Source organism: Apodemus sylvaticus, chromosome 10 (assembly GCF_947179515.1).
Source record: "Apodemus sylvaticus chromosome 10, mApoSyl1.1, whole genome shotgun sequence".
Lineage (NCBI taxonomy): Eukaryota > Metazoa > Chordata > Mammalia > Rodentia > Muridae > Apodemus > Apodemus sylvaticus.
In genome coordinates, this window is record NC_067481.1 from 54,762,705 (window position 1) to 54,871,205 (window position 108,501).

General features: G+C 48.6%; 11 protein-coding genes, 3 long non-coding RNA genes and 3 other non-coding genes across 27 annotated transcripts; 11 read left to right on the plus strand and 6 right to left on the minus strand.

Annotated features, from left to right (window-relative positions):
- Positions 1-10,136: 10,136 nt before the first annotated feature.
- LOC127694099 (uncharacterized) lies at positions 10,137-23,029 on the minus strand. Of its 3 annotated transcripts, XR_007979786.1 has the most exons (7): positions 22,344-22,699; positions 17,269-17,641; positions 15,743-15,963; positions 14,044-14,153; positions 10,893-10,977; positions 10,653-10,788; positions 10,137-10,564 (listed from the first exon to the last, which is right to left on the minus strand). It is a non-coding gene; the product is annotated as an uncharacterized LOC127694099 (long non-coding RNA). The 3 variants fall into 3 exon arrangements; XR_007979788.1 differs by lacking the exons at positions 15,743-15,963; positions 17,269-17,641 and adding an exon at positions 22,951-23,029 and having other exon boundaries at positions 22,344-22,618; XR_007979787.1 differs by lacking the exon at positions 15,743-15,963 and having other exon boundaries at positions 22,344-22,700.
- Tnfsf12 (TNF superfamily member 12) lies at positions 12,674-20,638 on the plus strand. Of its 2 annotated transcripts, none has more exons than XM_052195506.1 (7): positions 12,674-13,178; positions 13,341-13,391; positions 14,004-14,079; positions 14,813-14,866; positions 14,943-14,978; positions 19,662-19,786; positions 19,929-20,638. In XM_052195506.1, the coding sequence occupies exons 1-7, from the start codon at positions 12,723-12,725 to the stop codon at positions 20,178-20,180; spliced, it is 1,050 nt and encodes a 349-aa protein (XP_052051466.1). In that variant the 5' UTR covers positions 12,674-12,722; the 3' UTR covers positions 20,181-20,638. The 2 variants fall into 2 exon arrangements, with proteins under 2 accessions (XP_052051466.1, XP_052051467.1); XM_052195507.1 differs by having other exon boundaries at positions 13,344-13,391.
- On the plus strand, positions 21,023-24,000 carry Tnfsf13 (TNF superfamily member 13). Of its 4 annotated transcripts, none has more exons than XM_052195509.1 (6): positions 21,026-21,966; positions 22,279-22,357; positions 22,496-22,543; positions 22,694-22,809; positions 23,026-23,164; positions 23,698-24,000. In XM_052195509.1, the coding sequence occupies exons 1-6, from the start codon at positions 21,736-21,738 to the stop codon at positions 23,805-23,807; spliced, it is 723 nt and encodes a 240-aa protein (XP_052051469.1). In that variant the 5' UTR covers positions 21,026-21,735; the 3' UTR covers positions 23,808-24,000. The 4 variants fall into 4 exon arrangements, with proteins under 4 accessions (XP_052051470.1, XP_052051471.1, XP_052051469.1 ...); XM_052195508.1 differs by having other exon boundaries at positions 21,028-21,966; positions 22,691-22,809; XM_052195510.1 differs by lacking the exon at positions 22,496-22,543 and having other exon boundaries at positions 21,023-21,966; positions 22,691-22,809.
- Positions 24,001-24,989: 989 nt separating this feature from the next.
- On the plus strand, positions 24,990-34,712 carry Senp3 (SUMO specific peptidase 3). The gene is made up of 11 exons (XM_052194841.1): positions 24,990-25,204; positions 26,018-26,722; positions 28,263-28,502; positions 28,592-28,703; positions 29,058-29,205; positions 29,319-29,366; positions 30,223-30,300; positions 33,249-33,386; positions 33,571-33,654; positions 33,741-33,791; positions 34,210-34,712. Exons 2-11 carry the CDS (start codon positions 26,029-26,031, stop codon positions 34,318-34,320), a joined length of 1,704 nt encoding a protein of 567 aa, XP_052050801.1. The 5' UTR covers positions 24,990-25,204; positions 26,018-26,028; the 3' UTR covers positions 34,321-34,712.
- Positions 34,713-35,463: 751 nt separating this feature from the next.
- Eif4a1 (eukaryotic translation initiation factor 4A1) lies at positions 35,464-41,011 on the plus strand. Its single transcript, XM_052194842.1, has 11 exons — positions 35,464-35,566; positions 36,819-36,867; positions 37,061-37,193; positions 37,553-37,692; positions 38,655-38,823; positions 39,134-39,243; positions 39,362-39,505; positions 39,584-39,721; positions 39,836-39,925; positions 40,162-40,241; positions 40,325-41,011. Exons 1-11 carry the CDS (start codon positions 35,544-35,546, stop codon positions 40,467-40,469), a joined length of 1,221 nt encoding a protein of 406 aa, XP_052050802.1. The 5' UTR covers positions 35,464-35,543; the 3' UTR covers positions 40,470-41,011.
- On the plus strand, positions 38,043-38,186 carry LOC127695698 (small nucleolar RNA SNORA48). The gene has a single exon (XR_007980068.1). It is a non-coding gene; the product is annotated as a small nucleolar RNA SNORA48 (small nucleolar RNA).
- Positions 38,897-39,037, plus strand: LOC127695738 (small nucleolar RNA SNORD10). Its single transcript, XR_007980096.1, has one exon. It is a non-coding gene; the product is annotated as a small nucleolar RNA SNORD10 (small nucleolar RNA).
- Positions 39,968-40,111, plus strand: LOC127695679 (small nucleolar RNA SNORA67). The gene has a single exon (XR_007980049.1). It is a non-coding gene; the product is annotated as a small nucleolar RNA SNORA67 (small nucleolar RNA).
- An 800-nt stretch (positions 41,012-41,811) lies between the features above and the next one.
- On the plus strand, positions 41,812-43,844 carry Cd68 (CD68 molecule). The gene is made up of 6 exons (XM_052194843.1): positions 41,812-41,938; positions 42,020-42,489; positions 42,612-42,731; positions 42,867-42,945; positions 43,049-43,219; positions 43,468-43,844. Exons 1-6 carry the CDS (start codon positions 41,896-41,898, stop codon positions 43,599-43,601), a joined length of 1,017 nt encoding a protein of 338 aa, XP_052050803.1. The 5' UTR covers positions 41,812-41,895; the 3' UTR covers positions 43,602-43,844.
- A 259-nt stretch (positions 43,845-44,103) lies between these two features.
- Positions 44,104-45,881, minus strand: LOC127693748 (uncharacterized). The gene is made up of 2 exons (XR_007979746.1): positions 45,728-45,881; positions 44,104-44,251 (listed from the first exon to the last, which is right to left on the minus strand). It is a non-coding gene; the product is annotated as an uncharacterized LOC127693748 (long non-coding RNA).
- On the plus strand, positions 45,553-50,136 carry Mpdu1 (mannose-P-dolichol utilization defect 1). Of its 3 annotated transcripts, none has more exons than XM_052194844.1 (7): positions 45,553-45,775; positions 48,118-48,183; positions 48,297-48,424; positions 48,848-48,933; positions 49,030-49,148; positions 49,297-49,407; positions 49,509-50,136. In XM_052194844.1, exons 1-7 carry the CDS (start codon positions 45,632-45,634, stop codon positions 49,632-49,634), a joined length of 780 nt encoding a protein of 259 aa, XP_052050804.1. In that variant the 5' UTR covers positions 45,553-45,631; the 3' UTR covers positions 49,635-50,136. The 3 variants fall into 3 exon arrangements, with proteins under 3 accessions (XP_052050804.1, XP_052050806.1, XP_052050805.1); XM_052194845.1 differs by having other exon boundaries at positions 45,592-45,775; positions 48,292-48,424; XM_052194846.1 differs by lacking the exons at positions 48,848-48,933; positions 49,030-49,148 and having other exon boundaries at positions 45,586-45,775; positions 48,292-48,424.
- A 31-nt stretch (positions 50,137-50,167) lies between these two features.
- Positions 50,168-51,963, minus strand: Sox15 (SRY-box transcription factor 15). The gene is made up of 2 exons (XM_052194848.1): positions 50,983-51,963; positions 50,168-50,424 (listed from the first exon to the last, which is right to left on the minus strand). Exons 1-2 carry the CDS (start codon positions 51,504-51,506, stop codon positions 50,256-50,258), a joined length of 693 nt encoding a protein of 230 aa, XP_052050808.1. The 5' UTR covers positions 51,507-51,963; the 3' UTR covers positions 50,168-50,255.
- Positions 51,964-53,391: 1,428 nt separating this feature from the next.
- On the minus strand, positions 53,392-73,337 carry Fxr2 (FMR1 autosomal homolog 2). Its single transcript, XM_052194840.1, has 17 exons — positions 72,908-73,337; positions 66,669-66,721; positions 66,109-66,202; positions 64,613-64,684; positions 64,358-64,506; positions 63,817-63,910; positions 61,946-62,062; positions 57,160-57,330; positions 56,927-57,005; positions 56,493-56,602; positions 55,969-56,055; positions 55,435-55,663; positions 55,069-55,266; positions 54,781-54,981; positions 54,599-54,694; positions 54,369-54,469; positions 53,392-54,085 (listed from the first exon to the last, which is right to left on the minus strand). Exons 1-17 carry the CDS (start codon positions 72,986-72,988, stop codon positions 53,990-53,992), a joined length of 2,028 nt encoding a protein of 675 aa, XP_052050800.1. The 5' UTR covers positions 72,989-73,337; the 3' UTR covers positions 53,392-53,989.
- A 10,049-nt stretch (positions 73,338-83,386) lies between these two features.
- Sat2 (spermidine/spermine N1-acetyltransferase family member 2) lies at positions 83,387-85,712 on the minus strand. The gene is made up of 7 exons (XM_052194959.1): positions 85,634-85,712; positions 85,427-85,503; positions 85,225-85,276; positions 84,976-85,059; positions 84,760-84,861; positions 84,569-84,609; positions 83,387-84,236 (listed from the first exon to the last, which is right to left on the minus strand). Exons 2-7 carry the CDS (start codon positions 85,490-85,492, stop codon positions 84,069-84,071), a joined length of 513 nt encoding a protein of 170 aa, XP_052050919.1. The 5' UTR covers positions 85,493-85,503; positions 85,634-85,712; the 3' UTR covers positions 83,387-84,068.
- A 2,920-nt stretch (positions 85,713-88,632) lies between these two features.
- On the plus strand, positions 88,633-91,556 carry Shbg (sex hormone binding globulin). 2 transcript variants are annotated; one of them, XM_052195621.1, is made up of 8 exons: positions 88,633-88,746; positions 88,904-88,995; positions 89,141-89,330; positions 89,616-89,777; positions 89,967-90,126; positions 90,254-90,390; positions 90,774-90,963; positions 91,399-91,556. In XM_052195621.1, the coding sequence occupies exons 1-8, from the start codon at positions 88,633-88,635 to the stop codon at positions 91,545-91,547; spliced, it is 1,194 nt and encodes a 397-aa protein (XP_052051581.1). In that variant the 3' UTR covers positions 91,548-91,556. The 2 variants fall into 2 exon arrangements, with proteins under 2 accessions (XP_052051581.1, XP_052051582.1); XM_052195622.1 differs by lacking the exons at positions 88,633-88,746; positions 88,904-88,995 and having other exon boundaries at positions 89,194-89,292; positions 89,670-89,777.
- Positions 91,557-93,986: 2,430 nt separating this feature from the next.
- Positions 93,987-100,387, minus strand: LOC127694733 (uncharacterized). Of its 2 annotated transcripts, none has more exons than XR_007979849.1 (4): positions 99,759-100,387; positions 98,072-98,293; positions 97,768-97,918; positions 93,987-94,093 (listed from the first exon to the last, which is right to left on the minus strand). It is a non-coding gene; the product is annotated as an uncharacterized LOC127694733 (long non-coding RNA). The 2 variants fall into 2 exon arrangements; XR_007979850.1 differs by lacking the exon at positions 99,759-100,387 and adding an exon at positions 99,209-99,446.
- Positions 100,388-100,873: 486 nt separating this feature from the next.
- On the plus strand, positions 100,874-107,084 carry Atp1b2 (ATPase Na+/K+ transporting subunit beta 2). Its single transcript, XM_052196374.1, has 7 exons — positions 100,874-101,608; positions 103,340-103,468; positions 103,760-103,864; positions 103,965-104,170; positions 104,388-104,444; positions 105,230-105,328; positions 105,442-107,084. Exons 1-7 carry the CDS (start codon positions 101,497-101,499, stop codon positions 105,604-105,606), a joined length of 873 nt encoding a protein of 290 aa, XP_052052334.1. The 5' UTR covers positions 100,874-101,496; the 3' UTR covers positions 105,607-107,084.
- The last annotated feature ends 1,417 nt before the right edge of the window (positions 107,085-108,501 follow it).

Consider the following 108,501-nt stretch of genomic DNA (forward strand, 5'->3'; position numbering starts at 1 on the left):
CCTGACCAGCCCCCGGGATGTAGAGACCCGACAGCTCAGTGGTTAAGAGCACTCACTGCTCTTTCAAAGGTCCTGAGTTCAGTTCCAGCAACCACAGGGCAGCCCACACCTGTTTGATGTTGTCCTCTGGTGTGCAGATATACATGCATGCAAAATACCCAAATACATAATAAATTAACAAACCTTTTTTAAAAAAATTAATAGGAACTGACACATGAGAAATGTAATAAGTGACTAAATCCTGTAGCATCTCCAATGGTAACGGAAGAAAGAGGAGCCCAAGAGAAGGGGGCATTCCAAGGTGAGACCAGATATTTGATTTAAGAAGCTGTCACAGGAGCCTCACTGATAGGCTGAAGTCTGTACGGAGACTTGGCAGGCAAGAGGACAAGCCAGGGAGACGCTCTGGAGAGATCCTCTGGGCCATGACGAGTAATCATGTGAGTCTGTGCTCCGACCCAGCACGGCAAGGCAAGGACTCCAAGGGGAAGGGCAGAGGATAAAGTGGAATTCCTCGCGAGTCACACCACAGCCCTCCTCAGCAATGATAAAAAGATCCCTGGGCGAAATAATCAATAATGTGCCCACTAGGCGGTTAAGCCTGGCAGGGGCAACTGTGCAGTTTGGCAAGAGGGCGCCACGGAGGCCTTGGTTCACCGGAAACGAAGGAATGATGGCGGCCTGTCTTGCCGCGCAGAGAACGGGCTGCGGGGAAGCCAAAGGAGGAAGGTGGCCCCGATTGACCAGCGTGGCTTCCTACCGCACTCGTCTTTTCGGGCGTTTATCTCCTCTGTCCTCACATCTGGGTCCACACAGCACACAGACACACACACACACAGCATGCACACGCACCACCACGTTGGCGGCTGCTTCTTCTCAGCCTGCGTCCAGGTTCTAACCCTGTGGTCATATGCCTCTGTCCCTTGCTCCGTGGCACCCCCTGAGGATCCAGGATCGTCATTGGTTCCCCAGCTGCTTCTGCACCCTGTCCCCACCCCAGCACTCAGACACGCTCAGGTAACTCCCAAGTGGAAAACAATGATCAGGCAGATTTACAAGCCTTTCCTCACCCAGGAAACTCAAGGGCTTATCCATTTCTGGTCCCAGGCCTGGGGTTACCACTCTCCTAAGCAGTTAACCTTCGATCTCATATTTTTGTTTGCATGCTTGCTTGGTTTTCAGAGAAGTTCTCACTATGCAGCCCTGGCTGCCCTGAAACTGTGTGGCTTCCCGACAACCCTGACACAGCAGAAAGGTGGAGCCCTGAGCCTAGTTTCAGGCAAGCATTTATGGAGGCAAGAAGGGGGTGTCTAGCCTGGTACACATCTGACTGGGGGGGGGTGTCATTATAGCCTTTAACATATGGTGATGCTGGGAGCCAAACCATAAACTTCTTCTGCTTTCCTCCTGAATGGGGCAGGATTGTAACCTGGGGGTGTAGATTTGTTGGGAAATAACCTGCAAACTGGTGTTAGATGTAGGTTTTGTTGAGGGAGTAACCTGGAAACTGGTAGAGACAGGTCTTGTTGGGGGCTAACCTGGAAACGGGTGCTAGGGACCGGCCTGTTAGTTAACTTGAGTTCAACCTTAGGTCAGGTTCTCTAAGATAGAGTCTGAACCCAAAAGATTTGGTCTCTCAAAAACACTTTAGCATTCAGACGGTGAGGCTGGGAGCACTGGGAATGAGGGAAAACATAGCTTGCTGCTGGTTCCCTGCTAGTTAAGCCAACCAGGCAAGAGTCAGGACTTGGGGAAAGGCTCTAGGAAAAACCAACAAAACCGCTTCAACAGGCTCTGAGTGGCTCCTAGGCCCAGGCCTGCCGCAGGGGACATTCTCAGAGCACCAACCCCCTTCTCAGGTTCTGCTAGTCCAGCTAAAACTGACTCCTGTGCTGGGCGGTGGCGCAAGCCTTTATCTCTTAAAACAAAACAAAATTCCAGCATTCCAGAGGCAGAGGCAGGTGGATCTCTGAATTTGAAGCCTGCCTGGTCTACAGAGGGAGTTCCAGGACTGCCAGAGCTACACAGAGAAACCCTGCCTCGAAACAAAACAAACACCACCAAAAAGACTTGTGGCCAAGAACCGCTTCTAAAGGAGCTCCCACATATTCCAGAAGGAAGACTGCCTTGGACAAGGACTTAGAAGCAGTAACCAAGGAGACCTGCTGTGTCTTGGGAGTGGCCCCCTTTATGATTAGAGGGCCTGAAGATACTACACCGAGTCCCTAAAACCCACATCAGTTCACAGATCACACCGGCGCAGTGGCAGAGGATCTACCTCCTTAGAGACCTGAAGTCACAATAACGTCAGTTACGTCACAAGTTTGACATCAGGAGAAGATACCCTAAAAAGGAGATCTGATTACCATCATTTCGGACAGAAGGGATCACCTAATGCTATGAATATGGCACCTGCTTTATAAATATTCATAAAACTTCGTTAAAATGTTAAAATCCAGCGCACAGAAACCACTAGGCTACCATGCGCCCTGGCTTAAGGCAGCGACGACTACATAAACTTCTGCTTGAACTATTTCTGTGTCTTTAAAAACCATGTTTAGGGGCTGGAGAGATGGCTCAGTGGGTAAGAGTTCTTCCGAAGGTCATGAGTTCAAATCCCATCACTCACATGGTGGCTCACAACCATCCATAAAGACATCTGATGCCATCTTCTGGTGTCTGAAGACAGCTACTTACATATAATAAATAAACCTTAAAAAAAAAAACATGTTTATTCCTTGTGTGTGGGAGACTGCATTTACGGAGGCCAAAAGACAACTCATAGATGTCAGATCTCGGTCTCTTCCATGTGGGTCCTAGAATCAGACTCAGATCACCAAGCCAGCAGCGAGGGCCTTAACCTGCTCTGCCAGCTCGATGGCTCTGAGTCTCTAGACCAAATTCAGTCCGTGGAGCTGGGAGACTCACCCCCACTTCCGCTCCCACATCTACAGTATCCCCAGCACTGAGCATGCCGGGAGAAGGTAGAGTTTCTGCTCTCTGTAGAGGTCTCAGAGCCAGAGTTTCAGTTTCCCAGCATCCTTTGCTACAGATGGGGAATAAGCCCTGTCTGAGGCAGGAGGACCACTGCCTTTGTACCGGCAAGTGAGGGAACAAACTGAGAGCAGAACCCACTCCTAGGAAGCCGCGTCCTGCAGTGTCTGCCTTCCGTTGTGCTGGAGGCCCAGGCCGGGAGACCCAGGAGGCGTGTCCTAACGGGCTAGGGCAGGAATGTCCTCATCCGCACTGCGGTTTCCCCATCCACGTCGCTGTTCTAGTCTGAGTCTGCAATCTTTCCAGCGACTCTAGGAGCTCTGGGTGGCTCTCCTGAGGAGACCTGCCCTGGCTCGTCTCTATCCCTCCCGAGTACAGGCTCTGCTGCCTCCGTCCATCCCGGGCACTGGGTAGAGATGAGGCCTCCGGGCCTGTCCATCTGATGGCCGGCACAAGCCTCAGGCCCAGCTTTTGCCTAATCCCCCTTCTGTAGGACTGGGGCAGAGCACTGAGTGCTGGGGTCAGATTCTGGGGCTGCTGACCGGGTGACACACAGTTGTCACCTGGGACTCATATTCCAGTCCTATAACCAGATCCGAAACTCTAGGCCAGGACCAGTGTTTTCTGGGCAATTTTCCTGCAGCCTACAGCTTTGTACCCATGTTTGCCTTACAGCTCCTATGACCTGCTTGAAAAAAGGCAGCAGACAAATTCCATTCTAGCCTTGGAAGCTTTCACTCTTCTGGTGTGTCTGAAGACAGTGACAGTGTACTCACATATGCAAAATACATACATAAATAAATAATTCAATTAAAAAAAAAACTATGAGGGCTGGAGAGATGGCTCAGCGGATAAGAGCACTAGCTGCTCTTCCAGAGGTCCTGAGTTCAAATTCCAGCAACCACATGGTAGCTCACAACCATCTGTAATGGGATCCGATGCTCTCTTCTGGAGTGTCTGAAAACAGTAACAGCATTCTCATACATAAAATAAATCGTTAAAAAAATTAATTGAATACATTTAAAAAAATAATTACATATGCACATGGGTATTTTGCATACTTGTACATTTGCACACCAGAAGAGGGCATCGGATCCCATTACAGAACGTTGTGCCACCATGCTCACAGGCTGGGAATTGAACTCAGGATCTTCGGAAGAGCAGTCAGTGCTCTTAACCACTGAGCCTTCTCTCCAGCCCCTACTTTTGTTTTTTGTTTTTGTTTTTTTATTTTTGTTTGTTTGTTTTTGTTTTTGAGTCAGAAGTCAGGGTTTCTCTGTGTAGCCCTGGCTGTCCTGGAACTCACTCTGTAGACTTCTCTGGCTTTCAACTAAGAGACCTGCCTGCCTCTGCCGGGCTGCCGAGTGCCGGGATTACAGGCGTGAGCCACCACTGCCTGGCTTTGGTTTGCTTTTGAAATAGTTCCCCCACTGTAGCCCAGGGTGTCTTAGGACTAGGACGTGCTGCTATAGCCTAGGCCTTGAGGGTTTGGTGGCCCTCTGGCCCCAGCTCCCTGAGCACTGTGGCTACAAGCCAGGCCTGTGGTGTTCCAGTGAGTTCCAGGACAGCCAGGGCTACACAGAGAAACCCTGTCTGGAAAAACCAAACAAAACAACAAAATACAGTGCTCGTTTCGGCAGCACATATACTAAAATTGGAATGATACAGAGATTAGCGTTGAAGCCTTACCAAGGTTGAGGACTGCTGCTCTACAGCAACCCATACAGGAAGTCCTCCCAGAGCCAAGTCAGTGGAGGGCAGAATCCAGGTGCTGCAGTCTGGATCTTAAATGCCTTCCAAACTTCTGTCCCAGCATGTGGTGCTATTGGGAGGTGGGTGGTAAGGCCTTTGCCAGATAAGGCCTAGTGGGAGGAAAGAACCCGAAGGGATTGTGGGGCTCCCTCCTCACAGTCAAGACCCGGCAGCAGCTGCCTCCTTCTGTGGCCAGAAGGAGCCCAGGCACCAGGGATGAGAACTTCTGAATTCCAAAATAGAAACAATCTTTGCTTCCTTAAGACTGATTTATCTTAGGCATTTTTTAAAAACAGAATCAGAAAGCTGATCAACAAATCAGGTGCCTCATTTCCTAGCCTAGGGTTAACAGCTGGTTGGTCCACTCAGGATATGCGGTTTTATTGCTGGTATGTGTGTATTTATTTAGAGACATGGTTTCTCTGTGTAGCCCTGGCTATCATGGAACATGGAACTCACTCTGTAGAGCAGGCTGGCCTCGAACTCACCAACATCTGCCTCCCTCTGCTGAGTTAAAGTCATATACCACCACTGAGCCCTTTTGGGTGATTTGTTTGTTTGTTTTGTTTTTTTGTTTATTTTTTCGAGACAGGGTTTCTCTGTGTAGCCCTGACTGTTCTGGAACTCACTCTGTAGACCAGGCTGGCCTCAAACTCAGAAATCCGCCTGCCTCTGCCTCCCAAGTGCTGGGATTACAGGCGTGCGCCACCACCACCACCCGGCTTCTGTTTGTTCTTGAGTTTGCAGGACAGTTGGCTCTCACTGCCTGCTCTCTTGCTTGGGGGGAAGGCAGATGGTATGACGACATCGGAACTTGAAGTGAGTCAAATTGCAGTTCATGGCCAAGCTTAAAGAAGGGGCCAGGGGCCAGGGGCCAGGAGCCAAACCAGACCAATCAGATTTGCCTCTGAGCCAGGACAGCGGGTCAGCAGAGTCAGGTGCGGAGCCTGGCTGGGAAGGGAGCCTGGTTCAGCCTAACCTGAAGGTGGCCACAGGTGGAATGGTGAAGAGAGAGGAAGGCAGAGGGCTGACTGTGGGGGCCATCCCAACCCAGGACTTTCTCAGAGGGAGCCTTAGCTCGGTGTCCTGGTCAGGTGTGTGGACTCCGTAAGGCTTGGCCTGATTCTGTAGCCAGCGCTTGGGTGGGTTGACGTTTCTGTTTCTGGGAACCCTACTCTTCCTGCCGGGCTGTGGTCCTAAGGCAGCTGAATCTGGCGTTGTTCTCTCGGCCAGGGCCAGTGTTATCAGACTTAGCTAGCTGCTGACCTTGGCTACCCCTCCCCCACTGCGCACGCCTTCCCCTGCAAATAGTTCAGACCATGCTGTGCTTCTTAGTAAACTTGCTTGGCAGAAGTCATCAGCTTACGTAAGATGCTTTAGTCTGACTTCCATCTTCCTTTCTCATCCCCAGTCCCTCTCACCTCACCACTCAAGGCCATTATTCCTGCAGGTCTGGGTCACCTGATGCAACCTGGGAAATCTGAAACCATGAAACATGCGAAATACCAGACGACAGGCAGCCCAGAGCCCAGGCACTCGCTGTCCTCTCTACTCCCACACCTGCGCAGGCTTCAGGGCTGGGTCCTTTTCCCCTTCTCCAAGGGGAAAACAGAGCATGCTGGGAGAGGGGAGGTCGCTTTGCAGACCCGGGTTTGAGTTCTGGAGGCTCCACTTCCTGGTCATGGCTTTGGAGCAGGGTCACTAGCTCGTCTGTGCAGCAGTGTTTGAGGCTTCTGCGAGGTCCTGGGGACCACAGAACAGTGGGCACCGCTTTAGCCAGTCGTTGGCTCACTTGGCAACACGGAATGAGCTGAGCCTCGAGCCTCCTGACCAGGACAGACACACAGGCAGATAGATCCCTCTCCAACAGCATTGCCTGACGGTAACCATGAGGAAACCAACTGGGAAGTGTTCTACATGACAACAGGCTCTAGCCCAGAATTATCAGTGTCGTGAAAGACAAAGAAAGGCCAAGAAATTATTCTCTGTTAAAGCCTCGGGCAGGGGCGGTGTTCCGCTGCCACCAGCCCTGCTTGCTGCTCCTTTGCATGCATCTTTGTCAGTGTGCCAAAATAAGTGAAGGAAACAGACAACTTTAAGAGGATGACCGCGAAGCAGGTGACCCTGAGCAGGAAAGGACGCACTGAGAGCATCTAAGGCGTCTGTGGGCAGCTTGTTTGGCCATTTCAGGGCAGATGCAGAAAAGCTCTGCCTTAGGGACTGTGGTGCACACCTGTAGCCCCACTGTAAGAATCCGGGGTTCAAGACTTTGGCTACCCAGTGAGTTCAAGGCTGGGCAGCCCTTGTTCTTGGGGGCTCTGTGCTGAAGCAGGTGGGGTAAAGGTTTACTCTGTCTGCCCTCTACGGGGCTGGCCTTATAGAAGCCTGGCTTTATATGGGTGCCAGGGCTGTGAGATGGCTCAGTGGTTAAGAATACTTGCAGTAGCCAGGCAGTGGTGGCGCACGCCTGTAATCCCAGCACTTGGGAGGCAGAGGCAGGCAGACTTCTGAGTTCAAGGCCAGCCTGGTCTACAGAGTGAGTACCCTGTAGACAGGGCTACACAGAGAAACCCTGTCTCCAAAAACCGAAAACTAAAAACCAAAAACCAAAAAAAAAAAAAAAAAAAGGAAAACTCAAGTGGTGAAATCCATCAGCCATACCACCGCTATTCAATTCTTATTTCTTATCTTCCCTGCGGGTCACTAGGATCTCACAGGCATTGGGGCAAAGGGCAAAGGCCCTTAAGGAATGCCTATTACCATATGAAGTGTCTTTAGCCACTGCTGGGGACTTATGTGCAATTCTTTTTTACACTGGCCTGAGCACTCTGGGGGAAGTGTCACTGGGACAGAGCAGGCAATAACACGGTGCCATCAGGTTAGGGCTGGCTGTCCCTACGTGTACACTGAGCCTCCCTGACTCTTGTGTATACTGTGGCAGGGCAGCAGGACAGCCAGCAGGAAGGATCTCTACAGATGTGACCCTCAGTCTGGCATCTCTCCATAACCATGAGACAGCACAGACTTCCTTAGGTAAGACTTAATCTGCAACACTGTGCTGTTAGCAATGAAAACCGCTGGCACCAGGGGGCCAGGGACCGAGGCTTTTAAAAGGAGAATGCCACGGTCAGTGGGGCAAATGTTTGGAGATCCATCACGGACAGATGGGGGTACCGTCTGTGTGTGGACGGGCCAACAAGTGTGAGGAGAGGAAGGCCCCCGGGGCAGGTCCTTATGTTGTTCCACTGAATGAGTGAGGCTCACATTTGGATCCAAGTGCATGGAGGTGCAGGCCTCCCCAGACTGCGCACTGACTCATCCCAAACTTCCTGGCTTTAGCACTGACAGTCCCTCAACTAGAATACCTTTGCTTCCAGGGGGCAGGGATGGTGACTGTCCTCCCCAGGGCGTGGCCGGCAGCTAACCTTCATTAGTCACTGCCATCACGGGCCTGCCCAAGGCTGACCGCATAGTGTTCATTTCACAAACTCTAGCTGGCCCTGGGAATACAACGGCCAGGGAGATGTCACAGTGACACACCGGATGGTAAGACACATGGAGGCTACATGAAATTCCCTATCTGAGTGTGATGAATATTAGCTTAACAAGGCCTAGAAAATGAAAATAGGAAAGCTTCTCTTTCTTCAGCGTTGGGGGTGGGGGGAACGTAGAAAACAAGGGAAAGGGGAGGGGCTGGCAGGTCCCCTCAGTGTTTTTCCTATGCTTTTCCCAAGTCATTTCTCACCAGCGTCCTAGAAGAATGCAAGTCAATTTTAGCTCTGGCAGCAAACCAAGAACAAAAAGGTTAAGTGTATTAAATTAATTTTTCAAGGCAAAGTTCTGGGATCTGCGGATGCTTTGGTGTCTCCGAGGGAACAATCCTTGTGGTTTTCCTTTAGTAGGTGTGACGGAGGTCTGGTGAGGTAGGGGCAGGCGACTCCTACTCCCCAGCAGACAAGGCTTCCTGCTGGAGGAAGTTTTTCCTTTTCCCAAATTCACCTGACAGAACACAGGAGGTTAGGATGGGAAATGTCACCCTGCCCTTCCCGCCACCTCCAGGAGACCCCTCCAACCTTGCTTTTGCCTCTTCTAGTCATTATTCCAAAAATCCTAATACCCCTCAGACTTCTGCTATAGCATTGGTGCCATTGATGTTTTTTTGTTTTGCTTTGTTTTGCCTTTTCCAAGACAGAGTTTCTGTGTAATCCTGGCTGTCCTGGAACTCACTCTGTAGACCAGGCTGACCTTGAACTCCGAAATCTGCCTGCCGGGATTAAAGGCGTGCACCACCACCACCACCACCACCACCACCACCACCACCACCACCACCACCACCCAGCATTATTGATGTTTTTAAAGTATAAGATATCTTCCTTTCCTCTTCATAGTGAAGATATTTATAATATTTTTCTTCCTTTTATTCTCCCCCAGCAGACCCAGGCACCTTTACATAGACCAGGTGAATTCTCTATCACTGACCTATATTCCCAGCACACGAATGGTGGTGTCCTTTGGTCTGAGACGGGCTTTCACTGTGCAGCCCAGCGAGATCTCAAGTATCTACCCTCTGGTTGGGATCTCGGTGGCCATCTTGCCCCCTGTCAGGGTGACCTGGTGAGAGTGTCTGGTTTATAACCCCACCCCTCCCACAAGCAACCTTTCCTCAGCTTCACTACAGCACTCAAGTGCGAGCATTGGTGAGATCTGTCGCACTGAGAAAAATCTCTGGATTTTTCTAAGGTTGAGTCTGGGTATAAACTGACAACATGGGGTGGCTAAGGGGAAGTTTGCTTGTTTGTTTTATTGTAGATGTGAGGGGCATCTGGAAGAGTCCAGAGGAGAGGGAAACAGACTGGACATGGCCAGGGCTGTCTGGGAGAGAGGGGAGACTAGCAGGGACAGAGAAGAGAGAAGAGGCTGGGAGAAGAGCAGGAGCAGAGAGAGAAAGTGTGTAAACAAGATAGCTGTGGGGAGGGAGCTGGAGGGGGGCCCAGCTTGGACTTTAAAATGTGTAACCTGTGCTTGTGATACCAACATAAGCTTTGATATATGGATGGGTGTCACTATCTCCTCTGGGCATGAGGGAAACGACCTTTTGGTAGAGGGGAATCTGCGTCACAAATTCCTGAGGAATGCTGGCTGTTATCTAACTGCCAGGAATCTTCCCCTAGTGCACCAGGATGAGCTCTTTAAGGGATAAATGGCCTGCCTTCTGGGGTTTGGGGAACTGGGGTTTGCTTTGGACCTGACAGACTGAAAGATACAGCTCTATATACATTATCATGAGCATGTTAACAAGGGCTTAGCTCTGGCAAACAATGGGCTAGCATTAGGTTCTCTTCTTTGTGTTAATTGGACTTTTCATTGCTGCTAAAGATGACCTAGAATGCAAAGGGAGGAGAGATTTATTTGAACTCAAGGTTCCAAAGTTTCAGTCCATGGTCACTTTACATTGTTCCTTTGCCCATGATGAGGCAGGACTTGGCGGTGGGGAGCCTCTGGCAGAGAACAGCTGCTTCCCTCGTTGGGTACAGGGAGCAGGGAAGGGAAAGGCAGGGCTCTCCTTTCACAGTCCTGATGCCTTCTCATAGCCTAACCCACGCTTCAGTTGAGAGCTGCAGAGATTAACTAGACGGCTTAGCAGTTAAGAGAGCCAGCAGGCGCTCGTCCAGAGGAATCCAGACTCAGGGTCCCGCACCCAAACGGCAGCTTATAAATGGCTGTAACTCCAGTTCTGGGGGGACCTGGCATCCTCTTCTTGCATTCACAGGTACTGCATGTGTGTGTTGTACAGACATACATGCAGGCAAACACCCACCTATATAAAATAAAAAAAAAATAAAGTTAAAAAAATATCACTGATATAATCAAGACCCTCAAGATCCAACCACTTCTCAAAAACCTACCTCTGGGGCTGGTGAGATAGCTCAGTGGTTAAGATTAAGAGCACAGGCTGCTCTTCCATAGGACATGAGTTTAATTCCTAGCAACCACATGGTGGTTCTCAACCATCTATAGAGGGATCTGATGCCCTCTTCTGGCCTGCGGATATATAAGCATCAGAGCACTCATTCATAAAATTCATTAAATAAATACAGTTTACAAAAAAAAAAAAGACTATGAAAACAACAACAACAAAAACCTACCTCTGCACATCTCATTAGGTACCAGCCTTTGGGAGATACTCTATGTCCAAGCCATAACTCTCCATGCATCCAAACCCATGTCATTCTAAGAAAAATACAGCAAAAAATTTTTTGGGCATTTTATCAATTAAATACTATTGTCCTATCATAGCTTAATTATTTTCACCTCAGTCATGAATTTATTCTTTAATCTTACCTGTTTCTTTCCTTTTAACACATATTACTTCTATGGCCTTATATGGCTTGTCCTCTGAAACTCATGTTGGAATTTCGTCCTCATTAGGAGATAATGAGAGGTGACTAGGGCTCCGCCCTCAACAGTAGATTAATCAATCCATGCACTCGATGGATGGATTAGTGGGTTATCTTCAGAACCTGTTGGCTACAAAGCCAGCTTGTCCACTCTCATGTTCCCTATCTGTCACCATGTGATGTCCTGTACTACTTAGGACTTTGGCAAGAGGAAGGCCCTTCAACCTTGGACCAGAACCATGAGTCAAAGTAAGGATAAGAAGGATAGATGGGGAGACAGAGAGAGAGAGAAGAGAGAGATCCCTGGATCTAATTTCTTATTGTTTCTTTGCTTGTAGTTGGTCTTTGCTGCTTTGTGGATACTTTTTCCTGCGCTTTATTCCCCAACACCCTGTCTCACCTCCTAGCAGTAGATAGGGGCCTCTCGGGGCTACAGCATTGGTGTACCCTCTGAAAAGTCCCCAGAATTCCAAAAGTCACACAATCACAGAAACTATTTGCAGCTGGCAAAACCTCGCCTCTGCTAGAGACCAGGCAAACCACAGTCAGCTGCTGTGAAGCAGCCCCTGCTCCCATACCGGGGATTAAAACAGAAACATATTCTTTTTTTTTTTTTCTTTTTTTTTTATTATTCGATATAATTTATTTACATTTCAAATGATTTCCCCTTTTCTAGCCCCCCCACTCCCCGAAAGTCCCGCAAGCCCCCTTCTCTTCCCCTGTCCTCCCACCCACCCCTTCCCACTTCCCCGTTCTGGTTTTGCTGAATACTGTTTCACTGAGTCTTTCCAGAACCAGGGGCCAGAAACATATTCTTATAATATTTCTGTTGTTTTTTGTTTTTTGTTGGTTTTTTGGATTTGTTTTTTTTGAGACAGGGTTTCTCTGTATAGCCCTGAAATAACTCAGAAATCTGCCTGCCTCTTCCTCCCAGAGTGCTGGTATTACAGGTGTGTGACACCACCGCCCGGATCTCTGTTTTTTTTTTTAACTCAAAATTTCAGAACTGTCACTACACTATCTCCCCTAAAACAAGGCGGGACTAGTGAGGGAGCCGCCTCTGCCCATATACTCATGCGCTCAAGCAGCTGCATACTGCACACACACATACACAACTTTACAAACTATCTTTAAAAATAGTCTTTATTGCCGAGGGTGACCCGCGCCTCCTGAGTGCATTGATCCCAGCACCCAGGAGGCAGAGGCAGGCGGGTCTCTGTGAGTTCGAGGCCAGCCTGCTTACAGAGTGAGTTCCAGGACAGCCAGGGATACACAGAAACCCTGTCTCACAAAACCAAAACGAAAAAACCAAAACAACAACAAAAAACCCCAGGATGATCTGAAAAAATAGCCTATGCTGAGAAAGAGGTAGTTAGGTTGTCGACTTGAAGCAGGTTAGGAAATTCTGGAAGTGGGACTTTCAACTCAAATTGCTGCCATCAGACTAGCCTGTAGGCAAGCCCTTTGGGGGCATTTCCATGATTAATGATTGCCGTGGGAGGGCTCAGCATACCGGGGCGGTGCTAAGATCCTGCGGCCAGGGCCTGCGTCCCGTCCCTGGCACACTGGCCTGGGTGGATGCCTGTCCACTTCTGCTTTCACTGGCCCTCAGAGGCCTTGGTGTGGAGTGCCACTGCGGTCGCCTGCCTGCACGCGCCCGGGCGCGGGACGCCTCTAACTTTTTGCACTGCACTCCGGGGAGGCTGGAGTTTAATCACACAAACAGTGTCCGGCTTCCTGTCCTCATCCGCCCCCCTCCGGCCGCTTCCCTGGTCCCTCCCTCTCCTCTGGCCCGACCCGCCCACCAGCTCCCCCTCCCCCTCCCTCGGGTCCCGGGATGGGGGGGCGGTGAGGCAGGCACAGCCCCCCGCCCCCATGGCCGCCCGTCGGAGCCAGAGGCGGAGGGGGCGCCGGGGGGAGCCGGGCACCGCCCTGCTGGCCCCGCTGGTGCTGAGCCTGGGCCTGGCGCTGGCCTGCCTTGGCCTCCTGCTGGTCGTGGTCAGCCTGGGGAGCTGGGCGACGCTGTCTGCCCAGGTGAGGCCCTCACATACTCCTTTCTGGGCATATTAGGAGCAGAAAGTGCAGAGATGCAGATGGGGGCCGGGTGGGCAGAGGGCCAGGGGATTGGAAAAGGGGTGGAAGATGAGATGTCAGGAGGAGGACAGGGTGACGCTGCCTCCACTGCCTCCTTCCCAGCAGGAGCCTTCTCAGGAGGAGCTGACAGCGGAGGACCACCGGGAGCTCCCTGTGAGTAGGTGTGGATGCTGCCTACAGGATGCCAGCACGGGAAAAATGTGCCCGAGCTGAGGCGTTGGCTGGCTGTGACAGTTGTGTGTGAGGTGTGTGCATTGAGCTGTGTGTGCAGGGAGACTCCAGCTGGCACTAGTTTACGACTGAGTGTGTGGAGTGAACCAGCCCACGTGGGTATGTCAGTGTGTGAAAGAGGGTGATCTGGGTGTAAGGGGCCACTCTCCCAAGGTGAGAGCTGTGTTGCCGGAGTGAAAAGGCTGATTGGCTGTGAGGTGAGACTACAGGGAGTCTGGGCGGCACCAGAGACAGAAGCTCTATGAATGATAGTGCATACGTGCTGAGCATATACGTGCTGTGCATATACCTATGCATACATTCTGTCTGTCTCTGCTCCACCTCTCTGAGATCATGTGGATGTACGTGTGCATGAGGGGGGTGGGGGGGTGGTGTAGTGTGTCAGTCTGGTGCAGGTTGTTGATTGGGGCTGAGAACCTAGCCTCACTCCCAAATCTGGCCAACCACTAGGATTTGTCTGTTATGGCTGATGGTTCTTCTGATGGCCCTGTGGCCGTCTGTCTCCTGTTTGAGCCCTGCCCTTAATCCCCCTAGGAACTGAGTCCCCGGACAGAGGAAAGCCCGGATGTGGTACCTTTCTTGGAACAACTAGTCCGGCCTCGAAGGAGTGGTGAGCATTCGTCCCTCTGTCTCAGTAACGGGATTCTTCAGCTCATATACTGCTTTGCTCCTCTTCACAACAATCTTAGGAAGCGAACAGAGAAAAAGAACGATTATTTTTGTAGAGAAACTGAGGCAGGGAACATGAAGGAGAGCTGGAGTCACAGCTAAGCTGTTGAGAATGGAATCTAGGAACCTTAGCTCTACCTTCTAAGGCTCATTTTGCCACATGGAGCTGCTACCTATGCACCCTACCACAAAAGACTCCAGGAGTCCTCCCCTAAGGCTAAGGTGGGAAGTCTGAGAACTGGGCTTCCCTAATCAAAGACTCCCATGAATCAGTGGTTCATTACTATTTATTACTGGTTTGGATGGATGAAATTTTCCCTCCTCTGTGTGTGTCTGTGTCTGTGTATCTGTGTATGTCTGTGTGTCTGTGTATCTGTGTGGTGGTGGAGCTAGATTCCAGAGCCTTGTGCATGCTAGGCAAATACTCTACCACTAAGCTGCACCCTAGCCCAGGGTGATTATTAATTAATAGCCACCTCTTGCTCTCAGAAGTATCCCAGTTTGAATGATAAATTATGTTTACTGTTGATGAAGGAAGATGAGGCTGGAGGTGTGATGCCCAGCAGTCTGGATAATTGCCAGGGTCCTGAGCAGGTTGGGAGGCTCGGGGCTAGCTCCTGGCTCCCCAGAGAGGTGTCTGCTAATCTGCTAATAAATCCTTGCTTTATTTTTAGCTCCTAAAGGCCGGAAGGCGCGGCCTCGCCGAGCTATTGCAGCCCATTATGAAGGTAGGTAGGCCACTGTCGGGGGAGGGATGTGGGAGAGGGCGGGGGAGCATCACCAACCCTTTCCTGTGTCTTACAGTTCATCCCCGGCCAGGACAGGATGGAGCTCAGGCAGGTGAGTCCCATAGGACCCCAGCTTTCCCTGGACCCATCATTACATCTCCCGCCCCAGAAAAGGGGCCCCCAGCCTCTTTCTCCCTGCATCTATGCTAGGAACCCCAGAAGCCAGTTTAGGAGAGTCCTCTAAGTTCTCTCCGTGACCCTGGCATGGGATCCTGGAAGACCCCAACCCTCTGCAGAACCAGGCCCCTCCCCAGTGGCCTCCAGTTTCCTCCTCCAACCTTCGGGCTTTTCAGGGAAGCACCTGTGGCCATGCTTTCTCCGTTTTCGACGTTTTCTCCTACTGTGTGATCATTATTTCTCCAAATGTTTCTAGTCTCTGCCCATCTCTGTCCCCCACCTTGACAACATGACCTTAAGGAGCTCAGACTCGACTCTGTCCCTCCCCCATCCTCGAGCACCTTGCCTCCAGCCCTGTGGCTATTTGCAGACCTTTGCTGCCAAGCTAAGCCCTCCTATCCCATCGCTTCTCTGGTAGCTTCAGTCCCTTCGTGCTATGGCCCCAGCCTCACTTCCTGCACTTGTGGGGCTGACACTGTGCCCTAGTGTGCCTCTTCTAGACTTTGTACTTGCTGTTCTGTCACCTGGAGCATCTGTCCACTGTGAAGGCCTGGAGGCAGGTCACAAGGGTGGCTCTGACTGGGGCATTAGTAGTGGAGAACTGGAGATTCAACATGTGGCTTAGAGATGCAGGGCTTGCTTATGGGTTAGATGAAAATAGTATAAAAAAAAAAAGGAGGATTAATAAATAGCATATACCTTGTTTTCAGTTTTTGAAGTGGGGCCTTGCCACTCTCCCCAGGCTGTTCTAGAACTCCTGGGCTTAAGTGATCCTCCTGCCTCAGCCTCCTTAGTGGCTGGAGCTCCAGGCTGGTGCCTTCATATCTGGCTTGAATACCGGAGAAAGATAACGCCATTTCCTAAGACTGGGCTGCCCAGGAGGGGAGTAGGTGTGAGCTGACTGATTAACTTGGAGATGTCTAATAATGAACAAGTGGGGAGGACGGTTAGTAAAGTGAATCTCACCGTGCGTGCGTGCGTGCGTGCGTGCGTGCGTGGGTGGCAAGGCTGGCCCGGGCTAGGTGAGAAATGGTCATGGGGTTGTTATTTAAAGCTGCAGGATGAGATGAGACACCAGGGGTGAGAGACGCCCCAAGATTGAAGCTGGGCAGAAGGGGAAGCAGCTGAAGAGATGGGAAAGGAAGAATCTCAGGCAGGGTGGCAGGGTGGCGCCCTGAGATCTCAGAAGACAGTCTCCTGCCGGAGGATGTGGCTGTCTGTGCAGAGGCAGCTGAGAGGTCACATGGCATGAAGACAGAGATGTGACTACTGGGTTTTGTGACATAACACCAACTGATGACCTTGATGGGCGGCTTCAGGGTTGTGGTTAGAAGTGTAGACGGAGCAGAGAAAGTATGAAAGGGGAATGAGAGACAGGAGCAAGAGTGAGGGAAGTGGATGTAAGCCAAAGAGAATCTCGGTCCTTAGCCAAACTGTATTCGTCCTGGTGCCTTTGGGGTAGGCACTGGGATTAGCCGGTGGGCATTAAAATTGATCAGATCCCCACAACGCTGTAGCAGGAAGACACCGATAACCTGCACCGAATAAGTGAGGATATTCAGCTTGCCCAGGTCATGGCAGGGCTAAGTGGTGGAAGTGGGATTCAGAGCCATCCGGGACATGCTTAGGTGCTGAACACAGTCTTCATGAGAGGCTCATCTGGGGTAGGGACAGGGCTACCCATAGGCTAGTGCCCAAGGTGGAAAGGATGTTTCTAGAAGGAAGAGTTGACACACTTCCATCATGAAAATGCCAAAGGAACACGACAAGGGGTGCTCATAGGTACTGTGGGGGACCCCTGGCCTAAGGATGGCTAGGTTTCCAGGGGAACTGGGGACTTGGCAGCGGGAGATCCGAGGAGAGATGCTACACTATCAAGTCCAGCCCCTATGGGGCGAGGGAGTTGCCAAGCAGCAGTAGACACCCTTTGAAGGTTTGTGGTGCTGAGTGACCTAGGAACTGTTCACATTCCCATGTATACTATGTCCTTTGGCCACAGCTAGCCTAGCCTGAGCTGGTCAGCACCTAGTATGCCTTCTTCTTTCCCTGTTTAGTAAGGCCAGGCTAGCTCTCCTCACCTTGGGAGAGACTGTTTATTTGGGCATCATTGTTTGGGCATTATTGGGCGGTTGGTGATTTCCCAAGCATCAGTTTACTGACTCAACATACATGCAATCAGGAACTATTTACCAGGAACCAGACCATGGTGAGTCACACTCACATACCTTTGCTTAAGGATTCACCACAGAGGAACAGCAGTCTGTAAATGTGTAATTACAATGCTAGATGACAAGAATGATATAGTAAGGCGGCCCAAGGCACAGAGCACCTCACAGGAAGACAGTTTTACAGTGGAGTCAGGGACTCATTCCCCCGGTGTAGCCTCGAAGCTTAATTGTGTGGTGGAGACAAGTCTGCTGAGGCTGAAGATTGTTAAGAGTCTCAGTGAGGCCGAGGTGGAAAAGTGCTCTACAGATGCAGGGTATCTGATCTTCTGATACTGTGACATGTCTTCTGCAGATATATTGGGTCACGTCCACAGCACCCTGGGATGTAGGGGGCCCATGGGGCCTCCTGACAGCTGTGGGTTGGATATGCCTGTAAGCGAAAATAGGGTAGGGTAGAAGAATACGGAAGACATGGCAGGTCACAAAGACAAAAAGGGAATTGTTCTTCAGTGACCCGTCCATCAAAGGTAATGCAGGAAGAATCAGGCTTTGGCAATAGTAACTCTAATACTTTGGGGGAGTAAACTGGAAGACTCAAGATTGGAAATAGTCAGGAGTCCCAAGGAGGCCAAACTGGGTAGGGAGGGGCAGAGGGGGCAGGGCTGTTCAGGAGCAAGAACAGGAGGAAACTGTTAGCACTGAGTAAACCTGGTACTGGTGTAGGAGGGGCTGGTGGTACTGTGAGCCACATGCATGGGGTGTGGATAATGGAGCAACTCTTCATTCACCCTTCTGGGTTAAAGGGTCAAGACAGGAGCTGGGCAGTGGTGGTGCACACCTGTAATCCCAGCACTCTGGGAGGCAGGGGCAGGCAGATTTCTGAGTTTGAGGCCAGCCTTGTCTACAGAGTTCCAGGACAGCCAGGGCTTCACAGAGAAACCCTGTCTCGAAAATACCAAATCCAAAAAAAAAAAAAAAAAGGGTCAAAACAGGTTGGGTAAAGGGAGGCTGTGCTAACTCAGATGGGAATAGAAATGCCCAGAAAGAATCACTCCCCTCCCCCATTACTTGGGGTGGGTAATGTGGAGATAAGGGAGACAAACCCAGGGTCATACATACTCTAGACAAGTGCTGGACCACAGAGCCACACCCTAATCCAAAGAGTTCCTGTTTACTTGAGAAAGGGACAAGAAAGCCAGGTAGGGCGGTGTGTAGTGTGATTCCAGCATCTTGAAGGCTGAGGCAGGAAGGTCAGAACTCCAAGCAGTAACTGTAACTACCAGGCAGCCAGGGCTACATAGTGATACCTTGTCTCAACCAAGCAACAACAAATAAGAGACAAGAACAGAGCTGGGGAAGGCAGAGAGGGAGGCTGAGGAGGGTGAGACCTTCCGCCTGAGACCGAGGAAGTCTACAGACCCAAAGGATGAGAACTGTCAGGTTCGTTTAGGTGAGGCCCAGTTCCAAGTGCTGGGAATACTCGGAGTCAATGAGACTGCTGTCCTTGTCCTTGCAAGGGGGAATAAATACAGAGTTTATGTTTTGCTGACTGCTGGGGTACAAGAAGGGAAGTCAGAGATGGGCATGGCTGGGTCTATTTGTCATGTTTTGCTTTGTTTTAAAACAAGGTCTCAGTTATGTAACCATGGGTGGCTTTGAACTCAGGAACTTTCTCAGAATCCCAAATAGTCAGATTATAGACCTGTTCTCTCTCTCTCTCTCTCTCTCTCTCTCTCTCTCACACACACACACACACACACAGACACACACACACACACACACACACACACACACACCACACCGCTCCTGCAGGAGAAAGGAAAAACTAGAAGTCATTGTCAGGGAGAGAAGAGATCATTAACACATTGTTACTTTATTTTTTTGTTTGTTTTATAACAGGGTTTCTCTATGTAGCCCTGGCTGTTCTGGAACTTGCTCTATAAACCAGGCCACATCAGATTCACAGAGATCTACCTGCCTCTGTCTCCCAAGTGCTGGGATTAAAGGCATGCCCCACCACTGCTGGGCATTCTCCTCATTTGTATAGGAAGTTTTAAATTCATAACCAGTGAGTGAGTCTGTAGCCTGTCACCCATCTTTGACTCAAATGATGCATATATGTGTGTGTGTGTGTGTGTATACATGTATATATACGTACACATACACACATATACACATATAATATATTCAGGACATGAACCATGAAGCAAACTATAAAAACCCCAACTCTTCTGCTGTAGCACTACTCTTTAATCTCCCCAGAGGCGATCACCAGGGACAACTTCCTCATCACACAAATACCTTATCACTCCTTGCGCCATAAGGGCATGGCTCCACCTATACTCTGGGCCAGGTGTACCTCACACACACATATATAAAGTTAATGGGCTCCGGGGAGCGTGGGGAGTCTTGTAAGGACTTCTACTTATCCCTAAACCTCCTCCATTCAGGTGTGGACGGGACGGTGAGTGGCTGGGAAGAGACCAAGATTAACAGTTCCAGCCCTCTGCGCTATGACCACCAGACTGGGGAATTTACAGTCATCAGGGCTGGGCTCTACTACCTGTACTGTCAGGTAAGCCTGCCTGGCTCCATGGCAGAGCGGTGGCTAAGGGGAGGGCGGCTTGGCCAGGAAGGGGTGGAGAGGGAGAGTCTGCGTCTCCTGGCTTTCAGCGAGGGCAGGCAGAGGTCTGGACCGTGCTTGCCGCTCTCCCCAGGTGCACTTTGATGAGGGCAAGGCCGTCTACCTGAAGCTGGACTTGCTGGTGAATGGTGTGCTGGCCCTGCGCTGCCTGGAAGAATTCTCGGCCACAGCAGCAAGTTCTCCTGGGCCCCAGCTTCGTCTGTGCCAGGTGTCTGGGCTGCTGCCGCTCCGGCCGGGGTCTTCCCTTCGGATCCGCACCCTCCCCTGGGCTCATCTGAAGGCCGCCCCCTTCCTTACCTACTTTGGACTCTTTCAAGTTCACTGAGGGGTCTTGCTCTCCCAGATTCCTTAAACTTTACCCGGACAGCTCCCAGAGTACCACCCTGCCCCACCCCCACTCCTCCACCCCTAGCGGCTCCTTGTTCCAGTCCTGTCCTCTCCTCAAAGGCAGCCAGAGCTTGTCCACGTTTCCCTTTCCACAGACATTCCAGTTCTTCTTTATCATCCCATCCCACCACAGCCATCCACCTCACTGGCTCCCAGAGCCCCCACTTATCCCTGACCCCTAGGACCCCTCGTTTACTGACTATGTGCATCAGGCACTGAGATGGGCTGGGCCTGGCAGGAAGCCAAAGAACCTGGGCCTAGGCCAGAAGTCCCCAAGTGTGAGGGAAAGAGCTGGAGACAAGCTCCTCCCTGGATCCCTGTGGATTTTGAAAAGATACTATTTTTATTATTATTGTGACAAAATGTTAAATGGATATTAAAGAGAATAAATCATGATTTCTCTTCTTCGGGATTCAGAGTAACTGAAGGTTGTGGGAAGGCAATTTAGGCTTTGGGGAACAGGGAACCTGCATGCCTCCAAGCTGCAGTTGTGAATAGAAATTACAAAGGTACCAGAAAATTGCAAACAAACAAACGACAACAGAAACCACCTGGTCCTCTGCTCAAGGTGCTGCAGCAGCAGCAGCCTCATTTTCCTAGCACAGGACTTCCTCCTGCAGGGGAATCCCTGGCAGGGAGGAGCGGGGCCCTTCCTCCTGGCAGCCTCAGGACAGCCAGCAGTGGAGCGAGCAGGTGCTGGCCCAGGCCTGGCTAGGAGATGGATGGGAGCTGGCTTGGGAAGGGGCTCAGAGCCATAGGAAGGACTCCAGTGGGCCAGCTACATGGGCGTGGGGAGGAGTGCGGCACCGACTGAGGGGCTTGGGGCTTTTGTCTTTTCTCTTTGTCCAGAGAACCTTATGTAAGAACTCTTCTTGGGAAACAGGAAGTCCAGCTTGCCAAGTTCAGCACAGGGAGTAGTGCAGGCCTGGTTCCAGCACACCCGGCCCAGCCTTAACCCCAGCACCCTGCCAGTTTCTTGTCTCTGGCTCTCCTCCCTGCTGGCCCCTAAGCCCCTTTTCTCATCTCCAGTCACCCCTAACAAACCTCCTCAAAGATCTCATTCTTGGCTGAGTCAGGGCGTCTACCACACTCACCTTCCTAACCTCATGCTGCCCAGTTCCTACCCATTCCCTGCTCCTGGCACCCTGCCCCACAGCCAACGGACCTTCCCTCCTCCAACGTAGGGGCCGCCCCCGGGCTCCTGAATGCTGGCCGCTCCTCTGGGTGTCACGGCTGCCCAGTCCTTCTTAGATAATGGCACCAAATTCTCCAGAGGCCAGGGGGGCAGGGGTGTCAGAGTGACACTAACTCTGCCCTGGGGACCAGGGGTACTAGTAGTACCCTAGCTTGATTTCTTCCTATTCTCAAGTTCCTTTTTATTTCTCCCTTGCGTAACTCACTCTTCCCTTCTGTGCCTTTGCCTGTATTCCCACCCTCCTGCTACCTCCTGGCCACCTCACTTCTGAGACCACAGCTGTTGGGGTCCCTAGCTCATGCCAGCCTCATCTCCAGGCAACATGGGGGGCTCAGTCAGAGAGCCGGCCCTCTCGGTCGCTCTCTGGTTGAGTTGGGGGGCGGTTCTGGGGGCTGTGACCTGTGCCGTCGCACTACTGATCCAACAAACAGAGCTGCAGAGCCTAAGGCGGGAGGTGAGCCGGCTGCAGCAGGGTGGAGGGCCTTCCCCGAAGCGGGGGGAGTCTCCATGGCAGAGCCTCTGGGAACAGGTGAGTTTCGGGAGATGGGAATTTGGGGTGAAGGATGAATGGCAGATGGGTCTCAGAGCCCCTCAATCTGCAAAATTTCAAGGGAGTGCTAGGAGTGGCCCTTGATTTGGAAGTCAAGGGAACAGCCATTTAAGGAAAATAAACTGTTATAAATTAATGCCAGTAACACCCTGAACGGCAGGCAGTGCCCAGACCAGGGGCCTATGACAGGTACAAACATTTCAGCTATTCCTGACGTCGAGGAGGGCTGGGAAGAAGGGTGTCTGAGACCCTGAACATCTTAGTCACACTCTGGCCCTCTCTCATGAGCAGAGCCCTGATGTCCTGGGAGCCTGGAAGGAGGGGGCGAGAGCCCGGAGAAGGAGAGCAGTACTCACCCAGAAGCACAAGAGTGAGTGAGCCTGGGGTTCCGGCAGGGTTGGAGGTGAGCCAGGAGCATGAGGAGAGGAGTGCCGACCAGAGCTGAGGCGAGGGTGGGGGTGGCCCCTGGGGGCAGGCCAACACTGCTCTTTCCTCCTTCTTTCCTTAGAGAAGCACTCAGTCCTGCATCTTGTTCCAATTAACATTACCTCCAAGGGTAAGCACTATTTTAAATAACGGCCCTGTGGGAGGGGCACCAACCAGGAACTGTGGGGCTGGGGCCAAGAGAACCCTAGAAATGAAAAGGGAGAGCTCATGTATCTGAGCGTACAGAAACGCTGACCTGCACGCTCCTCACCTCCAGTAGACTCTGACGTGACAGAGGTGATGTGGCAACCAGCACTTAGGCATGGGAGAGGCCTGGAGGCCCAAGGAGACATTGTCCGAGTCCGGGACACTGGAATTTATCTGCTGTATAGCCAGGTAATCCCAGATAAGCCCTGAGCCCTCCACGTGGAAATGGAGACTGGCTTGTCTGAGTACCCTATCTGTGAGGAGGGTTCCTCGACCCATCCATTCATGCCCAGCTTAGAAGACCCCTTCCTTATTGCCCGGCTCCACTACCAGTGCTCCTGAGGCCTCCAAGGACTGAACAGTGCCATCCTGGTCCTCTTCAGCGTCATCTCCCTCCTCTGACAGGTCCTGTTTCATGATGCGACTTTTACGATGGGTCAGGTGGTATCTCGGGAAGGCCCAGGGAGAAGGGAAACTCTATTCCGATGTATCACAAGTATGCCTCCTGAGCCTGACCGTGCCTACAATAGCTGCTACAGTGCAGGTGAGAACTGTGGGCTCAGGAGTGTTGACCCGAGTGAGCCCAGCAGATCCCATCAACTCAAGCAGAGATGACTTGGTGTGGGAAGTTAGACTAGAGAGTTGGGAACTAGGGTGTAGAGGCAAATCTGAAGACGGAAGAACAAAATGCCTCGGTCCTTGTGGGGAGAAAAGGCACAAGCCTATGAACCACTAGGTGCATGCCTATAATCCCACGGAAGGAGCCGAAATGGGAGGTCTGCCTAGTTCAAGGTCAGCCTAGGCTACACAGTGAGGCTGCCTCCAACATTAAAAAGCAAAGCCAGGCAGACGGCTCGATGAGGAAAGGTCCGTGCTCCGCCCCTCACGTCTCACCGCCTGGGTCTGATTCCAAGAACCTGCAGAGCAGAAGGAAGGAACATGCTCTCCTAAGTTGTCTTCTGATCTCCACGCATGCACATGTCCCCCAACAGAAAACTGAAAACATACAAAGTCAACATGGAGGAGGGGCTGGGGCAGGCAGAACGAAGCATCTGAAATGTTTTTCCCCCCCCTCAGGTGTCTTTCATTTACATCAAGGGGATATTATCACTGTCAAAATTCCACGGGCAAACGCAAAACTTAGCCTTTCTCCGCATGGAACATTCCTGGGGTTTGTGAAACTATGATTGTGTGATAAGGGGTTGGGGGGGTTCCCATTCCAAGAACTGGCTAGACAAAGGACAAGCAAGTGGCCAAAGCAGCTCTCCTGGGCTTTGACATCTCGACTGTTGTTCCTTCCTTTGCCTTTCCCCACTCCCACTATCTGGGCTTTGACTCCACAGATATTAAAAAAGTAGAATATTTTGTGTTTATCTCCCACACAGCCCCAAATTCTTTTGTTGTGTGTGTTATGGGGGTTTTGCGCACTGTGCCAAGCCTTGTCCACTGGAATGCATCCAGAACAGCACCACCACCTAGCGGCAGGTTGACGAAAGAATACGGTCTCTCCTAGGGAAAACCTGTCCAATTCTCTCAAGTACCCTCTGCTTCGATTTACAAGAAGCCCGGCTTTCAATATTTCACTTTTGCGTCCAAATCCTTGTTACTATCTAGAAAAAAATGTATTTTAGGTGGCCCTATATGCATGCCGTTCATGCTCCCCGTTCCCCTAGTGAACTTCCGAGCTGGCATTGTGCTTCACGTCTTTAATTCCAGAACTCGGGAGGCAGATCTCGATGAGTTCGAGGCCAACTTGGTCTAAATAGTGAGTTCCGGGCCATGCAGGAGTTACAATGGTTGAGACCCTGTCTCAAACAAACTAACAAACAAATAAGATTCTCCTAGATCAGACCGGTTTCCGGGAAGTTTGTATGTACTGGACGGCCTGGCACACTGGTCGTGTCTCACTTTTTAATCAAGTCCAGTTTACAGTTTTTTAAAAAAACAACACCCCCCCCCCCCAAATACCCCAATGTCCCGCCTCCGTTTCCCTAAGCGCCTAGCCTCAGTCCAGTCCCTGCAGGGCCACTGACATTTCGGCCATGCGCTGGGAAGCCCACTAGATCACCCAAAGCTCAGGCTACGGAAGAGCAGGGAGTACCGTATGGCTGCGACGTAGAGCGTGAGGCTGGACGCGACACGCAAGCGTAAAAGAGCGAGCAGTGGGGCTGCCACACGCGGCAGGCCAGGCGACTGCGCAGGCTCGGCTCAGCGTGGAGCTCGAGGGCGGGGCCGTCCGGTGGCCTGGACGCTCTGAGGTAGGCGGGACTGAGCACGAGCCGGCGCCGCTCGCCGGGTGTGACGCACTAATTGTGCGCCGCCATCGGCGGTGGGCCTGGGGCTCGCGGGAGGGGAAGGAGGAGGAGGGGTGGTGGCGGTGGTGGAGGTGGAGGTAGAGGTGGAGGCTAGAGCCGCGCTAGAGGCGGCCGCAGTGGGGCGGCACGAGCCTTGGCTTCGCGAATTGAGACGGCTCCGCCTGAGGACAGCAGGAGTGGCGGGGTCGCCGCCGTCCGAAAGATGTGCCGGAAAGCCTGAGGCGGAGACACCCGCCTTGGGGCCCGTGTGCCCGGCTTCCCCGCTCCTGGTGAGGACGCCCCTTCCCCTCCCCCCCGCCCTTGTGGCCTCTTCCATTTCTGGTCTTCGCTCGCACCTAACTGGGCCCAAGAGGCCCTTTAAAGGACTTAAAACCGTTGTGTGCGGAGTCGCCCGAGCTTTCAAACTCTATTGGGGCTGGGAAGCATTCAGGTCTGCCAGGGCGAGACTGGAGAGGGGCCGGTCTGCCTGGCCCCCACGGCTCCGTTCTGTCCCATCTCCTTAATTCGGTCGCTTAGCACCGATTCGGTTCGCTTCCAGTTTTCTTGAACATCTTCCTCTCTTATCACTGTATTTCCTGAGCCATTACCCTCGCACCACCCTCCCCCACACCTGAGATGTGTGTGCCCACCCCCCACCCCCACATCATTCCAGGGTGAAAGGGAACTTCCCACCATGGATCAAAGTTTTCCTGGTGAAAGTTGTCTTCCTGTCTACCTGTACCCGGATTCCTGTGCTGAACCATCTCTTACCAAAGTAGCCCTCAGACTTGTCCTAAGGACACCCGTAATAGCTTTAAAGCTGAGCCTGGAAATGCTGGGTTTCACCCAAAGAGCTTAAAAATAAAATACCTAAGGCCTACCAGTTAGTCGTTTTCTTTCTGCTCTCTACCTGGACAAGGGATGAAATGATGGCCATACCAACACAGTTCATTGTGGACGAGGCTGGCTAGGAAGAGCTGGGGTTGAGTTTTTAGATTTTTCTTTATTTGTATCTGAAATCAAAGGGAAAATGCTGAACAGTTCCGATCTTGGAGGAAGGAGTAGGGTGTTCTCAGTTGGATCATCAAACTTTTGTTTTACAGGGTACTGAAAGATGAAAGAGACTATACGGGGGACCGGGTCTTGGGGGCCTGAGCCCCCGGGACCCGGCACCACTTACTCAAATCCCAGGCGAGAGCGTCTTCGTTGGCCCCTACCCCCTAAGCCCCGGCTCAAGTCCGGTGGTGGCTTTGGGCCAGATCCTGGATCTGGGACCACAGTGCCAACTAGACGCCTCCCTGCCCCTCGGCCATCTTTTGATGCCTCAGCTAGTGAAGAGGAGGAGGAGGAGGAGGAAGATGAGGAGGAAGTAGCAGCTTGGAGGCTACCCCCTAGATGGGGCCACCTGGGGGCCTCCCAGAGTTCTCGTGCTCTCCGACCCTCTCATAGAAAAGCCTGCTCCCAGCGCCGGCGCCGAGCCATGAGAGCCTTCCAGATGCTGCTCTACTCAAAAAGCACCTCGCTGACATTCCACTGGAAGCTTTGGGGGCGCCACCGAGGCCGGCGGCGGAACCTCGCACACCCTAAGAACCATCTCTCACCCCAGGAAGGGGGTGCAACGCCACAGGTGCCATCACCCTGCTGTCGTTTTGACTCCCCCCGGGGGCTACCCCCACCCCGGCTGGGTCTGCTAGGTGCTCTCATGGCAGAGGATGGGATGAGAGGGTCTCCACCAGTGCCCTCTGGGCCCCCCATGGAGGAAGATGGACTAAGGTGGACCCCAAAGTCTCCTCTGGACCCTGACTCGGGTAAGGTGGGAAACGGGAAGGGTGATGAGCCTGGAGCACCAGGAGTTTGTTGCCATGGTGAGCCTAAGAAAAGCAGAGCCAAGCTTCAGAATATTCTAGAAATGATCTTAAGCCTTCATTTTCAAGGCACACACCTGTAATCCTATGATTTTGGAGGCTAGGACAGGAGAACAATGAATCAAGGTCCCACCTGGGCTGCAAAGAAAGATCCTATCCTGTGGGAGTTGGGGACTGTGATTTTGAGCAGGAGTGATGCCGGGGACCCAGTGCTAGGAACAGATCCTTCAGTACATGTCTTATGGTCTTCAGAATAGATGACAAAGGGGACAATGGCTGAGGGAGATCGGTTTTGCCTATTCCAAGGCTTTCTTCCTTTTGGGATACGGCCTGGATATGGATCTCCACAGAGCACTCATAGTTCTTGTAGAATATATCAGTTCTTGTGGAATATGTCATTTGTGAATTTTAACATTTTTATTTGAATATTTCCTCTTTAGAGAACTCAAGCTAAATAGCTTGGTATCCTTACTATACTGAACCTTCCTTACTCACTGTGCACTGTGTTAGATATTAAGCATATATGGGCAGCAGATTTTTTTTTTTTTCAAGACAGGGTTTCTCTGTATAGCCCTGGCTGTCCTGGAACTCACTCTGTAGACCAGGCTGGCCTCGAACTCAGAAATCCGCCTGCCTCTGCCTCCCAGAGTGCTGGGATTAACAGGCGTGCGCCACCACCGCCCTGCAGATTTTTTTTTTTTAAGATTTATTTTATGTAAGTAACTATCTTCAGACACTCCAGAAGAGAGCATTAGATCTCATTACAGATGGTTGTGAGCCACCATGTGGTTGCTGGGATTTGAACTCAGGACCTCTGGAAGAGCAGTCAGTGCTCTTAACCATGGAGCCATCTCTCCAGCCCCATGCAGCAGATATTTCTGAAGTCTCCAAATCCTGGTCTTTTGCATTCCTCTTGCTTATGAAGATGACTAACTGCTTTCTCTCTCTCTCTCTCTCTCTCTCTCTCTTTTTGTATTTTTGTTTTTTTGTTATTCCAAGACATGGTTTCTCTGTGTAGCCCTGGCTGTCTTGGAACTCACTCTGTAGACCAGGCTGGCCTTGAACTCAGAAGTGCTGGGATTACAGGCGTGCACCACCACACCTGGCTCTTTCTCTTTTTTTTTCCCAAAGATTTATTTATTTGTTTATTGTATCTAAGTACACTGTAGTACACTGTAGCTGTCTTCAGACACTCCAGAAGAGGAGGTCAGATCTTGTTACGGATGGTTGCTGGGATTTGAACTCAGGACCTTCGGAAGAGTAGTTGGTGCTCTTAACCTCTGAGCCATGTCTTCAGCCCCTTTCTCTTCTTTAATAAACTCTTTGGACAGCCTTACATTAGGCGTGTGTGTGTGTGGTGGTGGGGGTCTGTATTACATAGGTTTCTGTGCCTTCAGTCTGTGTTCTGTGGTCTTACCATTTGTGTGTATCAGGTCTTTTACCTGGCCAGTTCCTCATTCCTATCCTGTGTCTGTCTTTACAGGCCTCCTCTCCTGTACTCTTCCCAATGGTTTTGGGGGACTTTCTGGTCCTGAAGGGGAGCGCAGCCTGGCACCCCCTGATGCCAGCATACTCATCAGCAATGTGTGCAGCATTGGAGACCACGTGGCTCAGGAACTGTTTCAGAGTGCTGACTTGGGCTCTGCAGAAGAGGCAGATAGGCCTGGGGAGAAAGCCGGCCAGCATAGCCCCCTGCGGGAGGAACATGTGACCTGTGTGCAGAGTAAGCCTTTAGAAGACTTAGGCTCCTTTTGACCAGCTCCTAGATCAGAGTCTAAAGGCCCTGCCTTACTCTCTCCTACCTCCATTTAGGCATCTTAGATGAATTCCTTCAAACTTATGGTAGCCTCATCCCCCTCAGCACTGATGAAGTTGTAGAGAAGTTGGAGGACATTTTCCAGCAGGAGTTCTCTACACCCTCCAGGTGAGGTTTGAAGGCAGGTACCCTCTGGAGGGGGGCTGGGACCTTAGGGATGGGGAGAGAGTGCTTATTCTCTTTTAGTGATGTATTTGAGGAAGTAAGAGCTAGCACCGCAGCAGAGGAAGCTGCAGATGAAGTGCCAAGCCCTGTGGGACAATTGGGAACTTTATGTAGGACACTGAGACACTGAGAAGCTTGTCCTAGAGCACCCCTGGCCTTTCTTTCTGGGGAGTGGGAGACCATCAAAATAACCTGTGAAAAGGAAACATTGTTTTAATTGTATATACAGTAGTGGGTATTTCTGTCTGCTCCAGCCCCATTAGCTCTTGCATGATTCCAAAACTTTGGCCTATGCAGGAAGAGTCTGGTACTGCAGCTGATCCAGTCTTACCAGCGGATGCCAGGCAACGCCATGGTCAGGGGCTTCCGGGTGTCCTATAAGCGGCATGTGCTCACCATGGATGACTTGGGCACCTTATATGGCCAGAACTGGCTCAACGACCAGGTGAGAGCAAGAGAAAAAGGCTTGACAAGGCCTTTGCAGAGTGGCCTTGTCTTGCCGAGGGGAACCCTCTACCTATGCCACATCCTCCACGGCAAATTGCCTTTTCTCCCCAGGTGATGAACATGTATGGAGACCTGGTCATGGACACAGTCCCTGAAAAGGTAGGTCCAGCCTTTTTTTTTTTTGATTTGGTTTTTTTCGAGACAGGGTTTCTCTGTATAGCCCTGGCTGTCCTGAAACTAACTCTGTAGACCAGGCTGGCCTCAAACTCAAAAATTCGCCTGCCTCTGCCTCCCAGAGTGCTGGGATCATCACTGGCGTGAACCACCACCACCCGACTTTTTTTGTTGTTGTTTTTTAAAGACATGGTTTTTCTGTGTAGCCCTGGTTTTCCTGACCCAACACTAATCAGATTCTTTAGTATCCAGTACTTTTGCAATCCTGAGCAGTTTTTTTAAAAAAAAAAAAATGTTTAGCCAGGCAGTGGTGGCGAGAAACCCTGTCTCAAAAAACAAACAAAAAATTATTTAATGTATATGAGTACACTTGTAGCTGTCTTCAAACACGAGAAGGGGGCCTCAGATCCCATTACAGATGGTTGTGAGCCACTGTGTGGTTGCTGGGAACTGAACTCAGGACCTCTAGAAGAGCAGCCAGTGCTCTTAACCGCTGAGCCATCTCTCCAGCCCTCTGAACAGTTTTTCCCCCTTTCCTTTCTCTTTTTTTAAACATCCATTCTTATCTCTTCTATTTTATATAACACAGGGTCTGCAGTTTGGAGAGGGAGATAGCTAATGTATTCATTTTAAAACTGTAAGCTAATCTGTAGTGTTTTCCTGTTTAGTTAAATTGAGACAGGAACTTATCTGTAAAAGGTTAAAGAGTATGGTGGTGGTCATTGGAGCCATTTCACTTGGGCTATGAAAGCGTGTGTGAATTGGGAGGGTGGAAGGGCTACTTTGTGGGCAGCTCTCAAGTCTTTTAATTCTATTCAGCTTTTCTGTGTCTTTGGTACAGGTGCATTTCTTCAACAGTTTCTTCTATGATAAACTCCGAACCAAGGGTTATGATGGGGTAAAGAGGTGGACCAAAAATGTGAGTTACGAATTTATAACTACTTGTATAGCACCTTATCTCTTAAAAAAAATTAAGACTTTTGCTTTCTATGTGTCCTTTCCCCAATACTAGTTATCATTCTATAAAACATTAAAGGTCTTGTGTACCGGGCGTGATTGTAGAAACTGAGGATGCAGTATTAATCAGGAGACTTCTTTCTTTGCTGGGATGAGAGTAAGGTACATTTCGCTGGTCCTAGAGGGCTGTGAATGTCCTACAACACATTGACTGGGATAGCATGGGAATGGGTACTTTGGGTGTAGGTCTTACCTACATCTGTAGTAAGGCCTTCTACATCTGAGGGATAGGAGTCATCCTGTGCGGATTGGGAGCAGGGCTTGCAGCAAAAGAACAGCAAGCACTTCAGACCCAGAGAGAAAAAGAATATTCTTTGACACAGTGACTGAGGTAGTTGAATGACAGGAAATTAGAGATGGATCGATGGTGTGAGGCATGTAAGGTAGACTGACAAGGATAGAGGTTGTTCTGGGTACATTTTGTGTGGATGTGAGTGCATGCCATGGTGTGGGCGTGGAGGGTAGAAGTCAACTGTGAGAGTCAGGTCCCCTGGGATGTGAGTTCCAGGGCCCACACTCAGGACGTCAGGCTTGGTGGAAGCACCTTTATCCTACCAGACTAGCGGTGCTTCATGTTGGATGACCCCACTCAGTGATAAAGAATGAAAGGAAAAATCAGTCCAGGGGAAGTACTTGGCTGGGGTGCTCAAAGGAGAGACAAGAGGAGGTTAAGGTAGAACTTGTAGACATTTCTGGCAGGTTTCATGTGGGATGAAGATATCAGTGGAGGATTATATCTGGGTTTTCTGCTTAAGTGATGGTAAAAATTAAGTCAGGAGCAGATGTGGATGTATTCAAGAATACCATAGGTTTCCCCTCCTGGTATGAAAGGCCATGAAATTTCAACAGTGACAAAGGAACATTGGTTCTAACACACACGTGCCTTCCTCCTGTTACCTAACACTGCCTTTCTACGCACCCCCAGAGAGCAGCTAAAACTACAACCCCAGCCCAAGTGGCAGGATTTAATTTGGTTTTTTAAAATATTACACGGGCATTGGATCCCATTACAGATGGTTGTGAGCCACCATTTGGTTGCTGAGAATTGAACTCAGGACCTCTGGAAGGGCAGTCAGTGCTCTTAACCACTGAGCCATCTCTCCAGCTCCTGGGTTTAGTGTTTGTGCTTAGAATTGCTTAGAGACCTGCTGAGTCTTGCTTCTTCCAGTAGAAGAGTGAAATACTGTTTAAAAATAAAAATACAACCTCCCCCTCAGCCTTGTATATATCTGAGATAACTGTAAAGGTTTGCTGCCAAGCCTGAGGAGTTGACTTGATCCCTGGGCCTCACATGGTGGAAGGACAGACACACAGCCAACCCTGGCCTGTGTACCCACACCCTCCTCCCAATAATGAAAATGTAATAAGTCTTTCCTGTGCTGTTGCTTCCTTCTGTGACCTTGAGCAATTACTTTCCCAGTTTGCAGTTTCCTCCTGGGTAGCATGAATGTAAGCATTTACTGAGCGTTTCTTTCAGGCCATGTGTTTTGTGGGTAGTGAGTGAGTAGCTGACTCCCCATGATGAGGGCAGGTGCTTTTGCTCTCTCCCTCTTACAGAGAAGGAAAGGTGTAGACGGCTAATTAGCTCGCTCATGGTCATGGGCTACTAAGTGTAGAAGTGGAGTTTCGACACTGTCAGTGTGGCACCAACATCCTGAGCCTATTTTTCATTTGTTTTAAATTATATGTGTATAGGTGTTAGCACCACATGGATGCAGTGCCATAGTGGCCACAAGAGAGCGTCAGACAAGTTACCAGTGGTTGTGAACCACCTTGTGGGTGCTGGGAATTGAACTCAGTTTTTCAGGAAGAACAGCCAGTGCCATTGACCATTTCTGCAGGTTCAGAGCGTGGGTACTTATCTAGACTTTTTCCTTTAATGAATATGTACCTGGTAGCAGACAGGGTCTCATGTAGTAGAGGCTGGCCCTGAACTCCTAATTTTACCTCCTAGGTGCTCAATTAGAAGGCATGTGAGTGTTATGATATTACCTTCTTTTTTTTTTCCCAGACAGGGTTTCTCTGTGTAGCCCTGGCTGTCCTGGAACTCACTCTGTAGACCAGGCTGGCCTTGAACTCAGAAATCCACCTGCCTCTGCCTCCCAAGTGCTGGGATTACAGGTGTGTGCCGCCACTACCACCACCACCACCACCACCCTCCTTACCACCCCCACCACCACCCCAGCCTGATATTACCTTACTTCTGTCTTTCTTCTTCAACATCAAGTATCTCAACATCAGCCAGGCGTGAGAAATAGGGGGATATCTTGTGAGTTTGAAGCCAGCCTAGTCTACATAGTGAGTTCTAGTGCTATGTAGAAAGACCCTGCCTCATAAAAACAAAAACAAAATAACATCCGAGTAAGGGAGCTATCTCAACCTATAGAGGGTATACAAGGCCTGGAGTGTGATCCCCACCTATAAAGCCAGGCTTGGGTAGTTGTAGTGTCAGTGATCCAGAAGTGGAGGTAAGTGGATTCCTTGGACTTGCTGGCCAGTCCACCAAGGTTACTTGCTGAGTCCTAGGTCAGGGAAGGACCCAGTCTCAGAAAGTGGACATTGAAGAGTAACAGTTATCTTCTGGCCTCTATTTCTGTGGAACCCACAGCACATACATACAGACTATAAACAACAGGATAGGGATGTGATTCAGAAGTGGGGTGCTTGCTAGCGTGCAAGGGACCCTGACTTGTATCCCAAGCACTGTTCTGCCCCTCCCCCCAAAACTCCCCAAAGTATTAGCATCTGATGCTGAGCCTTGCATCACATTCCATGATGTGCAATTCTTAGGATGCTCATGGCGGTCAGTGGGGTTGTATGTTGTCTCTGACTTCAGCACTCTCTTTTCAGGTGGACATCTTCAATAAGGAATTACTGCTAATCCCCATCCATCTTGAGGTGCACTGGTCGCTTATCTCAGTTGATGTAAGGCGACGTACCATCACCTATTTTGACTCACAGCGAACTCTAAATCGCCGCTGCCCTAAGGTTTGAGGAGGTTGTGGGGAAACAAGTAGTAAAAATGTAGGGAGATCTGGTTGCCAGCCATTTCAGGAAGAAGTGTGCGTGGGCTTGGAGTCTGAGGAGTAGGCATGGTGTTTCTCACCAGCATACTCTCGGTTACACTAGTAAGTGATTAAGGTATCCCTTTCTTTTTTTCTTGCCCATGTAGCATATTGCCAAGTACCTACAAGCAGAGGCAGTAAAGAAAGACCGACTGGATTTCCACCAGGGCTGGAAAGGTTACTTCAAAATGGTAAGTTTCCAGAGAGAAATGAGATAGTTTGATAGGAGGCAGCAATTGAATTCATAACCTCTAGATTGTTGCTTTCTATTCCCTAGAATGTGGCCAGGCAGAATAATGACAGTGACTGTGGTGCCTTTGTGTTACAGGTAAGCAAATGATAAGGTCTTCTTAGCTCTCACATCAGTAGCTTAGGGATTGTTGGTGGCTCTTGCCTCAGTTGGTTCAGCCAAAATGGACAGCAGGGAGTACCTTTATGTGTTAGCACACAAACCCTGGTTTCATTGTCTTCAGGCCTTTCTATCTCCATTCTCAGTTGGGACTGGTTCTCTGGCTTTGGTCCTGATAGAGAGGCTTCCAGTCATCCTTCTCCCAACTAAATATACTCTCCCATTTAAACACCAGATATATTATGTAGACTTGTAGAAGGCCTAGCGTAGACTCTAGTGTCAGTGTGTATGAGAAACAGGTATTTTCTGAAAGATTAAGGTATATTTTGTGTGAAATGTGTAGCACAGGAGGGATGCTCAGTAAATGGTTCTCATGGCCTTCTTTGTCAACACCCAGTACTGCAAGCACCTGGCCCTGTCTCAGCCATTCAGCTTCACCCAGCAGGACATGCCCAAACTCCGTCGTCAGATCTACAAGGAACTATGTCACTGCAAACTCACTGTGTGAGCCTCATACACCAGACCCTTAGCCCATCAGTGGGCAAGGGAACAAGGGAGATCCTTCCCAAGAAACTCCAGTTCCTTTTTGTTTCTCCACCCAATTCCCTTTGGATATTCATATTTAAATGTTTGATTTCTGTATTTTGTTTCCTTTGCGAGTATGTTGACTTCGGATGGGAAGGGAATGGCCACATAAGCCCTCCTCCCTCTCGGGGAGTTTTGCCCATGGCCTAGGTGGGGCATCCATTCCTTCATGTTTAGTGGGCAGGAAAACTGTGGGGGTGGCGGGCGTGCAAAGGGATTACTGCCTGCCAGATCTTCAAACTTTTTTTTATATATATAAATATATATAAAAATGCCACGGTCCTGCTCTGGTCAATAAAGGATCCTTTGAAGATATGCAAGTGGTGGTCTTCCTTGAGGGGCCTTAAAATAGTGGATGTGCTATATCTCAGGCCTTCTTCCAGCTAATGCTGCTAGCTAACCCCTTTTCAGGTCTTGAGACACCAGCTTTCTACATATGCCATCCCAGGGGAGCAGAATATGAAGAGAGACTCGCGTATTCTTGTGAGCCCCAGGAGAAACTGGGAACAGAAACTAAATAAACCAGTGATGGAGTGGGCCAAGATCCCTGACAGCTTATTCCCCTATGCCCTTTAGCCCAAAAATGGGTACCATTCTTTTATTCTCCAATCGGGGAAACCAGTGAGATATCGCTACTGTTTCTGTCATTACTGCTGAACAGAACACACCAATCTTTCCTGGAAGGAAGAATAAATGAAACTTGTGTACTGTAAAGGAAAGCCAGGTAAAGGAAAGTGGCAGTCCTGACTGCCCGGAAGTCCCTGGAGGCTAAGGCCTCACCCCCGTCGCTTGATAGGAGCTGCTGAGCCACGTGACTAAGGCACTATCGCCTCCGCACGTGTAAAGGTGCTGGGTTCCAAGATGGCTGCCCCGCCGCGAGGCCCAACTTAAGTATGTCACTTCCGCACCAGGTAGAAAGGCGGGCCCTTCAGCCAATGAGACTGCAGGGCGGGGCTCGGCCATGATAGGCTTTCAAACTACCCAATAGGGCCTCCGAAGTAAAGCGCCTACAAAGTAACGTCACGTCGAGTTGCAGAGCGCCGGCAGGCGGGGCAGAGGCAGCCAAGCCAATGCGATGGCTGGGGCGGGGTCGGACGCTCTATAAGTTGTCGATAGGCGGGCACTCCGCCCTAGATTCTAAGGATCATGTCTGCGAGTCAGGATTCTCGGTAAGAAAGGCATTTGCAAGAGGTTATGACTACTTACCCCGCAGCTCCCTTTCGAAGGTGCCGCCTGCGGGAGGTTGAGAAGCCCATCGCACCAAACCTACCAGGTTGCGGGAGAATCGAGTCGGGAGGAACCGTCCGGGGAGGGGGGGAAATCCCATGGCCGACGCTGACACCAGTGTGGATACGGGAAAGGCCTGGCTAGGGCGGAGGGCGTGAGGTTCGTCACGAGGCCTCGGCCTGTGGGGATGCCGTAGGCGAAGCTCGGGAGATGAGGTCGCGACATAACGTGGGAAAAAGAAGAGGCGGCTGCGCGGCCCGGAGCCGGCTGGTCTGGTTGCCTCCCTATGTCGGGCAGGGCGTGCGCGAGAGGGTTCCGGAGAATTCTGGCGGTACCACTCGCGACAAGCAGGGGTGCCTGGGTCTTCAGCGAGTCCCTTCGTCGCGCTTGGAATTTGGGTCGGGGAAGAAGAAACCGGCCGTTCAGGGTGCTGGTTTTCTTGACGGCCAGGACAGAGCCTAACCCGGAGGAGCGGCCGCGTGAGGCACCAGGAGCCCACCCGGCGCCGGGCGGGCGGGTCCATTTTGCCGCACAAGCCGGGCAATTGGCAAACTGCGGATGGGCAGGTCCACTTTCCTTCGGGGGTGAGCGGCCTGAGGTATGGGAGGGCGACGCCATTTCTCGACGGGGGCGGGCGGGTTGTGGATTGTTCCATGGCGGGGGAGACGCCGCCGAGTGGCGGAGCGAATGAGCACATGGCCGCTTGAGAGGTTCCCCTCCCCCAGTCTGCTTCGCTTGTCTGTTGTGCAATCTCCCCCTCTGCTAGCGCGGCTGGGGCTCATTGTGCGCGAGGCCGCCACCGCCCGCGGCCTCCCACATCCGGGTACTGAGGAGGGGGGCCGGCCGGAGGGAGTGGGGGAGGGCGCAGGCCGCATGACGTGGGGGAAGGGGACGGCCCACCCACGGAACTTGGAGGTGGAAGGCGGGACTTCCGGCGGCCTTGGTGTTCCGGTTGGGGGTGCACGCGCAGTGGGGTCCAGACCCAGAACATGTGGGCCTGGCAGCAAAGACCGCATTTCGGCGTCGTGTGTGTGTGAATGAACTCCTTTACAGCCCCTTGATCTTAAAGGAGGGTCACTCTAAAGTGCCTCTTGATGGTCCTTTGGGAATAAATGGGAGTTGGATCGGGAATGGGCTTGTTGCGTCCATGCTCTGATCGAGGCATGAAACAAAACTAGTGCTTTGAATCGACAGATCCAGAGACAATGGCCCCGATGGGATGGAGCCGGAAGGCGTCATCGAGGTAAGACTAGGACCTATGGTCGCCACTTTATTATGTTAGAACAAGTACTTCCTTATGGTGACAGTGACCTTAGACATTTGGAATGGTAGAACAGACCCAGCCAGTAGGGTGGGGTGACTGTAGCTTTGATGTAAATACATGTTCTAAGTTCCTAAGATTTTTTTTTTGCTTTTTGTGTGTGCGTGTCTTGCAGAGTAACTGGAATGAGATTGTGGATAGCTTCGATGACATGAATCTCTCAGAATCCCTCCTCCGTGGTATTTATGCCTATGGTTTTGAGAAGCCCTCTGCCATCCAGCAGCGAGCTATTCTTCCTTGTATCAAGGGTAAGACTTGTATACTGAGGCTAGATTTGGATTGCCCCCACCTGAATAGTGGTATGGAATTGATGGTGGGCATGGCCGACCAGGAGGGAACAAATTATCTTCCCTAGCTTCTTGGTTTTTTAGTTTGCTAGTTCATAGCTCATGCCTTGGATGCATGGTTTGCTGTTTGCGATTTGTAGGATTTATTTTTATTACTTTGCATCTAACCTAACCAGCTGTGTTGTGAGTTGATGTTTTGGCATAAGCTCACAAACTTTTGCCATTTTGTTTACAACTTTGTTCCATTACTGTTGTCATAAAGTGTAAGGTCTCATGTCCCTGAGCCCAAGGTGCACGTCTAATTCTTGATCTGGTTGTAGGTTATGATGTGATTGCTCAAGCCCAGTCTGGGACTGGGAAAACAGCTACATTTGCCATATCAATTCTGCAGCAGATTGAATTAGATCTAAAGGCCACTCAGGCTTTGGTTCTGGCACCCACTCGTGAATTGGCTCAGCAGGTAAGATGGGCTGTTTCCTATTCTGTATGACTGGTTTGAGGTTTAGCCAGTGGTTATATTCGGGCAGGTGGAGCAATGCAAGTTCAAGGCCACCCTGGTCTACAAAACTAGTTCTAGGAGAGCCAATACTACAAAATTAATCTTAAAAGCAGGGCAGAAGGTTAAGTATATACTCTAATGTCACTGGGTCTTATTGACAGATTTTAGATCTCTTGAGATTTGTTGGCCTAATTACTAACAACTTTTCTACCAGCAAAATAGAATTTTTTTATTCTTTTAGTCAAATGGGAAGGGAAGAGGATTGGTAGAATCTAGCTGGCTGGGTAGGTTTAGCTGTTTTATGACACACACACCCCTGGCAATGGGCAAAGAGACACCTTGTTTGTGGTGTTGTTCTTATATCAGTCAGGGGCAGAGCAGAAGACAGTCCTTTGTTCATCCTAGCTTGATGCCTCGCTCGGTGGCCAAAGCTGTTTCATGCCTAGGGCACATAAAATCCTGACACTACTTTACTACTATTCAGGCCTAGGGATTACTGTGAAGCAAGCAGTACATTAAGAGAGGATCAACACCATACATAGAGCCCTGCAGATCTGTCATTTTGGGGTTTTGTTTGCATATGGGCTGAGGCTGTTGGCTCAGTAGGGAACATTTTGTCTTGATTCTGTGGCAGGATGGAATAAACACTTTGTTGGGTATACGGCTATGTTCATAATCAGCCATTGGGATGTGGTAGTAGGGTGGAGAGTGATTTCTAAGCCTTAGTAGAGCTGGCCTGGATTTTACGAGACTGCATGGAGAATGGGAAAATTACTGTAAGTCTACCCGTGGGGCGGAGCTAGCACCACCATTTGTGGTAGGGTTGAGAGGATTAAGTGGGCTCCTGCTTCTCAACTGTTAGTGGGATAATTCCTGTCTAGAACTCACTGCCTAAGTTAATGTAGATGTCTTTCTGCATTCAGATACAAAAGGTGGTTATGGCATTAGGAGACTACATGGGTGCCTCTTGTCATGCCTGTATTGGGGGCACCAATGTGCGTGCTGAGGTGCAGAAACTGCAGATGGAAGCTCCCCATATCATCGTGGGCACCCCTGGCCGGGTGTTTGATATGCTTAACCGGAGATACCTGTGTGAGTACCACAGAACAGTAGCTGGGCATTTTTTATTCCTTGGATGTGAGTTCCTTTAGTTTAGAATTGAGTTGCTCTTTGATGAACCCCATGCGTGTCATCTGAGCCTGGCTTCCCTGGTACCTTAGCCCAGGTAGTGTTCTACTTACCAGGGCTTTAGCCTGGCCTATCAGGGAAGCCTTGGGCAAAGGATCAGTCCTTGTATTCTGAGAGCAAACTGTCTGCCCCTTGATTGCCCTGTTATCAAGAGATCTGAATGTATTTCACATTTGTCTGATTATTATGTGTTGGTGCCTTTTCTGTTTTCTAGCCCCCAAATACATCAAGATGTTCGTACTGGATGAAGCAGATGAAATGTTAAGCCGTGGGTTCAAGGATCAGATCTATGACATATTCCAAAAGCTCAACAGTAACACACAGGTAAGACAAATGGTGATGTTGTTAGGACATTAATGTTGATGGGATGCAATGCCATGGCTTGGGTGTGATTTGAGAAATATGCAGCACCCTCATCATGGCTGGTGCATTTTCCCACTAGGTAGTTTTGTTGTCTGCTACGATGCCTTCTGATGTACTTGAGGTGACCAAGAAGTTCATGAGAGACCCAATTCGGATTCTTGTCAAGAAGGAAGAGTTGACCCTGGAGGGTATCCGCCAATTCTACATCAATGTGGAACGAGAGGTGGGGCCCAGGGCAGGAGGCGGGCCTGGCAGTAAAGTTGCTCCGGTATAGCCCTGACTGATGTCTCCGGGTTTCCAGGAGTGGAAGCTTGACACATTGTGTGACCTGTATGAGACCCTGACCATCACTCAGGCAGTCATCTTTATCAATACCAGAAGGAAGGTGGACTGGCTCACCGAGAAGATGCACGCCCGGGATTTCACTGTTTCCGCCATGGTGAGTTTGGAAAGTCCTGTGTGTGTGCTTGCACGCTTGCTTGCTTGCTTGCTTGCTTGCTTGCTTGCTTGCTAGGAACATGTGCCATCTGCTCCTCACCTCCTTGTTTTCCAGCACGGAGATATGGACCAAAAGGAACGAGATGTGATCATGAGGGAGTTCCGGTCTGGCTCTAGCAGAGTATTAATTACCACTGACCTATTGGTGAGTAGACCCTCATTTAGGGAAAGAAAGGGTGAAGAGTTAGTCCAAGGTGATTCCCTCTCCAAAGGGCTGACTGTGTGCCCTCTTCGGAACGTAGCAACTTGGAAGAAAGCCAGGCATGCCCGAGGTCTTGTTGACCAAGGAATACCCGTTTCCTTTGCCTACTTCCTTTGGCTGCCTACATGCATGCCTGCTTCATTAGGATAGTGTCCTGATGATCTGCTTTCTTGACCCAGGCCAGAGGCATTGATGTGCAGCAGGTCTCCTTAGTCATCAATTACGACCTTCCCACCAACAGGGAAAACTACATCCACAGGTAAAGTAGGTCTGCAAACCAAACACTCTGTGCTAAACTCCACGTGTTCCTCTCCCAATCCATCATCCTTTTTACCCACTCAGAATCGGTCGAGGTGGTCGTTTTGGCCGTAAGGGTGTGGCTATTAACATGGTGACAGAAGAAGACAAGAGGACTCTTCGAGACATTGAGACTTTCTACAACACGTCCATTGAAGAGATGCCCCTCAACGTGGCTGACCTCATTTGAGGGGCTGTCCTGCTACCTGGCCGGAGCCCAGGGGTCAGTCCTGGGGGAGGGCCGAGGAACAGCTGGAGGGGGGAGGGAAGGGAGCCAAGGGATGGACATCTTGTTTTTGTTTTGGTTTTTTTGTTTTGTTTTGGTTTTTTTTTTCTCTTCTCTCTCTCTTTGAATAAATGTCACTTTTTGAGGCAAAAAGAAGGAACCGTGAACATTTTAGACACCCTTTTCTTTGGGGTAGGCTCTGCCCCAGGCGCCGTCTCCTTCTCCCCCAAACACTAATGCATTTCCCTAACCTCTAGTCACCTCATTCCTAAAGGCTTTCCTACCCCAGCCAAACCTCCAAGTGAGTCAAGGGGCTAAAACATGGCTGGCCTCATGTGCTGGACCAAATCTGCAGGGAGAAGCCCTGGATGAGGTTGTCCAGGGAATTGTCCCCAGGTGGGGGGAGCAGGGGAGAGAATGGTAGCCATTTTTACATTGTTTTGTATAGTATTTATTGATTCAGGAAACAGACACAAAATTCTGAATAAAATTACTTGGAAACTGCCTGTTTGGGCTTCTTGTTTGTTCCCTTCCCTCTCCTGCCTGTAGCACTAGTTATTTATTTGGCTTGTCCACAGCAGTGGTGGCAGACAACTGTAATCCCAGCACACTGGGAGGCAGAGGCAGGTGGATTTTCTGAGTTCAAGGCCAGCCTGGTCTACAGAGTGAGTTCTAGGACAGACACAGGGCTACACAGAGAAAACCTGTCTTGAAAAAGCCAAATCCAAAAAGAAAAAATTGCCTTGTCACTTCCTGAAACACCAAATGGACCCACATTACTGACCATGCATAATGAGCTACAAGACACATGTGACACAAGTGTCACATGCTTCCAACTTTGAGAAAGTAGTACTGGGTTCAGAGTGAGTGAAACTTCTTGCATAAGACTTCCTCTACTTGGGGTTTAGGCCTAACCCAGATGGAGGTGCTAATTGCCCATCACCTTGGGGTTGCAGGGAGATGTTTTTCAGTCCTGGAACTCTGCATAGGCCACTCAGGTCTGATCTCTTCCTCCAGTGCTAGGATTGAAACACATGGGGCGGGGGTAGGGTTTCTTACCAATGAGGAAAGGGCTTCCCATTTTGGTTGCATTGTACACACCCAAGTAGAGCCAGTTTTGCTTAGGTAAGTTCCTGGTGAGTCAACTGCCTCATTTTCACGTGGTAACTAAGACTGTACCGCCTACTTAAGAGGCCACTGCCAATCATAGCCTAGTTGTGAAAACCAGAGACTTGAGTGGGTGGCTAGAGCTGAGGTGTCTGAGTCAGGTTTGGGGTGGGATTATTTTAGAAGGGAAGTAAGGCTTTTCATTTCCTCTTCCAAAAGAAGGCAGAGGGGATTGGGTTGAGGAAAGAACTGGTATAGCCTAGCTGGACTGAGCAGCTCCACCATGAGGCTCCCTGTGTGTCTGATCTTGCTGGGACTGCTTGTAGGTAAGGAGAAATGGTGGGTGGGCGAGGGAGCTCATGGGCAGGAACCTGCACCTGGGTGGCCAACCAATCTCTTACTGAAAGCCCAAGGAACCGGGAAAGACTGTCCTCACAAAAAGGCTGCTACTCTCCTGCCCTCCTTCACGGTGACGCCTACAGCCACAGAGAGCACAGCAAGCCCCACAACCAGCCACAGACCCACCACCAGTCACGGAAATGTCACGGTTCATCCCAGCTCTGGACCAACCACTGTCACTCACAACCCTGCCACCACCACCAGTCACGGAAATGTCACGGTTCATCCCAGCTCTGGACCAACCACTGTCACTCACAACCCTGCCACCACCACCAGTCACGGAAATGCCACAGTCTTTCCCACCACCAATGGTACTGTGGGCCCTCACCCCGGACCACCTCCACCCTCGCCAAGTCCCAGTCCAAGCTCCGACAGGGCTCTTGGGAACTACACGTGGACCAATGGCTCCCAGCCTTGTGTTCAGCTCCAAGCCCAAATTCAAATTCGAATCCTGTACCCAACCCAGGGTGGAAGAAAGGTAAAGCTAAAGTAGGGCTTAAAGAGAGCAGGAGGCCAGTCCTAGGCTGGCTCAGAGGGAGGAAGAACAGAGGAGGGGCCCATCATTGTGATTTCAGATGCACTGTTCTTTCACTTCTGCAGGCTTGGGGCATCTCTGTATTGAATCCCAACAAAACCAAGGCCCAGGGGGGTTGTGACAGTGCCCATGCCCACCTGCCTCTCTCATTTCCTTATGGACAGCTTACCTTTGGATTCAAACAGGTATACAGCTTGAATTTGTCTTCATGTTTTATTACTCTTCCATACCCCATACCTATAATCCTCTGAGCCTACATCCTTGCTCTGTGGACATGGGTGCCTCTGTCCCTGATGCCTTGAGTCTTTGTTCACCCCAAGGACGCACATCAGAGCCCAAGTACAGTCTACCTCAACTACCTGGCAGTGGAATACAATGTGTCCTTCCCACAGGCAGTGCGTGAGTAACCTCTCATTACCACACTCAAAGTCTAGGCTGGGAGTGCTGGGGTAGTGGTGAGGACTCAGGACTGGATTTAACTCTTAATTACTAATTACTTCAGAGTGGACATTCGCAGCGCAAAATTCATCTCTTCGAGAGCTCCAAGCTCCCCTGGGCCAAAGCTTCTGTTGCAGAAATACAAGCATTGTTCTTTCTCCAACTGTTCACCTTGACCTGCTCTCACTGAGGCTGCAGGCTGCTCAGCTGCCAGACAACGGACACTTCGGGCCATGTAAGTCCTACCTACCTACCTTTTTCTTCCTAGAAGTCTATTGCTTTGGAAACTGTCCCCAGAACTCTTTTTCTAAACCTCAGTCTCCTCTACAAAGCTGCCTCTTTCTCCTTCCCTTACTGCCCTAGGCTATGGGGCTGAACTCCTCAACCTTTCTTTGTTCCCTTTTCTCTCCTGCCCGCCTCCCCCTCCCCCCCTCAGCCCATCCACTGCTGCGGCAATTCTCAAGGATTCCCTTACTCTGCCAGGTTTCTCGTGTACCAGTGACCAGTCCCTCTTGCTGCCTCTCATCATTGGCCTGGTCCTCCTTGGCCTCCTCACCCTGGTGCTCATCGCCTTCTGCATTACCCGGAGACGACCATCAACCTACCAGCCCCTCTGAGCATTCGCTTCAGTCCACTGTGGCTGAAGCCACCAAGGAGCACTCTCATTTCTTCAACGTGCAACTGAGTCTTCCATCTCTGTCTTTAAGAACAAAATGAAGAGATTTTATAATAGGGGTGGGGAGTTAATAAACATGAATGGTACTCACTCCCTTCCTCATGAAGAATACAAAAGCTTAATGAAATCTTTCCTCTTGGCTTCCCTTGTCCTGCCGAGATTAAAAGCCACGAGTTTCTTGTCATATGCCTTCCTGTGCTTTCCCATGGTTGAGTCACCAAGAGACAGCTGGTAAGAAGGGACAAAAATAACAAGAGAGTGACCAAATGCCTTCATGGGTTCATCCGTCAGTGTCCTGCGACTGCTGGTGAAGCTGCCAAAACTCCCTCCTCCCTCTGGGACCAATGGCTGCCTACCCCCTTAACAGAATGAGCCATTCCATCCCTACACCCTGCTGCTGACCTTTGTGCACAGTTAGTTGTACAACTCAACCAAACTATGAGTAGGTGGCTGTATTATTTTATTTCAAAAATTCCTATTGAACAGTGAGATTCCATGTCCATCATGGCCAGGGCTAGTTCACTGAGGAGCCCCCTGGTGCAGCAGATACTCTGACGTCTACGAAGGTTGTGCTTCTTCAGATGGCTACCACTGTACCAAAATCAAGTATACATTTATATCAGGCATGGTACACGGATGGGAGCCAAGGATGGGCGCTCTTCCCATTTAACAAGTCCCACGAGGTTACAGAAATCCTTGGACTAGAGCTCCACATAACAGTTACACAAGGAAATACGCCCTGCCCAGCAACTACCACCCCCTGCCCTGCCAAGAACAAGGATCAGGAAACAGCTTAGTTGTGTCCTACAGCCTGAAGCAAAGAGTAGGAGTCTTGGCAGAGTGGTGGGCCGCAGATGGCTTTCTTTGCCTAACCCTAGGGGCCTGTTTCCAGACAGGCCTGTTGCTCTCTGGGTTCCCACTTAGACACAGCAGAGGCAGCAGTCTCTGCGTTCCCCTGTTGTATCAGGGACTGCTCTTCTGCAGCTGAACTCGCCCCTCTTCAGCTTCACTGTCATCCTCTTAATTAAGGGGTGTGAGGTGGAGAGATGGTTCAGCGATTAAGAACACTGAGTGCTCTTCCAGATGTCCTGAGTTCAAATCCCAGCAACTGCATGGTGGCTCATACTCATCCGTAATGAGGTCTGACGCCCTCTTGTGGTAGGTCTGAAGACAGCGACAGAGTACTTAGGTATAATAATAAATAAATCTGTAGGCTGGAGCGAGCAACCTACATCACAGCAACCACATGGTGGCTCACAACCATCAGTACGGCTACAGTGTACGCATATACATTAAAAAACCAAAACCAAACAAAAATAAACATCTGGACAGAGGAAGAAGCAGGGGACTAGGAAGAAGGCCCAGCTCAGAACGGCCCTTTTCCGGCTCTATTCCCTCTGGAGAAACCAAGAGGGAAAGATAAGAGGGCTGCAGCGCCTCTGCTTGCGCCATTTTGAAGACTCGAACTCTTTTGCCATTACAACTTCAAACAATATAAAGTTGGTAGAGAAAAGACAAGATGGCGCAGATGCAGGAAAGACAGAGAAAGGGGAAGGAATAAGAAGTTGCATTCAGAAGTGAAAGCGTAAACAAAAGTGCGGAAGTTCTAACTGCGCAGGCGTAAGACTCGGACACGTTTTAAAATTTTTTTTTTTTTTTTTTTTTTTTTTTTGGTTTTTCGAGACAGGGTTTCTCTGTGTAGCCCTGGCTGTCCTGAACTCACTTTGTAGACCAGGCTGGCCTCGAACTCAGAAATCCACCTGCCTCTGCCTCCCAAGTGCTGGGATTAAAGGCGTGCGCCACCCCCGCCCGGCTACGTTTTAAAATTCGAATGACTAGGCGCGGAGACAACGCAGTCTGTGAAGGAGACCTGGGTCCCCTACCGACGCTGGCCCGCACCGCGCCGGAAAGGGAAGTGTCCGCCGCGGAACGAGGCGGAGTGTGCGCGGCGCGCATGCGCGGCGCAGGTCAATGGCGGGGTTATCCCGCCTGGCGGAAGCTAGCTTTCCAACATGGCGCGGGAGGCTGACGGACCGTTCAAAGGGCTACTGGTGCCGATGCTTTTACCTGAGAAATGCTATGATCAGTTCTTCGTCCAATGGGACTTGCTTCATGGTGAGTTTTATCCAGCCCTCGAGGTCAAGCTCACGCAGCCTTGGAGCGCAAGCTGGCGTGCCCGTGGCGATTAATGCCACGCGAAGCTGGGCAGAAGGCGCTTCTGACAAGGGCGGAAGTGTTTTGGGCCCTGTATAGGAAAAGTGCCATATTTGGGCATGAAGGGGTGTCGCCCCAAAAAAAGTTAAATTTGTGTTTTACAATCTGGGAAGTCAGTACCCCACCCTCATCCCTTTCTGGGCTGGGGATCGAACTCAGGGCCTCATGCGCCACTCTGCTAACCAGACCCTATTCCCAGACTGGAAAACCCGTGTTTTGTAAAAGAAAATTAAAATCCCAGCCAGGCATGTAGACCTCCTTTCGTCCCAAGCACTCAACTGTCAGAGGCCCACAGATCTTTTTTTACCCTGTCTTTCCAGCACCAACTTCTGGAAGTTACTATGTGGCACAGACTGTCCTTGAACTAACAGAAGCCCTCCTGCCTCAGTCACCAGAGTACTAAGAGTATAGCACTTTCCTTTCTCGTTCTTTACAAGGCAAGTTCATGGCCAAGGGTTACATTAGATATCAAAGCCCTTTTCATCTCTCTGTTCTAAGTGCCTTTTGGTTTACAATAGTCAAGACTCCTTCCTGGGCCAGAGGCCCACCAGGTCAAAGATTCAGTGATAGGGAAATTGCCAGGATCCAGAATACATAGTTAGCAGTGGTGCAGCGCCTTCGCTGAGATCTATTGAAAGTCAGCCCTCGACACAAGGGTGACTTGTGAAAAAAAGACCAAAAAAAAAAAAGGTAAATAAAAAATAAAGAAGAAGAGGAGAAATTGCCAGGAATAGTGGCCCACACCTTTAATCCCAGCACTTGGGACACAGACACAGGAGGATCTCGAGTTCAAGGACAGCCTAGTCTACAGGGTGAGTTCCAAGACTGCCAGCAGCTTTGTCTGGAAAAAACAAGATAAGAAGTAAATGATAGAGATAGTGGAGGAACCGGGGATAAAAGTCCTGGAGAGTCAGTGGAGGAACCGGGGATAAAAGTCCTGGAGAGTCGAGGTGACCCTGAGGTTCAGGAATGTATGGTGTGGGGGTTTGTCTTTGGGGGAAGGAACATTTGAAGTGGGCCATCCCTTACTGAGGAGAGAGAAAGGGGTCAGGGAACTTCTGAGCAGTGCCTGTGTAACTGAAAAGCAAGGCAGGAAGGCCTGCTAGTCCACATGCCTATTTGGGACCAAAGGGGTGGCTCACAAGGCTGGTGACCCGAGTTCAATTAAAGATTTTTGTTTTATGTACATATGAAGGTATGTATGAGTGAGGGTGTCAGATTCCCTAGAAATGGAGTTAGAGTTGTGAACTCCATGTGGGTGCTGGGAATTGAACCCAGGTCCTCTGGGAAAACAGTCAGTACTCCTAAACACTGAGCTATCTCTCCAGCCTTATTGACTGATTGATTGACTGACTGACTGATTGATTCTCTATATAATCCTGTCTGTCCTAACCTCACTATGTAGACCAGGCTGGCTTTGAATTCATTAGAGATCTGCCTGCCCTTCATTCCCAAGTGCTGAGATTAAATGTGTTTGCCACCACACCTGACAATAGTTTTTAAATATTTGAGATAGAGTCTCCCTATGTAATTTTGGCTGGTCTTGAACTCAGAAATTCAGTGAGATTAAAGGCTTGTACTATAACACGCATTCCTAATGACTTTTTAAAAAGACATCCTTTCTTAGTACATTTTTATTAGGAGCACATGTTATTAGGGGACCACACACGAGAGCTCTGGAGCTGTCTCTGTCTGTCCTTCTACTTTTTGAATCAGGGTTAAAGAGGGAGGGAAGTTAGCTTTTCAGTTACACAGGCACTGCTCAGGAATCCCCCGACCCTACTCTCTCCTCAGGAACTGGATAGCCCACTTCAAATGCTCCTCCTTCCAAAGATAAATGTCCACACCATACATTCCTGAACCTTCTGGTTACTGCAGCCCTTCGGCATGAGACAACCCTACTCTTTCCTTAGCTGTCATGTCAGCCCTAAAAACATATTTTAGATGTGTATTTATAGGAAATGGAAGTGGGGCATGCGGGAGGGAAGGCAGTCAGAAGAAGCTGTTTTGACAGCCCACCTAGTCTGAATATAAAATGTTTGTAGCAAGAAGGATATCTGCCCATCATCCCTACCATCCCCCTTCCCTGTCCCCCCATCATCCCTACTATCCCCCCCCCTCCCAGATTTACTGGTGTGGTGGTCCTGTTAAGGGGGAGGGGAGAGGGGAACAGCTCCTAAGAGCACATCAAACCCTCACCTGGGCTCCAGAAACCTCTTTGCTTACTTTTTCTCTCTTCTCAGTTCCCTGCCTCAAGATTCTCCTCAGCAAGGGCCTTGGGCTGGGCATCGTGGCCGGGTCACTTCTTGGTATGTATGCTCCTTCCTTCCGTCAGAGGAAAGGTACGGGTGTTGGGAGGCTGATGCCAAGGGCTGGGGGTGGTATGCTTTTCCTCGACCATGCTGCTTTCTCCTCAGTAAAGCTGCCCCAGATATTTAAACTCTTGGGAGCCAAGAGTGCAGAAGGACTGAGTCTCCAATCGGTGATGCTGGAGCTCGTGGCTCTGACTGGAACTGTGGTCTACAGCATCGCCAACAGCTTCCCCTTCAGGTGAGGTGAGGGCCCTGCTACACGCCCAAAGCCAAATCCCCACAATTCTTTTTTTTTCCTTTTACTATTTATTTGTTTGAGGAGGGAGGGGGTCACAGAACAACTTGTAGGGGTGGTTCTCTCCTTCCTGTGTGTGTATCCTGGGGCTATAATTTAGGTGATCAGGTTTGCAGGCATCTTTACCTGCAGAGCTATTCTCCAGCTCAAGTGCCTGCAATTCTAATAGGAGTTACCAGTGCTTTGTCCCTTCCAGAAGTTTACTCACAGGAGTGCATGGGGCCAAAGCGAGCATTCTGAGTGAGCCGGGCTTGGTGCGGGTGGTAAACTGGAAAGCGCAGGCTAGTCAGAGCCGAGCCTGGTGGGCGATGGAGGCTTTCCCTGCCTTTTCCAGGCCCTTTTCCCTCCCAACTCTTGACTCTGCAGCTCTTGGGGCGAAGCGCTGTTCCTGGCACTCCAGACAGTTACCATCTGCTTCCTGGTCATGCACTACAGAGGAGAGACCGTGAAAGGTGCCGGGGAGTGGCTGGAGAACAGGCATTGTATTTTGGGAGCATTGTTGGGGACTCAGGCAGCTCAAGAGGGCTCCTTGTCTCCCTGACCCCCAGGAGTCGCTTTCCTTGCCTGCTATGCCATGGTCCTGCTGATGCTGCTTTCCCCACTCACGCCTCTGGCTGTAGTCACCCTGCTCCAGGCCTCCAATGTACCTGCTGTGGTGGTGGGGAAGGTGGGTACTCTGAAACAAAGGGATGTGTGGTAGAGGCAGAGGGAGACCCCCCAAGTATGGAGTGCTAGTCTGCGGAGAGTGAGGGATAGTGACTGGTTACAGAGAAGGTTCAGATGAGAGAACCTATAAGTGTCGATTTCTCCTCCAGTTGCTCCAGGCAGCCACTAACTACCGCAATGGACACACGGGCCAGCTCTCAGCCATTACAGTGTTTATGCTGTTTGGGGGCTCTTTGGCCCGAATCTTCACTTCTGTTCAGGTGAGTGCACCTTCTGCCCTCTAGAGGGCACTCAAACCCCATCTCAGCTGAGTGGTAAGCTGCCTGCCCTGGAATCTTAATAGATCTGTCTCTCATAACAGGAAACTGGAGACCCCCTCATGGCTGGTGTCTTTGTGGTCTCTTCTCTCTGCAATGGCATCATTGCTGCCCAGGTTCTCTTCTACTGGAATGCAAAGGCTTCCCACAAACAGAAAAAGGAGCAATAGAGTTGAGCTAGCTTCTAGATTATTCTAGTTCCACTCATGCACTCAACTTCAGAGTCCTCCCCACATGACCTGATCTGCTTGCGCGATTTAGCCATCCTCCATCCCTCCTCTCACTGCAACCTCCTGAGCCGGGGTGTGGGAATCGTCAGGCCTGTCTAGGTCCTGTGTTCTCACATCACCAGCTGGCTGGGAGCCCTCCTCTTGAGCAGCTGTTTTCTTACTGGAGCAGATGATTTTGCTCTGTCCACTTACCTTCCTTTTGGACCAAGGACAGAGCCTAGGTAAATGTGGTTGGAAGCTGGTGGCTGCTTCCCTCTGCTGCCCCAGTTGGATGGTCTATTGGACCCTAGTACTGGGGGAGGGAGAATGACTCAGATAAGGGCCTCAGGGTTGGGTGGGGAGGTTCCTGCTGTGGCAGGTCCTGGCGGAAGGGTGTGTTAAGGCACTGGTTGCTGCTGTAGGGAGAGAATACAGGTGGGACAATAAAGACTCAGAAACACGGTTTAATTGTACAAAATTGTGTTTAGTGTGGTCTTGTGCATTCTACTTCCTTGAAAGATTTGTAGGGCTCTGAACTGGAAAGCCTGGGTCTGTGGGGTTGGTCCTGGATGTCCCTGCCAGTTAAAGGTGGGTTACTGGCATGGGGGCTCCAGCAAGGGAAGTGTTATATGGAGTGGGAGAGTCTGGGGATAGGTAGGGGGAGAAGGAGGGTATTCGCTCCCCCTGGAGCCTAGGATCACTCTGAGGGAAGGTGCATGGTGAGGGGGCCTCCGGTCTGCAATGGGAAGAGCTGTAAAGAGAAACATGGGGTTTGGAGGTTACTCTTCTTGGAGGTGATTGGGCAGTGTCCTCAACTCTCAGTAGGGGACTGGTCTGACCAGTTTGCAGCAGACAGGCTTAGAGCTTGCCGTTCAGTTAGCCTTGCTGGGCACAGCAGGCGTGGAATGAGACCCTAGGATGGCTTAAAGAGCAAGGTAGTTCTGTTGGGGCACGCTCAGCAACCGGCTTGCGTGCTGCACGGCTGTTTGCCTCTTGGGGCAGCAGGCCAGGAAGGAACAACAGGATGGGCTTGGCCTCTCCTTGCCCTCGGGGCTGGGAGAGGAGGCTGGGTCACACAAGGGCCAGCAACATGGGGGAAACTGCCATCTAAAAGGTAGATGTAGAACACATTAGCTGAGGTGGAACGGCCTCTGTCCTGAACTCTCTGGGCCCATCCACCCAGCCTCAGCCTGGTGTGGCTTCTGCTTGGGTGGATTTGGGTTCACCTTGGCCCTCTGCCCACCCAGTTTTCAGGAAGGGAGATGCGCGGGAAGAAGGGGACAGACAGACATACACAATTGACACTCACGTGTAACTGCCAGGCAGATAGGCTGTTGAATAGTTGGGGGGCTGGTACCCAAAGCCCCTGCTCCCTTGGGTAGTTGTGTACCCTGGCCCCCAGAGTGGGCCACCACATGCCAGGCCACCTCCTCTTTGGCTAAAGGGGACAGACCCGGTGCCCAAGTTTTTGCTCTTACGCCGGGGTCGGTACTTGTAGTCAGGGTAGTCACGGAGGTGGCGGGCACGAAGACGTTTAGCCTCCTCCACAAATGGTCGTTTCTCTTCATCGCCCAGCAGCTTCCACTGTGCACCCAAGCGCTTGGAGATCTCAGAGTTGTGCATCTTGGGGTTCTGCTGCGCCATCTGGCGGCGCTGAACAGAGCTCCACACCATGAAGGCGTTCATGGGCCGCTTCACCTTCTCACTCGGAAGCCCCCCGGCCGCTCCAGGGCCCCCGCCGACCTGCTCCTGAGGTCCTAAGGGCAAACAGGCTGTGGAGGCCCGAGAATCCAGGTTCCAAGTCTCTGCTTGTGAGGAGCTGGCCAGCGCCATGAGTTGGAAGTTAGGCCTCTTTGAGAGGGTGTCTTGAATGCCCTTCTCCCAGAGTGAAGAGTGAACTCTGAATATTTGGGTACTCAAGTATCTTCCAGAGCTCTTGAATCCAACCTTTGCTCCCAGCAATCGATTGTCAGCTCTGGGAAGCTAAATGCAGAATCCTTCTTGTCTGGCACTCCTTACCGAAGAGGTAGTGCTCTTTCAAGTCTACCAGCCGCTTTCTACCCTCAGCTTCAGTGAGACGGGTCTTCCGTTGAAGCTGCTAACCCTGGCTCTGTGCAGCTCTTGGTTGCCACAAAGTCCACACAGCTGCGGGAGCGCACCCAGGCAGGCCTTTCCCATCTGTACCCAGCCTCTAAAAGGCGTTTAAAGCTTGACTCCTCCCCTTCTCCCTCCCAGTGGCTGCAAGTTCTCTCCACGCCCCTTCCTTGGGCAAACCCAGGTGTCCTGCTCTTCCCAGCCCCTACACTTCCCCTGGGGCACAACACCCCCCACCACTCCACCCCAGGCCAGGATAGCAGAGTCTCAGTTCTCAAGCACCAGCAATTTAAAGCAACTTCCTTCCCAAGATGGGCACCAAAGGCCCTCAGGGTCAACCAAACCGGAGAATCTAGAAGATATTACTCCCTACTCAATACCTTTTCGGTGCCAGTTGCTCCTTAAACCCGACCTGCCCCAGGGGAAAGAAACTCAAAAGATAGGCCATTTTTGTTTTCTTAGTCATCCAGCAGGTACCTAGGCAGAAGAAAACATTCAAGCCACTTCCAGTCCTGAGGTTCCCCACTGACACCTTTAACCCAAACCACGGACCTCCATGCCTCTGCACCTGCAGATACTTTTTAAAGAGGTTATGGGTGGGGCCAGGCCCAAGTGTTACCACTTTGTAAATAGAGGTCTCAGGCCTGTGCTCTCTCTCCTTCCCAGTCAAGGTGAGGAGGTAGGGGCTATCTCAGTGACTGAACTCAGGGAGCACACCTAACCTGAGCTATCCTTCTTTACCCCTTTGATGCTAAGTGTAATTATTTGAGACAGGGAGTGCAGATATAGCCCTGATTGACCTGGAACTCCTTGTGTAGGTAGAGTAGGCTGGCCTTGATCAAGACCCATCTGTCTCTGCCTCCTAAGTGCCTCATTTTTTTAAGACAGGCTTTGTTCAGTGTAATAGTCCTGTCTTCCCTTGAACTCAAGAGATCCACCTGCCTACATCTCCAACTCCGGAGTGCTGGGATTAAAGGCGTGTGTGCCCACCACAGCCCAGCAGATACATACTTAAGAATCCCAGTTTCCTCCATTTTAAGGTCATGGCTTCTCAAGAGAAAACATTCAACATATCTTTGTAAGGATCACCTGTATTGTCTATGTAAGAGTTTTCCAAGTTGGATAGTCACTACTTCTTTACCCTTGACCCCCAAAATCTGAGGTCAGTGATATGGATTCTGGAGCTAGAGCAATTCCAGGCCAGAAATACATACAATCTGACCCTCCTGAGTTCTAGAGGCCATGGTGAGGAAACCCTATTTTCCCCTCTATTGAAGGAGCAGCCTGTGCCCCAGGCCCCAGATAATCGGATTAAATAGCCTGCTCAGACGCAGCTTCTAGCAGAACAGCTCCAGCTTCAAGGAGCCTGGCCTATCCTCCTGTGACTCAGGGCTCAGGAGCGGCCCAACTCTCAAACAACCAAGGGAGAGAAGAAACAGCAAGGTCTGAAGCACAGTCCTCTGGCCATGGAGAATTAAGGATGCAGCAATTGCCAGAATATCTTCTTCCTGACACAGAAGGAGGAGCTAACAATAAACGATAGAGAACAAGAGCCGGACCAGAGCAGTCAGCCCTAGCGATGTAAACAGTCCAGGCAGGGCAAAGGCAACACAGGAAACACAAGGCCATTTGGATTTTTTATTCTCTTTTTAAATACTGTACAGTGAAAAATAAATACGCCTTCTCATCCACCAGACAAGGTTATTTCCCCCCAACTCCCTGGGAGACCTTGTCACCCCCCTTCATACACACCCCTGGTTCTATTCCAAAACCTTCCCCATGCCTCCCACCCACAAATACCCTCACTATCCCCGTCTTCCACAGTGATGAGGCCCCAGAAATGGGGGGTACAGGATGGGAGGAGGGATAGCAGGGGAGCCCCCCTGAACTGTCAAATCTGGGTGGGTCAAGGAGCACCCCCACCAACAGGCGGAGAATGGGGGTGTTCAGAGGTCGGGGCATTAGAGGATAAAGGCACATCCAGTCTGATAGGGAAGGGGAGGCCCCCCTCACCCTGGGGGTAGGGTGGACAAGAGGGAGAGGGTATGACCCTGTTACACACCCCTCCACTAGCTCCTGGAGGTTGGGGGGGACCCAAGCTGCTGTGCCACCCCCCTCCCCCGTAGATAAGAGCAGCTCCAGCGCAGGTCAGTTGGACCCATGAGGGCCATGGTGGTGGGCAGCAAGCGAGATGGAGAAAGGAGGGATGTGGACTGGAGGTTTTATGAAACTCCATTCACCAAACTACCCAACTCCAAGGGGGCAGAGAGCTCCCCATTCTCTGAGGGACCCTTGGGAAGCTTGCTGACAGAGTCGCCCTACAGAGGAAGGAGAAGGACAACAAACGCAGTGCATGAGTATACCAGATGTAGGCATTCCTTCTCTCTACAGACACACCTGGAGACCAGGTTCCTAACCTCCCTGTGCTCAAGTCACCATTACTGGCCTTGTCTGTGAGGGCTCTGCTCCACCCTCAGCTTAACCTCAACTCCATCACACACAGTCAACTCAACAACTCAAACATTTCTTTGCCAAGTTTTTTGTGTCCCTGCCCCAAACAAACAAACAAAAAGTGGGGTAAGCTGTATCTTGCTTGTCTACCTTCTGTCCTGAAAGAGAATCCTCTGAAGGTTTCGTGCGTTCCAGGGGAGGCCGCTGGCGGCTCTGAGACTCTGCCCGTGAGATATAGTCAGCCACAGTCACTAGGAAAGATACAGGATCAAGACTTTCAGGAACTCAGGGATCCCATGGTTCCCACTGAATCCAACCCAAGTTTTCCCAGGCATTTCATCTTAGCTCCAGGAAGGCTCCAATCCTGTATGTCAGCTGACCTGGTTGGCGGTCTCCGCTGATGGACCCATCAGTCCGGTTACCACGATTACGGCGGCGGCGGCTGCGATTACGTCTCTGGGGTCTTGCTTCCTCTTCTGTGGAGTAAAGAAGAGTCATAGCCTACCCTCTCATTCTTCATTCTTTCTCACACCTCTAAGAATCCTCCAGGCTAGTCCCTCACCCAGGCCATTCTCTGTCATGTTAGGACCGTCAGACTCCAGGCCTCCATCCATGACAGTCCTGTCTTCATCAGTACGGCGGCGGCGGGAACGGCGACGACGGGCACTTGCTGGAGGAGGTTCACCAGGCTCTGAATCGACTGGAGGCTCTGGCTCGGATGTGTCCAGGAGGCTGTACGGATTGCTGTCTGGGTCCTTTAGCACTGGTGAGAAAAAGGAAGAGGCTGGGGAGTCAGGTGGCCACTGTCCTCTCCTTTAGGCTCACATCCATGACCCCAGCTCTCTGATACCTGAGCTAATAGATGAGGAGTTATATCTTGAGGTAGGCCGGGGAACAGGTGGGGGTCCCCTTCCCCGGCCCCCAATTGGCCGCCTCCTGCTTTCTTCTCCACGGCTTGGGGGATCTCTGTCACCAGGTCCTGCTCGATTAGACTCCTCTCTCTTTTCTGACTCCGTCTCAGAAGCTGTGGAGGGGTCTGAGCTGGGGCCTGAAGAACACAGAAGGGTTTATTCAGAGACATTGGTGCTTGTCCTAGGTATTCAACCACCACATCCAAACTAGAATTCTTCCTGGCACTCACAAGGACCCAAGTCTCACTTCACTACTTTCCTCAAGTTTTCACCCACCTCCTCCACTGCCCACACAGCTGTCTCACCATAGGCAGGGCCACCAGTCCTCCGGCCCCGGCCCCGGCCCCCATAGCTGCCCCCATAGGTTCTGGTCGTGTGCAGTGAAGAGGAGGAGCTCTCGTCTGTGGTATAGCCTGCCTTGTCACTGCTACCACCACTGCCACCCCGTCCACTCCCAGGAGGGCGAAAACCCAGCCCAATCTGCCGAAGCTGTTCATCAATTTGCAGTCTCTCCAGGCGAAGCTGTTCAACTTCCTGGTTGGAAAGACGGAAGACAGTACAGGAGAACTGAGAGACTGAGAGAGTAGACAGTGCCCTTCCTCCATGGTCTCTACCCTTATCATAGGGCCCTGTGCTGCTAAGCTTTCAAGACTTGGGCTTAAGAAGACAAAGGCTTAAATAGAACATTTGGGATACAGTCCCAGAGCCAAAATATTGACCAATGGTTCTGTTCTTCGAAAAGGCAAACCATGCACAACAGTCCCAAAGATTACATGCTAGAAGTCCATGCCCTCCTTGCCACCCGTTTTGTCTTTCTCCCAGGCTTCTGATATGGGTACCTGCAGGTAGGAGAGGTGATACTCTAGCAGAGCCTGGGCATTGCTGATATTCTCTCGGGTGCCAACAAATATGAAGGGAACCATTCCCTGGAGAAAAGAGCAACAGGAAGATTAGCAGTCAGGTGTGACGGTGCACATAATCTCCACACCCAGGAAAGAGAGGCAGCCCAACTCAAAGCCATCCTCAGCTACACATAGCTCAAGCACAACCTAAGCTACAGAGCTTCTGCCTCAAAAATACCACCCTACCCATTTCCCCAAAAAAAGCTAGGCATGGTGGCACACACATTTAGTCCCAACACTGGGGAGGCAGAGGCAGGCAGATCTCTGTGCATTGAGTTTAAGGGTAGCCTGATTCACAAAGTAAGTTCAATTAAGGCAAGCCAGGGTTATTGAGTGAGCTCCTGCTCAAAAAAAGAAGAAAATCAAAAAGAAAATGTTAATCCCACCCCGCAGACGGACAGGATCCAAGCACACGAGAGCAGACACAGGTCTGTTCTGTGGTCAGCCCCAGGACACAGTACCTCCTCCCTGGCGTTCCTCTTGTCGTTATCCCCCTCCACACGAACCCGCACCACACCAGACTTATCCACAATCTCCTGGATCACTTTCCCGTTCTTCCCAATCACTTTGCCTAGATGGATAAAGAAGGAATTAGGCTTTTAATTTTTGTAGTCATCATTAAGGAAATAAAAATTAAAACTCTTCTATAGACTTTTCTCTACATATAATGCATGTAATACATGCTCCTGCTTCTAGGAATCTCAAACTTCCCATGGGACAAAAAAATGATATAATCCCTACAGGTTTATTATCCCCTTTCTCATTCAAATGTCAGACTATTTATTCTGTCCTTATGTCCAGAGTGGCATTAATCTTAGTTAGACAGACAAAACTGTTCAAAACTCTGCCATCTGGGCTCTAACTTTATCCCTTTTATACCGACACTCAAACTCACCAACCAGGTTCCTGGGCACTTGTACAGAGTCCTCGGAAAATTCAAGGTAGCTTCGAGCCTGTCTGCATGCCTCTGGCGTCTATAGAAAGAGTAAACTAAAACAGAATCTGGATCTCCCTGCCATTCACTGACTTTGGAGAAATAAGCTGTCACCAAAGTCAGGCAAGAAGGTCACCTTAGCCTCAATCCCCTCTATTACCCAAAGGACCCAAATAGTCCAATCTTTTGCTGACCTCCCCATAGATTCGGAAAGTGCAGGTCTCTTCACCCAACTCAATGGCAGTCACTCCTGGCACTTTTCGAGCCTGCTGGATGTTGGCACCGTGAGTTCCAATTGCCAGACCCATCAGGTCCTCTCGCACTGTAAACTCCTCTTGGAATGCTGCTGCCAATTGCTTACTTGTCTGAAAGGAAAAGGCACTATGAGATCCTGGTGGTGAAATCTCAGAACACATGTCCCAGGTGGCTAATCCTTGGTATAGTTTAAATATGTGGAGGGGAAAAAAATGTGTGAAGAAAACCCATATGAAAGAAAACTAGGGCCACCTGCAGTCTGCTCAGCCACTGAGACCTCCATGGAAACCTCACGCACCTTTAAATCAGAGCTTGTGAGCAGCGATGAGGGCAGCTTGAGCTACAAGCCACCAAAGTTCTAGGTTGGCTCCAACACTAACTGGTTGAATGACCCTAACCAGACACACACTGTGCCTCTAGTCTATCAGCTGACAAGTCCTTACAGCTGGACTTACTAATTAACTCTGTAGACCAGGCTGGCCTCGAACTCAGAAATCTGCATGCCTCTGCCTCTTACTTACTAATTAGTAAAGTCCTTACAGTCCTTTACTAATCTCAAATTAGTAAAAATGATATTCCTCCCACTCCCAGGAGTTCTCTTTTCATTAATAAGTCCACATTTATTCTGCTTTAAAAAGAAGAAAAAAAAAGACCTGCAAGAGGGTTAGACAAAGCTGACATCAAAGTGGTCATGTACATGCATGTTTTTCTGCATGAATGACACCATGTACAAGAGCTGCATGCTCCAGGCTCAATAGGAGGACACTTGTTAGCAAGCAACAGACCCAGTGTTCCATCCTGTGTCCAGAAGGGAAAAAACAACTTGTGGGCTGGGAGTGTATTCAGCAGATAGAATGAGTGCTCAGCATGCAGGAAGCTCTGGGTTAGACCTTCAGCCAAACAAAAAACAGATGTAGTGGCCACACCTGCAATTCCAGCACCAGGAAGATGGAGGGAGGCAAAGAGGATCAAAAATTAAATGTCACTTTTGGCTACATAAAAAGTTTAAGTTTGGACTGGAGAGGTGGCTCAGTGGTTAAGAGCACTGACTGCTCTTCCAGAGGTCCTGAGTTCAAGTTCCAGCAACCACATGGTGGCTCACAGCCATCTGTCATAGGATCCGATGTCCTCTTTTGGAGTGTCTAAGACAAAGGTTTTAAGTTTGAAGCCAGTCTAAAATACAAAAGAGCCTATCTTAAAACAAAACCAAAAACCAGCCAGGCGGTGGTGGCACACACCTTTGAATCCAGCATTCAGGAGGCAGAGGCAGTTGGGCTGAAGATCCAAGACAGCCAGGGCTACACAAAGAAACCCTGTCTCAAAAAAAAAAAAAAAAACCAAACAGAACCCAGAACACCCTTAACTCAAAAAAAAAAAAAAAAAAGAAACGATGAAAAAAAAAAACCAAACAGCAAAGCCTGGTGGCATCCAGGCAAGGTGGTCCACGCCTACCGCCCTAGCGTTAGAGAGGCAGAGGCAGGTGCCTACCACCCTAGCGTTAGACAAGTAGAGGCAGGCAACCCCTTTGAGTCTGAGGCTATCTTGGTATCATGATTTGTATAAGCTTGGCCCAAGGAATGGCACTATTAAAAGGTGTGGCCCTACGGAGCAGTTGGGGTACACGCCTTTAATCCTAGCACGTGGGAGGCAGAGGCATGCAGATTTCTGAGTTCGAGGCCAGCCTGGTCTACAGAGTGAGTTCCAGTATAACAAGAGGTACTGGTGTGGCCCTGTTGGAGTAGGTGTGTCGCTGTGAGCACGAGCTTTTTAAGAGGAAGTTAGTATTCTGCTAGCAGCTTTCAGATAAAGATGTAGAACTCTCAGCTCCTCTTGCACCATGCCTGCCTAGATGCCACCATGTTCCAACCTTGACAATAATGGACTGAACCACGGCAACATGTAAGCCAGTCCCAATTAAATGTCCTTATAAGAGTTGCCTTGGTCATGGTGTCTGTTCGCAGCAGTAAAACCCTAAAACAGAAGTTGGTACCAGGGGCTGCGCTATTGCTGTGATAGGCCTAACCACACTTTTGTTTGGAGGAATGTGGATTTGGAGACTTTGAATTTGGAAAGTAGTAGAATGCTTTAAATAGGGCTTAATGGGATATCCTATTTGGAATATGGGAGACTTTTGTTACCGAGAGTGATCTGAATTGTGCCAAGAGGTTTAAGTGGAGAATTTCCATTATGTGGCGTAGAGACTGGCTTTCTGGTATTTTGGTAAATAACGTGGCTACTTTTTGCCTTTGTCTGAAAAGACTGCCTGAGACTAAGGTGAAGAGAGTCAGATTAATTGCACTGACAAAGGAAGTCTCAGAAACAAACTCCCATCATAGACTGTTCTCTGGCTAAGTCTCATGAAGAGCATTTCAAACAAGCACAGCAAGCTGGGAAAGGGAAAATATAAAATACATGGTTTGAGTATTAAAGGGGCTCCAGGTAGTGAAATGAAACTGAATCCCGTGTTAAAGGATATTAAGTTGAATTAAGGGAGTGGTGACCTTGGAGCAAAATCCCACCCAGCTAAGTTTAGGGCCAGACATGGGTGTACATGCCTTTAATTCCAGGAGATCTGATTCCAAATACAGAGCAAGTTCCAGGACAGCCAAGCTAGACAGTAAAATAGAAAACAGAAAGCTTGCCAGACAATGGTGGCGCACACATTAAGTCCCAGCCTGGTCTACAGAGTGAGTTCCAGAACAGCCAGGGCTACACAGAGAAACCCTGTCTTGAAAAAAACAAAACAAGAAAAAGGAAAAAGGAAAGAAAGAAAGAAAACAGAAAGTTGGTGATGATGTAATAAAACAAAGGGGCCATGTTCCAGTCCCAACAAACAGCAGAACTTTGGCAGCTTTGTCCATATCTGGCTTTGTAGTCAAGAGGAGACTACTGAACCAATTGATGCTGGTTAGCTGAAGCTAAGAAATTAGTGGTGATTAAGAGACCAGCATCACTGAGGTGAGAGCTTCTAGAAAGTATTTTCTGAGAGCACAAAGAAGCTGTGTTCCAGAGATAGCCGAGGTTGTACCTCATGCTGCAGTTGTACTTCATAATGTGTAAGAGGCACCAAGTGGTACTGGTTTTGAAGGCATGAAAGGGTCATGAAGAACAGCTGAGGCTCCGCACTGTGAGAGGCCTTGGAAGAGCATTGATGAAGGTGCAGCCTAAGCTGCAGTTGATAGCCCAGGATTGAAAGGGTCATGCAAAGAAGTTGAGGCTTGGTACCATGAAGAGAGCCTATGAGAGGCTACTGGTGAAGTACTGGGAAGACCCCAGTGCACTAGAGGTGGCAGTATGATGGGATCATCACCAAGAGCAGCAGTGGCAGTGGAGTGGTGTCAGCCAGAGCCTAGAGTGCTACAGACAGCAGAACTGGAGAAGTCACACAAGCCCTTTGGAGAAGCCCAGAAGATCAAGTGTGGATCTCAGACTAGGGAACAAGATGTGGAGTTTAAGTTGCCTTAGAGACCCCAAGATGTTTGAGATGCCAGAGCCATGGGATATCTGCCCAGGAAAGCTGCTAACAGGGAGTGGAACCAGCCCAGGAGAAAGAAGTGTGTTACAGTCAACAAAGATGAAAAAGTTGGAGATTTAAAGACCACAGTGACATCAGACATGAAGATGCAGAGTTTGGAGCTTGCCTACCTTATTTCCTTGTTTTGCTTAGGAGATGATAGTTAAGTGATTGGACGAAATCTCAGAAGAGACTTTGAACTTTTAACATTGTTGAGACTGCTGTAGACTACGGGAGCTTTGGAAGCTGGACTAAATGTATTTTTTATTATGCTATGTGTAGGTATGTTCCCCCAAAACCTCATGTGTTTATGGGGCCAGGGAATGGAATGTGATGGTTTGTATATTATTTGGTCCACGGAGTGACACTATTAGGAAGTGCAGCCTTGGTTGGAATAGGTGTGTCATGGGCTTTCAAATGCTTTCGAGCTGGCTAGAAGCCAGTCTTCCACTAGCAAGCCTTCAGATGAAGCTATACCATGCCTGCCTGGATGCCACCACATTCCAGCCTTGATGATAACCACTGAACATGTAAGCCAGCCCCAATTAAATGTTGTCCTTATAAAGGTTGCCTTGATCATAGTGTCTATTCACAGCAGTAAAACCCTAACTAAGAATTCCAGGCCAGGAGACCAGTGAAACCCTGTTTCCAAACAACATTGCTGGGCAGTGATGGTACATGCCATTAATCCCAGCACTCCAGGGTCATAGACATGTGAATTTCTTGTGAGTTCTAGGACAGCCAGTGCTATACAAAGAACCCTGTCTCAAAAACAAAACAAAAAAACCCAACAGCAACAAAAAACCTACAACAAACAAAACCAAACCTTTTAAATCCATACCAAATCACAATAGAATACTGTCTTCTGAAGATTATGAAATAAAATAGCCACCCAGGACTAATGACTATAGCCTTTGTCTATGTGTTTCAGAAACAAAAGAAAATGAGAAAGGAAAGGACATTATTTCTCAGGATTAGAAATAGCAGCCAAGGGCTGGAGAGATGGCTAAGCGGTTAAGAGCACTGACTGCTCTTCCAGAGGTTCTGAGTTCAAATCCCAGCAACCACATGGTGGCTCACAACCATCTGTTATAAGATCTGATGCCCTCTTCTGGTGTATCTGATGACAACTACAGTGTACTTACATATAACAATAAATCTTTAAAAAAAAAAAAAAGAAAAGAAAGAAAGAAATAGCAGCCAAGACTTACCTCTAGATGCTTAGTAGCTTCTTCATTGCGGGACATGAGCAGCAATTTGGTGCGAAGGCTTCGGAAATGCATATCACCCAACAAAGATGCCCTCTTCACAGGGGCTTCTGTGGTTGACTGGGAAATGATGAACAGGAAGTATAAAAGCAAAATATATGGGCTAGAGAGAAGTGGCTCAGAGGTTAAGAGCACTGACTGCTCTGCCAGAGGAGCTAGGTATAATTCCCAGCACCTACATGGCAGCTCACACTTATCTATAATTCCAGTTCCAAGGGATCTGACACCCTCACACAAACACACATGCAGGCAAACCAGCACTACACATAAAATAAAAATAACTTTTAAAAAAAGCAAAATACACACCAGGGAAGCATTAGAGACTTGGCATCAGAATGCCAATCCCTGAAAAAGGGCAGGTGTAAAGAAATGAAGTTGGCTTTTTGTTTTGGAAGACAGGGTTTCTCTGTGTAGCTGTGGCTGTCCTGGAACTCACTTTGTAGACCAGGCTGGCCTTGAACTCACAGAGATCCGCCTGCCTCTGCCTGCTTCCTGAGTGTTGGGATTAAAGGCGTGCACCATCACCACCTGGCAAGAAATGAAGTTTAAAATAAGGTGGTAGCCTGGGCTGTAGAGATAGCTCAGAGGTTAAGAGCACTGACTTGCTCTTCCAGAGCTTCTGAATTCAATTCCCAGCAACCATATGGTGGCTCACTACCATCTATAAGATCCAGTGACCTCTTCAGACCTGCAGGGTACATGCAGGTAGAATGCTGCACACACTTTTCAAAGGGGAAAAAAAAGAAAAAGAAAAAAAAAAAAAGAGGTGGTAGCACATGCCTATCTCAAAACTAGGGAAGATAAAGCAGGAAACTGTCACAAAGTCAAGGGCAGCTTCAGTTTATAGTGAATACCAGGCCAGCCAAGAGTGAACAATAAGAACTTTTCTCAAAGGAAACATAAAAGAAATGAGGTAGGCTACATGTGAACTATTGTCAGTCACATAGCAACTGAATAGCTAACAGGAGTCATTTGACAATAAGGAGCAAGTACAAGTACTTTTTAAGTATTCCTAGCAGGCAGAGGGGCAGTGGTACAGGCCTTTAATCTCAGCACTTGGGAGACAAAGGCAAGTGGATCTTGTGAGTTGGAGGCCAGCCTGGTTTACATAGTGAGTTCAGGACAGCCAGAGCTACATAGTGAGATCCTGTCTCAAAAAAACAAAAAAACCCAACAACAACAACAAAGTTATGTATGTATGTATGTATGTATGTATGTATGTATGTATGTATGTATGTACGTACATCTCTGGTGTGTGAATATGTGCATATAGATGCAAAGACCTTAAGAGGGTGTCAGGTGCTCCAAAACTGGAGTTAGAGGTGGTTGTGAGACACACGGAGAAGGGAGGGACAGGAATCCCCCAAAACTGGCTGGCTAGCCAAAGTTGGCTAGTTCTGGGTTAGGTGAAGACAAGCTGCCCTGTAAAGTGTATCGTAATTAGGAGATATCTGATACCAATACTTAAGGGTTTCCAACCAGGATGTGTAAACACATGCAAATCTGTATACACACAGATACAAATATGTGCAAGGGCACCTGTCTAGAGCACAAAGGTGTGTGAAAATCATGGTTTAATTTCTAACACAGGAAAAATAAATAGAAGGACTAAATTAGAGTCATACATAAGGAAAATTAAGGAAAGGCAAGGCTTCCTGGGTCCAGAGTGACAGAAGCAAGCAAGCAAGAACACGGTCTAGCACAGGCAAAGTCTAGCATGAGCAAAAGCCACATATCCACTTTCCCAAAAGTTTAAATAGGAAGAAAGGAAAATCTGTTGACAAGGCTTATGTTAATTCCAGCATGGAACTCACCAGAATGAAGAGCTCACTGTTTGTGATGTTGAGAAAGATGCAGTTGGCTCCCAGGGCTTTCTTGAACTCCTTATGGACGTTTTCATTGGAGCAGCTGCAGAAAAAAGTAACGTGCTCAGGAAAGGGGACCTAAGAAGCCCAGGAACAAGAAGCAGGGAGAAGAAAACAAGAGGTGGAACCACTGCTAAAAAAAACAGGACTTAAGAAAATAATTCTTTAAAATAATTACAGCAAAGCAGCACAGTGGTGCATGGCTTTAGTCCCAGCATTTGGGAGGCACAGGCAGGTGGGTCTCTGTGACTGCAAGGCAGTCTGGTTTATAGTTTTAGCCCAATGTAGTAAGGCTATCTCAAAACAAAAGGAAGAGACAGAGAGGAGACAGAGAGGGATGAAAAATGGGAAGGCTATGAGCATAGCATGCACAAAGATTCTCACAGGGCAGGGCATGAACAGAGCGTATGAAGAGGGGAAAACCTGGAGAAATGAGAACAGAGGCTGGCACCATGGAGAGCCTCTAATCCCCAGCTTCCCCAACACTCACGCCTCTCTGAGATCCTCAGGCACAGCCATGGTAACCTTGAAGAAGCTGCCTTTGGTTGCAAGGGGATTGGGATTAACTGGCCGAAGTCGTTCCAGAGTGACAATCTCATTGTAGGTAGCATCACAGGCAGCATACTCTATGACATAGAACTGGCAGAAAAGAAAAAAGAATGTGTATGGCCTGAGCATCCACCTGCTACCTTTTCATGAACAAAGAACAGTTTCAGGAACTCCCCTAAGGGCTTCAGTCACTCACATCTCCCTTCATCATCCGCACCCGGGCCAGCCACCAACCACAAGGTTCCTGTTCATTGGCTCTCGAATAAACCTGAAAAAGTAAGAAATAAAAAGAAATAGCATTGAAGACTATACAAAAGCATCAAGCCGGGCAGTGGTGGTGCAAGCCTGTAATCCCAGCACTTGGGAGGCAGAGGCAGGCAGATTTCTGAGTTTGAGGCCAGCCTGGTCTACAGAGTGAGTTCCAGGACAGCCAGGACTACACAGAGAAACCCTGTCTCGAAAAACCAAAAAAAAAAAAAAAAAAAATCAAGAATGGGAGAAAGCATCCAGATATCCGAGAAGCATTCCTAAACCCACAAAAAGGAAATAAGGAGATATTAACTGAAAGTATGGGGTCACTGAGTTTTATTTCACTTTTTGTTCAGTGGACAAGAGTTCTCCAAGGCTATGAGACCCTGTCTCAGAAAGCACTGTTTATATATTAAAAGAAAGTAGAAGGCAGAAAGCAGGTGGATCTCTATGAGTTCGAAGCCAGCCTAGTCTACAGAGTAAGGTCCAGGACAGCCAGGGCTACAAGGAGAAACCCTGTCTCAAAAAACCAAGCCCCCTAATATATATGGGAGCGTGCGTGCGTGCATGCGTGCGTATGTATGTATGCTGTGTATATATTTATATATATATATATACACACACACACACACAGCATACATATATATGCATAAAAATATCAACAGTAATAATGAAAAAAGCAATAAAAGAGATTTGTAGACATAAGAATTGCTTATTAAACTATAGTAATTAAAACAGTTAATACTAGGCCAGGAGTATAAATGATGACTAACGTTAAAGAGATGTATAAAGATAGACATCAGTGGACTGGAGAGATGGCTTGGGGGGAGGGGAGTTAAGAGCACTGACTGCTCTTTCAGAGGTCCTGAGTTCAATTCCCAGCAACCACATGGTGGCTCACAATCATCTGTAATGAGATCCGATGCCCTCTTCTGCTGTCTGATCACTGTACTCACATAAGTAAATCTTGAGAAAGAGAGAGATGTAAGTCTCAGTATGTTGATTAGAAAGATCACAAACTCTTGGGCTTAAGTGATTCTCCTCCCTCAGCATTCCAAGTATTGAAACTGGGGTTGGGGATATATTTCAGTGGTAGAATGTTTGCCTCACATACCCAAGGCATAGGTTTCAATCCCCAGGAATGAATGAATGAATGAATAAATCTCTCTTTCTCTCTTTCTCATGCTTGCAGGCGCATGAATGCACATATACAGTGGAACTGTAAGAGCTAAAGTGGCTTTGTCACGAATGAAGCAGCAGATCCTTTTAGACTGGTGCCCTCAGGTCACAGCCACGACAGAAACACACTGCTGCACTTTACTTCATGGACTACGTGGCTAGATATGGTAGCTCAGAAAAGGAAAGAACAAAATCAGAAAGTAAAAAACCAAGACTCCTAATAAAGCAAACTAATACTGGAAAGGTGGACCTCACAGCCCTTACCTCTACTTCATCTCCTTCTGTGATCTCCTTATTGTAGTCAGCTGGAGGTGGTAGTCGGACATCCCCAAAGGGAATCTGTCTCTCACTCTGCCAGCTACAAGACAAACAGTGACATGAAAGCTATCCATAGTGCAAACCTTTAGTCCCAGCACTTAGGAGGCAGAGGCAGGCAGATTTCTGAGTTTGAGGCTAGCCTGGTCTACAGAGTGAGTTCCAGGACAGCCAGGGCTACACTGAGAAACCCTGCTTGAAAAACCAAAAAGGAAAGCTATGCAGATTGGTGTAATTGTCCACACTTCTTCACAAGGGCATTGCTCCCTTGGCTAGACCACTTTTATTCCTGGTAAAGAGACAAAACACCTGTTCCATAGTGGTCTTTTATTCCATGCTACCAACTATCAAGTGACCAACACTTGCACCAAGCTATCTGTTCTTCCTTTCTTGGAATTTCCCTCCAAACCTCAGCTCTCTGCCACCTATTGCAGGCCTCAAAGAACTCAACAGTCCTTTCTCACCCTCCTTTTAGGATCTAGTGGGTTTGTCTATTCCCAAAGTCTTACTTGTTTTCAAAGAAGATAGTGACAGAGTCTTCATGGACATCCTTTACAAAGCCCTAGGAAAAAAAAAATTTAAAAATGTAAAAAACATAAATGAAAATACATTTTACTACCACCTTAATCATCAGGAAAGAAATATCAGAAACTTTTAAAATTATGAGTTTTAGTTGGAGATGTAAGCAGACTAAACATAGCCAGAAAGACTGTGATGGGAAAGAATATAAACAATGAGAAAAGAAATAAGAGAAGGAAGGTGGAATAGACACAAAGTAAACCCTGCACCAGAGCAGCCCAGAAGCTGGTCATATACTCAGGGTCCATCACCTGCCTACCTGTCTGCTCCCAGGCAGCTGAGTAGTTCAGCTTAATCACAGTTCAATTAAATCACTAGCAACTTTCAGCAAGGCCAAGAATATCTCATAAGACCATGAAAGACTGTACTAGAACACCTAGAGGATATCAGGACTGCCAAGAGGGAAAAGGGTCTGATCCCCAGAGACCTGGCAGACTTAGTACCCAGAGGCCTGAGTACCTGAAGAATAAACAGAACACACTGGAGAAGTTCAAAATAATCAGCAGTTTATAAAACCTGCAATTTAAAAGATGTCATAGTTCTTAGTAGACAAAAATATGAATCTGAAAATATGTAAAATCCCAATCTTGAGATCATGGCAATAGGAATCATTAAATATCTATTTTCGCTTTCCTAAGAAGACCTAAACTGTATATTCAAACTACAGACTCAGTTGTTCTTCCTAGTTTCGACAAAAGTCCAATTCATTATTATTGCTATTACTATTATAATTATTTTACAAAGTTTGCTCTGGTTTCATGGCTAAGAAACTTCTGGAATCTGAAGCCACAAGTTTTCCCCTATGTCTTCTAGAAATTTTGTTAGTCATTTAATATTTATTATTCATTCATTCATTCCCATATGCATGTGGTTGAGGGTGTCAGATCTTGGAGTTACAGACAACTGTGAGCTGTCATGTGAGTGCTGAAAATTGAACCCGGGTTCTCTGGAAGGGCAGTCAATGCTGAGCCATCTCTTCAGTCCCATTCTGTGGGTATGGTTGTGTGAACACATGCATACTTTTCCCACAACTCCTGTGGATGTCAGAGGACAACCTATGGAAGTGGGTTCTCTTCCACCATGTGGGGCTTGGGATCAAACTCAGGTCCCAGGCTTGATAGCAGATACCTTTATCCATTGAGCCATCTCTCTGGCCCAAGATTTTTATTTTACATTTAAGTATGTAACAGATTTTCTTTTAGAGACAGTAGCCCAGTTTGGTCTCAAATTCACATGAAGCAGAGCCTTTAACTTCTGATTTTCCTGTTTCTTTTTTTTTTTTTTTTGGTTTTTCGAGACAGGGTTTCTCTGTGTAGCCCTGGCTGTCCTGGAACTCACTCTGTAGACCAGGCTGGCCTCGAACTCAGAAATCTGCCTGCCTCTGCCTCCCAAGTTCTGGGATTACAGGCGTGCACCACCACCACCCGGGCGATTTTCCTGTTTCTATCTTCCACATAGTGTTGTGATTACAAGGATGCAGCAGACCATGTTTATTTGGTGCTGACAGTGTTTTATGCATGCTTTATCAACTGCACTATACTCACAGTCCCAAAGTTGCTTTTGATTACTAAACAATAACTTGTACTTCCATTTTCTGATAAAAGTGGAGACAGTTTAGAGAGCTCTTAGTCCCAGGGTTTGAGAAGTAGGGCCGGGCAGGTGAATCTTTTTAAATTCAAGACCAACCTGGTCTATATTACAAGTTCAGGCTACCTGAAATATATATTGAGACAGTGTCGGATAGATGGATGGATGGATGGATGGATGGATGGATGGATGGAAAGAAAGAAATAATAACTGCCAGGTGGTGGTGTCCCACACCTTTAATCCCAACACGCAGAGGCAGGCAGATCTCTAACCAAGCCAGCCTGGTCTACAGAATGAGTTCCAGGACAGCCAGGGCTACAGAGAAACCCCATTCTGAAAAAAATTAGATAGATTAGATAAGGAGGGTTTGACTGAAATATATAATTCAGTCTGGTGTGTGCCTAGCAAGTATAAATCCCTGATTCCACCCTCAACATCAGAAGCAGTAAGAAAACCAAATGCTTCAAAAAAAAAAAAAAAAAAAAGCTAACAATATTGAAGGGCCAGCCCGCAAAACAGTAACTTGGATAGTGGCAGAGCTCAGGAGAAAATATACCAATAATGTTCTGGCGAATACACAGTTCCCACCTCACAGATCTCGTCAATCACCACTTACTATACTATTCTTTCCTCATGAGAAAATCTAAATCTGAATTTTGCTTCAGATACAATCTGCTTTGGCTATTTGGTGGCTGAGGCAGGAGGATCTGAGAATTGGTGGTCAGCTTAGCTTAGGCTACATGCTAAGTTACAAACCAGCCTGAGCTATTAAAGTATAAAATCCTATCTGCATATGGGGAAATTTTTTTTTTTTTGGTTTTTTCAAGACAGGGTTTCTGTGTAGCCCTGGCTGTCCTGAAACTCACTCTGTAGACCAGGTTGGCCTCAAACTCAGAAATTTGCCCGCCTCTGCCTCCCAGAGTGCTGGGATTATAGGAGAGTGCCACTACCAGGAGAAATGTTTTTGAAGATCAAAGGGAGGAAGGAAGGGAAAAGGAAAGGAAGAAAGAAGAGAATGGAGGAGGGCTGCCTGGCTGAGGATGTACTTCAGTAAGAAGTACAGAAGTCTAAGATGACAGACCTCAAGTTCAAGGTTAGCTTGATCAACCAACAAGCTCCAGGCTACACAATAAGACCCCCATCTTAAGATGGGCGATGGTGGCGCACGCCTGTAATCCCAGCACTCTGGGAGGCAGGGACAGGCGGATTTCTGAGTTCGAGGCCAGCCTGGTCTACAAAGTGAGCTCCAGGACAGCCAGGGCTATATAGAGAAACCCTGTCTTGAAAAAACCAAATTCAAAAAACCAAAAAAATAAATAAAATAAAATAAAAATGTTATAAGACCCCATCTTAGCAGGATGGTGGTGGCCTATACCATCCAAGGCCAGCCTAACCTACAGAGTGAGTTCCAAGGCTACACAAAGAAAATCCTAACTCCAGAGGGGGGAAAAAAAGGAAACAAAACAAAAGAAAGAAACAAACAAAACCCTAATATCCAGACAAAGTACAAAAAATACTACTGACTACAGCAGAAAAGTGAGATGGCATAGACCTAAAAAATTCTAGTCAGTAGGAGGAAGAGCTAGGAGAATACTACAATGAGACTGCCTCCCAAAACCACACAAAAAAGAATTAAAAACACATCAAGAAGTTGGACTTGGTGGTGTGCACCTGTAATCCTAGCACTTGGGAAATAAAGCCAGTAAAACCAGGAGTTCAAGGTTGATCCCAGCTAAATTTAAGCTCAAGCCACCTAAAACTCACCTTAAAACAAAACACATCATATTCTGACAGAAAAGTAAAGTTTGATAGGATAGCTTTAAAATAACTTAGATCTGAGATCTGGTATCTATCAGCTCTGGAAAAATCAAAGTAAAACACAGTTTTGCAAGAAGAGAAAGGAATCTCCCCAAACTTAAAAGATCTAAGACAGGTTAACACTCCCTTACACCAAAGTTTGCTGAGTCATAAATATTAATCAGCAAGATTTGAATAGGTAAGTATCTACATTACACTGAGTTTTAAAAAGATTAATCTAATTTTAGGGAATTGTCTTTAACTCAGTCATGGAACAGAAAGTGTTGAAGTGGCCAGGATACAAAATCTACATTCATTATTTGGCGTTTATTAACTTGATCCTATCAAAGAATCCTGTCCCAACTTCACTGGAATCTATCACTGCTATGGCCCACAGACAAAAGAGAGACTTTCTGTTAAGATACCCATACGTGCAACAGAAAACATGTCCCTAACCATTTCACACAGTTAATTCGAACTGAGCACTAATCTGTCCCAGCTGTGCATGGCTCCAGTGCTTCCTTAAACCATAAGCAAATATCTATCTTATCTTGATCTCACACTCAATTTAAGAATCACTTTTCAAACTAGGAGTTGCTGTGGATGCTTTTAATCCCAGTACTCAACAAAGGCAGACCTACCCCAAGGCAGCCAAGGCTACATAGAGAAATCCTGTCCCCAGAAATCAGGCAGAAAAAGAAAATATAACATTTTCTTCGAATTCAACATTTTGGGGTGAGAAGGATACAGATGAAGGCTAATATATCAAGGAAAACAGAACATCTTACAAAGAATAGTACTTTCTGGTTTTGTTTGGATTATTCTTTTAGAGTGAATTCCATTTCCTACACTAGTTTTGAACTTCAACAATTCTACTTCAACCTTCCAGTACTAGGATTAGAGTATGCACCACCACACCTAGCCTGAAGAGACTGTTTTAACAAAGGTAATACAAATGTGGGGGAAAGGATATTAAAACATTAATGTGTCCTATCAGAACCCAAAAGGAATCAAAGACTTTTGCTACAGAAAACAGAAATGTTACATTGTTCTAGTCAGAAGAAAAAGTACCAAAAGTTAGGAAAGTGACAGGGTCACTTTCGTCAGAATCAACTAGGAGCCTTCTTCTATGCACAGAATAAATAGGTGGACATCAAATGAGGATACACAGGAATACAGGAATACCAAGATAAAAAGTCCAAGACTTAAGTGAGAGACTACATTAAAGGAAAAAAATGACATGGCCTTTATAGTGGGTAAACTAACTTATCAGCTGAAGTGGGGGTGGGAACCATCTACAAGGCAGGGCAAACCCAAATCCTTTCTCAGCTACAAAAAGAAACAGTTTCATAGTAGAGTCAGGGAAAGTTATTTCCAAGGGCATGAGAAAGTAGGAAGTTCTACTGGGGCAGGGGTCGGGCAACCCAAGGAAATCTGAAGGAAAGGGGATCTTCTCACCTATCTAATGCTATGAAAATTCTTCTTTCTCCCCAGGAAGAAAGAGTAAGAGAAAGACCAAATGTTTCAGGGAAAATTCCACCCATAAAAAAAAAAAAAAAAAATCAAGAGAGATTCAGAACCCCATTGACCAGAAGGAGGAAATAACTGGGGTCGAGAAGAGTCAGTCTGATTTAAATTAAAGGGGGGGGGGATGCAGAATGGACAGATACAAAAGATGGGGTGAGTGAAGAATAGATAGAAAGGAGAAAAAAAAGCAAAAGTTCTGGTCTGGCATGGTGGCTCAGTCAGTTAATACCAGAACTGTAATCATAAACTGAGGAAGAGTTCAAGTCCAGCCAGGGGATCTTGTCCCAACCACACCCTTCAAAAAAGTTCACAGGAATCAAATCTTAAGCAAAAAGAAAGAAAGAGAAAGAAGGAAAGAAGGAAAGAAGGAAAGAAGGAAGGAAGGAAGGAAGGAAGGAAGGAAGGAAGGAAGGAAGGAAGGAGAAATAAGCAATTCTGATAGATACTTTTTTCTTTCCAGAAGGTCTGTCAACAAGCAGAATCTGTCAGAATAAGAACAGAAACTTGTCGGGATGGTCTTTGAGAGAGAGTGAAGCTTAAACTTACCAAGAAGATAGAAGAACGACCTAAATACAACTGGAGTCAAAGAGATAAACATGATGAATCCATCCCTGGATAGCTGATTATGGAATAAAGGTGTGGTAGGGTGACAGACCTGTCCAACAAACCCACTTTATGGCTGGTTGGCTGATAAAACCTGAGGCCAAAGATGCTAAATTAACACAAATGGGTTTTGACCATTTCTTGACAGACTGGGAACAGGAATGTAAGAGGGAAGTTGAGCAAATGTTCTAGAGCCAGTAAGCAGAAGCCTCCCTGAAGACCCAAGACCAAATATGGGACAGTGGACCTTCGCAAGGGGGTCATATAGGAAAAGAAAGAATCCTCCATGTGCTTGGGCTGTAGGGGAGATGTGACTAAAAGCTGAAGAATCTCTCCTACACTAAAAAACAAGAGGAGTCGACGAGAAGCTAGGACAGGGGGTTTCTCCAGAGGGCCCTGGAGCTCCCAGCCACGCACCATAATGACCTGATGTTCATGCCTTCAGCTGATAAAAGCAGGTGTGATAGCGGGCTCAAAAATAAAAGCACGAGGGTTAACTCCCACGATCTCCACGGGAGGGTTTCGAGTGGGAACGTGGGTCGAAGGTTCTAAGGGTCAGGTCTAAGCTCCAGAAACTCGATCCCGCTCCGCTCTTCCCTGCCTGGGCTGGGGGAGGGGGCTAAGGAGGGTGCCCCGGGTCGACGCGCCTTCTCACCTTGTAGAAGGCCCCGTTGGAGCCCCGCACCTCGACGGGCAGTCCCGGCTCCACATCCCCCCCAGAGGCCAGGCCGCCCATGGCGCCGCCACCACCTCCGACTGCCCCGGCAGCAGCTGAAACAGAGCCCTGAGTGCGGCCCGGGCCGGGCCCCCGGCGTCTCCCTGGAGGAGGAGCCGGAGGGGGAGCCGCGGGGGGCGGGAGCCGGGCCGGCCCCACGGCGGCCCTGCTACAGCCGACGAGCAGGGGGCCGGGGCCGGGCCGCTCCCCGTCCGCCGCCGCCGCTGCCTTGGTCTCCGCCACCGTGAGGGAAACGGCCGCCGCCGCCGCCGCCGCCGCCGCCTTCGTCACCTCAGCTTCCGCCCGCCGGCGCCCCCGCTGCTGCCTCAGTCCCGGGACCCGCTGCTGCCACTGCCGCTCCACGGCCTCCACCTCCCCCTGCTGCCGCCGCCTACTGCGCAGGCGCACAGGGCACCCGCCCGCCGCGCGCGGAGCGGAGGGCCAAGGCGCAGGCGTCTAGGCGAGCGACCCAGCTCCCGCTCGCCAGCGCGTCAGGGCTTCCACATTCTCTTGCACTCTCTCACGCCCCCTCCTGGTCGCCTCTGTGCGCCTGCGCAGAACCAGAAATACGCTCTATCTGTACCACTCCAACCTTCCACTGTCCCTGTCCCTTCCTTTCCCCGCCCCACAACACTGGAAGCAAACCAATCAAGGGAAGAGAGGGGCCGCGTTCACTCCATCGGATTGGACTTCCGCCTCCACAAAGTGACCATGGAGCCTGGGCAATTTAGGGATGGGCATGCGCCGGAATGACTGCTTGGTCACTTTCACCACCTTTGTCTTTCTTGGTGCGCACACTCCAAAGGGGGATTGGGGGGGGGGGGAGGGAAACCGAAAGGCAAAAACTGCCCAGTGCGCAGGCGCTGGGCTTTGGCGTCCATGCGCATGTGTTGACTCTCTGCATCCATAGGAGAATCAAGAGTCACTGCCCTTGGCTTGAGTAGACTTTTTTTTAAGTTTTTGAGACAGGGTCTCTTGTATCCTAGGCTGACCATGAACTCACCTTGTAGTGGGGGAATGACCTTGGATAGGTCCTCTAACTTCTACCTCCTGCAAAATTACAGGCATGTCATACCATGCTTGCACTAAGCTGATCTAATATTCTAGTAAATTCAATGCCGTATGAAAAACAAAATGCCACATAACCTGATACATAAATGTTGAAGATTCAGAACAGTAACTCCAGGCGGTGGTGGCGCACGCCTTTAATCCCAGCACTTGGGAGGCAGGGGCAGGCTGATTTCTGAGTTCAAGGCCAGCCAGGTCTACAGAGTGAGTTCCAGGACAGCCAGGGCTGTACAGAGAAACCCTGTCTCGAAAAACCAAATAAATAAATAAATAAATAAAAACAGGAAAAACTGTCATGGAATAACTCAAACAAAACAAAACAAAAACCAACCTGACCTGGAAAGATGGCTTAACTCTCAAGCTTAACGACTGGAATTGTATTCCTAGACCCACAAGATGGAAGGAGATATGCCCCACTTCCTGCAAGATGTCTCCTAAACATCACACACATGACATCATTCATGGTCACCCACACATATAACAAAAAAATTTTTTAAGTAAAACTGAGGGATGTGATGGCTAAGTGGTTAAGAGCACTGACTGTGCTCTTCCAGAGGTACTGAGTTCAATTCCCAGCAACCACATGGTGACTCACAATCATCTATAATAGGATCTGATGCCCTCTTCTAGTGTGTCTGAAAACAACAACAGTGTACTCATATATTAAATAAATACTTAAAAAAAAAAAAGGACCTAGACATGTGGATCAGGGATCATCATTCAAGCTACAAGTTGTATCGTGGATAGGCTCGAGATTAGAGCTTCAGCCACAATGACTGAGGCAGTTAACAGTCCGTGTTCACTCCAACACGATGACCCCTTCAGAAACTTGAAGAACTTGGTAGCAGCCCAAAACGGCATCCACTGGAATAAGATCGCTCTTAAAAAGTGGTACAGTGCCTGGCAGTGGTGGCACACGCCTTTAATCTCAGCACTCTGGGAGGCAGAGGCAGGCGGATTTCTGAGTTCAAGGCCAGCCTGGCCTACAGAGTGAGCTCCAGGACAGCCAGGGCTACACAGAGAAACCCTGTCTCGAAAAAACCAAATCAAAAAAGAAAAAAAAAAAAAAAGTGGTACAGGGTTCTTACCCTCTCTCCGCTCTTACTACTCTCTCTGACCCCTTATCTCTCTGCCCCTCTTGGGCTTTCCTCCCCTCCCCCTCTCTCAACGTGGTCATGGCCGGCCTCCACTTCTCTACTCTCTCTGCCTGTCTCTGCCTCCACTACCCCATTAACTCCCATCCTCTGCCCTGAGTAAACTCTATTCTATACTAAAAAAAAAAAAAAAAAAAAAAAAAAAGGTGGTACAGGATTCAGGATTTTCTTTCTTCTTCTTTTTTTTCTTTTTCTTTTTTTTTGGAATTTTGATGCTGAAAAAAAAGAGACGACCCAGACCTGAGGTTTTGTTTTGTGTCTTGAGGTGTTTTGAACACTCTGGATGGCCTGGAACTCAATATGTAAGCCAAGCTGGCCACAAACTCACAAAGACCCCTCACTTGCCTCTGCCTCCAGGTGCAAGGATTAAAGTCAGATACCACAGGCCTAGCAAATAATGCTGCTTAAATTATTTTTAAATTTGCCTGGCATGGTGGTACATGCTTTTTAAAAAAAAAGATTTATGCCGGGCGGTGGTGGCGCACGCCTGTAATCCCAGCACTCTGGGAGGCAGAGGCAGGCAGATTTCTGAGTTCGAGGCCAGCCTGGTCTACAGAGTGAGTTCCAGGACATCCAGGGCTATACAGAGAAACCCTGTCTCGAAAAAACCAAAAAAAAAAAAAAAAAAAAAAAGATTTATTTATTATATGTAAGTACACTGTAGCTGTCTACAGACACTACAGAGAGGGGCATCAAATCATTACAGATGGTTGTGAGCAACCATGTGGTTGCTGGGATTTGAACTCAGGACTTTCATAGGAACAGTCAGTGCTCTTAACCACTGAGCCATCTCTCCAGCCCAGTACATGCTTTTGATCCCAATACTTGAGAGGCAGAGAAAGGCAGATCTCTATGAGTTTGAGGACAGCTTGATCTACACAGTGAGTTCCAGGACAGCCAGGACTATGTAGAAAAATTCTGAATAAATAAATAAATACATAAATATATTTTTAAAAAAGTTTTTTATGTTAAGATGTTTTATAAGCTGTAGGCAGAGGCCGGTGGGTCTTTGGGAGTTTGTGACCACCCTGGTCTACTTGTGAGTTTCAGGACAGCCGTGGATACATAGTGATGGTGGCTCAAAAACAACAACAACAAAAAATTTAAAGCCTGGGAGATGTCTAAGAAGATAGAGGTAGTTTCTGTCAAGACTCATAACCTGAGTTCAATTTCTAGGCCCCACACAGGGGAAAGTTAAAAAGTAATTCCCACACATTTTTCTCAGACACATGAGCATGTATTCATGGCCACAGAAAATAAATAAAAAATAGTAAAATTTAACTATTCAGTTCTAATTCCAGTTCTAGGAGACTGGGCATCAGACACACATGTGGTGCACATACCTGTATGCAGGTAAAACACTCATGTACATAAAAATTAAAAAGAAAAAGCCGAGGCTGGAGAAATGGCTCCAGCAGTTAAAGAGGACTGCCTGTATGTACTTCATAAGTCCTGGAGTTCAATTCCCAGCAACCACCTGGTGGCTCACAGCCATCTATAATGTGATCTGGTGCCCTCTTCTGGCATGCAGGTGTATATGCAGATAGAACACTCATACGTTAAATAAATAAACCTTAAAAAAAAAAAAGAAAAGCCTTACTTTTAGGAAGTGGCATAACTTTCACAATGTCCTGTGGAGGAGCAAAGTGAAGTCTACACATTTAAAAAATAAATATGTGTTCTTAATATGTCCTATTAAGCCAGGCAGTAGTGGTGCACGACTTTGGGCCCAGCACTCTGGAGGTAGAGGCAGGATCTCTGAGTTTGAGGAAAGCCTGGTCTACAGAGTGAGTTCCAGGACAGCCAAGGCTAATCAGAAAAACCTTGTCTTTAAAAAAAAAACAAAAAAGAGCTGGAGAGATGGCTCAGTGGTTAAGAACACTGACTGCTCTTCCAAAGGTCCTGAGTTCAAATCCCAGCAACTACATGGTGGCTTACAACCATCTGTAATGAGATCTAATGCCCTCTTCTGGAGTGTCTGAAGAGAGCTACAGTGTACTTATATATAATAAATAAAAAGAAAAAATGCTCTATTAAGCATAGTACATGTCTTCTGTAATTCTAACATTTGAGAGGCAGAGGAAAAAGAATTGCAAATTCCAAACTAGCCTGAGAGACATAGCAAGACTACAAACATGTTAAATAGAAATAATATGCTCTGTCAGAGGTCATATTGCCTATATTTATTATTATTATTATTATTATTATTATTGTGTGTATGATGTGTGCCTGTTGTATATGAGTGGGAGAACAACTCTTTGGAATCTAGATTATAGAGTGAAATTGAGACCAGTCTGTGCAACTTAATGAGACCCTCACTCGAAACTAAAAGAGATGTTTGTGTCTAGCTTGGCAGTAGTGCACTTGCCATGACAGATGTTTAAGACCCTAGGTTCAATCATGAGAAGACAAATATTACATATTTTCTCTCAATACAGATTTTACATTTAAATATATGTGTATACACATAATGAAAGTGGAGCAGGCTGTTAGGGAAGATGGATCCTGATGGAAGGAAGAAGGAGGTGATGGAGTGAAATATAGTACTGAATTTTTTTCTCATAGACTTAACAGCATATATACATGAAAATGAGAGAGCTGCCTGCTGGGTGGTGGTGGCACACGCCTTTAATCCCAGCACTTGGGAGGCAAAGGCAGGCGGATTTCTGAGTTCCAGGCTAGCCTGGTCTACAGAGTGAGTTCCAGGACAGCCAGACCACACAGAGAAACCCTGTCTGGGGGGGAGGGGGAAGAAGAAGAAGAAAATGAGAGAGACTCAGAGGAGAAGAGCACCAGAGTTGGAAAGAAATGGATGAAGGCTGTGGATGGGTATATTATGGGTAAGATACAATAACACATGTATTTCATCTGGTAATTAAAACAAAAAATCCAAAACAGGCTTGAGAACTTCCAGAAAGTTGAATATGGGAAGGTTCCTGGATGGTGGTCCACTTGAACAGGACAGGGATGCCCCCAATTTAATGCTCCTATTCCTCACACCAAACATTTCTTCATCTGTAACCTTGGCAGTAACATCTTTAATATTAACTGTAAACTGTTTACTAATTCTGTGGGACATCCTAGCAGTCATTGGATCCAAAGAGAGGCTGTGGCGACTGGTTTATAACTGGCTGGTCGGAAGCACTGTAAAACCCCTGGGACTTGACTTTGGCACCTGAACTCAATGAAACAGACAGTTGTGGAGGCTGAGTCCATCACCCGTGGGCTCTGCCCCTCTCCAGGCAGACGACATAAAAACAATTGAGTTCAATGACTTGCATTAGATGTGCTTGGTCTTTGTGTGTTTGGGTATTCATGTACTTGCATGGGTATGGAGGTTAAAGGTCAAGGCTGAAGCTTCAATTTTCACTTCTTTTTAAGTTTTATCATATTCATTTGTTGGGGGCTGATGTACCACTGCATGACTATCAAGATCCTGGAGATCCAACTCAGGCCCTCAGACAGAACACCTCAACAGCCTGCCTACCATCTTATTTATGGATTTGGTTGGTTTTGTTTTCTTTTCTTTTTGAGTCATGGTCTCTCTACATAGCCCTAGCTATTCTGGAACTCACAGAGATCCACTGATTTGAGCAGTGGTGGCACACACCTGTAATCCCAGCACTTGGGAGGCAGAGGCAGGCGGTTTTCTGAGTTCAAGGCCAGCCTGGTCTACAGAGTGAGTTCCAGGACAGCCAGGGCTACACAGAGAAACCCTGTCTCGAAAAAACCAAATCCAAAAAAACAAAAAAAACAAAAAACAAAAACCAGAGATCCATTGGCCGCTACCTCTGGAGTGCTTGAATCAAAGGCACGCTTGCTTGACCACCCTTAGTACTACCATCTTTTTTTGAGACAGGGCCTCTCAGTGAGATTTCAGGTGCACACTGCAGTACCAGTCTTTTATGTAAGTGACAGAGATTCAAATATAGGTCCTCATACTTCCCAGGCAAGGAACCATCTTCTTTTTTTTTTTTAAGAGTTATTTATTTATTTATTATATGTAAGTATACTGTGGCTATCTTCAGACACTTTTTCTTCTCTCTCTGGTCCAAAGATTTATTTATTTATTATAAGTACACTGTAGCTGTCTTCAGACACCCCAGAAGAGGGTATCAGATCTCAGTACAGATGGCTTGAGCCACCATGTGGTTGCTGGGACTTGAACTCAGGACCTTCCAAAGAGCAGTTAGTGCTCTTAACAGCTGAATCATCTCTCTAGCCCTGAACCATCTTCTTAGACCCTTCTATAATTGTTTTGTTGTTGTTTAGTTTGGTTTTGGTTTTGGTTTTGGTTTTTTGAGACAGGGTTTCTCTGTATAGCCCTAGCTGTCCCAGAACTCATTCTGTAGACCAGGCTGGCCTCAGACTCAGGAATCCGCCTGCCTCTGCCTCCCAAGTGCCGGGATTGAAGGTATGTGCTACCCACTGCCGGACTCCCTTCTGTAATTGTTAAGGTCACAACAGTGTTCTGTTGATGAAGGTGATTGAAAGTCCAGGAAAAACTGAATTTGGATCTTGTGGAATAGAGCCAGAAATAAATGTTTTCTTGGCTGAGTTGTATTTTTAAAAATAATCAGGCTGGTTGTAGTGGTACAAGCCAGTAGGATTTGCTGAAGGAGGCAGAGGAAAGAGGATCATGAGTTCAAGGCCAGCTTGGGCTACACATTTGGGCTGGAGAGGTGGCTCAGCAGTTAAGAGCACTGACTGCTCTTTGGAAGGTCCTGAGTTCAAATCCCAGCAACCACATGGTGGTTCACAACCAGCCATAATGAGATCTGACTCCCTCTTTTGGAGTGTCTGAAAGACAGCTACAGTGTAGTCACATATAATTAATACACTAATTAATTATAATTAATACAATAATTACTCACATATAATTAATTAATTAAAAAAATCAGAAATCTGGGCAGTGGTGGCACAGGCCTGTAATCCCAGCACTCTGGGAGGCAGAGGCAGACGGATTTCTGAGTTCAAGGCCAGCCTGGTCTACAGAGTGAGTTCCGGGACAGCCAGGGCTATACAGAGAAACCCTGTGTCAAAAAAAAAAAAAAAATCCAAAAAAACAAAAAAAAAACAAAAAACAAAAAAAACAAACAAAAAATCAGAAAGGGCTGAAGAGATGGCCCAGTGGTTAAGAGCCCTGGCTGCTCTTTTACAGCATCTGTACTGGGATTTGATGCCCTCTTGTGGCATGCAAGTGTTCATGCAGAAGGAACACTCATAGGCATTAAATACGTATTTTTAAAATTAGGTGATTTTTTTATTTTTATTTTTATTTCTTTTCTTTTGTTTGTTTATTTATTTATCTATCTATCTATTTATTTATTTATTTATTTATTTATTTATTTATTGGTTTTTTTTGTGAGACAGGGTTTCTCTGTGTAGCCCTGGCTGTCCTGGAACTCTCTCTGTAGACCAGGCTGGCCTCGAACTCAGAGATTTGCCTGCCTCTGCCTCCCAAGTGCTGGGATTAAAGGCGTGTGCCACCACTGCCTGGCTTAGGAGATTTTTTAAATATTGGGTATTGAATCCAGAGGAGTCTATCTGCTACAAAATCCTGGAATTGGGAAGGTATGACTTAATGGTCTTTCTAAAATATAGGTGTGTGTGTGTGTATGTGTGTGTGTCTGCAGATGTATGTCTGAGCGAGGGTGCCAGATCCCCTGGAACTGAAGTTAAAGACAGTTATGTGCTCCCATGTGGGTGCTGGGGATTGAACCTGGGTCCTCTGGAAGAGCAGCCAGTGCTCTTAAGCTCTGAATTGCTTTCTAGCCCCTTGGTTTTTAATTATTAAGACAGAGTTGCTTCTGTAACTCAGGTTCACCTATCTAAGTTCTGGGATTACAGATGTGAGTCACCATGTCTGCCTTGAGACTGTGGGGTTTCTGTTGTTTAAATTATTTTTAATGTATTTATTTAACTTAATGGGTGTTTGGCCTGAGCATATGCATATGCACCATGTGGGGCCTGAGGCCAGGTAGATCGTGCTGGATCCCCAGGGACTGGAGCTGTACAAGATGTTAGACCATATGGGTCCAGGGAATCAAAACCTGATCCTCCAGAAGAGCAGGCAGTTTTCAGCCGCTGAGCCATTTCCCCAACTCTTTACCTTGAAATCAAAGCCAGGGCTTACCAAAGACTAGGCCGATGCTCTTCCTAGCCCCACCTAAACAGTTTTTTGTTTGGTTTTGATTTATTTATTTGTGTATTTTGTGAATATAATTCTTTGCCTCCTAAGTACTGGGATTAAAGACCTGTGCCACCATATCTGGCTTTAAAAATCTTTTTTATGCTGGGCGGTGGTGGCACACGCCTGTAATCCCAGCACTCTGGGAAACAGAGGCAGGCAGATCTCTGAGTTCGAGGCCAGCCTGGTCTACAGAGCGAGTTCCGGGACAGCCAGGGCTATAAAGAGAAACCCTGTCTCGAAAAAACCAAATCCAAAAAACAAAACAAAAAACCCAACAACAACGACAACAACAACAACAACAACAACTTTTTATTTATTATGAGACAGGATTTTCTGAAATCTTTAAGAAGTCTCAAATCTTCTGCCTCACCCTTCTGATTATCTGGGATTACAGACTTACACTACCAGCGTCCATTCTAGATGAATTGTTTTTTGTTTTTTTAAAATTTTATTTTTATGAATACACTGTAGCTATCTTCAGACACACCAGAAGAGGGCATCGGATCCCATCACAGATGGTTGTGAGCCTCCATGTGATTTCTGGAAATTGAACTCAGGACCTCTGGAAGAGCAGTCAATGCTCTTAACAGCTGAGCCAGCTCCCCAGCCCACGAATTGTTATTTTTAAGTTTATTCTTTCCTATGAGTGTGGGTGTTTTGCTTGTGTGTATGTCCGTGCACCATGAGCATGCAGTGCCAGTAGAATGAGCCATGGCGTCCTTGTGTCTCCACACACCGATAAATAAATGTTTAAAGAGAAGGAGGAGGAGGAGGCAGAGGAGGAGGAAGGAGGAGGGCTGGAGAGACTGCTCAGCAGTTAAGAGCACTAACTGATCTCCCAGAGGATCAAGGTTCAATTCCCAGCACCCACATGGCAGCTCACAACCATCTCTACCTCCCAGATTGGACACCCTCACACAGACATACATGCAGGTAAAACATCAATGCACATTAAAAGTAAAATAAATTATTATTATTATTTTATTTATTTATTTATTTTTTTTTTGGTTTTTTGGATTTGGTTTTTTCGAGACAGGGTTTCTCTGTGTAGCCCTGGCTGTCCAGGAACTCACTCTGTAGACCAGGCTGGCCTCGAACTCAGAAATCCACCTGCCTCTGCCTCCCGAGTGCTGGGATTACAGGCGTGCGCCACCACCGCCCGGCAAAATAAATTATTTTTAAAATTAAAAAGAAATAAAAAGGGGCTGGAGAGATGGCTCAGTGGGTAAGAGCACTGACTGCTCTTCCGAAGGTCCTGAGTTCAAATCCCGGCAACCACATGGTGGCTCACAACCATCTGTAATGAGATCTGATGCCCTCTGCTGGTGTGTCTGAAGACAGCTACAGTGTACTTGCATATGATAATAAATAAATCTTTAAAAAAAATAAAAACAATTATTTAAAAAAAACAGTAAAAAAAAAAGGAAATAAAAAGCAAACAGGGCTGGGGACATAGCTCAGTGGTTAGGTCCTGTGCCCTCCTGGCACCCATGAACACTGTGTTGCATCCCTAACACCTCTGTGAAATGGCCACAGTAGGTGGGGATACCTGCTGTCTCAGCACTCCAGCAGAGCATCGGAAGGCCAAGGTCATTCTTGGCTACAAGGGGAGTTGGAGGCCAGGCTGGGCTAGAGACTGTCTCAAAACAGCAAGACAAAAGAGGATTGAGGTGGTGGCACACACTTTTGATCCCACACTCCCAAGGCAGAAGAGGTAAACTTGTGAGTTCTAAGCCAGTCTGCTGGTCTGTATGAGTGAGTTCCAGACCAGCCAGAGCTACATAGTGTAGAGCCTGCCTAAAAAGAAAGAAGGAAGGGGAGACTGGAGAGATGGCTCAGTGGTTAGGAGCACCGACTGCTCCTCCAGAGGTCCTGAGTTCAATTCCCAGCAGCCCCATGGTGGCTCACAACCATCTGTGGTGGGATCCGATGCCCTCTTCTGGTGTGTCTGAAGACAGAAACAGAGTACTCACATATGTAGAATAAACAAACAAAAACAGGAGGTTAAACAGCCCGTTTCCTTTATTGTTTCCAGTGTTTTAAAGTTTTGTTTTGGTTTTGTTTAATTTTTTTTAATGAAACAGGTCTCACTTTCCCTGGTGGGGCCCCTGAACCCCTGAGCTGGAGGTTTTCATACTCCCAGCTCCCCAGTGCCACACCACCATATCTACCTAGTAGAGGTCTGATTAGTTAAGGGGAGGCAATTGTTCCTTCTCACTGTCCCTTGAAACGCTGACAGCAGCCCTCAGTCTGTAGCCTTTAGTGCATCAGTCCTAAAATATCTTTGGGTTCCAACAGTGACTGACAAGCTTGATATACGGTTGCCTATACCCTCTTGTTCTTTTTTCTAACAGGCTAGAGGCAAGATTAGGTTGCTGCAAGTCCTTGGGGCCCTCCAGTACCCTGGCACTTTGACTGTCCTGGCCCTCATCAGAGCAATGTTCCAACAGAAGGGTTTTCAAATGGCTGCAGCATCATAACCTCTACCCATCAGGGCAAAGTAAGTATTTTATTTGTGGTTTCTAACAAGGCTTCTCCCCTTACGTCTACTCTTTCTATACTTCAGAAACCTGCACCCTGGGAGGTCTCTGGGTGAGTATCTCTCTGGGTCATTGCCTACGGATATGGTCTTAGGAGAACTTGATATGGTGGTCTCAGAGAAGAGGCAGGAGAGAGAGGGTGTAAGTCAACATCCCGTCAGCTCCCTCAGTGCCTCGCCTTCAAATCGAAAGGAGAGCCAGCCTTCTGATTCAGTCATATCTTGAGCCCCTAGAAACTTGTACAAGTTCACGGCCTTCTTGTTCCAATCCAGAACTGCCAGGCGGAGCTGGGAGCAACCCTTATGCAGGGTAACCTATAGGAGAAGACATATACTTACTGCCCAGGACTCAAAAGATAATGGCAGGGTGGTGGTGGCCGCCGTGGCACACTCCTTTAATCCCAGCACTTGGGAGGCAGAGGCAGGCAGATTTCTGAGTTTGAGGCCAGCCTGGTCTACAGAGTGAGTTCTAAGACAGCCAGGGCTATACAAAGAAACCATCTTGAACAACAAACAACAAAAAGAAGAAACTTTCTCATCCCCTTATTCAACTTGGACACTCCCATTGTTTGTTTGTTTGTTTGGCTGACTGGCTGGCTTTCATTTGGGGGCGGTAACTAGTTTGTAAGCCCCACCCCTTTGCTCACCTCAGCCACCTTTTTGATTATTTTGGTACCAATCCCTTGACCTATAGTGGAGAAAGGGACAGGAGGGACTATTATTAGAGTTGAAAGGATATCAAAGGAAAACCCAGGCTGGGATTCGGGGGAGGGAATGGGTCTGAGGACTGTTCATTGAGTCTGTGGGCATTCTGTCCACCCTTAGCCCCAGCCAGTACCCCGATATTGCGGCATCACAAAGATGTCTTCCAGATAAACGTTTCGTCCAGTCCATGTGCTGTAGATGAAGTAGTAGAGCCCATAGCCCACCACAAGGGACCCTGGAGAGAGAGAGAGAGAGAGAGAGAGAGAGAGAGAGAGAGAGAGAGAGAGAGAGAGAGAAGGGTAAGGCTTCTGGGAGGAAAGACACCGAGGACACTTGGAGCCTTCCTTACCTTGTGGCTCCCCAGGTGCTGGAACAATCTCTGCCACCAAACAGTGAAAGAAAGGGCTCTCTCCAAAGCCATCTGCTCTCAGAGCTATAGAGATTGGAGGTATGACAAAAAAGGCAGAGGGGGCGGGGAAGGACGGGAACCTGGAGTAAGGCCCAGTCCAGTGGTTACTATCCTAGGAATCCATTCTCCACCCTCCCACTCGCCCCCTCCCCAATCTCAATCAGGACCCAGGTGCACAGCCCCACCCACCTTCTTCACTGATCTTCACCTGGTGGGACAGTTTCTCGAACTCTGCCAGTTCCTGTAACAGGGGTACCAGAACAACATTAAGGCAGGAAGGCCCTGATCTCTGAGAACAGAGTCCAAAGGTACACCCTCATTTCTGACTCCCCCACTCCAACCACGCTGCTCCCAGTGCCCCTGGCACTGTTTTCCAAACCGCAGTCTTCACCCGGATCATCCTCATAATGTCTCCACAGTCGCTCTCCCTGGCCTCTCGGATTCTCGTGGAAGCCATCCCGAGCCTCACTGTCAAAAATCAAAGACAACTCCCACGTTTGCAGAACCGTGGAAAGGGCCTACAGCTCAGGTCTCCAAGGGCTGGGAACGAGGGGCAGAAGAAATGCTAAAAGCTCTCAGACACGATTCTGGCACCAACCCGTCTCAGCCGGCCTGGTGGTCTCTTCTGCCTGAAAAGGCCTTAAATTCTGTGCCCCTCCAGGCCTCCCTCCAGCCAATCAGCTTGCTGGTTAAGACCATTTTCCCCACCCCGCCCCCGGTCCCGCCTCACCCCGCGGTCTCCTGACTGGGCTCCGAGCCCAGCCCGCCCGGACTGTTCCAGAATGCGTTGTTAACGTATGCTCCAGTTAGCTGCTTTAGTGTTCACTCTTAGCCGTCTAACCGCTGGGGCATCGCAGACCCCGAGGGAGCCCAAGACCCTCAGCCGGTTCCTATAGCTGTCTTTGGTAGTGGAAGCCTTGTGTTCTGCTCCTGGCCGCTTTTCCTTCCTCCCTTTGATTCTGGGCATTAAATTCAGTACCTCCGAACATGCTGAAAAAGTCCTACACTGCTTCCTATAGCTGTCTTGTGGCTCATAATGTTGCCCTCAAAGGAACAGTTGTGTTTTAAGTTTCCTCATTAGGTCCCGTCTGTACAGCAAGCTCTTTACTCTGGATCCATTTCCCCAGCCAAGCCTTGAACTCTGGATCTGAGCCTCAGTAGCTTTGATTACATTTTTCCCTGATACATCTGCTGTTTGTTTGTTGTTTGTTTTTATGTGTATGGGTATGGAGTGTTTTTGCCTGCATTGTATATATGTATACCACATTTGTCTCAGGAACCCTCAGAAGATAGAAGAAGATGTCCATTCTCTAGAACTGCACTTAGGGATGCTTGCAAGTTACTATGTGGATTCTGGAAATCAAACCCAGGTCCTCTGCAAGAGCAGCCAGTGCTCTTAACTACTAAACTATCTCTCTAAATCATCTCTTCAACTGCCTTTATTTATTTATTTATTTATTTATTTATTTATTTATTTATTTATTTATTTTTATGTGCATTGGTATTTTTGCCTGCATGTCTGTCTCTGTGTTGGTGTTGGATCTCCAGGGAGTGGAGTTACAGGCAGTTGTGAGTTGAGAATTGAACCTGGGTCCTTTAGAAGAGCAGCTAGTGCTCTTAGCCACTGACTACTGAGCCATCTCTCTAGCCCCATACCTTTTTTTTTTTTTTAATGTGTGTATTTCTAGACTGGAAAGATGGCTCAGTGGTTAAAAGAAATCAATCATTGCTCTCCCAGACAACCTGAGTTGGGTGTTGATTTTTTTTATGACTTTTCTTTTCGAGGCAGGGTCTTACTATGTAGCTCTGGTTGTCCTATGTAGACCAGGCTAACTTCAAACTCACAGAGATCCACCTGCCTCTGCCTCCTAAATTCTAAGGCCTAAAGGCCTGTGCTACTATGCCCGGCATAACTTTCTTTTTAATATATAATTCTAAATTTTTAAATTTTATTTTATGTGCATGGGTGTTTGTCTGCTTGTGTATTTGTGGACCACTTACATGCCTTGTACCCACAGAGGCCAAAAGAAGGTGCTGGCTTCCTTAGAGCTAGAGTTATAGTTGGTTATAAGCGAGCATAGGACTGATGTGACTTGAACCCCGAGTTCAGTTCACCTCTGGAAGAGCAGCCCATGCCCTTTACCACTGAGCCATCTCCCCATCCTTTTTTTTTTTTTTTTTTTTTTTTTTTTTTTTTTTTTTTTTGAGACAGGGCTGTGTAGTCTTGGTTGACCTAGAAATGGCTGCATAGAACTGTCTGGCCTCTAACACACAGAGCTCTATCTGCCTCTGCCTCAAGTGTTGAGAGTAAAGGGCAGTAAGTTTGGTTCTTAGAACCCAGCTCAAATGGCTCGTAAAGCAAACACTTGTGACTCCAGCTCCAGAGGCTCCAACCTCTCCTCTGGCCTCCTCTGGCCCCTTCAGCCCCATCCCATAGACATATACACATAATTCACATTTATTATTGCCAGCCGGGTGGTGGTGGCGCACGCCTGTAATCCCAGCACTTGGGAGGCAGAGGCAGGCAGATTACTGAGTTCGAGGCCAGCCTGGTCTACAGAGTGAGTTTTAGGACAGCCGGAGCTATACAGAGAAACCCTGTCTCGAAAAACCAAAAAACAACAACAACAACAACAAAAAACCCAAACCAAAAAAAAAAAAATCAAAAAGAAGAGAATTAAAATAGTTTAAATTAAAAAAAAAATTCATTATTGCTGGCCTGCAACTCCTAATGTGGGCCAGGCTGACTCACAGAGATCCACCTTCCTCTGCCTCCCAAGTGATGGGATTAAATCAGTGTACAACCATGCTCAGCTAGAAATATTTGTTCCTTTTCTCTTTATTTACACACACACACACACACACACACACACACAGGTGCCTTTACCCACTGGGCCACTCGGCCATCTCTATTCCCACCACATTTTAGTCTTTCTGCGTGGTCCAGATTACCCTTGAACTCACAATTTCCCTGTCTCAATCTTCTCAATGCTTGGGTTATAGACAGATTACTTCTTAGTAGCCATGAAACACACAGAGAGACAATACTTTCTTGTGAGAGCAACCTCGTAGGTCTGGGGAAACTAAGAGAGGCATTCATATGGGATCCGGGCATTCTGCCTACATTGTTTCAGTCCTCACCCGCAGCATCCCGGCAGAGACTGAAGCACAAAGGTGAAGTGTGTCTCCCTAGGTCAGTCAGCAAGAGGTCTGGATTCCACGCCTCAGCGTTAGCCTTGACAGAGGGTGTGAGTTAAGCAGGGAGAACTGTTTCCAGATCTCAAGTGTACTTAGGCAGCCTCCCCTTGTGGGAGGACAGCTTGAAGGAGCCACACTAGATAATAGTGGAAGAAAAGAGATGTTCTTCTTAGATCTCTTGGCTGCAGGGGATAGTAGTGGAGGGGCTCTGTCCCTCACCTCATCTGCATTCAGAGGGGTTGCACAGTCAGGTCAGGGTCAGTGTCCCTATCTCCTGCCCCCCTTCTTTCCCCTGAAGCAACCTTTAACCCTCCACCACCCATATGCAAGGCTACCTACCCCCCCACCCCCCCAGTTCTCCTCAGATAGTCTGAGGTGCTGGATGGACAGCTGCTAACTATGGAGAAGAGGGACTCTGTGGCCTCGCGTTGGCGACTGTTTCTGCTGTTGCTACTACTGATGCTGCCTCCTACGCACCAGGGACGGGCCCTGAGACACACTGACCCTATCCAGGTGCAGAGACTGCAGAGACGGGGCAGGATTCTCAGGCTCTGTGTGCTTAAGTGAGCTGCACTCCGGCTCCCTCCTTCCCCTTGCTCTCCTCTGACCCTGTAACTGTACCTTTCTGTCTCTGAAATGTCTTTGGTCAGCTTTTTTTTTTTCCTGACAGAGTACTCAGGACCTTCCTGCTAAGTACCTCAGCAGTGGCTCAGGACAAGAGCCCGTCACAGTTATGACCATTGACCTCACCAAAATCAGCAAGTATGGGAACCATTTGGCCTCTTGACCCATCCTCTGACCTCCCCTTCCCACCCCATCTGCTCCCTCCCTTCCCCTATCCATTTTCTCCCCGAGTTCCTCTTCCCCCCACACCCCGAATACAGTCTTCCCTTATGTGTCCTTCCAGACCCTATTCCTCCTTTGAGTTTCGGACCTGGGATCCAGAGGGAGTGATTTTTTATGGGGACACCAACACTGAAGACGATTGGTTCATGCTGGGAGTGCGAGATGGCCAGCTTGAAATCCAGCTGCACAATCTCTGGGCTCGGCTTACGGTGGGCTTCGGCCCTCGGCTGAATGATGGGAGATGGCACCCGGTAAGAGAGCTCTGCCTCTGTGGGCAGGGGTCACCTTGATGTGATCTGAGGAAGAACAGGGGCATCCCTTCAGCACGGCCATCTGCCTCAGTGACACACAATCCCTGTGAGCAGCTATTCTCGTCCCCGCTTCATCAGATGGGAATCCCAAGGCTGAGTCAGTATGTAAGCGACAGTCTGAGTGGGCCAAGCACGGTCTTCAGGAACATCTTCCTTCAGCTGTACCAGGCTGCCCCTGAGACAGGCTCAGGGCCCTGGCTTTCTGATTCTGACCACCTCCTGTAGGTGGAGCTGAAGATGGACGGGGACTCACTGCTGCTGTGGGTGGATGGAAAGGAGATGCTATGCCTAAGACAAATCTCTGCATCCCTGGCGGACCATTCCCAGCCCAGCATGAGGATTGCGCTAGGGGGGCTCCTCCTCCCCACTTCCAAACTTCGGTTTCCGGTAACTATAGCCCGGGACTAAGCTATGGAAATCTAAGTTCAGGTTTCTGGGAGAAGGAGGCGGAGCAGAAGCTACATGGGGAAAAGCTAAACGCTTATGTTTCTAAGGAAATTCGCTACAGTTTGGGGTTCGGATGCCCTAATTTACCCTCCCAGTCATTTCCCTCCCTTCCACTGCCACCCCCTTCAGCTCACTCCTGCCCTGGATGGCTGTATACGGCGAGATATCTGGTTGGGCCACGAGGCCCAGCTCTCAGCCTCTGCCCGAACTAGCCTTGGAAACTGTGATGTGGACCTGCAACCTGGACTGTTCTTCCCTCCAGGGACCCATGCAGAATTCAGTCTCCAAGGTAGACTTGTAAAAGTCTCTTTCTCCTCCATGGCCAGCTCTGCCTTCTGCTGTCTCTCTTAACTCTGTGCTCATCTCTCCATAAAACCTGAGTCTTAAGACCTGAGAAGGACTATCTCTCCCCCTAGACATTCCCCAGCCTCACACAGACCCCAGGACCTTTTCTCTGGAGCTAGGATTTAAGCTGGTGGATGGCTCAGGACGACTCCTTGCTCTTGGGACAGGAACAAATTCTTCTTGGCTTACCCTTCACCTCCAAGACCAAGTAAAGGAACAGGGTGGGATGCTGGCTATATTTAGTGGATTTGGGAAAATGAGGCAAGGGGGGGGGCTTTTAATAGTAGAAAGGCTTAAGGGTGCGTTCTGTCAGTGTACACAGCCTGGACATAACTCGCCGTTGTCCACAGCATGCAAACAGCTTTTATCTAGAATGCATGTTTATTTGGGGCTAGAGATTTTTACAGAAGGTTAAACCAGGAAGCTGCATGGGAGTATAGATTAGAGGCTAAACTAAAGTAGCCAGCTTTACAAGGTGTAGCTGTGGCTCATTCTTTCCTGTCTTAATGCCTGTCTCTGCCCTCCCTCCCCTCTCCCCCGTTCCCCTCCCCCTGCTTGATCCCGCCCGCCCCCCCTCCCTGCCCCCAGCAGAATGTGGTTCTGTCTTCTGAAGCAGAACCTAAAGTAGTTTTACCCTTGGATGTGGGACTCCCTCTTCAGCTGAAGCTGGATATATTCAAAGTGACCCTGAGCCAAGGACCAAAGATAGAAGTTCTTTCTAAGTCTCTTTTGAGACTCTGGTCCCACCCTCAGGGCCATCTCTCCCTTGGGGCTTTACCAGGTAAGGGAAGGCCATCTAAATACACTTAGTGGAAAGAGAGAGAACACTTTCTGGGGGGAAGGAAACTGCCAGAAGGAAAGAGAGGTTGACTTGTGGGGTGTTGCTCAAGCACAGTGTGCAGACCATCGTCCATGAGGCCTGTGGTTTTATAACTAGAAAATAAAACTAGACTAGAAAGGGGGAAAAGGGGAGCCAGATGTGTATGTGTGTGTGTGTGTGTGTGTGTGTGTGTGTGTGTATTTACAATCAACACTAAGGATGCTCAGGCTGGAAGAGTGCATGTGCAAGGCTAGCCTGGGCTACAGAGCTAGCAAAACTCAGTCTATAAAAAGAAATCTTTAAAAGGGTAAGGAAGTGATTGTGGAATTCAGACTGTGGAGATGGAGCTACAGGGTCTGCGCCATCCTGATGCTTGCCGCCATCTTCCTCCTCTAGGAGAGAACTCTTCTGCTTCCTTTTGCCTGAGTGACCTTTGGGTACAAGGACAGAGACTGGACATAGACCAGGCCCTGAGCAGAAGCCAGAACATCTGGACTCACAGCTGCCCTCAGAGCCCTAGTAATGATACCCACACCTCCCACTAACCCCTTTGGAGAAGGTGTGTGTCTTTAAAGCCAGGAGAGGTAAAGTTGGGTGGATCGGGACCTCAAGGTTTTCCTTGGCTATAACATGTTTGAGGCCAGCCTGGGCTACATGAAACCCTGTCTTTAAAAATAAAAAAGAGGAGGTGGAGAGATGGCTCAGTGGTTAAGAGCACTGACTGCTCTTCTGAAGGTCCTGAGTTCAAATCTTAGCAACCACATGGTGTCTCCCAACCATCCGTAATGAGATCAGATGCCCTTTTCTGGTGTGTCTGAAGACAGCTACACTGTACTTACATATAGCAATAAATAAATAAATCTTAATAAACAAATAAATAAATAAGTAAAATAAAGTTGGATGCAACAGAATCATTTATTCAACAAATATTTATTGTGCTCTGGCAGTGAGGCCAGCAAACTGAGATGTACTGAAAAGGGAAACAGGAGCCAGGCAGCAGCAGCAGTGGTGGCGCACGCCTGTAATCCCAGCACTTGGGAGGCAGAGGCAGGCGGATTTCTGAGTTCGAGGCCAGCCTGGTCTACAGAGTGAGTTCCAGGACAGCCAGGGCTACACAGAGAAACCCTGTCTCGAAAAAAACAAATACAAACAAACAAACAAACAAACAACAACAACAAAAAAAGCGAAACAGGGGCTGGAGAGATGGCTCTTCTAAAGGTCTTGAGTTCAAATCCCAGCAATCACATGGTGGCTCACTCACAACCATCCATAAGGAGATCTGATACCCTCTTCTGGAATGTCTGAAGACAGCTATAGTGTACTTACACATAATAAATAAGTATATCTTTAAAAAAAAAAGAAAAGGGAAACAACCGTGGTTTCTTTGGCTGCTCGTGGACCCATACGAGAGGCAGGTTTGCTTCAAAGGGCAACAAATAGAAGAATAGCTGGAAGATGTATGTGTGCAAAAGTGCACAGAGACAAGGAGGCTATGACATAGTCAGGAAGGCAAAGAGATTTTCCTGAGGATATGACATCTTGGACTGAACCCCAGGAACAGGAACCACTGAGGGAGGGACAGACACACACACACACACACACCACTACTTTCTGGAGGCTGAGAACCTACCCTTGTCTTTAACACCCACACTCTGAGACTTCAGCTTCCCATCTCTCAAGTCCCTACAGAAATTTGTTTCTTGGTCATTCTGGTCTTTGGCATGTCCACTGCTGTCCAGGGAAGGGGCAGCAGGGGGCGTAAGAGTGTCACACAGAGAAGGGGCAGGCCTTCTGGGAAAGATCGGCAAGGAATAAAAAAAAAAAAAAAAATCTCAGAGTGAAAGCTTTCCTTGCCTGTGGGAGGCCTTGGGTTCAGTCCCCAGCACTGCCAAAACAGGAGAGAAAAAGAGGGGTAGAGGGGGTCAAAACAGCAACTCTCCTAGCCTCGGCTTGGTGTCCCAGAGGCGTTGGTGTTTTTCCGTTAAACAAACAAGCAAAACAAGTTTGCACTGGTTCCAACTGGGAAAAAAAAAGGCAGATTCAGAAGAAGTTCTGCCATCAAAGTGTTTAGGGAGGGGCTGGAGCTGTTGCTGTCCGGGTAGAGTGCTTGTCTAGCAGCGGGAAACCCAGGGTAGGACATGCGCAGCGCAGCGCATCAGTTGCCTGAAGTGGGCGTGGTGTGTGTAGGTGGAGAAGGACTTCCGGAAGATCTTGGTTATCTTCTAGAAGGAGGCCTGCCGGTACTAGAATCGACCTGTCGGGTCTGTTTGTTTTCTGTGGTGCTGGCAATACAATCAGAAAGTGTGCCTGCCACACCGCCACCACCACTCTACCCCTACAAGGACATCTGCAGCGGGAGAGTCTGTTAAAAATCAAAACAGAGTATGGTGGCCCTCACTCTCCAAGGGAACCTTAATGTCGAAGCTGCAGGCTCTCTGTTTCAGCACTCTTCAGCTTCCTTGTGTCCTAGCTGCCAAGGAGTCCTCAGGCTCCAACCCCACCCCCCCTTTCCTTCTCTCAGTCTATGTAGCCCTTGCTGGACTGGAACTTGCGATTGATATGTAGCCATGCTGACCTCACATGAAGTCACAAAAATTCTCCTGACTCTGCCACAGGAGTGAGTGAACCACTGTGCCCTTCCTTACTCAAGAAGAACTTGTAAACCAGACCCAGTGAGAATCCCAAGGGTCCAGCCTTTCTCTCTCTCTCTCTCTCTCTCTCTCTCTCTCTCTCTCTCTCTCTCGTGAGTATATAAAGTTTATTTTAAACTTATTTACTTATTTTTGTTGTATTGCCCATCCCACCTCCCACCCCACCCCCTGGCTGTCCTGAAACTCACTGTGTAAAACAGCCTGGCCTCAGATTCACAGAGATCCACCTGCCTCTGTTTTCCCAGTGCTGGGATCTAAGTCATGCTCCTCACCCCCACCTCCCCAAACCCCTCTCCCCGCCAGCCACCCCCGCCTCACCCCCCATCTTCCTCACCTCTTTTTAAGAAAGGATCTCAAGTATTCCAGGCTGGCTTCAAGCTTGATATGTAGTCAAGGAAGACCTTGAATTGCCTCCCAGCTTCTGCCTCCACTCTTGAGTGCTGTAATTACAGATGTGGGTTAACAAGTTAGTTTTGTGGGATACTAGAGAGAAACCCAGGGTTCCATGCACAGTAGGCAAGCACTCAACCAACCACCAAGCTACATCCTCAGCCCCAGCCACCCAGTAACCCAAAGCCCTGGGATCTCGCTCCCTGACCTACCACAGAGATCTCTTCCACAGAGATCAGCCAGGACCTCCTTGATGACTCCCGACTGAGGAGGTCCTAGCAAAGCCTCTTCCGTGGAAGGCACAGAGCACAAGCCCAGCCTTGTTTGCCCTAACTTTGTTCCTGTAGGCTCTCCTCCACACTGCCAGCACTGTTGGCAGAAGAGTCCTCAGCAAGCCTAGGGAGTCCAAATTCATTTGGATCTCTGTGGAAAGCCTCCGGACGCAGGCCCGCATCCCTGGTTTGTGTTCAGGGTCAACTTTGGCGACCTGTGGCATGTTCACTCAACGGATAGATATTTGTGTATCTACCATTGTTCTGGTTTCTGGACACTGAAGCCACACTGGTGGACAGTTACTGGGGCCACACTGGTGACATGGACACAGTCACAGTCCTTGCTGGTGTGGTTCTCACAGTATGGTGGGAAGGGAACAGTTAACCCATATAGGAAACAAATAATGCCAGCCAATGGAGGTGACTCATGCCTGAAAACTCAGTCTTTGGTAGGCAAAGGCAAAAGGACTAAGGCAAGGACAGCCTGGACCACAAAGACCCTGCCTAAAAACTCAAAACAATACTTCAGTTGGTAGCTTAGCACTTGGGGTTGGGGATGGGGTTCAGAAAGAGCAAAGGTTATCCTTAGCTAGGCTAACCTGGAGTATATGAGACCCTATCTCAAAAAATCAAACAAGGGGGCTAGAAAGATGGCTCGGAGGTTAAGAGCATTTGCTGGTTTCCCAGAGGATTGAGATTCATTTCTCAGCACCCACATGGTGGCTCACAACTGTCTGTGACTCCAGTCCCAAGGGATCCAACACCTCCTTTTAGCCTCTATGGATACTGCACACACTTGGTGCATAACCCTGCAGGAAAAAATATCTGTATACAATTATTTTTAAATTAAGGTTGGATGTGGTATGCATGCCTTTAACCCTACTACTTGGAAGGCAGAGGCAGGAGGATCCCTTGAGTTCAAGGCCAGTCTGGTCTAAACAGCGAGTTACAAGCCAGCCAGAGCTACATAGTGACATCTGTCTCAAACAAACAAACAAAACGAATAAAAACAACTCCCCTAAAATGCACCATTCCAAACAGTAACTATAAAGGGAGTAAAAGCCAAGAGTACAGGGAGGAAGGAAAGGCTGCACTGGGAGGGCATCAGTCAGGTGATCAGGAAAGGTCAGTGAAGTACAGGGGAGACCTGGGTAATGAGAAGTTGTCACTGCAGCATCTCAGGTGTTAGCCAGCAAGGAGTGATGGGGACTTGCAGGCACCCATCAAGGAGGGCTGTGTTCTGGGTGGTGGTAACTTCCTGACTTTGCGTGCTCAGACTGTCTTAGGGGCTGCTCTCCCTCCTCTCCCCTGTGCTCCCCCTCCTCTGCCTCTCTCCTGTGCTCTCCAGGACACTGTGCCCTCAACCTTTCTTCTGCAGCCTGCCCTAGATTCCAGGATTCCTGACCACAGTCCAACGCTGTCTACACTCTTTCATTAAGACTGACTTTGCTTTGACACAGACTTTGCCAAGCCCCCACCAAGGGCATCTACTGTGCCCGCTCAACATCCCTTGGCTTCTCCAACACCTCCCCACCTCCAAAAGAAAAGTTTCCAGGTTTGGCAGCACATCCTGAAGCCCTCAAGGCCTGGCCTACCCCACTCATTCCACCCTACCACCCTATCCACTGCCTCACTCTCTCCCTCCCTCCACCCCTGCCCTCTGTTCTCTCTCTCTCTCTCTCTCAACTAACATTTATTAGCTGCTGACAGGATGCTAAGCTCTGTGTTAGGTCATCCACAGAGATTCTAAGGATGAAGAAGACCTGATAATGTCTCTGTAGCCCCAGGGTGTAGAGAGAGAGAGAGATACTTATGTAAAATACTATTTAAAAGAAATAAACAAAAACTGCAACTTTTTTATTTTTATTTTTTTGAGACAGTGTTTCATGTTGCCCAAGCTGGCTTCCAACTCTGTGCAACTGAAGATGACCTGTGAATGCCTGATGCTCCTGCCTCCACCCTCTGAGTGCTGGAACTACAAGTGTCACCAGGGCAGATTTCAGCAGGGCCAGATGGCTGTGCCTCCTAGAGGAACACTCTACCAATTGAATTACAGATCTAGGCTGCAATATGCTTTCAACTCACCATGTAGTTGCTGGGATTTGAACTCAGGACCTTCGGAAGAGAAGTCAGTGCTCTTAACCACTGAGCCATCTCACCAGCCCTGCAATATGCTTTCTTTACGGGTTCTGCTTCTTCCCCACCCCCCTCCAGGCAGGGTTATACTATACAGTTTTGGCTGGACTGAGCTCACTATATAGATAACTCCATGCCCCACTTTATCTAGGACCGTGGGAGTGCTGAGAGAGTGCGCTGACATCACAGAGATGCATTCCCAGACCCTAATAGGGATAGCTAAAGGGAAAAACAAGTTCTGGTCCTGGAGCACACCTTTAATCCCAGCCCTTGGGAGGCAGAGGCAGGCAGATCTCTGAGTTCGAGGTTAGTGTGGTTTACAAATCGACCAGGACAGCCAGGGCTACACAGAGAAACCCTGTCTTGAAAAACCAAAGTAAATACAGGAAGGAAGGAAGGAAGGAAGGAAGGAAGGAAGGAAGGAAGGAAGGAAGGAAGGAAGGAAGCTTCGAAGGAAGGAAGAAAAACACAATCCCACAAACCAGTGATAGCTACAGAATACCATGGAACCTAGATATTAATTTCATCAAGGTATATCTGCTACAACAGATGAAAAGCATATGAAAAACACTCAAGATGTGAGACCTATTGTTTTCCTATTTAAGTCCCATTTTGTTCTTGGTGAGCAGATCTGAGGTTGCTAAGTCTGGAGAACAAGGGAAGGGAGGGGATGTCAGGGGGCTGAGCCTTGGGTAGACAGAGATGGAAGGGAGGTAGGTTGGGGAGGCTCCTCCGGTCATGTGATAAAAGGCCTGGTGTGTCCCGCTGAGAGTCTGGTGTGTCCGGCTCCATGTGGTCAGTGCAGAATGTTTCTCTTTTATCTAACTGTTTTGTTTTGTTTTAGTTGAGTTAAAATACAAGCAACATAGAAATCACCATCCTAACCATTGTCAAGTGTCATTTCATTAATATAAAGGACATTTACACGTTTACACAAACACCACCACTATCCAGACACAGAATTTTTTTTCAGTGCTAAGGAGCAATCTTAGCACCTCATGCATGCAAGGCAAGGGCTCTACCAGTGAGCTGTACCAGAAGCGTCCTTTCAGCTTGCAAAAGCTGAGCTTTCCTAGTCTGTCTTTGCAAAATTCCACTTCCTTTAACTCATTCATCCAAATCCTGGACTCAGGGCTGGATGGTACGGAGCTGCCCCCCAAGCATGGTTGGCAGTTTCATTCCTAGGGCTTACATAAAATGTGTGGAGCGAACTGACTCCCACAAATTGTATTCTGACTTCTACACACACACACACATACACACACACACAGGGTGTGGTAAAAAGGTTAAATAGGAGGGTATGAAGGAGCATAGACCTTTGACTGTGGACCATCTCTGCCTCTGGGACAACAAGGAGGGACAGTCATCTCTCTTCTTCCTCTCTGGAGATCCTGAATGGAGGCAGATTCCAGAAAAAGAGGTTTTTCTCCTCTTGCTCCTCTTTGGCTTGGGACTGAACCCCCGGCTCTGTACATAGAGGAAAACATCATGCCTATGAACTGTAGTCCCAGCCCCTCGGTCCATCACAGGCTCCTTTGGGTCTCCCCTTCTCTGCGTGTCTCCCTCTGAGTATGGGCTCCTCCCTCCCTCCCTCCCTCCGTCCCATCTACCCCTCCTTACCCACAGAAGACAGAAGAAAGGGAGCCACAGGCATCCTACTCAGCCACCTATCTCTAGTGCCCAGAAGGTGTTCACCCTCTCTTTTCTAAGAAAGTGAGCCTGGTGCCCAGGGTAGAAACTGAGACGAGAAGTCAAAGGCCACCATAGGCTGTATTTGTGTGTGTGTGTGTCCATTTTAGTGTTTTCCTTCCACTGGAGATCAAGTTGCTTTCCTGGGTTTTCCTGTGGAAGAAGGCATTCCATATTTAAGCTGAATTCAGCAACCAGCACTATCTTAAGATAAAGGCCTACTCTCAAAAAGCATAGAGTCTAGGGTAGGGGAGATAATTCAGTGGTAGAGTATTTGCCAATTATATTTAGGGCCCTGGGTTTAGGTCCCAGCAACGGGATGGGGGAGAGGAAGTTTACAATGTAATTGCATAGAGACAAAGCATACAAGTAAGTTCGTGGTCCACGTGCTCAAAAGAAAAACAAGGGCGAGGGTGCCGGCCTTGATCCCTTTCTTTGCCTTACCCCTGTTGTTTACTCATCCTACTTCTGAAATATGTCTTTAACTCATTCTCACATCTCCATCTTCTACCTTGATGTCCTTACTCAAGTCAGCTGCATCTCTCACCTAGAATTCTTACATGCTGTAATGTCTCCTAACTGGCCTTGCTTCTTGTGAACACACACACACACACACACACACACACACATGGACTTATGTGCTGTAAGGATAATATATCTAATATTTTATTTATTCTTTAGGAATATAATACATATACAATGTATTTTAATAATATCTACTCTCAAAAATCAAAAGATGGCTCAGTGGTTAAGAGCACCAACTGCTTTTCCGAAGTTCAAATCCCAGCAACCACATGATGGCACACAACCATCAGTAATGAGATCTGACACCCTCTTCTGGTGTGTCTGAAGATAGCTACAGTGTACTTAGATATAATATATAAATGTATAAATAATACATTCTTCTCCAACTCCAAGATGATGACACCCATCTTGATGTCTTTACATATATATTAAATAAATGGTGTATTTACATATATAATAAATAAATCTTTAAAAAAATGCTAGAATTACTTCCATGATACTTGGAGTAAAATTGGAATCGCAGTCAGACATAGTCATGCACACCTGTAATTTCAACAGGGGAAGGCAACCCTGGAGCTGGGTATGATGGTGCACATCTGCACTTCAGGAGTTGAAACAGGAGTTTGGTTCATCCTTGGCTACTTCAGACCAGTGTTCCATACCAGCCTGGGATAAATAAGATCCTGTCTCAAGAAAAAAAAAGCAGCCGGCAGTGGTGGTGCACGCCTGCAATCCCAGCACTCTGGGAGGCAGAGGCAGAGGCAGGCGGATTTCTGAGTTCAAGGCCAGCCCGGTGTACAGAGTGAGTTCTGGGACAGCCAGGGCTACACAGAGAAACCCTGTCTCGAAAAAACCAAATCCAAAAAAAAAAAAAAAAAAAAAAAAAAAAAGAAAGAAAGCAAAGCAAAGCAGGGTTGGGGATTTAGCTCAGTGGTAGAGAACTTGCCTAGGAAGCGCAAGGCCCTGGGTTTGGTCCTCGGCTCTAGGAAAACAAAACAAACAAACAAACAAACAAAACACATTACTATCACCACCAACAGTAATACAATATCACAATGGCATATTTTTTTTTAAAGATTTATTTATTTATTACCTGTAAGTACACTGTAGCTGTCTTCAGACACTCCAGAAGATAGCGTCAGAGCTTGTTATGGATGGTTGTGAGCCACCATGTGGTTGCTGGGATTTGAACTCAGGACCTTCAGAAGAGCAGTCAGTGCTCTTAACCGCTGAGCCATCTCTCCAGCCCCCCAGGCATATTTTTAAAAATTTAGAATTTGGGAGGCAGAGGCAGGAGCATCTCTTCAAAGCCAGCTTTGTGTACAGGATCCACATGGTAGAAAAAAAAGAACCAATCCCTACAAGAATGGGTCATCGTGTCCCTCTTCTTTTTAAGCGTGGCAATGTCCGTCTAAGGGATCCAGCTTCCTCAGAGCGGGGGCATCAGTTGTAGGAGCTCCAGCAAACAGGGACCAGAGATTAGACCAGTCGGCAGGGGTGGGGTGGGGGTGGGGCTTGGAGGTAGGACCTATGCAGACCTGGCTGTAGATCTAGCATCAGGGATACAAGGAAATTCTGGGGCCTCAGACAAGTTGCTAAGATGGCAGGGACCCTGGTCCTGGAGAACGGGTAGGTTGGACAAAGGAGTCAGTGGAACCAAGAAGGGTGTCCTGTGGTGGCTTCTATCCCTCTCCGTGTTCTAGTTTCTAGACTTTTTTTTTTTATTCGATATATTTTTTATTTACATTTCAAATGATTTCCCCTTTTCTGGCATAGTTTCTAGACTCTTTCTTGGTGTCTGGCGCTTTTATGTATTCCTCTCACATTTAGGCCTCTATTCCAGAGGCTTTCGAAGTAACTCTATCTTAGTCTCTTTTTAAATTCCCTGCCCCGCCCTCCCCCCCACACTTTTGAGTACGTATCAGCTTGTCTTTCGGTTTGAGCCTCTCAAGGGGTGATCTTTTCTTCAGCTCTTCCCAGACTCACCCTCTGTCTTCTTTTCCAACCTTGTTTCAGTTCTGTACCTGGGGTCTTGGGTAAGGAAGAGCTCTCGCTAGGACCAAAAGACGCACCAGGGGGCGTGTCCAAATCCTCTCTCATTTGCATATGTATGAGGTCTCCTGAGCGAGCAACGAAGAGGCGGGGTTCCTGGGGGGTGGGAGGGAAGGGGGCGGACACCCTCAGAGTCACTGAGTATAAAGACTGTGCGCAGGGACCGCGCTCCCCGCACTGCTGAGGAGCGGAGCCTCCGATTGGGGGGCCCCTATCCTTGCCTATCCGCCCCCCCACCCCCCCGCAACTGCTCGTCCCCGCCCCAGCTCCCACTGGCTGGGCCAACTGTGGAGTGGCTGTCGCCGTTTGTCGGAGGAGCCTTAATCGGCCACCTGCCGCGTTCCACAGCCTCTTTGCATCTCGGATTTCGGGGCGGCTCCCTCCCCCATCTTTCCCTGCTTCTTTGCACCCCGCTTTTTCTGCGTTTCGCTCGAATTTTGGAGCCGTCTGGTTTTGCACCCCTTTTTGTTTTGCTTCTAGGCGGTGTGTGGGGTGAAGGTACCTTGGCATCCCTTCCCCTGGTTATCTTTCCCTGTTTTGACCGCCCCCCCTTTCTATCGCAGTCGGGGGGGGCCTAGTCTTGGCGCACCTCCGCCGCACTGCCAGCAGACCACAGCGCGTGGCTGTGCACCCCGGAATTTGCAGCAGCTGCATATCTGTTTGGAGTCTCCCAAGCCTCGCTCCCGCGCGCTTTCGGTGCGTGGAAGGCTTCAGCGCGCGACGCCCCGGCTTCTCCGCAGCCCCCAGCAGCGCGCCGGGACTCGCCCCTTGCCTCCAAGATGGTCATCCAGAAAGAGAAGAAGAGCTGCGGGCAGGTGGTTGAGGAGTGGAAGGAGTTCGTGTGGAACCCGCGGACGCACCAGTTCATGGGGCGCACCGGGACCAGCTGGGGTACGCGGGGCTGGCGCGGGAAAGGTGGTAGCTGACCGCTCGGCGACGCCTTTGGGGCGCAGGGTCCCGCGGGCGTCGCCCCAGCTCCCCTGCCAGGTCCCTGGCGTCCAGCCCCCACTGTCGGGCTTTGGATCGGGAGGGGCCCGAATCAGCGGTCTAATCTCTCTGACTGGCCGCTGCGGAGGCGGAGAAAGTAGGTCACTGCCGCCTGCCCGCCCCCCGCGGAGCCCCCTCGGGCGGGGGGTCGCGGGCTCTGCGCGCGCGTGTCCGTGCCACGGCGCTCCCGCTCCGGCTCAGGCCCTGCGGCTGCACACGGTCATCATCCCTCTCCCCAAAGAGTGCCCTAACTCTCCCTCTGGCTCTCACTAGCTCGTTTATTTTTAGCTCTCACCCACCCCCTTGGACCCTGGGAACATTCATGAGGAGGCGGATCTGGCAGGAGGGTCTTGGGGGGGGGCGTTCTTAAACAGCGGAAGTTGTTTGTCTATATTCCACCATTGGGCATTTGGAATCCTCTGTGGCTGCTTTGTGGGTGGGGGGCTGCCTATACACAAAAATGCTATTTTTCCATGCTTGACTTTTTTTTTTTTAGATGTCAGAGGTGGAGGGAGAAATGGTCACTGTGATGAGATGAGATGGGTACATCCTCAGGCCAGGGGGGTTATATAGGACTCAGATGCCTCGGAGGAACTCCATACCCTTACCTCAGGGGTGTGCAAAGACTTTTATGTAGTCAGGGGCTGCTGATAGGTACCCGGTGAGGTAAGGGTGACAGTCTTACAAAAGACAGTGCCAAGCTGGAGAATTGCAGCACAAGGGATTCTGTGTGACATAAGTTACAACATATCCACATTGATTGGACACAGTCTTCATCAGACCACCCCCCTGAGGCTTAGGGGACCATGAAAGGAGGTGAATGCAGAAGGAACCAAAGACCCTGTGGGATGTGAAGGAGCAGTGGCTGAGAGCTTGGGATGCCTAGAAGCCTTCACAGAGGAACTGTGTCTTCTTAGGTGGAAAGACTGATAGCTCAGGGTGATTGGAACAGCGTGTCCTCACACGAGGCCTAGGAGAGGAGTCATGAGAGATGATATCCAGGGAAGGCTTCTAGGGGATACTGTCTTCTCCTTGACTCTGGCCAAGATCCTGTGTGAGTTAAAGGTGGGGTGACTGCTGGGCCATTTGCCCCTCATTTCAGGAGCTGCTTCCTCGGGGTAAGAAAGAGATAGACAGGCAGGCAGACGGGCAGACGGGCAGACAGATAGATCTTGCTACTTGAGTCCTCTGAGGTGATAAGAATTTGGCTGAGAATGTCGTCCAGCGCCAGGTTACAGATCCTTGTGCTAAGACAGCTCTGGGGGAGTTCCGGTACATCAGGGACAGACGCTGTACCTACTCAGGACCATGCATGGCTGAGAGACTAGAAATGTATTAGACGCAGAATGACACTGGCCTGTTCTTGGAGTTGTCACAACAACTACAGTTTAGGTCTCTTGAGGCCTCCAAAAGGTCAGACTTCACTGTGCCCCAGGAGGAGTCTGGGAGTCAGTGCTGGAGCTGGACCCTGCCTCCTGTTTCCTTTAGCTCCCAGGGGAAGGCCCTAAGATATCCTGTCGCTCCTTGGCCTGTCCCAGTACACAGCTTGAGAGGAAGAAGGATGAGGGGTTGGTGGACTGGGCGAGGCTTTATAAAGGAGATGTGGAAGCTGCTGACTCTGTTCCTCTACCCTAGCCTTCATCCTCCTCTTCTACCTCGTGTTCTATGGCTTCCTCACGGCCATGTTCACCCTCACCATGTGGGTAATGCTACAGACCGTCTCTGACCATACCCCCAAGTACCAGGACCGGCTGGCCACACCAGGTGAGAGGAGTCTCCCCTTACCTGCGTCTTCAAGGCCTCACAAGGAACTTACAGTTCTTTCCAGGAGTTTGGTGGGGAGTTCTTGAACTTGGCCTTCCTTCCCATGCCCTGCATCTGGGAGTCATGTGATCTGGAGAAGTGGCAGATGCCACAGGACCTTGCTCTCCCAGGGAGGCAATTTCAGATCTTTGCCCCCACCTGACCCTGGTGTCCTTCATACCTATCTGCTTCCCCTGACGTGTTCTCATCATCTTATATGTGACTCCCAATCTTCCCTCATCTTGGCTCTAGGCTTGATGATTCGACCCAAGACTGAGAACCTTGATGTCATTGTCAACATTAGTGACACCGAAAGCTGGGATCAGCATGTTCAGAAACTCAACAAGTTCTTGGAACGTGAGTGTGGGGCAAGTCTGGGACTTTGGGGGAAGGAATCCAGGACCTGGAAGTGAAACATCAGGCCCCTGACTCTCTCCATCTCCCTCCCACCTCCTAGCTTACAATGACTCCATCCAGGCTCAAAAGAATGACGTCTGCCGCCCTGGGCGATACTATGAGCAGCCCGATAATGGAGTTCTGAATTATCCAAAACGTGCCTGCCAGTTCAACCGGACCCAGCTGGGCAATTGCTCTGGCATTGAGGACCCTACCCATTATGGTTACAGCACCGGGCAGCCCTGTGTCTTCATCAAAATGAACCGGGTACCCATGACATTGGTCCCCAGGGAGGATGGAGGAGGGACTTGGGGCCACTATCTGTTAACTAATGTGTCCTTTCATTGGGGTTAATGGGCATTAAAGAGATTTTTGGTAGTTTGTTCTAAGAGGTGAGGCTATTCGAAGCTAAGCCCCGGAGCTGAAAGGCTGGACACCAAGATTTGGCAACTTCTTCTAAATCCACCCTCCCTCCTTTCTCTAGGTCATCAACTTCTATGCAGGGGCAAACCAGAGCATGAACGTTACCTGTGTTGGGAAGGTGAGTGTGTGGGCCCTCCCTACCTGCCCACCTGGTTATACTTCCTGGTTTCTGGCTGCTTTACCCATATCTCCCTATCTTTTTGTGCTTTCAGAGGCCCCAACACTATAGGGACAAGGGGGTAAGAGTGGGTTCCTCTGCAGTTTTAGCTCTGTGAGGCTCTTAGCCCTATTCCTTGTCTCTAGGATAGAGAACCTGCTCTTCTAGAGGCAAACCCATCCCTTCCTGCACGCTGGTTCCTTCCTTGTCAACCTTCTCTTACACCTCAGTTGTCTGTGTTTCTTCCACTCTCCCATCATGCCTTGTTTCTCAGTTCCCTTTAGAAGTCTGCTAGCTGCTGATCAGTTAGCAAGCACCCTTTGCTACAACTAGTTGTCCTTGGAGCTCCGTCCCCTACTCTGTCCTTTCTAGAAACTCTCCTCCTTCCTATTGAGCCTTGACTGTTTATTTGTTCTTTCTTGGCTCCAGAAACCAATTCCCAAGGATGGGGTAAGAACTTGGGGTTGATGGTAGAGTAGAAGGCCCCTACTGTGTTGTCAGCACCCTTAGAAGATCAAGTCTGATGGGAGACAGGTCACCCCTCTCTGGAGACATGCAGCTAGGAACATGTGTGCACGCGCACACACAAACGCACACACAGCTACCTAGCAGATGCACAGCTCAAAGAAAACAAATTTGACAGGGATAATTTGGGATGAAGGAGGTGCGAGGGAAGTCTTGTGAGCTCTTCCAGGTGCCTGCTGTTCCTAACATCTTCTCTCTTTAACCTTCCTGCATCCCCACAGAGAGATGAAGATGCTGAGAATCTTGGACACTTCATCATGTTCCCTGCCAACGGCAACATTGACCTGATGTACTTTCCCTACTATGGCAAAAAGTTCCATGTAAGTCCCACAGAGGAAGGTCCTTGATGGCGGCTCCTGAACGACAAAATGGGGTTCTTGGGAAAGAGGCCAAAGGTGCCAGAGGCTTAAGTCTTTTTCTTCTTCTGGCCTAGGTAAACTATACGCAGCCCTTGGTGGCTGTGAAGTTCCTGAATGTGACCCCCAATGTGGAGGTGAATGTAGAATGCCGAATCAACGCCGCCAATATTGCCACAGACGATGAGCGGGACAAGTTCGCTGGCCGTGTGGCCTTCAAACTCCGGATCAACAAAACCTGAGGCTCTCCACCCCCACCTACCCACACTTTCCTGTGGATGCTTCTGGAATGTCCTTGACCTTGCCTGATCCCTCCCTCACCCACCCCAAAGGTATTTTTTATAACAGAGCTATGACTTGTCTGAGCCTCACACCCTTTCTTCAACTTCTCTACCTAGCCTGATGTCCACACAGTTTCCAACATCTTCCAACCTTAGCTTAGCCAGAGACAGAGTCGGAGTTTTCTAGTTGAGGAGCTGGAGTCGTTACTCAGCGACAGAGAACTTGTCTAGCATGCACAAGGGCCTCTGCACTGCTGGAGTTCTTCTAGTTTGAGTTTATGAATGAGAAGCCCTTACAGCTCCTGTCTCAGTTCCGACTCCCATTCCCTGAGAACCAGCCACCTCGCCTCTACCCCTCATATCCCTCGCCCGGTTCAGCCTTTGCTTCCCAGGGGTGAATACTGTTTTTCTTCCCTGTACAATGCTCTAGCCGCTTTTCTTTTATCTCTTCACACTTCTGTCGCCATAGCCAGTATCTTGGTGGCTTTGACTTTTGGTTCCTTCAGCAGTTGTCCTCGCCTCTCCCTAGCCCTCTCTCTCTGAAAAGCTGCCATTTGTAGTTGAGTACAAGTTGGTTCTGTGGCCTTTTCTGTCCTTCCTGGTACATCCTGCTTCTCCCCCCAATTGTGACTCCAAAGGAGGACTGGAAGAGGAGTCTCTAATTCTTCTAGAAAATTCTCTAGTAAGCTTAGACTTTTAACTTCTTCCTAGTCCCTCCTGTCATCCAAAAGGCTCCCACTCAGGCGGGCTTGACCTGCTCTGAATATCCACTTTGTTTTTAACTGATGGCTCCCTTCCCCCACTGGCCTTCCCAGAATATCTTTCAAGTTCTCCTTCCCAGGGAACTCTGGGGGAGGGGCCGCTGTCTTGGCTCTATCCCCAGTGGCCACCTTGGAAACGTCAGCTGGCTGGGGGGACTCCCTAGGCCCAGATCTACCCACCCCCATCCTCTCTCTGGCTGCTCCTTGCAAGTTGCTAACTGGTCACTAAGGTCTTCCCTTTCTGCATGCCAGCCTGGAAGCTTCAGACCCCTCCTTCAGCTCAGCTCTGAATTTCTTTGACTCTGAATTCCTTCAAACTCTTTTGCCTTTAAAAAACAAACAAACAAACAAACAAACAACCCTACAACCTCTATAACGTCCCTAGAGTGTTAAGAAAGAGCCCCTTGCTCCGAGTTTTCATCCACCATAGCAGTATATTCCTCTGATCTCTCTGCTTCTCTTTATCCTTCTTAACCTCCTGTCCTCAAGTGGATCCTTCCCTCTTTTCTCTGGACCTGTGCCCCTTCCTTTGGGTACCCAGGTCTTCCTGCCCCTTCATCTTCCCGATGGTCTCCTTCTGCAGTTATTTAATGCCTGTGTCAGATCTACTGTAAAGAGAGGATAAAGTACAATAAAAGGAGAGCGATTATATATATATAAATGTATATCATACACAGAGCCCTGTGTGTGCTTGTCTTTTTCTGAGAATTTGGGAGAACTCTGAGAAACGATTGGAGGATGGATTTGGGTGATACCGGGTGGGTTACCCACACCTTGAGCTGGGTTTTCCTTTTGACCTCTGCCCTCCCGTGGCCAAGCATCAGTTCCCTTCCCTTTCAGCGCCATTAGGCTGATGCACACTGCGTTGAGGTTTATAAAGTGCCTCTGTGGATTTTAGGCACCATGAGTACATACGAAGGCAGCAGAGTCCGTGGCCCCAGTTTAACAGACACAAAAGAAGCAAATGAGAAACTGTCCCACAAGAGAGACCTGTGTGCTTCAAGGAAGGAAAGTGAACTGGTGATAGACAGTGGTCTATTGCCAGGGGTTCCAGGGGAATTCTCTTAGAGAAAGCACTTGAGCTGGGACTTCAGTTTAAGAGACCAGATTTGAAAATGCTTTGAGACAGATTCATCGACTAGATGAAGCTCATTCCAATATATCAAAACTAGGAACTGTAGGATTCTAATTTTTTTCTTTTGTATTTGAAACTTAAGGGCTTTCTGAGTTCTGGTGTGCATCACCATATCCAGCTAGGATCCTATTCAGGAGGATTGTAGTCATAGTTAATTTTTCTCCTGGGCCTTGAGTGTTTTATTTTGGCTTTCATGATGTTGAGCATGCATACATACATGTTATCGTTCTAAGCAAATCCTAAGGTCAATCAGTGCCAAAGCCAGCTGGCCTGGAACTCCTGACCCTCTGAGCTTTACTTCCTGAATACCGGGATTGCAGGTGTGCACCAGCTACTAACTTCAGTATTTATTAAAAACAAAAATTATGTATCTGCATGTGCATCTGAGTGTGGGTTTGTGTGCTTGTGGGTTTGTGTACATGGGTACACTGTCTGAGGAGGCCTGAGGTTTGGATCCCCTGGAGCTGGAATTACAGGCACTTGTGAGCTGGGTAAGAAGCACAGGTACTTTGTAACACCAGTATGCATTCTTTTTTTCTTTTTTAAAAGATTTTATTTAATATTATATCTAAGTACACTATAGCTGTCTTCAGACACACCAGAAGAGGGCATCAGATCTCATTATGGATGGTTGTGAGCCACCATGTGGGTGCTGGGATTTGAACGCATGACCTTCGGAAGAGCAGTCAATGCTCTTAACCGCTAAACCATCTCTCCAGCCCCATCCAGTATGCATTCTTAACCTCTGAGTCATCTCTCCAGACCTGGCCTAACTTTAATTTTTAGAGTATGCTTTGTGATATTTGACCATGGCAAACAGAGTTTCCTATCCCCTGCCCTTCAGTTTTTGATGTTGGGAACTGAACCCAAGACATTTTACATGCTATATTAAGTTGGACTATGTACCCAGCACTCACTCTTTCCTTAAATCCCTATTGGCTACTCAACCTGCCTGTAACT

What these genes read in the sequence shown, in the direction of transcription:
- Shbg (XM_052195621.1), top strand. Translation starts at nt 88,633, where the DNA reads ATGGAGAAGAGGGACTCTGTGGCCTCGCGTTGGCGACTGTTTCTGCTG. An exon ending in CTTCCAAACTTCGGTTTCCG is followed by an intron (nt 89,778 to 89,966) that starts GTAACTATAGCC and finishes CACCCCCTTCAG; the next exon opens with CTCACTCCTGCCCTGGATGG. An exon ending in TGCAGAATTCAGTCTCCAAG is followed by an intron (nt 90,127 to 90,253) that starts GTAGACTTGTAA and finishes CTCTCCCCCTAG; the next exon opens with ACATTCCCCAGCCTCACACA.
- Sat2 (XM_052194959.1), bottom strand. Translation starts at nt 85,492, where the DNA reads ATGGCTTCCACGAGAATCCGAGAGGCCAGGGAGAGCGACTGTGGAGAC. An exon ending in AGCACCTGGGGAGCCACAAG is followed by an intron (nt 84,862 to 84,975) that starts GTAAGGAAGGCT and finishes CTCTCTCTCCAG; the next exon opens with GGTCCCTTGTGGTGGGCTAT. An exon ending in TGTGATGCCGCAATATCGGG is followed by an intron (nt 84,610 to 84,759) that starts GTACTGGCTGGG and finishes TCTCCACTATAG; the next exon opens with GTCAAGGGATTGGTACCAAA.
- Atp1b2 (XM_052196374.1), top strand. Translation starts at nt 101,497, where the DNA reads ATGGTCATCCAGAAAGAGAAGAAGAGCTGCGGGCAGGTGGTTGAGGAG. An exon ending in GGACCGGCTGGCCACACCAG is followed by an intron (nt 103,469 to 103,759) that starts GTGAGAGGAGTC and finishes TCTTGGCTCTAG; the next exon opens with GCTTGATGATTCGACCCAAG. An exon ending in ACTCAACAAGTTCTTGGAAC is followed by an intron (nt 103,865 to 103,964) that starts GTGAGTGTGGGG and finishes CCCACCTCCTAG; the next exon opens with CTTACAATGACTCCATCCAG.
- Tnfsf12 (XM_052195506.1), top strand. Translation starts at nt 12,723, where the DNA reads ATGCCTGTCCACTTCTGCTTTCACTGGCCCTCAGAGGCCTTGGTGTGG. An exon ending in AGGACCACCGGGAGCTCCCT is followed by an intron (nt 13,392 to 14,003) that starts GTGAGTAGGTGT and finishes TAATCCCCCTAG; the next exon opens with GAACTGAGTCCCCGGACAGA. An exon ending in AGTCCGGCCTCGAAGGAGTG is followed by an intron (nt 14,080 to 14,812) that starts GTGAGCATTCGT and finishes CTTTATTTTTAG; the next exon opens with CTCCTAAAGGCCGGAAGGCG.
- Sox15 (XM_052194848.1), bottom strand. Translation starts at nt 51,506, where the DNA reads ATGGCGCTGGCCAGCTCCTCACAAGCAGAGACTTGGAACCTGGATTCT. An exon ending in TATCTGCCTGGCAGTTACAC is followed by an intron (nt 50,425 to 50,982) that starts GTGAGTGTCAAT and finishes TTCTCTTTACAG; the next exon opens with CTCTTCCCATTGCAGACCGG.
- Mpdu1 (XM_052194844.1), top strand. Translation starts at nt 45,632, where the DNA reads ATGGCGGGGTTATCCCGCCTGGCGGAAGCTAGCTTTCCAACATGGCGC. An exon ending in GCCAACAGCTTCCCCTTCAG is followed by an intron (nt 48,425 to 48,847) that starts GTGAGGTGAGGG and finishes TTGACTCTGCAG; the next exon opens with CTCTTGGGGCGAAGCGCTGT. An exon ending in GAATCTTCACTTCTGTTCAG is followed by an intron (nt 49,408 to 49,508) that starts GTGAGTGCACCT and finishes CTCTCATAACAG; the next exon opens with GAAACTGGAGACCCCCTCAT.
- Eif4a1 (XM_052194842.1), top strand. Translation starts at nt 35,544, where the DNA reads ATGTCTGCGAGTCAGGATTCTCG. An exon ending in CTCGTGAATTGGCTCAGCAG is followed by an intron (nt 37,693 to 38,654) that starts GTAAGATGGGCT and finishes TTCTGCATTCAG; the next exon opens with ATACAAAAGGTGGTTATGGC. An exon ending in ATTTCACTGTTTCCGCCATG is followed by an intron (nt 39,722 to 39,835) that starts GTGAGTTTGGAA and finishes CTTGTTTTCCAG; the next exon opens with CACGGAGATATGGACCAAAA.
- Tnfsf13 (XM_052195508.1), top strand. Translation starts at nt 21,736, where the DNA reads ATGCCAGCCTCATCTCCAGGCAACATGGGGGGCTCAGTCAGAGAGCCG. An exon ending in AATTAACATTACCTCCAAGG is followed by an intron (nt 22,544 to 22,690) that starts GTAAGCACTATT and finishes CCTCACCTCCAG; the next exon opens with TAGACTCTGACGTGACAGAG. An exon ending in CAATAGCTGCTACAGTGCAG is followed by an intron (nt 23,165 to 23,697) that starts GTGAGAACTGTG and finishes CCCCCCCCTCAG; the next exon opens with GTGTCTTTCATTTACATCAA.
- Fxr2 (XM_052194840.1), bottom strand. Translation starts at nt 72,988, where the DNA reads ATGGGCGGCCTGGCCTCTGGGGGGGATGTGGAGCCGGGACTGCCCGTC. An exon ending in GACTGGTGGCCCTGCCTATG is followed by an intron (nt 55,267 to 55,434) that starts GTGAGACAGCTG and finishes TGTGTTCTTCAG; the next exon opens with GCCCCAGCTCAGACCCCTCC. An exon ending in ATTCTCTTTCAGGACAGAAG is followed by an intron (nt 54,086 to 54,368) that starts GTAGACAAGCAA and finishes CTTCCTCTGTAG; the next exon opens with GGCGACTCTGTCAGCAAGCT.
- Senp3 (XM_052194841.1), top strand. Translation starts at nt 26,029, where the DNA reads ATGAAAGAGACTATACGGGGGACCGGGTCTTGGGGGCCTGAGCCCCCG. An exon ending in ACATGTGACCTGTGTGCAGA is followed by an intron (nt 28,503 to 28,591) that starts GTAAGCCTTTAG and finishes ACCTCCATTTAG; the next exon opens with GCATCTTAGATGAATTCCTT. An exon ending in GTGGTGCCTTTGTGTTACAG is followed by an intron (nt 33,792 to 34,209) that starts GTAAGCAAATGA and finishes GTCAACACCCAG; the next exon opens with TACTGCAAGCACCTGGCCCT.
- Cd68 (XM_052194843.1), top strand. Translation starts at nt 41,896, where the DNA reads ATGAGGCTCCCTGTGTGTCTGATCTTGCTGGGACTGCTTGTAG. An exon ending in CTTGCTGGGACTGCTTGTAG is followed by an intron (nt 41,939 to 42,019) that starts GTAAGGAGAAAT and finishes TCTTACTGAAAG; the next exon opens with CCCAAGGAACCGGGAAAGAC. An exon ending in TTACCTTTGGATTCAAACAG is followed by an intron (nt 42,732 to 42,866) that starts GTATACAGCTTG and finishes GTTCACCCCAAG; the next exon opens with GACGCACATCAGAGCCCAAG.